The sequence below is a fragment of the Ylistrum balloti genome, unplaced genomic scaffold (genome assembly GCF_031769215.1).
Source record: "Ylistrum balloti isolate Yb309-2 unplaced genomic scaffold, AGI_CSIRO_Ybal_v1 Utg370236, whole genome shotgun sequence".
NCBI lineage: Eukaryota > Metazoa > Mollusca > Bivalvia > Pectinida > Pectinidae > Ylistrum > Ylistrum balloti.
In genome coordinates this window covers 440,746-577,500 of record NW_026782193.1, presented here as the reverse complement: position 1 = coordinate 577,500, position 136,755 = coordinate 440,746, and the positions used below count along the sequence as shown (strand labels likewise).

Genomic DNA, 136,755 nt, shown 5'->3' with positions numbered 1-136,755 from the left:
ATAATGATGATGACTGATTGGTTGATGATGATGATGATGATGTATGATGATGATGATGATGATGATGATGATGATGATGATGATGATGATGATGATGATGATGATGATGATGATGATAATGATGATGTATGATGATGATGATGTCATGTGTGATTGTTGGTATGTGTCATCTATTGCTACTTTTATGTATCATGCAAATTTTTTGAAAAATAAAAAAAATACAAAACAAAAAAACAAAAAAAACCCCACTATATCACACCTTACCCCCTCCCCAGGAGTCATGAAATCAAGACTTTTGATTAGACACACCCTTCAAACCATGAAGAATGCTTGAATCTATTAAATCTGGGTTACTTTTGAAATTTCAATCAGTTTTACCCATTTTGGTCACAACCATAAACTCCTGGGAGCTAGTAAGTGTCATAAAGTACATACAATCAAACTTATAACATAAATGAAGTTTGAAAAATCTACAGACCAACAAAAACTAAACAAATTACACTCGAAAATCTTGTTCCTATAATAAGCACAGTAAACTTTATACCATCTTTGTATTAGGTAACCTAATTTATGAGCTGGTTCTGGGATTCTGCATTTAACAAGTATCCAGAGGAAAGACTTTTCTTTTGTTTAAGCAAAATTTGACAGAAGTAGCGATGGAGTAATGATGGAAACATACCAACAGGCAATGCAGAGGTATTATCTTTAGACTCTTCATGCGTCTCGCCCCGCCGTAGATCTCTGTCTGATCCCATGGCTGACTTTCTTGCAGGTACCTCCAGCCCCCCCTTGTGGTTACTCTCCTCACTGTTGATGCTATCACAATCCCCAGTGTGTGACAGTGATGTGTTTGACCCCGTCTTTGTTGGGGTACTCATTGTCTGTTTGATCTCACTAAATTTGTTTGCTAGAGCTCCAAATCCCATCTTTAAAGCACCACTCAAACGTTCATTATGCTTTCGAAAGCTTCCTACTTTTCGTGGCCCCTGAGCTTCTGGAGTCGCTACTGGACTAGTTTCTGGTTTCTCGTCCAAGGAATCATTAGATTTTTTTAAAGAAGAAGATAAAGACTGCAAATAACCTTTTACCGGCCAAAACCCACGCCCAGATTTCTCTGTGTTTTCCAACGATCCTGGAGAACTATTTGTTCTTCCAATATCCATCAGTCTCTTTCCGATTTTATCCACTGGAGAGAGAGGCTGGGAGCCAGTACTTGTGACACTGACTGTGTCTAGGCTTTGTGCTGATCCCAGATTAAACACTTTCCTATTATCACTGTTTGTTCTAGTCCTTGTCACCTCAGCACCAATATTGCACTCTTGAGCATGGTTGCCAGAATTTGAAACAGGTTCATGAAAATCAAACTGATCACTAGATTCTGGCCGTGTGTGAATCTCATATGGTGGTGAGATACAATGGGAATACGTCACGTTAGTCTCACTGGAAAACTTGGACACAGAATCAGAAGTAGGTATATCTGAAGGGACGTCCATAAACAAGCCCAAGGGGTCGTTTGTGGTTACAGGGGTTCCTATGGAATGTATTGCTGGGGACGGGTCCATTGTCTCCGGTGCACTGACCGAATTAGACATGGAAGACGATTTCATGTCTATAGGGATAGACATAGGCCTAGATGAAGTAGTCTGAGTATCACTGTTGTCACTGAGCTGTACTCGACACTCATCTAACACCACCCCACTATCCTTAGTGTCATCACTAGTCCTCATTTCATCAGACAGAGCACTATCCTCGGGTTTTTCCAAGTCCACCTCGAATATATCATCTTCACTGTTCTTCCGCTCACTGAATTTGAGGAAAAGGCGATCCTCACCACTCACATGTCGTGGACGCCAATTTTCACTCACACTCTGAGATCGAGGCTTGTTATAGTCACCAGCACTCTTGTGACGCTTCCTCTTCCCATTGTTATTGTCAAGGGATAACTGCCTTTGAAATTCATTAGGTTGGATGTTTTCATTCACCATAATTAATCCAGTAGATGATAAACTCACTGCAAAAAAGAAAGAAATAATCTCCAAAATTTGTCAATATTTGTGATTTGTTTTGCTCTGCCTAATGTCACTAGAAGTTCAAAAATTATTTTTTTACTTGTTCCTGACTTATCTATCATACTTTATCAAAGTTTATCTCTAATACTAATGATATTACTTGTGAACCAAAAGTCTCCACAAGTAGCTTTATCTATATCATTTTGAATACAGACATATTTAGCTTTAAATGAAATCTCTAAAGTTCTATAAAACTTCCTGACACCGCCTTTTAATATCTTATAACTTAATAACATTATCAATCTCTACAGTTCTATATAACTTACTCAAACTGCCTTTTAATGTTTCGTGGCTACCAATACTTCCAATACTGCCCAGGGATTTTCGTACAATGCTTCCAACTCGAGTTCGAAATACAACTGGGTCTGCATCACTGGCTTGAAAGTCAAGTTCTTTCTTTCCTACAATGAAATACTTCACACTGTATATACTATGTTAAAACAGATCAATTATAGTAGGAATGTTTACAGTAACAGGAGTATCAGTGAAACTGATGAATGCTGCCTTTATCAGACCAAAAATTATAACAAAGGGCAATAGTTTAGTAATTAAGAGGTTTCAGGCACTGAATTTGGAACAGTGTATATCCTCTCAGTATGACCAATGAGAAAACATCACTTTGAGTCATCATGATTTAAGCCTACCAATTTTGAAAGAAACTGATCGAAAAATGTGAGATTATCTTCAGACAAGATTAAGATTATGAAAACAACAAGGGCAGTAACTCTTCCAAAATGAGTCAAATCAAACTGTCGTTCAGGAAAACAAAACTTCATGTCAGGATGACAAAGCCTCAGAAGTCTTAAAAAGATTGATTAAGAGATGTGGGAGGAGATCTCCAAAGGAAAAAAAAAAGTTTTATATGATGAATGGGCAATGCCATATCATAAAATGTCCCTTCAAATAAAAAAAGAACTCGACCCTTATGGAGAATTGCAAAAAGTGTTAACCTGAATTTCGAACTGAACTATGTTTCCTTGGCAAACTGAAGCGGAGTGCAGACTTAGTCTCCTTTCTTCCTTTTCCTGTCTCCTCTTGGATGGTCATCTCAGACACACTTTGCACAATTGTCTTAGCTTCATCATAAGTCATGGAATTGTAACCACGATCCGATACCATTTCTGAAGAATTCCACAAGGACACTAGTTTGACTTGGTAATTCTGGACAATTCAAGTTCATTCATGGAAATTTTCATAGGAGAATTCAAGACCTTTTTTTCACTTGAAACACTGGAAAACTTTTGACAACTACATGTTAATATCTGATTTGCACCAAAGCTGATATAAAACTGATAATTTCTTATTTTTTTGATGGATATTTAGTAAAAAAGACTATTTCTAAAAAATGAATTACTAAGCGCTTTATGAGAAGTACCTGAACTGGTCTCCTCATTTATACTGGATGTGGGAGGCTCATTCATTGTTCCACTGGTGTCTGTTACCACTATATCTGACTTTATAATACTTTGTTGCTTTTCTGCAGCATCCTCCAAGAAGCTGTCTATGCTGGTCCTGCTTATCTGGTCATAGTCGCTCCCAGAATTAGAACACAGAGACATACTCCGTCGACGTATGGCACGTCGGAACTGAGCAACACCAAATATAACATTCCGTACTTTCTTCCATAGTACAGCTCCGCGACTTCTAGAAGATGGCCAGGTTCCCTCAAACACCGCCTGAAATGTTGGAACAGAATTGGTACATGTGTCAAATGATGATACAAGTATATCTATCTCAAGGTATTGTTTCCTATTAATATCTAGATAAAACTTAATTCAAAGCATCATTTTACACTTAATGAAATCAAACAACGTAAGTGATTCATATTAATGTGGTTACTACCTTGTTATAATATCCATAAGTTATAGCATTGGGGTGAACTCCAGCCATCTTCATCTGGGAATGGACCTTAACTGCCAATACTGGCATGTTGTACTGGCCACAAAGCTGTAACATCACCCTGTAGCATACCTGTAGGAAACAGATTCAATGTTAGATGCCTTTCTTTGTCATACTAACATGCTTAAACTTCAGAAAAAAAAGAAAAAAAAAACTCAGAGGGATCTTGTCGCCCACCCTTGTTTGATATATGCTCATTGAATGTTGGATCTTTTCCCTGATGACACAGGGAGAATTTCTTGTTATTTTTATCCTTACTTCTAACCTGATGACACAGGGAGAATTTCTTGTTATTTTTATCCTTACTTCTAACCTGATGACACAGGCTTACTTCTAACCTGATGACACAGGGAGAATTTCTTGTTATTTTTATCCTTACTTCTAACCTGATGACACAGGGAGAATTTCTTGTTATTTTTATCCTTACTTCTAACCTGATGACACAGGCTTACTTCTAACCTGATGACACAGGCTTACTTCTAACCTGATGACACTGGCAGGATTTCTTGTTATTTTTATCCTTACTTCTAACCTGATGACACAGGGAGAATTTCTTGTTATTTTTATCCTTACTTCTAACCTGATGACACAGGCTTACTTCTAACCTGATGACACTGGCTTACTTCTAACCTGATGACACTGGCAGGATTTCTTGTTATTTTTATCCTTACTTCTAACCTGATGACACAGGCTTACTTCTAACCTGATGACACAGGCTTACTTCTAACCTGATGACACTGGCAGGATTTCTTGTTATTTTTATCCTTACTTCTAACCTGATGACACAGGGAGAATTTCTTGTTATTTTTATCCTTACTTCTAACCTGATGACACAGGGAGAATTTCTTGTTATTTTTATCCTTACTTCTAACCTGATGACACTGGCAGGATTTCTTGTTTTATATTAATCCAACCTGTGATTACAATTAGAAGGTTTCATCTTGTATTTTTATCGTAATTTTTGACAAACCTCATCAGGAGGCTGGAGTTTAGCTAACTTCATCTTCTGTAGGACATCATATGCGGCCTTCAGAGCCTTGTTTTTGGACGGACTAGCAGCCACGTATGCAGGCAGGTGGATAAACCAGAGACTGTAGCAGTGACTCAGTAGACACCTGTAATATACATTATACACACTTGTTACATACAATAGACACCTGTAGTACACAAAAGACACCTGTAGTACACAAAAGACATCTGTGATACACAACAGACATCTGTGATACACAAAAGACATCTGTGATACACAACAGACATCTGTGATACACAACAGACATCTGTGATACACAACAGACATCTGTAGAACTGTATTGTAATGATTTATTGTTAATTGCTAATCTAATCATATTGCAAAGTAAATATGGAAAATATTAATGTTTAGGTCAGTCAAGATTAGTTCAGGTCATAGGTCAAATAAGTCATCAATATCAATCAATAATGGAACTAATATTGACTGATTAATGAAATTTCAATGTCATAGTTTTTTTCCAGTCAAGCTGACAATACAAAACAGTGACTTATTTGTGTCTGGTCTTACAGTTAAAAACCAGGTATAGAAACGTTTTTAGTCAAGATGACATTTCCATGATGTGGCTCCTCACAGCAGATTCTGAAGCAAGCTTTGTCTATACACAGGACAATTGTTATCAACAGAATTACCCTTGGTAGGGCCTCAAACAGCAAATCCTTGCTGAAGCTAGAGAACAACAGAGTAAAGGCCTGCTCTGTGGACACTATCTATACACAACAACAGAGTAAAGGCCTGCTCTGTGGACACTATCTATACAGAACAACAGAGTAAAGGCCTGCTCTGTGGACACTATCTATACACAACAACAGAGTAAAGGCCTGCTCTGTGGACACTATCTATACACAACAACAGAGTAAAGGCCTGCTCTGTGGACACTATCTATACACAACAACAGAGTAAAGGCCTGCTCTGTGGACACTATCTATACACAACAACAAAGTAAAGGCCTGCTCTGTGGACACTATCTATACACAACAACAGAGTAAAGGCCTGCTCTGTGGATACTATCTATACACAACAACAGAGTAAAGGCCTGCTCTGTGGATACTATCTATACAGAACAACAGAGTAAAGGTCTGCTCTGTGGACACTATCTATACAGAACAACAGAGTAAAGGCCTGCTCTGTGGACACTATCTATACACAACAACAGAGTAAAGGCCTGCTCTGTGGACACTATCTATACACAACAACAGAGTAAAGGCCTGCTCTGTGGACACTATCTATACACAACAACAGAGTAAAGGCCTGCTCTGTGGACACTATCTATACACAACAACAGAGTAAAGGTCTGCTCTGTGGACACTATCTATACAGAACAACAGAGTAAAGGTCTGCTCTGTGGACACTATCTATACAGAACAACAGAGTAAAGGTCTGCTCAGTGGACACTATCTATACAGAACAACAGAGTAAAGGTCTGCTCTGTGGACACTATCTATACACAACAACAGAGTAAAGGCCTGCTCTGTGGACACTATCTATACACAACAACAGAGTAAAGGCCTGCTCTGTGGACACTATCTATACACAACAACAGAGTAAAGGCCTGCTCTGTGGACACTATCTATACACAACAACAGAGTAAAGGCCTGCTCTGTGGACACTATCTATACACAACAACAGAGTAAAGGCCTGCTCTGTGGACACTATCTATACACAACAACAGAGTAAAGGCCTGCTCTGTGGACACTATCTATACACAACAACAGAGTAAAGGCCTGCTCTGTGGACACTATCTATACACAACAACAGAGTAAAGGCCTGCTCTGTGGACACTATCTATACACAACAACAGAGTAAAGGCCTGCTCTGTGGACACTATCTATACACAACAACAGAGTAAAGGCCTGCTCTGTGGACACTATCTATACACAACAACAGAGTAAAGGCCTGCTCTGTGGACACTATCTATACACAACAACAGAGTAAAGGCCTGCTCTGTGGACACTATCTATACACAACAACAGAGTAAAGGCCTGCTCTGTGGACACTATCTATACACAACAACAGAGTAAAGGCCTGCTCTGTGGACACTATCTATACACAACAACAGAGTAAAGGCCTGCTCTGTGGACACTATCTATACAGAACTGTATACATGTGTGTAGAAAAAGAAACATGTTGATGAGGACAGTTTTCGAAATAAATAAATTAAAAAATCGACGGTTTTTCATTGAATCCTAAGAAACAATAGGGATATGTCTTTTCTCACTGTGACAATATTTGCAAAAGATGAACTCAAACAGATCCCTTGTTTTCCAGTTATTCTGTCCACAAGTCCATTCACCTAGCATGATAGCATAAGCTAGTGAACTTCGTCCAGCAGCTAACAAGTTGCCTTGAAAACCATTACAAAAAATGCCTAAAGCTTATATCAATTCCTTGCCCAAATTTAATTGTGCGGATGATTTCATTTGACAAAAAATGTATTGTGTTTAGTTGGGTATCAAATAAATCTTATTGTATGGGTTACTGGACGTCAAAAATAACTATTTCCTGACCCCACTGGAATAACCCTTATTAACTCCTATTATTGTGATTATGGGTAAGTTTATACAAAGAAAACCAATATGTTTCAGCTCTTTATAACAAATCATTCTGAACTTACTTTGCCCACAACATAGGATCAGTCGAGTTTTGTACAGCATTCTGAAAACAACAAAAAGAATTTGGAAAGGTCTATACACAAAACAAAACAAGAATTGAAAACAGTGACTATTGACTGCCATAATGAAACAAGTAGTGACCTCCACTTTAACAAGTTCTAATTTACCATGAAGATCCAATTATCAGAGAAAACATTAGTAAACTACTTGAAACACACCTCTTCTCAGCTTCTAGGAAAAAGTGAAAATTTGAATTATCGAAAGAAAATTGCCCTTAACTGTATAATGACTAAGAATAGTTTGTGATATAAACCTTTTGTGCTGTCCTCACTTCCTGTTTAGTGCGCCTCGAAATGGGACTGTTAGGACAGATGGGACCTTTTGTTGGGAGAGATAACTCTGATACATTTTTCTTCATAAACAACTCGTGCTTCAGTTCTGGGAATCCGTTATAGCTGTAACAGGAATGACATAAAAATTAATATATAACATATAATTCATGTATCTATCAAAATTTTCATAACTATTGAAATCGAAGGAAGTTCTTTCACATTTATAGCTGTAAAAATAATAGGCAATTGTTGATAAAATGTTTCATTACCAAAAAAAAAAATTTCTTGTCAAGCAGTGCATCAGTGATATATTTCTAATTGATATATGGGTTTCAACGTAAAAAAGTTGTAAACAATGCTTAGGTCCATCAACAAGTTTTCATGTTAATCCTGAGCAGAACCTGGGCTTTAGACTGGTGTAACTGACCTGTACTTGAGCTATAAATTGGTGATGGTGTAACTTACCTGTACTTGAGCTATAAATTGGTGATGGTGTAACTTACCTGTACTTGAGCTATAAATTGGTGTAACTTACCTGTATTCGAGCTATTAACTAGTCAATGATGTAACCTACCTGTATTTGACACCCTCAGGAAGTCCCACAGGTTCTGGGGGCAGGATAAACACAGTTCTCTCACTACAACACAAATTACAGTTTCTAAGACTCTCATTAAGGAAATCTTCAGGTATCTCACATCTATCATGAGGACGTTATCAATACTCCAGGTATTACACTCAGTATCGCCCTCTACACCCCTCAAACATTTCATAGCAAAACTGAACGTCCAAGTGAAGTAATTTGACTGGTCTAGAGCAGGTTTCAGGAGAAATACTGAACTGACACACACCTTTGAAGATAACAAGAGATCCAAGAGGGATTTTGTCGCCCACCCTTGTTTGATATATGCTCATTGAATGTTGGATCTTTTCACTTTTTATCTCTTCTCTTCTCTGTTTTGCTCTTAATGATAAGAAATTAGAACATTTCTTTGCAGAAATAGCGATGATAATCTTCACCTGCCAAATCCAAAATGGCCACCTAGAAACCATTTTTTTTTTCTGATCAGTCCAAAAATCAAACAAGCACAAGGAGAGACTAAAGGGAACATACATGTGAAATTTGAGAGATATCCATTCAGTACTTCTTAAGAAATAGCAATAACAATTTTTACTCAGCAAAATCCAACATGGCTGCCTGTCAGCAATTTCGTATTTCTGGTCAGTCCCAAACATCAAATTTTATAAAGATCTATACAGCACTTCCCAAGAAATAGCCATAACAAACTTGCAAAGTTAAAATGCAAGATGGCTGTCTGTCAGCCATTTTGTTCTTCTGATCAAAACCCAAAATCAAATTGGCATTACTAGGGACCAAGAGGAACCTAGATATGAAATTAGGAAATATCCATCTAGTACTTCCTGAGGAATAGCGATAACAAACTTTCAGAGTCAACATCCAAGATGGTTGCCTGTCTGCCATTTTGTTTTTTTAAACAGTCCCAAAATCAAACAAGCACAATTAGAGACAAAGAGGAACCTACATAGGCAGTTTGAGAAAAATCCATCCAGTACTTTTCAAGAAACAGCGATAAGCGATAAGAAAAGTTGTTTAGGGATGGACTGACGGACAACGAATCACAAACACAGAGCGATTTTGAATTTTGTGGGCTAATAAAGGAGTAATGCCCAACTTCAAAACCAGTACATCATACAGTTACGTCATCACAAAATTTGTTTAAAGTTTATCAAAGAATCAAGTAGTCTTCTCATCTTATCTACAAGGTGTTGTACATAGAACCTTCAAATTTGTCATAAAATGTTCTTGGAATATCGAGGATGGTTACAAGGTTGTAGAAAGCCATAATGAGCATAACCCCTGGAGAATCAAGAATGGTACCAGGGGGACAGAGAGTGAAAGTGATTGTAACTCCTGGAGTATCGAGGATGGTTCCTGGGGTACAGAGGGTGAAAGTGATTGTAACTCCTGGAGTATCGAGGATGGTTCCTGGGGTACAGAGGGTGAAAGTGATTGTAATTCCTGGAGTATCGAGGATGGTTCCAGGAGTACAGAGAGTGAAAGTGATTGTAACTCCTGGAGTATCGAGGATGGTTCCAGGGGTACAGAGAGTGAAAGTGATTGTAACTCCTGGAGTATCGAGGATGGTTCCAGGAGTACAGAGAGTGAAAGTGATTGTAACTCCTGGAGTATCAAGGATGGTTCCAGAGGTACAGAGGGTGAAAGTGATTGTAACTCCTGGAGTATCGAGGATGGATACAGGGGTACAGAGAGTGAAAGTGATTGTAACTCCTGGAGTATCGAGGATGGTTCCAGGGGTACGGAGAGTGAAAGTGATTGTAACTCCTGGAGTATCGAGGATGGTTCCAGGGGTACAGAGGGTGAAAGTGATTGTAACTCCTGGAGTATCGAGGATGGTTCCAGGGGTACAGAGAGTGAAAGTGATTGTAACTCCTGGAGTATCGAGGATGGTTCCTGGGGTACAGAGGGTGAAAGTGATTGTAACTCCTGGAGTATCAAGGATGGTTCCAGAGGTACAGAGGGTGAAAGTGATTGTAACTCCTGGAGTATCGAGGATGGATACAGGGGTACAGAGAGTGAAAGTGATTGTAACTCCTGGAGTATCGAGGATGGTTCCAGGGGTACGGAGAGTGAAAGTGATTGTAACTCCTGGAGTATCGAGGATGGTTCCAGGGGTACAGAGGGTGAAAGTGATTGTAACTCCTGGAGTATCGAGGATGGTTCCAGGGGTACAGAGAGTGAAAGTGATTGTAACTCCTGGAGTATCGAGGATGGTTCCTGGGGTACAGAGGGTGAAAGTGATTGTAACTCCTGGAGTATCGAGGATGGTTCCAGGTCTACAGAGAGTGAAAGTGATTGTAACTCCTGGAGTATCAAGGATGGTTCCAGAGGTACAGAGGGTGAAAGTGATTGTAACTCCTGGAGTATCGAGGATGGATACAGGGGTACAGAGAGTGAAAGTGATTGTAACTCCTGGAGTATCGAGGATGGTTCCAGGGGTACGGAGAGTGAAAGTGATTGTAACTCCTGGAGTATCGAGGATGGTTCCAGGGGTACAGAGGGTGAAAGTGATTGTAACTCCTGGAGTATCGAGGATGGTTCCAGGGGTACAGAGAGTGAAAGTGATTGTAACTCCTGGAGTATCGAGGATGGATACAGGGGTACAGAGAGTGAAAGTGATTGTAACTCCTGGAGTATCGAGGATGGTTCCAGGGGTACGGAGAGTGAAAGTGATTGTAACTCCTGGAGTATCGAGGATGGATACAGGGGTACAGAGAGTGAAAGTGATTGTAACTCCTGGAGTATCGAGGATGGTTCCAGGGGTACGGAGAGTGAAAGTGATTGTAACTCCTGGAGTATCGAGGATGGTTCCAGGGGTACAGAGGGTGAAAGTGATTGTAACTCCTGGAGTATCGAGGATGGTTCCAGGTCTACAGAGAGTGAAAGTGATTGTAACTCCTGGAGTATCAAGGATGGTTCCTGGGGTACAGAGGGTGAAAGTGATTGTAACTCCTGGAGTATCGAGGATGGTTCCTGGGGTACAGAGGGTGAAAGTGATTGTAACTCCTGGAGTATCAAGGATGGTTCCAGGGGCTAACTATGTTACTGGTCAATACTTTGGTGGTGTGGTGTAAACATTACCAATGACACACACAGGTAAACATTGTCATTGACACACACAGGTAAACATTACCAATGACACACACAGGTAAACATTACCATTGACACACACAGGTAAACATTACCAATGACATACACAGGTAAACATTGTCAATGAAACACACAGGTAAACATTACCAATGACACACACAGGTAAACATTACCAATGTCACACACAGGTAAACATTGTCAATGACACACACAGGTAAACATTGTCAATGACACTTACAGGTAAACATTGTCAATGACACACACGTTAACATTGTCAATGACACACACTGTCAATGACACACACAGGTAAACATTGTGAATGACACACACAGGTAAACATTGTCAATGACAAACACAGGTAAACATTATCAATGACACACATGGGTAAACATTGTCAATGACACACACAGGTAAACATTGTCAATGACACATACGGGTAAACATTGTCAATGACACATATGGGTAAACATTGTCAATGACACACACAGGTAAACATTAACAATGACACACACAGGTAAACATTACCATTGACACACACAGGTAAACATTACCAATGACACACACAGGTAAACATTGTCAATGACACACACAGGCAAACATTACCAATGACACACACAGGTAAACATTGTCAATGAAACACACAGGTAAACATTGTCAATGTAACACACAGGTAAACATTACCAATGACACACACAGGTAAACATTACCAATGTCACACACAGGTAAACATTGTCAATGACACACACAGGTAAACATTGTCAATGACACTAACAGGTAAACATTGTCAATGACACACACGTTAACATTGTGAATGACACACACTGTCAATGACACACACAGGTAAACATTGTGAATGACACACACAGGTAAACATTGTCAATGACACACACAGGTAAACATTGTCAATGACAAACACAGGTAAACATTATCAATGACACACACGGGTAAACATTGTCAATGACACACACGGTAAACATTGTCAATGACACATACGGGTAAACATTGTCAATGACACATATGGGTAAACATTGTCAATGACACACACAGGTAAACATTGTCAATGACACACACAGGTAAACATTGTCAATGAAACACACAGGTAAACATTGCCAATGACACATACAGGTAAACACTGTCAATGACACACACATTAACATTGTCAATGACACACACTGTCAATGACACACAAAGGTAAACATTGTGAATGACACCAGGGCTCGCGCTGGCGATCGCCAATGGCGCCATTGGCGAAAGTGAAATGAGATTGGCAATTTCAAATTTCTATTGGCGAAAATGCCGATTAGAGACATTTCCAGTCACCGATGACTGTATAGAGAAAAATCACTGGCGTTTAACTTATTTGTAACAAGTGACACAGGTAAATTTTGCTCCGACATCGTTGTGTACTACACGGTCACGGTTGACTGACTTCCGCAGCTGGGGCAAGGTCAGCTATCGGAACTCTTTTTGTGTTTTTGACAGCAACATTTACCTGTCTAAACAGCAACCCGCCTGTAATGAAAATCGCCAATTATCCAATGATGTCTCCATTGTCTCAATCCGAGATAGCCTCTGCCGTGAACAATAAGGTAAGTTAGCTGAATTAAAGATGTTGTTTTATCGGGAATTGGCTTACGGTAGGTGGATCATTAGGTGTGTCGATGTCGTTAATTGGGCACGAGTTTGTGATTTCTGCAGACATAACTTAGTAAACTAGTGCATTTGAAAGGGCCCGAAATAGGCTTCTTAACCTTTTTGATCGACTATTAAAATAGCAAGAAACACAAGATATAATTTTGTTGTTTTTACACTATGTTGCCGATTTTGTTTTATATTTTTGTACGTATTTTGGTCACATCAGATTTGGCCCTTCACTAAGATAGATCGTTAGATGAAATGGAAAACGTAAACTCCCCTTTAGTGATAGGGATGGGAAAGTACCCAGATTGTCATCATTTGGTTTTAAGACACCATCTATTGAAAAGGAAAATGACAGCCCTGATCAGGTTACTAACAAGGGCAGTAGTTCAAGAAAGCTCATGTTTTGTGACATATGTATGAAGGCATTAGTTAGAAATAGTTTCACTGATGGCTGCAGTAAGAAAGAGTGCTTGGTTAAGCATGAGAAAGGATCAGGTATATACAACTATTCATCATTTATGAACAGAAAATTATGTAAATTTAGATTAAGTAATTCAGAAATGCCTAGAGGATGGTACAATATAGTTACTCATTACAGCCTGCTTGGCACATGAATTAGAAACACAATCTTTTAGTTTAACGATTATGTCTTTATTATCTCTGAAGTGTTTTTAAGATATATATTACTTAGGAAGTTACTGTAATAAGTATAATACTTTGATGGTGTAAAATAAGGTTCGATGTAATCCTGTATCTCTCTGCAAACGTCCAATTCTATTCTAAATTTTATTTTCAATTTTACAGATGAGAACTCTCACTCTGCTGCTTTGGCAACACAACAGCAAACTGTCGAGATGCAGAAGGCCTGTAATAATTCCATGTTTATAAACTCTTTTACCATATACTGTGTTATGTTTGATGTATTGTTGTTAAAACAGTGAATAAATAATGTAATTATATAATTAGCATATGTGTTATTATTATATGAGGGAATTAAGGGCTCGTCGGGTGAGGGTGAGGGCAAGTTCCGGAATCTGTTCGCGCGCTTATAGCAAAAAAAATTTGGTTTGGCGAAACTGAATTTTGACCCAGAGCTAGCCCTGGACACACACAGACACAGGTAAACTTTGTGAATGACACACACAGGTAAACATTGTGAATGACACACACAGGTAAACATTGTGAATGACACACACAGGTAAACATTGTCAATGACACACACAGGTAAACATTGTCAATGAAACACACAGGTAAACAATGTCAATGACAAACACAGGTAAACATTATCAATGACACACTCAGGTAACCATTGTCAATGACACACAGGTTATTATTGTCAATGAAACACACAGGTAAACATTGTCAATGACACACAGGTAAACATTGTCAATCTCAAAGAATTATTGTTACCTGTTTTGGGAATCATCAACTTCTATGAGTTTCGGTTCTTCTTTAGTTTCATCGACCTACAATGAAGACAAGTTTCATATCAGCTGCAGTCAGTGACATTTTCCACAAAAATGTTCTTATTAAAGAATTAATAAATCAAGTCTAAACAGCTAAAGTTTGTATCTAGGATAAAACCTTGAGGCAGAACAACATATGCCCGTCCCATGCCAAAAAAATATTCATGATTTTTTGTATCAAAAAAATTCAAACAAGGAAGTGGTAATGTAGAAACATTGGGAGGGAAAACAAGTTACAAAGAAATTGAAAACTAAGAACTCAGGACAAAACTAATACCAGGAAAACAAGAAGGGCTAGTAACACTTTCAATCAAATCAAATAACCGTTCCAGAAAATGCCAAGTTAGCTTAGCTTACCAGGTTTGAAATAAATCAGTTGTAAACACAGAGAAGAGATTACAGACAACATGCATTATGAAAACAAGGGACAATAACTCTTCCCAGAATGAAAATGTCACAAATTCACAACCTAACATGTCATAGTAAAGAAAATATAGAGTTTGATATTATCTCCAACGTCCTGCTGGAGAATTTCCCCATAGCAAAAAGCAGCACTAGCTTAATAACCATTCAAAAGTTTTGTGTAATGATCTTGAATGGTTTCAGAACACTAGTGCGGAAAATGACCCTGCAAGGACAAATAGAGAGATGGAGTCCAATTGAATATCCCCTAACAATTTAGAGATGGAGCCCAATTGAATATCCCTCAACAACTTGCAGGGGATAAATAAGTCCAAGTTTAAAGATATCAGTTGAAATTGTGAGAGGGTATCGCCAAACAAATACAAGAGATCCCAGAGGGATCTTGGCGCCCACCATTTGAGGATCTGTTTTCAGTTCTTGAAGATTTGTTTATTTTTTTTTTGTTTGTTACAGGTGTTGTAAATGTTCATGAACTGGTCTTCATTGAATGTACTCAATGATGGCACAAGATATTTTTATTAAGCACCTATTAGCAAATATCATTTGAAAAAGATCCCAAAGTATTATTAGATAGCAGTCAGTTACAGGTGGATAATGGACAATATGCTTGTGCTGTATTACTGTCGACATCCAAGATGGCTGCCTGTGGGCCACCTTGATTTCAAATCAGTGCAAAAAAGGTACAATGCACAATTTGGGACCAAGGGAAACCAATATCTATGAAATATCAGAAGATTCCATCCAGTACTTCCTCAGATATAGCAGTAACAAGATTTTACTCTCAAAATCCAAGATGGCTGCATGTCAGCCATCTTGATTTCGGATCAGTCCAAAAAGGTATAATGCACAACTTGGAACCAAAGGGAAACTGCATATGAAATTTGAGGAAGATCCATCCAGTACTTTCTCAGAAATAGCGGTAACAAACTTTTACTTCCAAAATCCAAGATGGCCACCTGTCGGCCATCTTGAATTCGAATCAGTCCAAAAAAGGTACAATGCACAACAAGGGACCAAGGGGAAACTGCATATGAAATTTGAGAAAGATCCATCCAGTACTTTCCAAGAAATAGCAGTAACAATCTTTTACTTCCAAAATCCAAGATGGCTGCCTGTCGGCCATCTTGAATTCGAATCAGTCCAAAAAAGGTACAATGCACAACTAGGGACCAAGGGGAAACTGCATATGAAATTTGAGGAAGATCCATCCAGTACTTTCTCAGAAATAGCGGTAACAAACTTTTACTTCCAAAATCCAAGATGGCCACCTGTCGGCCATCTTGAATTCGAATCAGTCCAAAAAAGGTACAATGCACAACTAGGGACCAAGGGGAAACTGCATATGAAATTTGAGAAAGATCCAACCAGTACTTTTCCAGAAATAGCGGTAACAAACTTTTACTTCCAAAATCCAAGATGGCCACCTGTCGGCCATCTTGAATGCTAATCAGTTCAAAAAAGGTACAATGCACAACTAGGGACCAAGGGGAACCTGCATATGAAATTTGAGAAAGATCCATTCAGTACTTTTCCAGAAATAGCGGTAACAAGAATTGTTTACGGACGGACGTTGGACAGACGACGAACCACAGACGCAGGGCCATTTGAATAACCCACCATCTATTAGATGGTGGGCTAAAAATGTGACAAAAAAACAACAACAACACAGACAGACAGACAGCCATTCATTAATATCAGTAGATCATACTAAACAACGCATACTAAACAACGTAATTCATCAATATCTGATATCAGAAGACCATACTAAACAACGTAGTTCATTAATATCTGATATCGGTAGACCATACTAAACAACGTAGTTCATTAATATCTAATATCAGTAGACCATACTAAACAACGTAGTTCATTAATATCTGATGTCAGTAGACCATACTAAACAACGTAATTCATTAATATCTAATATCAGTAGACCATACTAAACAACGTAGTTCATTAATATCTGATGTCAGTAGACCATACTAAACAACGTAATTCATCAATGTTGTACATTAACAGATGATCCTGAACATCATAATAAATTAATGATAAGTGGATCACAGTAAACATGATAAACCATTGATATCATGTCAATTGATCACAGTAAACATCATAAACCATTGATATCATATGTCAATTGATCATAGTAAACATCATAAACCATTGATATCATATGTCAATTGATCATAGTAAACATCATAAACCATTGATATCATATGTCAATTGATCATAGTAAACATCATAAACCATTGATATCATATGTCAATTGATCATAGTAAACATCATAAACCATTGATATCATATGTCAATTGATCATAGTAAACATCATAAACCATTGATATCATATGTCAATTGATCATAGTAAACATCATAAACCATTGATATCATGTCAATTGATCATAGTAAACATCATAAACCATTGATATCATGTCAATTGATCATAGTAAACATCATAAACCATTGATATCATATGTCAATTGATCATAGTAAACATCATAAACCATTGATATCATGTCAATTGATCATAGTAAACATCATAAACCATTGATATCATATGTCAATTGATCATAGTAAACATCATAAACCATTGATATCATATGTCAATTGATCATAGTAAACATCATAAACCATTGATATCATATGTCAATTGATCATAGTAAACATCATAAACCATTGATATCATGTCAATTGATCATAGTAAACATGATAATCCATGGATATCATATGTCAATTGATCATAGTAAACATCATAAACCATTGATATCATATGTCAATTGATCATAGTAAACATCATAAACCATTGATATCATATGTCAATTGATCATAGTAAACATCATAAACCATTGATATCATATGTCAATTGATCATAGTAAACATCATAAACCATTGATATCATATGTCAATTGATCATAGTAAACATCATAAACCATTGATATCATGTCAATTGATCATAGTAAACATGATAAACCATGGAGATCATATGTCAATTGATCATAGTAAACATCATAAACCATTGATATCATATGTCAATTGATCATAGTAAACATCATAAACCATTGATATCATATGTCAATTGATCATAGTAAACATCATAAACCATTGATATCATATGTCAATTGATCATAGTAAACATCATAAACCATTGATATCATATGTCAATTGATCATAGTAAACATCATAAACCATTGATATCGTATGTCAATTGATCATAGTAAACATCATAAACCATTGATATCGTACATCAGTAGATCATACTTAACATTGTTATTTATTGATAACAGAGCAGTGTAATTTCAGAAGAAAACTTGTTTTTCTTCAGTCATGATTGGCATCATAAAACAAAGTCCTGATAATAAAAATTGACACAAACCTTTTCTGTACATTCATCGAAGAAGGCAAGACTAGCATCTTTGTCTGACACGAAAGATCGCTCCTCAATGAATCGGATGAAAGTCTGAGTTTTAGTAAGCTGACTGTAGAACTTCATATTAGCTTTGTCTCTACTCTTTAAAAACCCTGAAAATATACGCAGGTAGCTTTCAAGAACTGCAATGTTCACACTGTTACAAAACAATATAATGGCAAAGTTTCTTTGAATGAGGAAATTTGAAGAAAGATGACGCAACCCTTGTTTCACAACCATAAAAATATAACAAAACTTTTCCTAAGGGACATTATTTCAATCCACCAGTCTTTATAAATTTTAATAATTTCTTAATGTAATGGGCATTTAAATATGAAATACACAAACAGCCCATAGCTACTCCATTGTTCATACGATAACCTTGTTTTGGGGTTATTTCATTGTAGGACTAGAGTTCTATCTCAAATGATCTATTCACATTTTTTGCAAAACAGATTGAGAAAAACTTATTGTCTTGTAATTTATCTACAAGTTGAAAGTTTGGGACTATAAAAAGGAAAATTGCTGTGAGGTTTCGTGTATGCTTTGGTCCCTTAGAGTACTACTTGACAGGTAAGACCTGAATTCACAGCTTTGATCCGCTAGACTACTACTTGACAAGTAAGACCTGAATTCACAGCTTTGGTCCGCTAGACTACTACTTGACAAGTAAGACCTGAATTCACAGCTTTGGTCCGCTAGACTACTACTTGACAAGTAAGACCTGAATTCACAAAGTACATAACTATGAATCACAAACCTTGCATGTCGAAAAGAGATGTTGTGTCTGTGGTACTTTGAGTAGGAGCACGGGTGATAGGTTTTAGGAATTGCTTGTATCCCTTTAGGAGGCAGGCCATGAAACGCAGAAAAGCTTCCTGAATCTGTAGTTCCATGAGCGTCTGAAATATTTGGTACATTTACCAAGCAGTCATGGATCCTTTTACACTGACATTTCTCTCCATCTTATCAAACTTAGAGAAGATATAACACAGGATATCTATACAGTGAGATCTCTTTATACAAACTACTATTACTGCAGTAATAACACACGGAAGCATAAAGACTACTGGAGTTATAACACACAGAAATATCCATCAAAGAATCTACTGACACAAGACACAACACATAATATCTACAAGATATATTCATAAACACTACTGGAGTTATAACACACAGAAACATATACACTACTGGAGTTATAACACACAAGACATAAACACTACTGGAGTTATAACACACAGAAACATAAACACTACTGGAGTTATAACACACAGAAACATAAACACTACTGGAGTTATAACACACAGAAACATAAAGACTACTGGAGTTATAACACACAGAAACATAAACACTACTGGAGTTATAACACACAGAAATAATAAACACTAGTGGAGTTATAACACACAGAAACATAAACACTACTGGAGTTATAACACACAGAAACATAAACACTACTGGAGTTATAACACACAGAATGATCTATTACAGAATCCACCGACACAAGACACAACACATGATATTTACAAAGCAAGATCACTTCATAGAAACTACTTTTAAACTTACTGTAGTTGTAACACACTATAACATATGCACTGCCTCACACACTCGTGCTTAAAATTTGCCTGGTTTTACGTAATCATTATTGTATCAATATGTTTGCCTAAATCTGACGCATATTTACCTCCCTTCGTTTGCGTTTGAAGTCATGATCAATGGGTGCCATCTCAAGTGAGATTTCATCTATGTTGTGTGTGTGTGAACGCTGGGCACACAGCTCATCATACAGTCGGTACAGAGTGTTATGTAAGACTCGGACAGCTTTCTGTAAACAGTCCATGTCAATTTCTCATGACTGAAATTTCAATATTCTATCTTCCTTCCATAGATATAAGTCAATCTGTACAATACATACATTTATCAACTGGAAAATGATAGTTTACTTTAACTGATTAAAGTATCTATGCTGATAACATCCAAAAGCATGAGTACAGTAAATATTAAATGTTTCAGATGTAAAGCATCACCAGAATAGATGTTACACTCGAGTGAATTTCAGCACACATAGCCCCTACAGGAATGTTAATTCCAGCACACAAAGCCTCTACATTATATTCTAAATGAGCACAGATAGACCCCCAGGAATGTTATTTTCAGCACAGATAAACCCCCCCCCCCCACCCTCTGCCCAGGAATGTTATTTTCAGCACAGATAACCCCCCCTGCCCAGGAATGTTAATTTCAGCACAGATAATCCCCCCTGCCCAGGAATGTTAATTTCAGCACAGATAATCCCCCCCCTGCCCAGGATTGTTAATTTCAGCACAGTTAACCCCCCCCCCCCCCCCCTGCCCAGGAATGTTAATTTCAGCACAGATAACCCACCCCTGCCCAGGAATGTTAATTTCAGCACAGATAATCCCCCCCTGCCCAGGATTGTTAATTTCAGCACAGTTAACCCCCCCCCCCTGCCCAGGAATGTTAATTTCAGCACAGATAACCCCCCTGCCCAGGAATGTTAATTTCAGCACAGATAACCCTGCTGCCCAGGAATGTTTATTTCAGCACAGATAACCCCCCTGCCCAGGAATGTTAATTTCAGCACAGATAACCCCACTGTCCAGGAATGTTAATTTCAGCACAGATACTATCCAGGTAAGTTTATTGTAGTACAGATTTTATACAGATAAGTTAACTTCAGCACAGATAGGTAAGATTCCTGGGTTTTTACTGACCTTGGGGAACTGTTTATGAGAAGTGTTCTTTTTGTCATCAGGACTGGAACATATACAATTATGGTATTATACATTTTGTTTCTTACATCAATACTTCACAAGTCTGTCCAGGTGACAGGTTTTAACAACATAATTTAGATTTAAATTCAAATTTTCTCTTGTATATAGACCATCAAACACAATTTGAAACCACAATACTCTATATTTTCTGTAGCAGGTATTGTCTCAGAATCGTAGAATTTTATGTAGTGATATGTTTTGTTAAATGTATACACAAATCATAGGATTTCATTCAATGTAGTTAATATACAGAAATCAAAATATTTCAAGATTATTTCCAAAAATATCTGACTACAGGTTCAATAATTTACACTTACAGAAATATCGCCACTGTGTCTAGATCAACACAGATCACCTCAGGTGGCGGGTCGTAAAGGTCAAAGTAACGAGTGTCCACACCTACAGCCATTAAATAACCATCATCATTTTCTGTTTGATCAATTATAAAGATTCGTGTGTGTTTTGTTTATTACCAGACTTCCCCAATATCTAAATAGTAAGGTGTTGGTACAGTAAACATGTTTTATATTCCTGTAAATGTATTGAGATTAAAGATTTCCACATTTTTAGGTCTGTAACACGACCTGAATACGAAGGTAAGCCCTTGTAATGGAATTTTTGAGTTTATCATTTAATGTTTAATATGTTTCATTTCAGAAAAGAATATCTGTAGCAAATTACGATGTTTTAACACATGAAGTTTCAACAAGGTCTACTTATCAATGATTATCTTACCGACAATAAATGGAACTGGTGCACTAAGGACATAGGAGAGTCCCAGTGGACACAAAGGAATGTAGGCACACTGCCAGTGTAGGGGAAACAGTATCTGTTGAACAATGAACAGAAATACAAAAGCTCAAATAACAATCCATATTTTCTAAACTAGAGACTGAAAAAGACCTCCAGCGTACCAAATATTTCTATGATAATAAAGCTCTTTTACTATAAGTTGACTTCAGTCTTTATCAGAAAGTACTTCTTAATGTTGTCTTTCTAGAGTGCAGATTTAAGTCTATCAAGATATATCACAATAAGTTCGAACTTTCTGTTTTTAGAATTTCTGGTAATTGGGTCATGGCGGCCATACTGGATTATTTGACCTACTTAAAAATGCGGCATTAACAAGTTCCATAACATACTATATAGGTTGCATGTCTATCCCTCACCGATTAAAAGATTACGAACCCACAAATTTAGAATAATAATAATAATAAGAAACATAACAAAACCAATAGTTTTTTTTACCTTTTGGTGAAAAGCCCTAACAACAGCACTTACATTAGCCACCGACTCTGCCACAGCGGTGAGAACTGCTGGCCGTAAGGAATGGAAGAGGATCTTTTGCTCCAACAAGACATGTAGTAGTAGGTCCATACATTTTTCAGGTCCCAGGTTCTTCAGCATAGTAATATACGAAGCACCACTAAAACAGATACAAAGGTTCCTGTGTTCACACATGCATTTTTTTTTTATTTTCTTCCGTAACACCAAGTATATGCAATAAGTATGTCATTGACATATAAAGTTTACTTTTGAAATAAAATCACTATTCATTTCAGATGCTGTTTTAATTCTAATTGCAAAGTCTGTTGTTTTATTTTTCTGCGAGTTCCTGATAAAACTAACAGAAATCACAGTCATATGATGTAAATATAGTAGGGACATCAATTGAAATATACATTTACAGATTCATCTGATTCACTGTTCTATATTTAGTAATATTTGTTTTCCTGTCAGAAATGGTAGGAAACGTTCAGAAGGCCATGAAAAGGTAGGGAAATACGCTTAGAGATTCATCTGATTCAGTGTTTTGTATTCAGTAATATTTGTTTCCCTGTCAGAAATGGTAGGAAACGTTCAGAAGGCGTTAATACACTACTGTTCTGGTAATGTCTTACAAATCAGTACAGAACAGTTCTGAAAATGGCCTCGATTTTATCAATATGACAAACTTAACCATGAAAAGGTAGGAAATTTCCTCATCTTTTTGTCTTGGTATATGAACTCGGTTTTGAAGAATGGGAGAATAACACGAAAACCTCTTATGGAATTGTAAGTATTTCTCCAGTGTTGTGTATCGTTGATGTAGCAATAAAAAAGTCTACAGGCCATTACTTACATTATCCTGATCTTATAATACAAAAGAAATATGCATGCATTAATTATTTGCTTCTAATTGATCATCATTGAACTGGGAGACTGACTTACGTCTGTGGTAATGGTGAATCCTCAGGCATAGACAAACACAGGGCCTCGTGATTCAGCTGTAACCAAGGACAATTCATTCAAGAAGGCAAACAGATTAATCCGATTAACTCTGCAAGACTTACTTATTACAGAGTATAAGCAAAAATTCAGACTGTTCGTACCATTAAAGTATCTATAAGGAAACATTTAACAACATTATGACAGGGACAGCGAAACATTACATCTTCTATACACAACTGAATTTAGTGGTTATGACAAACTTGTGTGAGAAAATAGATAAACTTTCCAATTCAAATGAACTAACATTACTGACATTCAGATTATTTATTGCAATTCTGAGAAATGATACAGTTGTTGATTGGTTGTGAAAAAAGGAGTGTGGATCTAGGAAACTTGCCTGGACCAGAATGCGAGGCCTCTGAGGAGAAGGGTACGGAACATCATACATGAAGTGGGAAATATGTCTGTAAAAGGAAAGAAATTGTGTATGACCAGTAACAATAACACTTTCAATCAAGAAACAAGCTCTTACTGGTTAATAGTCATCTTCAACAGAAATAATTTTGGATATTTACAAACAACAGTATTGTTACCTCTCCAGGGGCACAGAGTGGGGTCCCGTGATGGAAATGCGGTACAGATATATCAGGAACTTGCGGAAAGCATCAAAGAAGGGCCAATGGGAAAGCAAGCAGATACTTTTGTGAGCATGTACAGTTTTCAGGATGCGGTACTGTTCCCGAATGTGTTTGTTCTTAAGTCCAAGATGGCGTTTTTGAAGATCTGTGAGTCTTTCTTCTGGAAATTCTTCATAGAATGTTACAGCAGCACCATAAAGCTAAAACACAAAATCAATCCCAGTCACATTTGTCCCTAGTATCGTAAAAGTTGATATCCTAAGTTAACATTTGTCCCTAGTAAAGCATAAGCTGATATCATAAATTTACATTTGTCCCAAGTGCAGATTAAGTTGACATTCAAAGTTTACATTTGTCCCTAGTGCTGTATAGGTTGATATTCAAAGTTTACATTTGTCCCTAGTGTTGTATAAGTTGGTATTCTAAATTTACATTCTAGTGTGGTATAAGCAGATACTGTATGTTTTTTTTATTTTTCTCTTCAATAATCAGGAAATCATGTTCCAATTATTATGTGAATCAACACTTGATAACAAGGATTTGAGAGTGACAGGATGGGCATGCCTGATATTAGGCTACATGTATGATAAAATTTAGAAATTTAATAAAAATTTTCTGCTGAAATTGTCGCTTAACATTTTGGATAAATACTCCTGATTTCTGAGTAATTTGACACTGAAGTTAAGACAGATAATTAATATCTTATATATGATTGCAGTATTTTTTTAATTTGACATTAGTTAAATATTTGCTATCATCTGATCCAAATATTTCCTAACTTCACTAAAAACTTGCTATCATTTGTCAGGTACTTTACTCTTACTAGCATACCTGTTCACCAGCTGACCCTGTCAGTACAAATGTGGAGAAAACTGGCAGAGGATGTTGGGCTTTCGCAGACCAACACTCTATGGAGGCCCCCATGGGTAGACAGAATAGAGGAACTGACTCTGGCAGTGGGAAACTCAAATAGTCCTCTCTCGGGTACCGATCCAAACAGGCTGCAAGTTTCAAAAAATAAATTTGTGACTACAATATACAGAAATCTGATCTTTTGATGCATCTTTATCAAATTCTTCAGCAGTTTACAGAATGATACCAGTTCTGTCTAATCTTACCTGGCTGATAGGCCAGAACATCCATCTTAGTCATTGCCTTTTTGTAACAGAGGAAGACATCAGATCCCACCTATGACAAAGAAATATTTAGACTCATCAATTCCAAATATAACTAAAACTGTTGTGTGTGGGCCAACAGAATTCTCAAAGGGAAATAACTTTCCCAGAAGGGGAGGTAACTTAATCTGATATAGATTACATACATCTATGATGCATAAGGGTTATAGCGAGGAAGTATAGTTGAAATCGGTTTAGGAACAGTAGCTGGTAAATTGCTGTGTTTTCAGACGGATAGACAACTTGATTCCAGTATACATACCCTGTTCTCCCCCCCCCCCCATCCCTTATGTTTGTTTGGGGATAATTAGTTTTTAATATTCATACATAAGTCTCCATATCAACAGATGAAATTCACATTTTTTATCCCATTTTACAGCATTATTTGTCTAACAAAAGTTACGAAATTATCAAAACCAACACAACTGTTTCCAAAAAGTATAAAAATCTGGAAAATATCAGATTCTATAATGTAAGAGAAATACATGGGTTAAGTAAATACTTAGGTGTGTTCTTTTCAAAAATGACAGATTTTACATGACTGAGCCAGCATAACTCCCAGCCTAGAGAGAAAACCAATAACAAGGTGATTTAGGCAAAAAGACCATGAAGAAAGGAGGAGGTAAGAACATAAACAATACACTATCAATAGAAGATTCATCGATATGTATTGGAAACTAATGTTTTTCAAACTAAAGAACAATGTGTACCAACCATTCCTCTGTTAAGATTCTTCTCGATTCTGTGATAAGCATGAGGTTGTTTTTCTCCCTGTAAATAACAAGTAAAATCTGACATATCTACATGGAAATAAACACTGTGCTTGACAATAACTATAAATATACTTCATTGTGTCTGGAGTCCACAGATTTGAGTGACATGCTTAAATGATATACAGATAACTGTATAACTTATACTAACACACTGTTTTCAGAAAATTAAATAAAATAAAAAATATGATTAAATCCTTCATCACAACAGCAATACAAAGTTTCCAAGAAAAGCAAAATGGAATGGCACTGTTTTTGATTCGACAGTAACTCAGAACAAGAGTTCCACAAGCGTTACAAAATACACCTGTCCTAAGTTGAGCAGCCATAACTGGATGAATTTCAGGCAGATAAATTTTGGTTTCTAGGTTGTAAAATTTATTTCCAAGATTAGCTACTGAATTTCCATCAAGTTAACAGATTGTGCAAAAACTGCTAAGACAATTTGAAGCAAAGGATATTTTTGATTCGTAGGAAGGATTACTGACAAATTTGAGGGGAAAACTATTTTGCAAATGTACCAAGGGCCTTAACTCTGTAAATAATGGGTGACAAATTTTGGTTATCAAACTTGACCTGGCTTTTATGGTAATAAACCTTTATGTGAAGTTTCAAATTAATCTGTTAGAAATTATTCAAGTTATCGAACAGAGACCTATATGCGCCGCTCTCCTGCCTGCTACCTGCCCGCGTGAAAACATAACATGTCCCATCTTTCAACAGGCATATAAAAATCCCTTGACTAGCTTCATAGGCATTCATTTACCAAAGCCTGTGTGTCAGTACAACACAGATATCTATCACTGCCAGTATGTCCGTACAACACAGATATCTATCACTGCTAGTGTGTCAGTACAACACAGATATCTACCATTTCCGGTTTGTCAGTACAACACAGATATCTACCATTTCCAGTTTGTCAGTACAACACAGATATCTATCACTGCCACTGTGTCAGTACAACACAGATATCTATCACTGCCAGTGTGTCAGTACAACACAGATATCTATCACTGCCAGTGTGTCAGTACAACACAGATATCTATCACTGCCAATGTGTCAGTACAACACAGATATCTACCATTTCCGGTTTGTCAGTACAACACAGATATCTACCATTTCCAGTTTGTCAGTACAACACAGATATCTATCACTGCCACTGTGTCAGTACAACACAGATATCTATCACTGCCAGTGTGTCAGTACAACACAGATATCTATCACTGCCAGTGTGTCAGTACAACACAGATATCTATCACTGCCAATGTGTCAGTACAACACAGATATCTATCACTGCCAGTGTGTCAGTACAATACAGATATCTATCACTGCCAGTGTGTCAGTACAACATAGATATCTATCACTGCCAGTGTGTCAGTACAACAGATATCTATCACTGCCAGTGTGTCAGTACAACAGATATCTATCACTGCCAGTGTGTCAGTACAACATAGATATCTATCACTGCCAGTGTGTCAGTACAACACAGATATCTATCACTGCTAGTGTGTCAGTACAACACAGATATCTACCATTTCCAGTTTGTCAGTACAACACAGATATCTACCATTTCCAGTTTGTCAGTACAACACATATATCTATCACTGCCAGTGTGTCAGTACAACACAGATATCTACCATTTCCAGTGTGTCAGTACAACACATATCTACCATTTCCAGTTTGTCAGTACAACACAGATATCTTCCACTTACCTTGTTGGTGAGTACAACACAGATATCCACAACAGCCAGAGTGTCACTGGCAGCTGTTTCCTTTGCCCTGCGATATGTGATGTAGGTACGACCATTACTACTGTTGTTGACATTGGCTGGGCTTCCAAATGGTGTTGTATGTACCACTTCGCATTCAGACATTAGACGCTCTTTCCCCTCATACAGAACACTGAAGAATCAGACAAACTAGTTACCATCAAAAATATTCTTTCAATACTTTCTGATAAAAAAGTGCTACATTTTTATAACAATGTTTTAATGGGTATCTGAGAGTAGATAAATCCTTGGGATTTTCCACATGGGAAATAAGTATAGTATACTCTATTTACAAGACTGATATAATATGAAATTTTAAAAATCATATTGGCTTATTAGTTGTTCAAGCCTTTAAGCATGATCTTCACTCTTGTTTTCTTATCCATACTTACAAAGAGAGTTTAAACTTACCACTAGAATTCATCATAAAAAGCTATCTCTACAATAGTCCCTGTTGCTTCATATCAAAGTTTTCACAAATTTTTTCAATTATCATATAATGTTCAGAAAGGTATTTCAAATGTCTATTTGATGAATCATGTAGGAAACTAGATCTTGTAAGACCATGGTGGTAGGCCTACTGAAAATGAAACTAAAATACATACATCTGGTTTAGAATTATGTCAGAAATCAGTTACCTTTTCAAATGAAATTGACAGCATATTTGGAAGAGCAAGATTAAAATCTTGGGTAGATAAACGGCCTATAAGATTTTTTCTTCTATATTACACTGATAGAATACCAGAAATAGAAGATATCTAAACTTCAAAAGTATGGATGAAGGGAGATCGATAGAACATTGCAGATGAAAAAATATATATTTTTTAAAACAAATTGTGTTATATCAAATCTTCTTCTCCCTAAATATCTCACCCTACATCTGTGAGAGACTGTGTTATACAAAATCTTCTTCCCCAATATCTTACCCTACATCTGTAAGAGGTGTTTTGTCTCTACTCCTGCGGAAACACAGATACATTTCTGCACATCGCAAACTGCCATGGTTGAGATCGGCAGGAAACCCGTCAACTGTTCTCTCGAGACAGGTAAATCCTTTAGGAACTTTTTCTCCTAGTGTCTTGTTGATAACGCTGATGTCTGTGATAGGATCCTGTTTGTAGGTTGGTTTTATGACCGCTTCATTTGCATACTCCTCCAGGGGCAACGGGTTCTCCGGTAAACCAGCTACGATGAAGTAGTCTGCAACTCGACGCTCGTCCATTATCTGTAAATATTACAAGAATTTTACAACATCATTCATGATATGATTAAAACTTTAATTTGAATGACATCACATAAGCCTTAAGTTACATACAGTTACTACCATCTTAAATGACATCCAGGTCGTCCAGTGGCGTAGTGGTAATGCACTTGTATTTTATCTAGCCATCCGGGGTTCATTTCCCTGAACAGATGTGAAAAGAGAGGGGGTCACCTGCCTGACCATGTGGGTTTTCAAGTTCTCTGGTTTCCTTCCACAGTAAGACCTCTCACTCATACTTACATCCAAGCCATCAAGAGTGATTAATATAAATTAAAATAGCTTATTTGACAATTTGGGTAAAATAAATAAATGAAGTTTATATCTTATATCTAAATGACCAATGCACTCTGCAAATACCAGCACGATAAACAAGAAACACAACTATTGAGAAAATCTGATACTTCAATTGTCTATGAAATTGAGTATTTTGAAATCAGACAAAAATCTTCAGACAAATTATAAAAATACATATTAATGCATCTGGTGATAAACATCCGAGTTTACAATATCAATAAACTTAATTATAAATGTTACCAATTTTTTAAGCTTACTTGTACTTCTTCTCCAGTGTTCAGTGTATCCTAGGGTAGGTAAGTCATGCTCAACCCCAATAGTAGACAATTATTTTGGTTTTATCTGTTAAAGCTTTAGACAGAGCTAACTTCTCACATCCTGTGCTAATTTTAATATCCTCAGTAGAAACAACTACATCACAAGTCATCAGCCAATAGAAGAAACTTTGGTCCTACGTGGCTCAACCATTGTGTCCTCTTGTCTTCAACAGCATAGTTAGAATTTCTTGATTTTGTCTGAAAATGAATGATTCATTATATATCTACTTGGCAAAGAACTGTTGGTGTCCTGTATATGCCTTATGAAGATAATGCATTTGACAAAAGAAGTTTAAAGATTATATCAAACAACACAGCAAAATTTAGACTTGCAATATGAATAATAGATACTGATAATATTTGTTATCAGATGTAAACAAAGATATTTGCTTGACAGTTGTAAAAGCAAAGATAAATTCTATGTGAGTCAGACAAGGTCAAAGGGTCATTTACCATAATGACTCATGAAAAAAGAGAATACACATTGAATAAAATTCCATCATCTGTCCTCATCATCACAGTTTGAATTTTCAAACAAAAGGTTTGTGGACTTCGGAATGGAAGTAAAAGACTGCAGGCAACTTCTTAATGTCAATGAATTTTCATCAATTAGGAATACATATATCATACAATTAAATAAACAAAAGCAGTGTATTCTTATTATGAAAATATAATACATATCTATAATATACAGTACCACAATAATTTAATTCGTCAACATGTTTTTGTTTTTTTCCTGGCCACTAATAACTTGAACATTTAAGCTTTAATGTGTAAAACTGCACATCTGTATATGTTTTCCCATGTCTAAAAAGGTTAATTTATCCAAAATGGTTGAAATATATTACAGCTGGTGTAAAGGAGATTCCTTTGTCACATAGCATTCATACATCTTCATCAATTCATCAAATTGTACCTTCCCACTATAGATTCTGGACAACATGCTATGACTAATAAGGTAGTCTCAGTAGCGAGTGGTATATTCAGTTATCCATTTTTCTAATGAGCACTACTACAGCACAATAATAACTGGGATTGATGTATGTTTATTATATGTTGTTACAGTGATCTTTGGGGCTAAGAAATGTGAGTCATAAACTCATGCTTTTCCTATGGGACTGATTCAAGTTTCGAAACCCCATTACATCTCTTGCTATTGGGGCTCAACAAACCTTTGGATTGGTGTTTTAGATTTGCCTAAAAAATTGAGTTTAAAGTTACCATTAAATGAAAAAGAAATACTAGATATTTGATTTTTTTGGCAACACCCTAAATAAACAATAACTGTAAAAAATTAAATAAATGTTAACATAAAATGGAAACATATTTTAGTTTTGGTATGTGACATATAGTTTGTTAACTGTTCGAATCTGAAATGGGGTGGGGAGGAGGGGGGTACCAAAATGTTCAAATCTGAAATGGGGTGGGGAGGAGGGGGGTACCAAAAAGAGGGAGGGGATAGGGGTTAGCAGAGCGAGATGATTCCTTAGAGACAAAGAACCTGGGTTGTGGTTGTCTTCACATCTTCAGAGACAATGTCTGTGAGGGATTGGGTAGCGTAGAAGTTGAGAGTATAGTACACTTTACAGTATTGGCTACTGTGAATTTCTTTTTTGTCAAGCATTTTCGTTGAAATTTTCAATGAAAACATGACTGGTAATTGCCAAAATTTCTTGAATTATCTGAAATGAGTCCACAAAACCTTTCTTGGCCATTATTGCATTTTAAACAAGTGAAACACAGTTTTTTGTTGAAATGGAACTTAATAACTGCATCATATTTGAAGAAAGAAATTACCCCACCAACACCCTTAGTGGTTTCCATTAATCTTAAAAGTTGGTTTTATACTCAAAAATGTTTCAGTTAAATTTACTTGTAGAATCCATACATGCCCACTAGGCCTGTAGTATTTGTGATGTTACGAAACACTTGCTTATACAGAAATCAATGCTTAATTTATCATAATGTGCGATGCTGGACATTCACAACACACTAAAACTGAGTCATTGAACGATTGTCATTTCTGGTATCGATAGGAAACCTCATTGATACACATTGTGTATAGTTCGACACTAAATCCGATATGGACCTGGATAATGAGAATTCAATTAATTATTTTGTCAGCGTCAGAATCAAACCAAATATAAATATTCATTTTCTGAAATCTGCTATAAACCATCATTTTTATAACAAAATGAAAAATTAATAAAATAAAAAGTTTAGTATCCACGTGCATTAAGTGTACCATGCGCTAATGCGACACGTAGATCACCGAGCAGGAGATACGTGGTCATGTGGTGTTTTCATCCCAGACTGTGCCAATGAAAAATGTGTGTACGAATATTACACGGCATGTCAACAAAACATACATTGCGTCTACTGTTAGCGCCTCTGTTGAATAAAGCATGGCATTAACGACATCACTTCAAAACAATGTTTTGTAAGAATGCATCCCATGTTCTCTGACGACCAAAGAGAAGACGCACAGCAGACATGGTAGACACTTACGGATATTTACAAGGTTTGTCATGAACATATATCCGCCATATTGAATCAATATTCCTACGCACAAATAGTCCGTTAGTGACATTTAAATATCAACTGCGATGTACGGTAATCTAAAATATAAACAAGATCACGCTCTATACACACTAAGTGTGTAAATAACATATTAAAATCAAACCATATCTTGTATCCTACTTTAGATGCAGATCGTCAAAATAAACAAGAACTATATTCTATCTCTGTCATGCGGAAATATCCAGGCAGGTGGCAGGAGGGAGTTGTCTCGGTTGACACCTCCCTGCCTCATCAGCCCGTTCGAAAGCTTGTGACTTTAAAATGCCCACAATGAACAGACAGTTGTAATGAAGTGTGCTTAAATGTGTCGTTGTTTGTGTGTCTCTCTGAAATATTTCCTTTAACACAAGGTTTACTATCATTTGGCATGAGGGGAAAAAAACTCGCTTATCAGTTCGATTAAAAATAACTTTCTGAAAGGAAATATCACTAATTGTAATCGATATTTTTTTAAAGTCCTCTATTTCTCATATTCATATTTCAAATCGCATTATCTAAGGAGTTCACGTTAAGGAATAACTTCAATAAATGGTCTGAAACTCTTAAAAGAAAACATTACACTGCAGAAATAAACAGCTTTAGAAATATGACGAACCCATGCATGACACCGGCGCGGACACACCAAAAAATTATGAATGTTCGTGAAATGCGCCTTAAAGTGGAACCGTTTCAAAATCGAGTGTTTTCCTTGACTTCTGCAAAGGGCATTGAAAAGACCAAAACTTAATCAGTTTGCTCATATTCCTCGGATATTTTACTTCCTTTCCTGTCTGCTCTTCCAGTGTTTTGTCTGTGTTTTATTCACTACTTGGTGTCCATCTTGACGGAGCTTTGACATAAAAAGCACCCAATTCTTGTTCGTAGCCCAAACATCAGGCAGATATTTTGTCTGCATTTAAACAGGTCAGCAAGTGAACTTTGTCAGGATATTCGGCTACTGGACCAAGAAATGGAATGTTTTAAAAGTGTACCCTGAGTGTTTCACTACATGTCATAACAGTGTTCCATGATATTGTGATTTTTCTGAAATGTTCACCTTTGTCTCAACGGCAATCGCCTTGCATATCAACTTTATTTTGCACAACGAATTAGAGTTACCTGCCCTTGTTATCCTGAGCGCCGGGAGAAAAGAAAAATGGCAACAGCCGGAAGGCGGAGAATTACAAATCGCAAAGCTGGGGCTACTGGAGACCCGGTAGGTTCTTATAAGGAGTACGATATCATTGTTAACTAATAGTTGTCGGGGGAATTTGTGCGTGAAAATTGTAGGACATTACGCCTAATAAATCACAACCGATATCCCAATCCCATCTCCCCGACATAACCCCAATCCCATCCGTAACCAGCCTATGCCTATATATCATTATATACCGAGTAGAGTCGAAATGAAATTCATTAATTTATTACGATTTCAGAGAACTGAATTCTGTTGATATTGGATCTGCATGGGGAAAGTGTCTCGGGGCAGATGATAGGCCTACATGGACTCCTGAATTATATCCTGTCCGGATATTAGACGACACAGAAACTCCATTTCATAGTAACTGTCAAATTAGATGTTTTCAATTTATTAATTCCAGTTGAAACTTATCTTAAGTCAGAGTTAAATCGGAATTAACAATATCTATATAAAGCCCTGAGAATGACATTTGGTAAATATGATGTGTATATCAATGAAATATTTAACAGTGTTTTTCACTGCATCATTATAACCTTCTACTTTCAATCATACTGCTTTCGAGATCTGTAGACAGAACTTTGAATGAATTTGGAAATTCCCTCTAAATCATATTTACAATATAAAAATATAACCACATATTTATAATTTGCTAGTTTTATTTTGATTTTATGATGCCTTCGCCATTAAATAGGGGGTGAGGAGGGAGGGGGATCAAGCGTTGCACCCATGTCCATCTGTCTGCCACGTTGTACCCTGTACCAAGTCAATATATATAGCAATCCAGTCATTATAAGGTAGCAGAGACATTTTTATAGTTCTACATCATATAAATATTTTTGTATACTATATAATTCCATTTCTGTTACAGGTTGGGGTAGAAAATATGATTGATAGAAGAAGATAAATTGAAACTGAAAACAACCCTCAGGCTCTGGAGGATCTAGGTGTTCTTATCAAAGAATACCTTACTGTTGATACCAAGATTGACAGTTTTGTATGCCTGAGGATTTCATTAGTTGGAAAAGATTTTGAAATATTAAGAGATGTTGCTTTTGTCCACAAAGTGACAAGATCTAGGACCACATATACTATTTCATCCAGATTTATGTTGTCCAAAATTTTCAGGAAAACTTGGAACTACCGTGTGTTTGAAATTCTATTTAAGAGTACAAAGAGATTTGAGAGAATATGAAATGAAGAAGAAACCTGAGAGTGATCAACTGGAATTAAAAGCTTGTTCAAATTCTAGAGGAACACAGCTAGTGTTTACTTTTGTTAAGTGTGCCAGCAACCACAGAATGTTGCCATATATCCTTAATGACTCCTTACTTTAAATAATCAAAAGACTTCAGTTTTTATGACTTTGTTGGTTAGAAATCTTAGTTATACTATCATAGAAAATGATTGTAATTTCTAGAGAAATTTTGTATGAGATTTTATCATTAGATCAGTTTTGGAAGAAAGCTTTAGATCTAAAAACAGTGGAACAAATTTCTTTAGCTGTGCAAGAGCATTGTACACTTAAACTTTTGCTAAATGACCTTAGTCTTAAATATTCAAGAGCGGAGCTTTTCAGATTAAAGACAAAGGCTTTGAAAGCGAAAGTAAAGGATGGGAATCAGATCAAGAAGTTTAAGGAGGGACTCTGGTTTTCATAATATAGTTGGGATGTCATGGTTGACAAGGAAGAGACACAATTAATGGTTGAGACAATAAAGGCAGTCGGTCAGAGGCAGAAGAAAAGGAAAAAGAAAACACTGACTTGAGAAAAAATTTATGTAAGTTTAGTTTAGCAACAAAAACTCAAGAAATGAAAAAACATTGAAGCACAAACCATTCACGGAATGTACGCCTGGGTATCAATCAAAACTTAGGAAACGAGACACAGATAAGTGTAGAATAGCATTGAGTTTTCTTACAGAAAATGGGGTTACTCCTTTTTCAGTTACAGTTATGAGAAATAACAAAGAAGAGGTTTTGAAACATTTTGATCATGAGTCTAAAGAAAATTCAGAGTTGAATCAAAATTTTGATGACATAAATACCCTCATATACATCTTGGATACTTTCAATATTAGTAATGAAGCATAGCATGATTTGAGTGTGTTATTTAAAGCACTTCCAAGAAATTATGCTATCAGTAAGATTATGGCTGAATTAAATTCTAAGTTCAATATTGAAATTACTCCAGATGGTCTTGGTGTTCAACAATCTCTGAAAAAACACTTGGTAAACATGTTGTGTAATATATTAGATATGAACAAAAACTTTGCACCAGATGGAGACATCAGAATTAAAATTTCTAGGGATGGCACTATTGTAGAAAAGAGAGTTCATGTTGTAAATGTGACTTTTACCATTATCAATGAAAACAGGTGTGCTTCTGCGCAGGGTAACTACCCATTAGCTATTATTAGAACAAAAGAGAAATATCAAGACCTTGACATTGGTCTACATGACCTCAGAAAAGAAGTAGGCCAGTTACAGGGAACTACACTGACAGTCAATGAAAGAAATTTCAAAGTTGAAATAATGTTTGGGGGTGGTTACAAATTTTTTTTGGTAGTTTGTGGAATACCTTCAATTGCTTGCCAACACTTTTGCCTTTACTGCAAATGTAACAAAACTGAGGAATTAGATCTGTCAAAGACTTGGTCTATGGATAATACTACACAAGGGGCTAGGCTTGAATACAAGTACAATGACATACAAGGGCAAAATATGTCCTAGGGAAAAAGGAGAAAAAATGCCAATAATTGTTTCTCTGTGTCAAACAAACCTTTATTCCCTACAATTTCACCCCACTGTGTTGTGATTGATCACCTTCACATGTTTTTACGCATTGCTGGCAAGTTATTTAATCTTCTTGTCACTGATTTTAGGTGCATGGAAAACATAACAGAAAGTTCAACTTTTACCTCTACAGTGCAAGATAAAGATAAGTTAAAGAATGTCTTGAAGCTCAAAAATGTGTTGTAAATGTTGGGAATACATTTTGAACTTGGTGTACAGGTTGATAGTAAAAAGTTAGAGTATCGTGAGCTCACTGGTCCAGAGAAACTTTTGCTGCTTGAATGTTTTGATGCAGCTGAGTTTTCTAATGACCAAAATAAAGCTGTTCAGATTCAGAAGTTGTGGGATGGGTTTAGAGAGCTGAACATGTGTATTAAATCTGACACCCCAGATTCTGATGACATAGAATACAAAGCAAAGTTGTGGTGTGACTTGTACATAAGCTGTTATCAAGCCAAAGATCTCACCCAGTACATTCATAATCTTAGGTATGATGTAGGTGAACTCATCAGAAAACATGGTGCTATTGTCCAATACAGCAAACAGGGCTTAGAAAAGCTCAGCAACATTGTAACAAAGCAGTTTTTCAGAGGCACTTCTCACAAAGGTACATGTGTGCTTAAACAAGTGTTGGAAAAGCAAAACCGACTCACAATTCTCTCACATAAAAAGAGAGTAAAGGAGAGAAGAATGTGTTGGAAATGTGTGGCCACTGACCATAACTCCAAAACCTGTCATGCCAAATGAATATTGAATTTATAAAAAAAAAACGTTTGTTGTCAGGAGATCAAATTTTTTATTGCATTGTGAATCTGGTTCTAGGCGGGTAATTTGCATGGTGCATCTCCATTCATAATGGTATTTTACATTAGATATAGATATCCATTCAAAATGGTATTGCTTTCTAGATATTGATTGGATAATCCAATTTGAATTGCATTAATTGTATAATGCACATTTAAATATTGTTGGTGTATACTTGTAATTGAAATATCCATTCAGAATGGTTTTTCATTACATGTTTTGTGATTCAAATTTATTTTCTTAATTATTTTCTTGTTAAGTGCCAAAAAGCATTATATATCCAATAGATGATTATTTACCAGTATACGCAGTTATGGTTCATAATATTGTGATCATTTATTTAGAAAGGACCCCTTTTCTCTCGTTACATGAAATTATAAAAAGGTGAAACACATTTTTGCTTTTGCTTTCCTCAAGCAATATAACTGAAAGCTTAAGGTATTTTGAAAAAAATGTTTGAAATCTAGATGCATTAAATAGATTATTTGTACAATAATGTTTGTTAGATACAAGAGCTTGAAAAAGTTCTCAATTTACATATATCTAACTTATAAATGTCTGTATTTTTCGTTTGTTTATGTTTTTTTATTATTCATTATTTTCATTTTATTTGTTTGTTGAAATGCCTGAAAGGTATTTATTTTATTAGTATTAAATACAATGAAATGAAAGTAATGCGTTGTTCACTTTTTTCAAGCCAGTCCAATTTGGTTGGCACTTAATTCCGTTTACACCGGTTAGAAAACTACCTAAGGAAACCCCTAAAATACGAGTGAAACCAATTTCAAAAATAAAATCGATTATATAGGATAAAATCATGTACTATTTGATGACGTGTTGCTGGTTGTAATAGGTGATTGGTCAAGTTCCTTGCAACCGAGATTTGGGTTTTCCGCCACACATCACGACTGCTTATTGTTACTGTTTGGCAATGTATAAGGACACCTATTCCCGGCTTTGTGAAATTGTTTTACGGTATTTTTAAGTGTGTAATAGTTACAAAACATAGTTTAATATGTGCATGGTTCAACTAGCAAATACATACTTGTTGTAATAGGAATAGTATTACATATTGGTCAACTTTTAAATAAAATATTTACAAAAAATGCTTGGTGTCACCATTAAGCATACAAGTGCAGTCCGATTTCAGGGGGAGGTAACTCGAGTACAGTGCACAATAATGTTGATATGAATATAGCCCAAGTTGTCACACGCAAAAAAGTAACCAATTTTCCTCCCACATTATCACATTATGGGCAATACGAAAGCTGCCCTGTGAAATCTTAGCTGAAAGTTAGATGTCAATGAAAAAGGCAAATGCTTTCCATTCATTGAACACAAATGTGATCATTTCATTTTGTATTTTGCTTGTTATCAATGAGTTTTAATGTCTTTCGTATAAATTTAAGTCAACTATATATGTATTTCATACCTCCATTTGACAGGACCTAACACGAGATGCAAAGATCTTTGTAGTCCATGTGAATTTTAATTTGGTGTAATAATTTGATATGTGCTATATAATTAAGTGTGTCGTATTATATTCAAGCACCACTAACAATGAGGTGTGTCTTGATATTATCATAACGATCAAGTGAAAATGTTCATTGGTGTCTTTTTTTTGCCCCAACTAATGACGACTAATCCCGGACAGTTAAAAAATGCCAGTGTAGATCCGGTTTCGACACAACTATAAATAGGTATCAAACATACAGAGTATCAGTGTAGATCTGGTTTCTACACAACTATAAATAGGTATCAAACATACAGAGGACCAGTGTAGATCCGGTTTCGACACAACTATAAATTGGTATCAAACATACAGAGGACCAGTGTAGATCTGGTTTCTACACAACTATAAATAGGTATCAAACATACAGAGGACCAGTGTAGATCTGGTTTCGACACAACTATAACAGATATCAAACATACAGAGGACCATACATTGTCATTTTGGTGTAGTATTCACCGTCTACAAATAACTCCAAAATACTTGGAAATAACTCATCGTCAAGGGTATTCGAAATCTTGGCCTTTTGACCATAAAAAAAGACAGCTTATCTATTTACTGTCATAGTTGACATTCATTGTGGGTTTTATTTTAAATGTGAAAATTGAAGTTCTCACGAGAGTTGCAGGCATCATCACGACTAATCTTAGTAGAGTACTACTGAATAACTTTACATGTGAACTGGAAGAGTTACACAAAGCTCTTTTTCAGATGAGCAGCTCACTGCACATTCACATTACCTAGAGAGTTACAGGGAAGTGTGTAGACTGGTTCACACCACACTCGCAGTACTTTTTGACTGAGCAGCTCACTGTACACATGTATCTACAGTTGGCGAGGTAGTTGTGCATTATTTGACATGTGAGCTGCAAAAAGTACAAAGAGCACCTTTGTGGTGCACCTTTTAAAACCGTATATTTGAGGATATTAATCCAAATATACTAGGTGCACCCTCATATATATCATGCACGAATACTGCTTCCAATAAATGATAACCAACGTTTTTCCAACACAATATATTTGTCACAGTTTTCATGAGAGAATGAATTATAAATTGTGTCTTTGTTAAAAATATGGAGGATTATGGACAGGTTATTTTAGACTTCACGGACAGTTTACAACAGCTGATGCTCACAATTAGGTACAAGTCATCCCAAACGTCACAGATGAATCACCCGATATTGTCAACCGGACAATTCACTGCAGATATAGCAGTCGGCAACTTCCTGAATTTAATAGTAATTTAAGCCAAGAAGTATGGACAAGTCAACCTAGACATCATGGATGAATCGCCTCAGATATTGATAACCAGACGAATCACCTCCGATATTCCTGACCATCATTTTCTTGAATACAACAGTGGTTTAAGCCCACAATTATGGACAAGTCTTCCAAGAATTTATTAATTAAATTCAGGTATTGCCAAATGGACAAAAAGACCTCAGATATACCTGCTATCATGATCATAAAATATCACAGTCATCAAACATACAAATGAAGAAGAAAACTGTGTTTTGTAAATGATCCATTTTTAATCATGGTACAAAGAAAATAACACTTTGGTTGAAGTTTCATTAATACAAAACTGTGAACAGGAAGATCAAATTTTACTCATGAACACACAAACAAAGGTATTCTTTTTTTTATATTTAATTTTCAAAGCATTTTAAACATAGAGATAAACAACATTGCACACCTCACACACCGAAGAACTTGTACACCTCATGTATCTTACAACCATCATCATCATCCCATGTACAATCATCATCATCACCCCATGTACAATCATCATCATCACCCCATGTACAATCATCATCATCACCCCATGTACAATCATCATCCCATGTACAATCCTCATCATCACCCCATGTACAATCATCATGTACAATCATCATCTTCACCCCATGTACAATCATCATCATCATCATCCCATGTACAATCATCATCACCCCATGTACAATCATCATCATCACCCCATGTACAATCATCATCATCACCCCATGTACAATCCTCATCATCACCCCATGTACAATCATCATCACCCCATGTACAATCATCATCACCCCATGTACAATCATCATCACCCCATGTACAATCATCATCACCCCATCTACAATCATCATCATCACCCCATGTACAATCATCATCATCACCCCATGTACAATCATCATCACCCCATGTACAATCATCATCACCCCATGTACAATCATTATCATCACCCCATGTACAATCATCATCACCCCATGTACAATCATCATCATCACCCCATGTACAATCATCATCATCACCCCATGTACAATCATCATCACCCCATGTACAATCATCATCACCCCATGTACAATCATCATCACCCCATGTACAATCATCATCACCCCATCTACAATCATCATCATCACCCCATCTACAATCATCATCATCACCCCATGTACAATCATCATCATCACCCCATGTACAATCATCATCACCCCATGTACAATCATCATCTTCACCCCATCTACAATCATCATCATCACCCCATGTACAATCATCATCATCACCCCATCTACAATCATCATCACCCCATGTACAATCATCCTCCTCATCATCCTCCTCATCATCATCATCACATTACCACATGCCTTCTCATCATCATCATCATCCACAGTCAACATCGTGTCATGTACAATCATCATCATCATCATGTCATGTACAATCATCATCATACTATACACAATCAGTTATCATCCATGTAAAACCTTTTTTACTCACTCTGTCATCATCATCATCATCACTTAATATACGAGTACAAACTTTTACACCCACACATACCACAAAATGAGAGGAAACAAAACAGTACAAAAATGTATTGGAATGGAGAGAGTAAATCATACAGAGAGAGAGAGAGGGAGGGAGAAAGAGAGAGAGGGAGGGAGAAAGAGAGAGAGGGAGGGAGAAAGAGAGAGAGAGTTTACTGGGCTAGAGGTGAGATCTGATTTAATCATCCGAAAACAAAGGTATTCTTACATAATTGTAAATTCAGATTTTCAACATAAACAAGAGACCCATGGGCCATTAGGTCATCTGACCACGGTTAGATGATCTAAAAATGACAAAAATTGAAAACTTCCTTTTCCAGATCTGGACACCATAAAAGAATTTTAAAAAAAATGTAGAACTATTTGGTAGCAACCTTACTCATATATCAAATCTTTTAATTCTTCAACCAAAATTTTAACACTGCATGAAAGTGTCTTGACAAAAGAAAAGGCCCTATGGTCTTAACAGTTACCTGAATTCCATAAACATTGTTTGTGTTGTGTTATATATATCACATAAATCATCTTGTTAACATAGATAACTGTCATCCTATATTATGGATTCTAATAGATTTTGAATTAGAAAAAAATTCTTTATAAGCTTCTGACTTATATACAACGATAATGTTTGGTCATAGAAACATTTTTCTGCAAACTTAAAATCATATTCTTTATACATGCTACTACACAAGTGCCATTGTTCCGAAACTATTGCTTATTGAAAAAAAAATTAAATCTCAACTCACTTAACCAAAGAGATCTTTAACATAGGTCAAGGTCAATTATTTGAAAATGATTGTCCTTCATCCACTAACATTGAAAAACCAGCCTTGACCTTTTTGTTATTGACAAGAAGTCATTAAAGATTGTAACAAATTTGACCCTTGTGACCTTTAAAAAGTGAAAATATAAATAACATGAACATAATTGGTAATTCCTTCCAGCATACTACGGGCCGGTTATCAGAACTTTTTGGATATGGAGAAGAAATCATTTAAAGATTATTAAACATTTATCCCTGCGACCTTGAAAATGGGTCAAGGTCATTCATTTTATCAAGCATTCTTGACAGGAATTTTACATACTGAGCATATTGAAATACTGCAGACTTAGAAATTCCTCCATCCATGGTCAAGTCAATGGAAATATCGTACAAATAGTATTGGCACATTTTTTTTCTTTTTGATTAAAAACTAATCACTGTTTCATTGCTTGTAAGTGATTTTTCATCAGAGACTTAATTCATGCAACATACCATCTGTATCTGCTCTTTCTTACTGTTTAAAAATAATTTAATCATTTCTATTTTTGGTATCAACAACTTGAAAAATAAAAGGAACTCCATTGAATGTTGTTTTGTGTATAAAAGTTCTCCAAAAAAATGGATCTGTATATTACAAATATATACAAAACACTAATATATACAAATATATTCTATACAAAACTGTACTATGATATATATACACACCTTGATCCTAGTTTATTCAAGACTGTTGCATGAAGGAATGACAACGGATGCACAAGATGTTAAAAATCTATGATATAAAACAAGTGGTCAAAATTAAGTATTAAAAACATAAAGACCAATGTTTGACAATGTTAATAAAAAGTTGGTAATAAATTATTTCACATTAGAACTTAGATCAATCCATTGTCTACAAACTGCTCTCCAATGATGAAAAGAACATCTATTTATTGTAGGTTTCTGACCCACAAACAGCTTTTCTACAAATTTGAACAGCAGAAATAGCATGAAACAGTTTTATGTTTCCGACCTGCTTTCAGTTTATCCACAATTCTAAAGAGTTTTTGTTTTAGTACATCTTCACTTTCTTTCTTTTCCAAATTTTTCCATCATTAACCCTGCTTAGATCAATTGCTTTCCCACATTGATGTGGTGTTGGCGGTATTTTTCTGTTTCTTGAAGAGCAGCAGACTTTTCGTATTTAATGGGCTTTGATATGTATTCATCATCAAATTTTTCGCCGATATCTAACACAGAAAAATCACATGGCTCAATGGCACCTACAATGTCAGGTGATGTCATATCGTGTAAATCCTCAAATTCATCCAGTTCAGCGAATGATGACTCCTGGATAAGGCCTGTAATAAAGATATCTTCATATAATAATGGCCACTTCAGTCATTTTATTTCTACTTAATTGTTTTAAACCAATATTGTTCAGATAGTCATTTACAGTCCTTTAGCAATGTGAAAATATATAAAAAAAAGATACTGGGGCTAGGTCATGAAGGTAAGAGGCAATTACTAAGCCTGGTGATAACAAAATAGTGTTTTATGGTTATTCAGAAAAGATGATGGTGGTCCAAGAAAGAATCTGTTTTCATTAGAACTGATGCACTTTTCATTACTAAAATATTTTGATTCTCTGGTGTGTCAGAGCAGCAAACAATACTAGGACTGATTGATGTACAGATAAAAATATTCTTTGGATTAGTAAAATTTTCATTTATGCATTGAATTGAAGCACCATAAATCTGATTCAAAGGAAACAAACCTACTATTTGGATGTCTTGTAGGGATTTGTCCGAAACTCTCCCACACTGTCTTGTAGTAGTAGTATCTTAGCTATTTGTGTTTTTTCTAGGACATCATCTGTGCACCTTAAGCATAACAATGTTACACATATTTATAAAGATCATATTTGAAATATAATCCCTATGATTGGTAGCAGAGCACTTTATATTGTCAAAAGTAGAAGAATTATGTGAATTTTTTTCAAAGAAAATAAAAGTTTACTGCGGTATATATAATTTATCTAACAATATTTAACATCAATTTCAAGTCTTCCTGAAAATATCTATGGCTGAATAAATTAATGCATTTGTTCTCACATGATACCTGATATTTTTGTAACTAGCCAACTTTTTCACGATGGTTTTAAATGACATTTGTATTGGTGGAGTTTCACTTATTTTTTTATTTTTTTTTTTGTTGAAGTGTTTCTTGCCACCAACTTTTCTTGGCCAAAAGTATTGCATTTTATCAAAAAAATTAAAATCATCTATTTTTATCACATAAGAAAAAGTAACATAAGTTGAAGCCTGGTTTTGTAGGGAAATAATGTAAATCCTCTGCATTTAACAAGAACTAATATCACTATCTATGAGAAAATCTACAAAAAAAAGGTATAAATCAGCCCCATGAAGAAGTAGTAGAACAAAATAGAATGAAAACCTGTCACTTAATTTGACCAGATCACTTCACACTAAAACATTTTGTATGACTAAACCAAAATTTCCCATTGGAAACTTGGAGTGTGAAATTTCCACTACTCTGCATAATGGTGAGATTTCAAAAACAAAATGGACAATGTTTGAATGGATCACAGTCTTGGTATATTGGATGTGTGAGCATCTTATTCTGTATTTCAAGCTACCTATAATGCATCTAATGATTGTCGAGTGACTGGCCCATATGATTGATAACCCATTCCATTTTATTTGGTTTTGGATCAAAGACCTGAAACAAAAACAGCATTTGAATAAGTAAGGTGACTCATTCTGACTTCTTTTTGATATTCAGTCCTGAAAATACAGTAATCTAGTTTTTCGATTTGTCTGTTTCTTGACCTTTGATTTTAAAATTTCTCTGCCCCCAACTTTAACCTCTGATTGGCTATTCTTCATTCTTACATCATTCTTATATACAGGTATACAAAACATGGTGTTTTTTCCACCTTGATTAAACAGCAACCTATCCCTTAACAAAATTAAGTAGTGTTTTATGAAAAATTGGGAAAATATTCTTGGATTTTGCATCATTTTGGGACAAAAACTCACATTTTTGGCTAGGGGAAACAACTTTTTTTCGCATGCAAAACAAGGCAAATAAGTTCTGTTGATAATAGAAGCAAATGTTCAAAATCCAATATCAATGTTACTGATCCATTTATGTCAAGGTTCATAGCAACTGACAAATGGTTTATGAGAGAAGATGTTACAGGTTGATAAATATAGTGGCCTAGTGGTCTTGATGGTCACCTAAGATAAGCAATAAAGGTTAAAGGATAGTTATCAAGTGTCATAAAAAAGGAAATTGTGACACTGAATATAGACAGTCATTCCATCAAAACTGTCATCATATATTGATTATTCTTATATAGCTATTTCCAGATTATTTTCGGCCATGGGTGATATTTTATTCATTTGATCACCCCATCATTAAAATTCGAGAAATAAATCCTTGTTAAAATTGGTCTTGTCATATTGAAATGGACAATGTGGGGTTTCATTTTTTTCAGAGTAATACTTTAGCTTTTTGTTCCCCTTCAACAGAGACCACACAGAAATCTATCACAGCTGCAGCATTTAAACAAATGATAGACATGCTGTAAAATCAGAAAATATCATTATGGATTTAATTTTTTTTGATATGTGAAGTGGAGTTATCAAGGAAATTTTGAAACATGTGGATTATACCTTTTCAGGCAAACACCAAAGTATTCTTTTCCAGGATCCCTGCATCTCTTCTAACCCCTTCATTTGTGAGGTAGTCAGTCAGTCAGTCGGTTTCCTTGCGTCTGCTGGAATTATAATAGGTACTCCTCTTCTGGTCTGAAAAGAGGGAACTTTTTTTATTCAGTAACCACTGAATGAGGTTTTCAATAACAAACATTTTCCTAATATTGGATTAAGTAAAATAAATAGTACATATTTAATCAGACATCACATTCAAACATACTACATTTTGCAGTCATTTACTTGTGTTGTATACAAGTTATGTACAGGTTTGGGAAAAAAGTAGGTGTTCCATGAACCCTTGAGGTCAATGGCATTGAACATGTTTTTTTCTTTTTTTTTGATTTTTTATTTTTAAGCATTTCTTACAAGTATAGTTAACAACACAAGCATACACACTCCACACACAGAAACTTGCATACTTGTATAGGATTGCAACTATTTGTGAATCAATAACTTAAAGGTGAACGAAATGCACTTTTGTTTTTGTAAATTTCCTTATTTATGACGTTCCCTGGTTATTAAATTTAATATATTTATAACATGCAAAGATTTATATCTGTGTCGTTTATCTGAAAATGTTGAAATAATAAATGTTCGGTCGAAATTGTATCAAAGAGTCTTGCATGAGTTATCGTCCGTGAATTCGAAACCGCTGTGACGTCATAAGTGACAATCGCCGATGGGTTTTGGCTTTCTGTCACCTTTAAAGTATATTGTAGATAATATGCTAGTTTACACAACATTCTTATCCTCATAGTTGTCATCAGTATTAGAATATTGCAATCCAGATAATTAAGAAAATATGGTTTATAAAAACCAATTACCATTTCTATATACACAACGAAACACATGCCTTTGTCATCTTTATCACACACACACACACACACACACACACACACACACACACACTTTCCTTCCACACACAGAGAGACAGAGAGACAGAGAAAAAGAAAGAGAAGGAAGGAGTGGGGGGTGGGGGGCTAAACATTCATATCACATATATGTATCTCACTCACCAACAATTTCTAATCTTTTTCACTTACATTTTGAAACTCTCACACACTTTAGAGGAGAATAGTAGAGACAAAAAGAGACAAGCAGCAAGGAACAAGAGAGAGGACTCTGGGCTAGTGGAAGAGAGAAAAAATATTATATGTGTATATCGAAAATCTAAAATACACAATGAAAGGTCATTTTATTCTTTGTAAAGTCTGCTAGTCCTGGAGAAATTAAGATTTTATCATGTATATTAAGATAGTATTATTAAGTAGTATTAAGTACACATACTATTAGATGGTTCATCAAGTAGCAGTTACATATACATGTACGAGTAAAGCTTTGATGTAGGTATATGAAACTATGAGTATGATTGAAAGAGAGAGAGGGAAAAAAAAAAATATATATATATATATATATATATATATATATATATATATATATATATATATATTGACCTAGTAATTATATTGTTATTATACAGAATCAGAGAGTAAAACCAACTCAGGGAAGACTACAGTATTGATATTACACAGTAAAATGAAACTACATCGTGTCTATATAATGCATGCAGTTATTTCAGCATAATCAAGTTATCCTAGATTGTAAACTGTTTACATACATTATGTCTGAAAGTACTCATACAACAATAGACACATCATAAATCATACATTATTAAGGGTTTTCATTTTACAGTGAAGCATATTTACCTGCACAAATTATTATGCAATTTCTATCAAAGACTTCCATTTTCTCCATTCATTTTCAAATCTGACCTTTTTGGAGTCCCCTGGACTATTTGCTATATATTTCTGAACAGAGTAGTATTCTTTGATAGAATTTACAAATGCGTTAATATTTAATCTTTTATGATAGCATCTAGTCTTATAGATATAATTCTTAATAATTATTAGTATTACATTGTCAATTTTCACTGATGTAAGCATTTGATGTTGTAATGAAAATCCAAAGAGAAATTTTTCTTTATTATAAGCAAAAGGAATAACAAGTGCTTCTAGAAGTACTTCAAGACTTTGTAAAAAAAAATTGTGCTTCTTGACATTCCCACATGATGTGGATTATAGTTTCCTGTTCTACATTGCATAAGGGACAGAGTGGACTGGCAACTAAACCTAATCTGTAGATAAAGGAGTTTGTTGTCAGAATGTGGTGGACTAATCTATACTGAAACCATTGTAGTTTTGTATTTTTAGTTACTATAAAAGGAATTTTGTAGATTTCTTCCCATCGCAAACTATTTAATTGGATCTCATCCTCCCATTTTTGTCTACCAGTGGGAATAATATTTCTAATCATAAGATTATACAAATCTTTAGACCCTTTTATCTATTTCATGAAAAAATCAACATTGATAGGTATAAAAGGATATTCAATTGAAACTGCCCTGGTATTTTCAAGATCAACTTGACCTAAATATGATTTTATAGAAGATAAGATACCACGGTATGTAAGAAAATCTGTGTTTATTTGATATAAGTGGATAAATTCCTCAAATGTATAGAAAGTGAGAGTATCAGAGTCTTTTATTAAGTCATTCACAACAATAACCCCCCTTTTTATACCATTCCTTATAAAATATAGTTTTCCCCTCAATAGTTAGGCTCTCATTGTACCATAAAGGAGTTTTAAGATGAACTTTTCCCATACTTGCTTTACACCACTTAAACTATTGAATCTTGTCCATGCCAGAAAGACATCCTTCCAGAAATCATTTTTACAATTATTTTGACATAGTTTAATATACTCATAACCACATTTTGAAAGCATATGTAGGTCAATAAATGTATTTAAAATGATTAGCCACTTTCCAGACTTTTGATACAGCCTCCTTAACCAGCTTAACTTAAGCGAATCTATAAAGGATCTTATATTTACCATTTTGAGACCCCCTCTGTAATATTCTTGGGTTATGATATCCCTCTTAACTTTATCAGAACTCCCATTCCACAAGAATTGAAAAAGCATTTTATTTAACCTGTTAAAAAATTGATTGTCTGGATTTGGTAAGGAGATATATAAAAGAGTAAATTGAGGTAACAACAAAGATTTAATTAGCTGAATTCTCCCTATTGGAGTAAGTAGCTCTTCTACTCCATGTTTTAATTAGTGATTTTAAATTAATTGTTTTCTTATCAAAGTTCAATTTGGGGATCTCATGCAGGTTAACACTAAATTCTATTCCAAGGAGAGTAAACTTATTCTTTCCCCACTGTTAATTCAATTCAGGTGAAAACATATCTTCGCTATAAATTTTACTTCCTATCCAGATCACTTGTGTTTTATCTATATTCAATTTTAAACCAGAAATTCTTGCAAATATATTTAATTCTTCAATGGATTCTTTCAAAGATCTTTCAGTACCATCTAATATGAGAGACGTATCATCTGCATATTGAGAAATTAGGATTGGACTATCATTTATCCCTATACCCTGAATCATCTTATTGTTTCTTATCCTTATGGAAAGTATTTCTACACACAAAATAAAAATATATGGGGCGATTGGGTCGCCTTGGCGACAACCTCTTTTAATACTTAGAAAAGATGACAAATTACCTCCTTGATTGATAGTTGAATGAACATCTGTGTGTAAAACTTTCACCCAGTTTCTCAGACTAGAGCCAAAATTGAAAAATGTTAAGACTTTAGATATAAATTCCCATGACACTGAATCAAAAGCCTTCTCAAAATCAATCATTAATAACATACCTGGAATATTGTTTTCCTCAGTAAATTGCATGATATCGTAAACTGGTCTAGTATTTTCCCCAATATATCTACCCACAATAACTCCTGTTTGATCATCACTCATTAATGTAAGATATTTTTTATTCTACCTGCTATAGATCCTGAAGCAATTTAAGATATATACAGATACAGACCTGTCACATACCCATCCACCTCAGAATCGCGGAAAGTTTCTGTCATCCAACAGGAACTTTTCACATAACGGAGTGTCATTTTGAAGTCTCCTTTTCCGACCATTCTTCAGAAGCACAAAAAGTTTATCATCCATGCTCCATGATCTTTCAACACGCGGGAGTTGGAATGCATCCTGAAGTCTGCTGATTGACCTGGGTCAAGTCCACTAATATAAAACACTTTGACCCCTTAAGAGCCTTCCTGTTCCGAATCACCTCAATCTTTTCTGGCGACAAACAAATTTACAAATAACACTCTTGGGTTTGTTTGTCTGATAAGGGCCAAGTCTGTGGGCAATATCAACGTCTTTTTCCTGAATGTTCACTTTCAGTGTGGACTTTACAAATCCTACAATTTTACTAACACATTCCTCAACAGATTCATGCTTGTCTGTGTCTTCTAGACCAATAATTCTAATAGAGTTCTTTCGCCCATGCTGCTCTAAATCGTTCTGTTTATACGCAATCTGATTCAGATAAAATTTGGACAAAATCCAATCATTCCTACCGGAGGATACATGTATGGGTGTCATGATGTGTTTATAATGATGATGATGTGTTGAGGTCAAGATGACACTAAGTCATGATAATGATAATGCGTTTGTGTCAAGATGATGATGATGTGTTGGTGTCATGATGATGATGATGTGTTGGTGTCATGATGATGATGATGTGTTGGTGTCATGATGATGACGATGATATGTTGGTGTCATGATGATGACGATGATGTGTTGGTGTCATGATGATGACGATGATGTGTTGGTGACATGATGATGAAGAGTTTGTTTCATGATTAACCCTTGCGGCGCCGTAGGTGTCTAAAATCAACATGCAGACAGGCCGCCATAGGTGACTAAAATCAACATGCAGACAGGCCGCCATAGGTGACTAAAATCAACATGCAGACAGGCCGCCGTAGGTGACTAAAATCAACATGCAGACAGGCCGCCGTAGGTGACTAAAAACAACATGCAGACAGGCCGCCGTAGGTGACTAAAGTCGACATGCAGACAGGCCACCGTAGGTGACTAAAGTCGACATGCAGACAGGCCACCGTAGGTGACTAAAGTCGACATGCAGACAGGCCACCGTAGGTGACTAAAGTCGACATGCAGACAGGCCACCGTAGGCAACTTTGGTTGACAATTTTTATATCTTCATTATTTGCCAAGATATGCTTTTTTCAGTAATGCTGCCATTGTTTTCAGATATTTTCCGGAAAATTAAAATTACTTAAGCTGAAGACATTTATTAAGACTTGGAGTAGAAGTCATCTTACATCCATTGGGAAAATAGTTCTGATCAAATCTCTCTTGCTCTCACAATTAAATCATTTATTTATATCAGTACCAAACCCCGATTTCTTGCAGAATATAAACTCCATTTTTTATAGCTTTATATGGAATAGTAAGGTAAATAAAATAAAAAGAGATATTATCACTCAGAATTATCATGAGGGAGGACTCAAAATGGTAAACATTAAGGTATTTATAGATTCTTTGAAACTGAGTTGGATTAGACGATTAATTCAGAAGCCATCTAAGTGGCAATTAGTTTTTATTTCGCTATACGATTTACAAAAACTTTCTACATGTGGGAGTGGGTATATTCAAGAATGTTTGAAAAACTGTAAAAACAAATTTTGGAAAGATGTATTCAAAGGGTAAGACTTAATGATTCTGTGGGAGTTAAAAAAATGAAAGAAAAGTTTATCTTAAGAATGCCATAGTGGCATAATAAAAATTTTACTATTGGAAAAAAGTCAGTTTTCTATAAAGATTGGTACAACAGAGGGGTAACAATTGTTAATGATCTTGTAAAAGATCACAATACATTATTGTTTTACACTCTTCAAGAATTCAAAGAGATGCACAGTGTTAATACTAACTTTCTTCAATATCAGGGTTTAATTTCTTCTGTCAAGGTATAATTTCAAAAAAGCAATATTGAATTTGATAAGCAATTAATTGTCTACCCACTAATACTGAATAACATTGCCATTTTCTTAAATAGAACCAGAGGTTGTAGAGATTTTTATAATCTGATGATTAAAAGTGATTATTTCTACTGGGAGAACAAAATGGGGGAGGACTTTAAAAGATAATGAATTGAACTGGTCCGACATTTATATAGCTCCCTTCATAGTTACAAGAAACACTAAACTACAGTGGCTTCAACATAGGATAATACAACATATATTAACAACTAATTCATTTTTGTTTAAAGCTGGTATAACTAATAGTCCTATGTGTAACCTTTGTAATATGGAACAGGAAAAAATTATTCATGTTCTATGGGAATGCCATGAAACACAAACATTACTACAAAGTTTAGAAACCCTTTTTGATGCACGCCTTGTCCAATTTTCTTTTAATAAACAAAGATTTCTCTTCAGTAATTTATTACATAATGGTAATGATATAGGTAATAAGACAGATAATGTAATTTTGATTTGAATCAAATTTTACATATACAAAACAAGATGTCTACTTAAAGCCTTAAATCTGACAGTTTTAATCTGTCCAATTAAAGAGTATTATATGTGTCAAAAAAGTATTGCTTATAGTGAAGGGGAACTTTCCCAACAGAAGTTTAGGGCTGAATGGATAAAATGGGAGAAATTGTTAGATATCTCAGACTAATTCATCTGTTAATATATTTGTGAACTTCCAGGGTACATTTTAAGAGCTTTGGTATCTTTTCATTGTATACAGGTATATATTTATAAAATAATTTGTATTTCTCTTGGTTGTTCATTTACATTTAGAAGTTCTTCCGAGAAATTAGAAATATCCAAGAAATATATCACCCAAGTCAAATTTCTCACATAAGTGAGAAAGGTGTTATATTTGGAAGTTGTGATCTAAGAAATGAATATAATAAGATAATAAATTTGTTTGTTTTTACTACAAATTGGCAGATATGGAAAGTAAAAATATAAAATTAAATTTGATGTTGATTATCAGGTGAATGACTTCTAAAATGTGTAAGGCAAGAAAGTGTTTTAATGATTGATGCATTGCAGAAAAGTGAAAGACATCGATACTTAGGGGAAGTTTTAAAGAGAACTTTCGAAAATTGAAAGAGCTGAAAGCAGAAAAAAAAGTGCTGATTGAAAGGAAAAAAATAAATAGAAGATTGATGCGATAGGAGAGTGACAGTTTAAAAAGAAAGAGTGTGTTGGAAAATATATTATTACCATCCAGAAGTGGATTCAGACCCCATGGCCCATTTTTTTATGTGTATTTATATCTTTCGCCCACTGAAAAGATATAAATTTACCTTGGGTATTAAGAAATGTGATATTTACTCTGTCCAGGTTTCATAACCCTCACTCTGTTGAGGGGGGGGGGGGGGGTTGGGGGTGAAAGAGGGGCAGAGAAGAATAACTAAACCTGTCCCCAGCATGGCCAACTAATACCCCCTGCTCCCCAATCAACAATGGTTTTGGAGGGGTTGTTCAAAACTAAATTCCTCCAAGAGGTCTTCACTAGGTCACCATGGCAACCAAATGGAAACTATTTTTCTTCGAAAATGGTATTGTATTTGTCATCCCCCTAAACGCTTTTATACAAATTTTCAACCTACCGTAATCAGATACCTTTTTTTCAAACAATCAGAAACCTCAAAAGTGTTTCCATGGTAATGTTTTTGGAACACCTAATTATCAAATTATAAGCTAAAAAAGTGAAAGGCACAACTTTATATCATAGGGATGTAGCATGCCAAGTTTGAAAAATATTGCTTCAGTACTTTATTAGATACACTTGCCAATATTTCAAAATATCTACAAAATGATTTTTTATTACTTTAAGATAAAAAAAACCCAATAATGATGGGAAATTGATTAAAATAAATGAAATAAACAATCATCGATTACAATCATACAAGTTTTGCGATGTAGTTATATAACTAGCTGTGTTCAATACTGATAGAAAGTGAAAGCATTCTCTGTTGGGAGTAATATTTTCTTTATTGTAACTAAGTTGTATCAATTACCTCATTTACTTAATTATTATATTAATTAATATAAAAAATATTATACATAGTAATTTTACAAAAATTTTTAATACAATTTTGAAAAAAATTTAACTAGCATCAGGTGAGATTAAACGATCAATCAATTACATCTGATCATTGTCCTATCACCACCAGCCAAGGGGATCAGCATTTCATGAAATAGAACATTTGAGGTGATTTTGGTTGATTTACATTTTGATCACTCTTGCAGATAACATTAGATTTGAATCAACTTGTCGCAACCTTACTGCATTACACCTCAAACAGTAAAACTGAAATTAAGAGATAAATTGAATAGCATTATATTTTAGTTTTTTTGCAAAACTTACATTAAGATCTTTCAATAATGATGACCATTTAGGTTTCCATATAACACAATGAATAATATCAGTATTCTCTACCAAACTTGACACACTCCCAGTCCCAAAATGTTTCAAAACTCCAGCAATAAATTGAAATCAATTTTCGAGATCACCTCTGCTGCATGTGCAAACACGTTTAATGAGTCTAAATGTGGGCGAGTGGATGATACAGCGGACACCTCGAACCTCCTGAGGCATCAGTTTGCACCAATTAATGGAAGGACTAGTTGTAACCCTACCTGGTAGTCTCCCTTGGATACTTCCTAATATGAGGAGCTTTGAGCAGGGTTTTCATAATCAGAAGAGGACCTCTGCTGCGGCCATTACAGCGCCCTAGGCATGGGCCTCCGAGTCCCCAATTTTAATATGTACCATCGTTGGTGCAATAAAGTATTTGTGTTAAGTTTTTACCCTGTCCTTGCTGTTTGGAACGGAAGAAAACATGATCGGTAGTTTTCACATTGTTACATAACTCAGTTTGGTGTCGCATGTTCCAACATAATATACTGACGTTCAGTTTTGCCTCATCTTAATCTTGTATTTAATGTTATTTGATTTACTGATACTAACCTTGTTCTAAGTGTACTGACAGATGAGGCTGGTACCTTCCATGTTCTCAGACATTTTGGGGATATTTCATTCCGAAAGTAAAATACAGGAGTGTTCCGAGTACATTTTGGCGCGCATTTTGCACGTGCTATGTGCCGCGTATATTGCCCGTGGATCCTAAGCCTTACGGTAGCATACATGTATTGTAGGAGAATTTTAGGGATTAATAGAGTACATTTCACTAACTTAGGTAATGTCAAAGTTAGTTGCGTGGTTTAGGGTAGAGTCTATTTTATTAATAGGGGTGTATGTGTTCACATTTGATATAAACATATTCCATTAGGATCGATGTACAAAATAGGATCGGGCACAAGTTTTAAAATAAACATGACGCCTTTGCCCAACAGAAATTTTACAATTTTATATATTCAAGATAAAATATTTGGATATATACTTACAGAGAGAATATATTTATAGATTATCAATTGATTCAAACATTGCCGATAGTATGAGCTTCCAGTGTTCAATTCGGAAATCATCATTACTAATGTCTGTCACATTCTGTGCCATGGCTTTGGCTCATTAGAATACGAAACAAGAAGAAAAAAATCAGTCACTCTATCATTTCATTTATTATGTCACATGTAGCAGAAAGCATCAAGCTTTATAGAATGTGTACAAAAACAAGAGGCCCATAAGGTCTGTAACGCTCTGGATCTGAAAGCCCACCAATGTCATACATACCTATAGGTTGGATATTTTAAATATTTTCAAATTAAAGCTCTGTCACTTAAGCTCTTTGAAGGGGCAAAACCAATGTGTAAATTCTTATATCATTACTGTCTGTATCTCTTGATGTCCGTTATTGCTATAGATTGATAAATATAAACCTCGTTCCCCCCTAGATATTTTTTTTCTGACAACCATCATTATATGTATCCATCATAGATAAATGATAAATCTTCAAATTGAATTTCACAGTTGGCATTCACATTGCTCATGAATGCAGATTAAAGGTATTTTATTGTTCATGTATATGATTTTCAATATTCGGTTTAATTTGTTGTAAAATGATACAACTTCTTTGTTAATTTACATGTCGGTGTGGCGAGGAAATGAAACTCGGGATAAAGTTCATAATTATTTTCGTTTTAATGCACCGACGCGAAATCCTACAGAGTCAAGGAAAACAGTCGCACATGCGCATACGAAAAATACACAACATCACTACTGCACCATTGTCAACCTATCCAGTTTCTATTTGACATTAGTAAATACGTACACCCGCTTGCGCCGACGCCCAGCAACAGAACGAATAGTTAGAGAGACCGAAAGCCAGAAGAGGCGTGACGTAAGCAGGTGTGGAAACGCATTAAGCACGCAATGCAAGTGCATTTGATAAAATGCTGAGCCAAGGGGAGTTGACATATATGTGACGTAAACTTTACAAAATGCCAGGACAGCCCTATAGAGATATAGCAGGAAGCTTCCATGGTATGTTTGAGCGTTTTGATACTCATGTGATAACGCCGTGACCACTTACTTGTGTTACACATTAACCAATTGTTGAGTACCAGTGGAGATCTAAGCACTACCTCTACAGCGTGTTAATAATTGTTTATACATGTGTAAATTTATCACTGCGATAATCCCCCTCTAAAAAAGTGAAAATTACCTATATAGAATTTGAATGCACCAGAATAAGTGCGTTAAGTTGATGTTATATTTCTTCCAATATAACGACATGTCTATTTCTGCAATTTGTAATTTTTATAAAATGAGTTTATAAGGTACATGACCTGATAGTACCTACTTAACCCCTTTACTTTGCCTAAAAATAGCATGACTCTCTATTTTTCTGATCAACAAATATCGTTATTTGTACAGAATCAGCTGACCTGTACTGAAAGGTCATATTGACATCTTCCTCGGAGATACATACCCTAGGGTGCGTAAAGAACCCTTCAGGGAAGTAATCTCTCCCCCATCCGCCGCCATGATAGTTAGAAGTAATGAACAAAATTAGCACTGCACTTAGTGAACAAATTGCACATGTAAGCTATCTTTACACAGAAGACTCAATGGACACAAGGGCAGAGATTGACGAGCGGGCGATAGAAAGTGACGATATCGAAACTCAACACGATGACCTCGAGGAGGAGGGAGAATTGAAAAAAAACCTAACATATCGGCAGAGTCCTCGCATTACAACAATCCAGTAGACCATGGTTGGGCATGGATGGTACTCCTAGGAGAATATACCCCAGATATTCCTTACTTCCTGAACCAAATACCCGGTTCCATTGTCTCTCTCGATCAATCCGAAAATTACTACGACAGTCCCTTTTTAACGATGTTTTATTTCTTTTATTTTCACGGTGTTTTGGAATCCGCATGTTTATCTTATGGGGTTTAAAATCGTTTGGCGTACTTTGTGTGGAATTGGCCAAGGATTTCCAGGTATCAAACCAAGCACTGCCCGGTACCAATCTCAGGCCGGTCTCTTTCCTGAGGTTAGTTTGTTTCAATTTCTGATAAGATCTATTCTAAATAACATCGTTAGGTTTTTATACCAGATCGTTCATCCTGTATATTCCAAATGACATCCACGAGTTTTTTTTATACTAGACTGTTCCTTTTTTCCATATGGCACCCTATTCCATAGGACATCCATGGGTCTTTATACTCTATCGTTCGTGTATATTCCACGTGGTATCCTCGAGGTATACTCTGTCATCCCTGTATATTCCATGTGATAGTCGATTGCCGTTTATATTTCATTGTTCATTTCGTTACTTACATATGTTATGAAATATACTATGATCAGAAAATAATATATCTGTTTACATAACAAAAACAGCAGTCCGTTTTAATGACTCTTGATACAGCAGTCCTGTCTTAATGACTCATCGATACAGCGGTACATCTTAATGGCTCATCGATATCACAGTCCGTCTTAAAGTTCATCGATACAGCAGTCCGTCTTAATGATTCAGCGATACAGCAGTATGTCTTAAGGACTCATCGATACAGCAGTATGTCTTAATGACTCATCGATACAGCAGTATGTCTCAATGACTCATCGATACAGCAGTATGTCTTAATGATTCATCGATACAGCAGTATGTCTTAAGGACTCATCGATACAGCAGTATGTCTTAATGACTCATCGATAAAGCAGTATGTCTTAATGACTCATCGATACAGCGGTATGTCTTAATGACTCATCGATACAGCAGTATGTTTTAATGATTCATCGATACAGCAGTATGTCTCAATGGTTCATCGATACAGCGGTATGTCTTAATGACTCATCGATACAGCAGTCCGTCTTAATGATTCAGCGATACAGCAGTTTGTCTTAATGACTCATGGATACAGCAGTATGTCTTAACGAGTCATCGATACAGCGGTATGTCTTAATGACTCATCGATAAAGGAGTATGTCTTAATGACTCATCGATACAGCAGTATGTCTTAATGACTCATCGATACAGCAGTATGTCTTAATGACTCAGCGATACAGCAGTATGTCTTAATGACTCATGGATACAGCAGTATGTCTTAACGAGTCATCGATACAGCGGTATGTCTTAATGACTCATCGATAAAGGAGTATGTCTTAATGACTCATCGATACAGCAGTATGTCTTAATGACTCATCGATACAGCAGTATGTCTTAATGACTCAGCGATACAGCAGTATGTCTTAATGACTCATCGATACAGCAGTATGTCTTAATGACTCATCGATACAGCAGTATGTCTTAATGACTCATCGATAAAGCGGTATGTCTTAATGATTCATCGATACAGCAGTCCGTCTTAATGATTCAGCGATACAGCAGTATGTCTTAATGACTCATGGATACAGCAGTATGTCTTAACGAGTCATCGATAAAGCGGTATGTCTTAATGATTCATCGATACAGCAGTCCGTCTTAATGATTCAGCGATACAGCAGTATGTCTTAATGACTCATGGATACAGCAGTATGTCTTAACGAGTCATCGATACAGCGGTATGTCTTAATGACTCATCGATAAAGGAGTATGTCTTAATGACTCATCGATACAGCAGTATGTCTTAATGACTCATCGATACAGCAGTATGTCTTAATGACTCAGCGATACAGCAGTATGTCTTAATGACTCATCGATACAGCAGTATGTCTTAATGACTCATCGATACAGCAGTATGTCTTAATGACTCATCGATACAGCAGTATGTCTTAATGACTCATCGATACAGCAGTATGTCTCAATGACTCATCGATACAGCAGTATGTCTTAAGGACTCATCGATACAGCAGTATGTCTTAATGACTCATCGATAAAGCAGTATGTCTTAATGACTCATCGATACAGCGGTATGTCTTAATGACTCATCGATACAGCAGTATGTTTTAATGATTCATCGATACAGCAGTATGTCTCAATGGTTCATCGATACAGCAGTCCGTCTTAATGATTCAGCGATACAGCAGTATGTCTTAATGACTCATGGATACAGCAGTATGTCTTAACGAGTCATCGATACAGCGGTATGTCTTAATGACTCATCGATAAAGGAGTATGTCTTAATGACTCATCGATACAGCAGTATGTCTCAATGGTTCATCGATACAGCAGTCCGTCTTAATGATTCAGCGATACAGCAGTATGTCTTAATGACTCATCGATACAGCGGTATGTCTTAATGACTCATCAACCTTTTACCTGTGTGTTGTGGGGATGTGCAATGACATGTTCCGGTGGGTTTCATGACATGATCCGGGGGTTTAGGGGTTGGTTGTTGCCATGACATTTTCCGGGAATGTGAAGAGCGAAAGTGATTTAAACGGGGGGGTGCTATGACATGTTCCGCGGGTGTATCATGACATGTTCCGGGGGTGTGCCATGACATGCTTCGGGTACTAGCCATGAAATGTTCCGGGTGTGACATGACATGTTCCGGGGGTTGGGGGTTTGTTGTTGCCATGACATTTTCCGGGGGTGTGCAATGACATGTTCCGGAGGTGTGCCATGACATGTTCCAGGGGAGTGCCATGACATGTTCCCGGGAGTGTCATTACATGCTCCGGGTACTAGCTATGACATTTTCCGGGGGTGTGCCATGACATGTTCCGTGTGTGCGCCATGAAATGTTCCGGAGGTGTGTCGTGACATGTTCCGGGGGTGTGCCATGACATGCTCCGGGTACTAGCCATGAAATGTTCCGGGTGTGACATGACATGTTCCGGGGGTTGGGGGTTGGTTGTTGCCATGACATGTTCCGGGGTTATGCCATGACATGACATGTTCCGGGGGTGTGGCATTACATGTTCCAGGGGTGTGTCATGAAATATTCCGGGTGTGACATGACATGTTCCGGGGATGTGAAGAGCGAAAGTGATTTTAACTCTAAATATCAACGACTACCGCTCCAAGTCTGTGTACTTGTGGGCAAAAGGCGAAATAAAAAAGTCAGAAAAGATCAGCGTTAGTTGTGTACATCGATCACTAGTGTGTCAACTGTATTGCATAGAAAATAATATATCAAAACACAACCTGAATATTAACTTTAAACAATATTTATTTCGATGTAAGTTCAAGAATAAAACATATCAAGTATACATACAGTCTTCAGGCTTTACCTGTAGTCTTCCCCGTGTACATCACGCTAAACTCACGAGATTAAGGTAATAGCGTTTACATCCGAATCTGATTACTGTTTTATCTCCCTCGTTTTGCGAGATCCTTTAAAACTGATTGAGATATGCAAATCGGTAATTCTGACATGTTCGCGAAAAGTGATTGAGTTTTAAAATTTCTCTGTGTTGTTGGAAAATGTGAATACACTATCTATAAATTATTGTGAAAGAAATGATCACGGAAATCTTCGTATTTTTGTCGATGCTTTAAAAACGTCGATGCGGCCTTCTCTCTTGCGTGATCGATTTCATTTTTGAAACCACCCATGTCATGTACATTACCCGCAGTTTGTGACGTCACGCTGTCGTCTGCTTAGTTAATAAACACGGGTCGCAGATGAAGAACACGAAATATCGTTAAGTGTACCAGGCCCTACATACAGCTCAGTCATAAATTTAGAAACTATAGAAGCATGTAAATTTTCACTTTTGGGTCGCTCAAAATTTAAAAAGTTTCATTGCGCGGAGAGGACACGTCTGTGGCAGATTTTGAAAAGTGATATGAGATGTGACAAGTGAAATGTCAGTGAGAAGTGTCTCGTAGGGGGCGCTATCAGTGATAATAGAAACAGTGACGGACCCCATGTTGTAATTAGACAAGATATGACGATCGGCGAACGAATTATAGACCAAATGTTGGTGTCAACAGAGCAAGCAAAATTTGTTGTGATATGAGTATGCACTATTGGGTTCAGGGAAATATAGATGCTTAATAATACAGCGAGGTGCTCGACTTTCCGGTCATCTTATCGACCAACTTTATATATTTCCAGGCGACAACGCGCCATACACAGAGTTCGTGTAGTGGAACAATTTAAGCATACGATTTGTGATACGACTAGCTGTCAACTGACAGTAACACCATAAAATTTTGGCAGAGAAAAAAAATTGAAGGAAAAAATCTCCGACATTGCTGCTGCTGATCATTTCATGTAATTCTCATCGTATGACGTCATATATCAGTTGAGCATATCCATAAGTGACGTAAACTTGTTGCCACAGAATATTATGACATGTTTACGATCCAATTAATTTCTGACTGGCGTAACCAATGAATAACGGTCTAGGTGTTCTTACATTAGTGACACGCGAAAAACACAACATGGGAAGGTTCCCTGGATAACAAATGATTTTTATCAAATAACCGCGGACGAAGTATTGTTTAGTTAATGCAACATTATTAAAATGGAACGGCATTTAGTTCAAAATTGCTGACAAATGTGAAATTAAAATGGGTTTCGCGAATCAAAGCTGTGTTATTCAGGTAGACTTAGAGCTATTAATAATCACCATAATTTAGCTAGTTTGATGTCATATCTATCCGTTGTGAGAGATAAAGATATATATTCTATCCGTTGTGAGAGATAAAGATATATATTCTATCCGTTGTGAGAGATAAAGATATATATTCTATCCGTTGTGAGAGATAAAGATATTTATAACATGAGATAAATAAAATACATTATTACATTACAAACAATGGTACACTGACACAAAAGTACAAATAAGTACTTTCAAATATAAATTTTATGATGGAAAATTGCTTCATACAATTGTTTGTGAAATCACCTCTGGGTTCTGACAACCCCGAAAAACTGTACCATGTACAGGAAACGCGCCCATTGTTACATGTCATTGACGCTAACGACATCTTATTGTTCGCAGTGTTGACCTTGACCCTATCAGTAGAATCCAGACAAACTATGTTAAAGAATTCTAAAATGTTTTTGTTACGAAATTGCTTTCAAATTCAGAGTTTGGAGAAGACCTGACTACGTGACCTTTGACATAGCCTTTTGAATCGTAGCAGGTTTAAGCTGTGTTAGGATGCCCTGCTGGAAACTTGTGAAATAATCTTTATAAGCATATTGACACTTACATAAACCTAACCTCTAACCTCGCACAATCGTAAAACCCTGCATATATGAAAATAATCTTCCGGCGCGTCCTTGACCTTTAAACTTCATTTTTATGACCTATGAAATAAGGAGATTTGAGCTGTACATATATAAAATTCCAAACAGCTTTGTGGCGTAGACCAATATTTTATTTTTTGAGGTGGGTCTTTATGTGTTAAATGCTGAGAATAAAGGTGATGCTAAGCCAAACTTAATAAATGGCGCAAAATTTACAACAATATTACCAATCCCAGCAAAATAAAGATTTTCTCGCATACCTTATATTTCATTCTTATCCTTGTTATATCCGGTTCCTGTTGAAGCTGAGTGAATATTTTGCATCTATAATGACTATCAGTACATATAGTTTTATAAAGATAAATACTCATCACTCATTATACACCATTGTATATACATCAGTTCGTTTCAGCTTACAAAAATAGATCAAACGTCATCAGGTATGATCATAAAGCCCTCCTATATATATTTTATTACGTTATGATGTAAAACCTGGTCAAGTAAAACCCCTTAAATAAATATTTCTCTTTTAAACAATACGGAATGAAATAAAATATTAACTTCGAAACTCGTAAAATGACTACTGTTTACCAAAATATGACAATTATTAAACTGACAATTTTGTCGCGTCGTTTGGATAAAATATTCAGTAACAATAGAGATGACAAGAAAACAGAATGTTAGGTTATGAGCAAGTCTTGCAGCACCTTGTCCGGAAAGTTCCGCTGCCACACAGTCGCATGATCTTCACTATACTACAGTAGTCAGATTCGTCAGTACACACTGAAACGTAAAAAATGTGACGTCATTAATTACTAACGAGAAAACACTACAACATTTCATTCAGATGTAACAAAAGTACAGAGACAAGGTCGAGTAAACGGAAGTACAGACACACTGTGGCGGAAGTACTTACATACGGTGGCGTAAGTACTTTCACAGAGTGGCAGAAGAACTTACGCACAGTGGCGGAAGTACTTACATGCAGTGGCGGAAGTACTTATACAAAGTGGCGGAAGTTCTTACACACAGTGGCGGAAGTACTTACACACAATGATGTTACAGAAACAAATAGATACACAGTTACGAAAGTAGTGAGACGGAAACGGAAGTATATCAATACAAAGTAACGGAAGCACTGGTCACATCAATCAAACGTAAGTACACAGAAACGTAAGTAACAGAAGAACACTGACGAATGGTAACAGGTGTACAAAGTTTGACAGCAACGGAATCACATAGTGAGTAGTAATGAAAGTACAAAAATAGATACATAGTTACGAAAGTACATAGAAATACACTAAAGGACTAAAGGAAGTACAGAGACACGCAGTAACGGAGCTAATACAGAGATACTAAGTAACGAAAGTTGATAGAGAGTCAGTAACAAAAGAATGAAAATACGAGGTAACGGAAATGCAAAGAAACAGAGAAAAGAGATAACAGAGAAACGCAATAACGGAACTACAATGATACAGGTTAAAAGAACTTTAAAGGAAACAGCAACGGAAGTAAAAAAAAGTAACGGAAGTACTAAGCTACTAAGCTACAAAGCAACGAAAGTACAGATATAAGATACAAAAATACACAGTGACCAAACGGAAGTAGAAACCTGATACACAGTGACAAAGCTGAGGTACATTTACAGTGACACAACGGTAGTACAGTGAACAACCATGATTCCTTACCTTTAGAACACTTCTTAATACACGACTTTCTCGTCCTGGGTCGACGGATGCCTTCACAATGACGCATAGCTGGGAGACCAGAATTAGACCATATGCAGTTCAACATCCTGGCTCGGAATCCCTTTTCACCACACTCTCCCATACACTGAAATCAACGGGGAAAATAATGTTTATAATCCAAGAATATAAATAAGATAGAATTGTACCAAGTCTATAAATCAAAACTACAGCTATACGCAATCACAAAACTGATGACGTCATGAAACCTTTACCACAAAACACGTGACTATATAGATGTGCTTACGTCTGACCACGTGGAAGTGTTCCATCTTGCCGTACAGTTAACGTTGATACACTCCCTGATCGGATGCGGCCCAGCCATTGGTCCTTGACAGTAGGTTGAATTGATGGGAACCGTCTCGTCCTCTTCAGAAACACACATCACAGTCCTCTCCATCAAGGAGAACATGTTTCTCGTACATTTTGAATGTAGACACTGTAAGATTTGGCGTCAGACGAGTGAACCAACGTGTTTGGTTTTCACTTTCATACACGTTTTCTCGATAACGTTTAAATAAATACTAGCGGATATTTACAAAAACAAAACAAACAGAAGCTATCAAAACATTTGAATGTGACACGGTGTTATTTTTCATTAATATTATATAATATGATTGATTTCCTTACTACTAAAACAGCACGTGTGACAAGCAAGACTTTGAACATTGTTGAATGAAAGCATCGATAAGTTATATGTTTTATTTTTTTTTCATTTAATTCCATCATACATTTGAAAAAAAACTTGTGAGAAATAGTTGACGTACCATTGAATTGTCATTAACCTGAATCTTACCTCTGACCATTCACCGACCTTCCAAAAGGTACAAGGCATGAGGTTACAGCTCCTGATCAGCTCCGGTTTAGGATACCCAGCCTTAATGCAAGTTCGCATTGGAAACATTTCGTAATAGTCATTGGTTATAATTTCACATGTGACATTCCTATTTTGAAGGCCCCCACCACACGTGGCTGAGCACGCGCTCCAAGGCACTTCTACCAGATACAAAGTACGTAACGTTCTATCTAGTGGATCCTTCTGAAAAGTCGTCATGTTCCTGGCTCGTGTTTCCGCTAACATTTCTGACAAGTAGGATTCCCGAACAACTGTTTCTTGGAAAAGATCGTACACTGTGCTGAAAGATAGCGTCATATTAGCATGAACATTACCATATTTACAGGTATACACACCATAATCAACTTCCGGTCGGCTTTTCCTTATCTTTAATGCGTAACGTTGCGTCAATTTCACTCGTGACGTCATGTAAAGCCTTCGTCCGTCTTTGAACCATTGTATTGCCTTTTTATTTACACCCTTTGCCGTACATTTTATTATCACTGTAGTTCCTGGCAACACTGACGCTTTCATTCCCACACTTAGTCGTATCCTTTTTATCTTATTTAATTGGAAAAATACGGCATCAACTCTTTTGATTTTAGGCGTTGGGCATTTCGTCCGGTTACACTGTTGAAACCTGTCCGGCTGTAGAATGTTCCAACATTCGTCATAAGTTACATTTACTGTCCGTCCGTCCGATATTTCCTTCACGCAGAACACGTCACGTGACCGAAGGCCAACTCCACAAGATACAGAACACTGTAACGATATACATGAACAGATTATATATATTCTCTACTTCATGCAGATATTCAATAAATCAATAAAATAAAATCAATACATAGGATTCCATGCATTATCCAATCGCTTGAATAATCAAACTCACGCCTTCATCAAACAAGATAATCAGACTCACTCCTTCATCAAACAAGATAATCAGACTCACGCCTTCATCAAACAAGATAATCAAACTCACGCCTTCATCAAACAAGAGTTCCTCAGAACTGTATGTGTCGCCTGCATAAAGTGTCACGGTCATCCAGAAATTGAACTGGATGTGCAACGATCAACCATTAAGTTGCAATACCAATTGTCATTTCTATAACTTGAAGCATAACCAAAGGAATTCAAGAAAACAATATTCCCAGAGAATTTTCTAAGTTGAAAGGGGCATAACTCTGCCAAAAAGTGTCACAGACAGTCGGGAATCGAACTTAATCTGTACCCTTGCAACAAAAAGCCATATGCCAAATTTCATTTTGATAACTCAAAGCATTACGAAAAAAGTCCGGAAAGCTTTCGTACGGACGACGACGACGACGCGTGACGACGGACAAAGTGATTCCTAGGTGTCCGCCAACTCTGCGACGACACAACAAGATATTCAAACTCACGTCTTAATCAAACAAGATAATCAGACTCACGCCTTCATCAAACAAGATAATCAAACTCACGCCTTAATCAAACAAGATAATCAAACTCACGCCTTCATCAAACAAGATACTCAAACTCACGCCTTACTCAAACAAGATACTCAAACTCACGCCTTCATCAAACAAGATAATCAAACTCACGCCTTAATCAAACAAGATCATCAAACTCACGCCTTACTCAAACAAGATAATGAGACTCACGTCTTAATCAAACAAGATCATCAAACTCACGCCTTCATCAAACAAGATAATCAAACTCACGCCTTCATCAAACAAGTTAATCAGACACACGCCTTCATCAAACAAGTTAATCAGACACACGCCTTCATCAAACAAGATCATCAAACTCACACCTTACTCAAACAAGATCATCAGACTCACGCCTTCATCAAACAAGATCATCAGACTCACGCCTTCATCAAACAAGATAATCAAACTCACACCTTCATCAAACAAGTTAATCAGACACACGCCTTCATCAAACAAGATAATCAAACTCACACCTTACTCAAACAAGATAATCAAACTCACGCCTTCATCAAACAAGTTAATCAGACACACGCCTTCATCAAACAAGATAATCAAAATCACGCCTTCATCAAACAAGTTAATCAAACTCACGCCTTCATCAAACAAGTTAATCAGACACACGCCTTCATCAAACAAGATCATCAAACTCACACCTTACTCAAACAAGATCATCAGACTCACGCCTTCATCAAACAAGATCATCAGACTCACGCCTTCATCAAACAAGATAATCAAACTCACACCTTCATCAAACAAGTTAATCAGACACACGCCTTCATCAAACAAGATAATCAAACTCACGCCTTCATCAAACAAGATAATCAGACTCACGCCTTCATCAAACAAGATCATCAAACTCACACCTTACTCAAACAAGATAATCAAACTCACGCCTTCATCAAACAAGATAATCAGACTCACCCCTTCATCAAACAAGATAATCAGACTCACGCCTTCATCAAACAAGTTAATCAGACTCACGCCTTCATCAAACAAGATAATCAGACTCACGCCTTAATCAAACAAGATAATCAAACTCACACCTTACTCAAACAAGATAATCAAACTCACGCCTTCATCAAACAAGATAATCAAACTCACGCCTTAATCAAACAAGATTATCAAACTCACGCCTTACTCAAACAAGATAATCAGACTAACCCCTTCATCAAACAAGATAATCAGACTCACGCCTTCATCAAACAAGATAATCAAACTCACGCCTTAATCAAACAAGATAATCAAACTCACGCCTTCATCAAACAAGATAATCAGACTCACGCCTTCATCAAACAAGATCATCAAACTCACGCCTTCATCAAACAAGATCATCAAACTCACGCCTTCATCAAACAAGATAATCAGACTCACCCCTTCATCAAACAAGATAATCAGACTCACGCCTTCATCAAACAAGATAATCAGACTCACGCCTTCATCAAACAAGATCATCAAACTCACACCTTCATCAAACAAGTTAATCAGACACACGCCTTCATCAAACAAGATCATCAAATTCACACCTTACTCAAACAAGATCATCAGACTCACGCCTTCATCAAACAAGATCATCAAACTCACGCCTTAATCAAACAAGATAATCAGACTCACGCCTTCATCAAACAAGATAATAAAACTCACGCCTTCATCAAACAAGATAATCAGACTCACGCCTTCATCAAACAAGATCATCAGACTCACGCCTTCATCAAACAAGATCATTAAACTCACGCCTTAATCAAACAAGATAATCAGACTCACGTCTTAATCAAACAAGATAATCAGACTCACGCCTTCATCAAACAAGATAATCAGACTCACCCCTTCATCAAACAAGATAATCAGACTCACGCCTTCATCAAACAAGATAATCAGACTCACGCCTTCATCAAACAAGATCATCAAACTCACGCCTTAATCAAACAAGATAATCAAACTCACACCTTCATCAAACAAGATCATCAAACTCACGCCTTCATCAAACAAGATCATCAAACTCACGCCTTAATCAAACAAGATAATCAGACTCACGCCTTACTCAAACAAGATAATCAGACTCACGCCTTCATCAAACAAGATCATCAAACTCACGCCTTCATCAAACAAGATAATCAAACTCACACCTTACTCAAACAAGATCATCAAACTCACGCCTTCATCAAACAAGTTAATCAGACTCACTCCTTCATCAAACAAGATAATCAGACTCACGCCTTCATCAAACAAGATAATCAGACTCACGCCTTCATCAAACAAGATCATCAAACTCACGCCATCATCAAACAAGATAATCAAACTCACGCCTTACTCAAACAAGATAATCAGACTCACGCCTTCATCAAACAAGATACTCAAACTCACGCCTTCATCAAACAAGATACTCAAACTCACGCCTTCATCAAACAAGATAATCAAACTCACGCCTTAATCAAACAAGATCATCAAACTCACGCCTTACTCAAACAAGATAATGAGACTCACGTCTTAATCAAACAAGATCATCAAACTCACGCCTTCATCAAACAAGATAATCAAACTCACGCCTTCATCAAACAAGTTAATCAGACACACGCCTTCATCAAACAAGATAATCAAACTCACGCCTTCATCAAACAAGTTAATCAAACTCACGCCTTCATCAAACAAGTTAATCAGACACACGCCTTCATCAAACAAGATCATCAAACTCACACCTTACTCAAACAAGATCATCAGACTCACGCCTTCATCAAACAAGATCATCAGACTCACGCCTTCATCAAACAAGATAATCAAACTCACACCTTCATCAAACAAGTTAATCAGACACACGCCTTCATCAAACAAGATAATCAAACTCACACCTTACTCAAACAAGATAATCAAACTCACGCCTTCATCAAACAAGTTAATCAGACACACGCCTTCATCAAACAAGATAATCAAAATCACGCCTTCATCAAACAAGTTAATCAAACTCACGCCTTCATCAAACAAGTTAATCAGACACACGCCTTCATCAAACAAGATCATCAAACTCACACCTTACTCAAACAAGATCATCAGACTCACGCCTTCATCAAACAAGATCATCAGACTCACGCCTTCATCAAACAAGATAATCAAACTCACACCTTCATCAAACAAGTTAATCAGACACACGCCTTCATCAAACAAGATAATCAAACTCACGCCTTCATCAAACAAGATAATCAGACTCACGCCTTCATCAAACAAGATCATCAAACTCACACCTTACTCAAACAAGATAATCAAACTCACGCCTTCATCAAACAAGATAATCAGACTCACCCCTTCATCAAACAAGATAATCAGACTCACGCCTTCATCAAACAAGTTAATCAGACTCACGCCTTCATCAAACAAGATAATCAGACTCACGCCTTAATCAAACAAGATAATCAAACTCACACCTTACTCAAACAAGATAATCAAACTCACGCCTTCATCAAACAAGATAATCAAACTCACGCCTTAATCAAACAAGATTATCAAACTCACGCCTTACTCAAACAAGATAATCAGACTCACCCCTTCATCAAACAAGATAATCAGACTCACGCCTTCATCAAACAAGATAATCAAACTCACGCCTTAATCAAACAAGATAATCAAACTCACGCCTTCATCAAACAAGATAATCAGACTCACGCCTTCATCAAACAAGATCATCAAACTCACGCCTTCATCAAACAAGATCATCAAACTCACGCCTTCATCAAACAAGATAATCAGACTCACCCCTTCATCAAACAAGATAATCAGACTCACGCCTTCATCAAACAAGATAATCAGACTCACGCCTTCATCAAACAAGATCATCAAACTCACACCTTCATCAAACAAGTTAATCAGACACACGCCTTCATCAAACAAGATCATCAAACTCACACCTTACTCAAACAAGATCATCAGACTCACGCCTTCATCAAACAAGATCATCAAACTCACGCCTTAATCAAACAAGATAATCAGACTCACGCCTTCATCAAACAAGATAATAAAACTCACGCCTTCATCAAACAAGATAATCAGACTCACGCCTTCATCAAACAAGATCATCAGACTCACGCCTTCATCAAACAAGATCATTAAACTCACGCCTTAATCAAACAAGATAATCAGACTCACGTCTTAATCAAACAAGATAATCAGACTCACGCCTTCATCAAACAAGATAATCAGACTCACCCCTTCATCAAACAAGATAATCAGACTCACGCCTTCATCAAACAAGATAATCAGACTCACGCCTTCATCAAACAAGATCATCAAACTCACGCCTTAATCAAACAAGATAATCAAACTCACACCTTCATCAAACAAGATCATCAAACTCACGCCTTCATCAAACAAGATCATCAAACTCACGCCTTAATCAAACAAGATAATCAGACTCACGCCTTACTCAAACAAGATAATCAGACTCACGCCTTCATCAAACAAGATCATCAAACTCACGCCTTCATCAAACAAGATAATCAAACTCACACCTTACTCAAACAAGATCATCAAACTCACGCCTTCATCAAACAAGTTAATCAGACTCACTCCTTCATCAAACAAGATAATCAGACTCACGCCTTCATCAAACAAGATAATCAGACTCACGCCTTCATCAAACAAGATCATCAAACTCACGCCATCATCAAACAAGATAATCAAACTCACGCCTTACTCAAACAAGATAATCAGACTCACGCCTTCATCAAACAAGATACTCAAACTCACGCCTTCATCAAACAAGATAATCAGACTCACGCCTTCATCAAACAAGATCATCAGACTCACGCCTTACTCAAACAAGATACTCAAACTCACGTCTTACTCAAACAAGATAATCAGACTCACGCCTTCATCAAACAAGATACTCAAACTCACGCCTTACTCAAACAAGATACTCAAACTCACGCCTTCATCAAACAAGATACTCAAACTCACGCCTTCATCAAACAAGATAATCAGACTCACGCCTTCATCAAACAAGATAATCAGACTCACGCCTTCATCAAACAAGATAATCAGACTCACGCCTTCATCAAACAAGATAATCAGACTCACGCCTTCATCAAACAAGATACTCAAACTCACGCCTTACTCAAACAAGATACTCAAACTCACGCCTTCATCAAACAAGATACTCAAACTCACGCCTTCATCAAACAAGATAATCAAACTCACGCCTTACTCAAACAAGATAATCAGACTCACGCCTTCATCAAACAAGTTAATCAGACTCACGCCTTCATCAAACAAGATAATCAGACTCACGCCTTAATCAAACAAGATAATCAAACTCACACCTTACTCAAACAAGATAATCAAACTCACGCCTTCATCAAACAAGATCATCAGACTCACGCCTTCATCAAACAAGATAATCAGACTCACGCCTTAATCAAACAAGATAATCAAACTCACACCTTACTCAAACAAGATAATCAAACTCACGCCTTCATCAAACAAGATAATCAAACTCACGCCTTAATCAAACAAGATTATCAAACTCACGCCTTCATCAAACAAGATAATCAGACTCACGCCTTCATCAAACAAGATAATCAGACTCACGCCTTCATCAAACAAGATAATCAAACTCACGCCTTAATCAAACAAGATAATCAAACTCACGCCTTCATCAAACAAGATAATCAGACTCACGCCTTCATCAAACAAGATCATCAAACTCACGCCTTCATCAAACAAGATCATCAAACTCACGCCTTCATCAAACAAGATCATCAAACTCACACCTTACTCAAACAAGATAATCAGACTCACGCCTTCATCAAACAAGATAATCAGACTCACGCCTTAATCAAACAAGATAATCAGACTCACGTCTTAATCAAACAAGATAATCAGACTCACGCCTTCATCAAACAAGATAATCAAACTCACGCCTTCATCAAACAAGATAATCAGACTCACGCCTTCATCAAACAAGATCATCAAACTCACACCTTACTCAAACAAGATAATCAAACTCACACCTTACTCAAACAAGATAATCAAACTCACGCCTTCATCAAACAAGATAATCAAACTCACGCCTTCATCAAACAAGATAATCAAACTCACGCCTTCATCAAACAAGATAATCAAACTCACACCTTACTCAAACAAGATAATCAAACTCACGCCTTCATCAAACAAGATAATCAGACTCACGCCTTCATCAAACAAGATCATCAAACTCACACCTTACTCAAACAAGATAATCAAACTCACACCTTACTCAAACAAGATAATCAAACTCACGCCTTAATCAAACAAGATAATCAGACTCACGCCTTAATCAAACAAGATAATCAAACTCACGCCTTAATCAAACAAGATAATCAAACTCACGCCTTCATCAAACAAGATAATCAGACTCACCCCTTCATCAAACAAGATAATCAGACTCACGCCTTCATCAAACAAGTTAATCAGACTCACGCCTTCATCAAACAAGATAATCAAACTCACGCCTTAATCAAACAAGATTATCAAACTCACGCCTTCATCAAACAAGATAATCAGACTCACCCCTTCATCAAACAAGATAATCAGACTCACGCCTTCATCAAACAAGATCATCAAACTCACGCCTTAATCAAACAAGATAATCAAACTCACGCCTTCATCAAACAAGATAATCAGACTCACGCCTTCATCAAACAAGATCATCAGACTCACGCCTTACTCAAACAAGATCATCAAACTCACACCTTCATCAAACAAGTTAATCAGACACACGCCTTCATCAAACAAGATCATCAAACTCACACCTTACTCAAACAAGATCATCAGACTCACGCCTTCATCAAACAAGATAATCAGACTCACGTCTTAATCAAACAAGATAATCAGACTCACCCCTTCATCAAACAAGATAATCAGACTAACGCCTTCATCAAACAAGATAATCAGACTCACGCCTTCATCAAACAAGATCATCAAACTCACGCCTTAATCAAACAAGATAATCAAACTCACACCTTCATCAAACAAGATCATCAAACTCACGCCTTCATCAAACAAGATCATCAAACTCACGCCTTAATCAAACAAGATAATCAGACTCACGCCTTACTCAAACAAGATAATCAGACTCACGCCTTCATCAAACAAGATCATCAAACTCACGTCTTAATCAAACAATATAATCAAACTCACGCCTTCATCAAACAAGATCATCAAACTAACGCCTTCATCAAACAAGATAATCAAACTCACGTCTTAATCAAACAAGATAATCAAACTCACACCTTACTCAAACAAGATCATCAGACTCACGCCTTCATCAAACAAGATCATCAGACTCACGCCTTCATCAAACAAGATAATCAGACTCACACTTTACTCAAACAAGATAATCAAACTCACGCCTTCATCAAACAAGATAATCAAACTCACACCTTACTCAAACAAGATAATCAAACTCACGCCTTCATCAAACAAGATAATCAAACTCACACCTTACTCAAACAAGATCATCAAACTCACGCCTTCATCAAACAAGTTAATCAGACTCACTCCTTCATCAAACAAGATAATCAGACTCACGCCTTCATCAAACAAGATAATCAGACTCACGCCTTCATCAAACAAGATCATCAAACTCACGCCATCATCAAACAAGATAATCAAACTCACGCCTTACTCAAACAAGATAATCAGACTCACGCCTTCATCAAACAAGATACTCAATTTCACGCCTTCATCAAACAAGATAATCAGACTCACGCCTTCATCAAACAAGATCATCAGACTCACGCCTTACTCAAACAAGATACTCAAACTCACGTCTTACTCAAACAAGATAATCAGACTCACGCCTTCATCAAACAAGATACTCAAACTCACGCCTTACTCAAACAAGATACTCAAACTCACGCCTTCATCAAACAAGATACTCAAACTCACGCCTTCATCAAACAAGATAATCAGACTCACGCCTTCATCAAACAAGATAATCAAACTCACACCTTACTCAAACAAGATCATCAAACTCACGCCTTCATCAAACAAGTTAATCAGACTCACTCCTTCATCAAACAAGATAATCAGACTCACGCCTTCATCAAACAAGATAATCAGACTCACGCCTTCATCAAACAAGATCATCAAACTCACGCCATCATCAAACAAGATAATCAAACTCACGCCTTCATCAAACAAGATAATCAGACTCACGCCTTCATCAAACAAGATACTCAAACTCACGCCTTCATCAAACAAGATAATCAGACTCACGCCTTCATCAAACAAGATCATCAGACTCACGCCTTACTCAAACAAGATACTCAAACTCACGTCTTACTCAAACAAGATAATCAGACTCACGCCTTCATCAAACAAGATACTCAAACTCACGCCTTACTCAAACAAGATACTCAAACTCACGCCTTCATCAAACAAGATACTCAAACTCACGCCTTCATCAAACAAGATAATCAGACTCACGCCTTCATCAAACAAGATAATCAGACTCACGCCTTCATCAAACAAGATAATCAGACTCACGCCTTCATCAAACAAGATAATCAGACTCACGCCTTCATCAAACAAGATACTCAAACTCACGCCTTACTCAAACAAGATACTCAAACTCACGCCTTCATCAAACAAGATACTCAAACTCACGCCTTCATCAAACAAGATAATCAGACTCACGCCTTCATCAAACAAGATAATCAGACTCACGCCTTCATCAAACAAGATAATCAGACTCACGCCTTCATCAAACAAGATCAATGCAATGACATGTTTTGCTATGTTGTACTCGATCACACGGAATGAAGTAAAGCCCAGTGATGCATTGACTTTGTTCAGAGTGAAAATCTAAAATCAGTTATTGATGATCGTGTGATTTTTTTTCTGTCTTGAAAACAAGGAACAGTTGATCTGTACATCATTTTACCTCTGACCAGTTGTTGACGACCCATTTTGCCGGACAGTCGATGCGATTACAATGCTGACGCCGTGGGGGAGTGGGCTGGTCACACATAAAATCCGGAAGGTGGAGGATGTTGTTTCTTCCGGAAGCGAACTCCTGGACACACGTGACGTTACGTATCATGAAACCCCCTCCGCATGTCGCTGAACAGCTCTGGAAATACCCGACCTTCCACCTATATAACAAGTGGTTTCTTTGAAAACTTCCATCAGTTTAAATGGAATCATGCTTCTTATAAATAACAAAAAATAATGCAAGTAAAAACAATATGAATGATAATTTTGATATGTCGAAGAATATAAAACAGGCAAACAAAGAACATTCCTGGAGCGTTGGTTCTATAGAAGAAGGTTTTTACCTTTGTGGACATGGAAAGTCATTGCAGACCTTCCTTTCTATCGGGATCGCTTCCGCTTCTGCGCAGAGCCTTTCCGGAGCTATCTCGTCCGTAAACTTATTGACACACCGGAGTATAGATTCCTTCACACCTGTTTAATAAAATGGGACACATGATAAGTATTTTCAATAGTAAAGCACACAGAAATTAACTATTATGACGGGCAACCCAGAGAAAAGAGACAGAGGAATCTTGTCGCCAAAATGGCATAATATTACTTCATTATATTTTTCCTACTTTTCTCATCCTTCGAATTGAAATTGAAATCGAAATAAAACTAGAGACCGAAGTCCACCTACACATGAGATTTAAGAAAGATCCATCAAATAGTTCTAAGGAAAGAGTGACCAAAATGTCGAACTATCAAATCTCGTGTCCACTTAGTTTGGATCAATCCAAGATTAAAGATACTAAACTAGGGACCAAGAGGAGTCCATATCCATCCAGTACTTCTTAACAAACAGCGATAACAAACTTCACCCTTCAAAATCCAATATGACCGCCTGTGAGCAATACTGACTATTGACAATAAGGGACAGAGGAACCTACATATGAAATCCGATGTTGATCTATCCTGAACTTTTTAAGAAAGGGCAATGACAAAATGTAACTGTCAAAATACAGGGACTGTCCTACGGCCATTTATTCCTCGGAGCAGTCCAAGAATTAAGCCTACACAACTAGGGTCCAAGGAGTGTATAAAATCTTGATAACAGATTCATCCAGTAGTTATTAAGATATTGCATAACAAAAATTGTGCGAGGACGGACGGTAGGACCGACGAAGGACAATAGGAAAAGGCAACTTGCATTGGTGATCTAAAAATAAAGGCATTTACTACCATATAACAAAAATAAAAGGCATTGAATGATGTAGAAGATAACTCCAGATATCAAACATAAACTACTTGCCTCCCAAACAGCTCCTGCTGCATTGGGTCTCGCCGATTGCTCGATATTCGAAGTGAGACAGACATGGGTTTCCCTCACACGGCTCGTTCTCTGGGGGCTTCGCGTCTGTTAAGGTTGTACAAAAGACACACAAGCGAAAAACACCTTTTAATACAAATTCAGAATTATATCGGTGCCAAATAACGAGTTTGATTACATCATACAGCGGTTTCGTCCTTTTAGGAATCGTTACTAATGTTACATCATACAGCGGTTTTGTCCTTTTAGGAATCGTTACTAATGCTACATCATACAGCTGTTTCGTCCTTTTAGGAATCGTTACTAATGTTACATCATACAGCGGTTTCGTCCTTCTAGGAACCGTCAGTGATGCTACATCATACAGCGGTTTCGTCCTTTTAGGAATCGTTACTAATGTTACATCATACAGCTGTTTCGTCCTTTAAGGAATCGTTACTAATGTTACATCATACAGCTGTTTCGACCTTCTAGGACTTGCTACTAATACTAAGGCATGAATTTTGAAATACTGGAGGCGACCGAGGACAATCTAAAATAACAGACATAGATAGTTACTTGGATCCCGTTCGTGTTAGCAGTATTCATTCAAATAGCCTAATGCGAAGAAATAAGATATAAAAGCATCTTTTCTAAAAATAACATGAAGATGACAACAATCTCAGTTTTGATTTGGTGTGACAAATGTAACCTTGTACTGACCTTGACAATCCGAGTCGGGAAGATCCGTCAATGTATTCAAGAATGAGAGGTAAACCTTACACCTGACAAATCGAAATCTGGATCCTTTCCCACAGGAAGCGCTGCAGGGTCCCCAATGACTGACTACAAACCTGACAAAAAACAAAGTGAAAAAAAGTTAATGGTTCATTGGGTTAAATTTCTTATCGACAGAGAAGACGGATCAGCCATCAGTAAAGTGGGGTTACCTTGGGGTTCGTAACTGTTGTGTGTCTAAGTTGTCTTCATAGATGACGTCAGCTGTGTAGAATGAGTCCCGCTGCTCCCCACCGTAGGCCTCCTGTACGTCGTCTTAACAATATAAGCAAAATCTATTAATATATTAATACATTTTATGGCATTTTGGAGTACTTGTAGAACTGAAGTTATTTTCGTTAGGGTGGGATATGGTGGTGGAGGTGGCTCTGGGTGTTAATTAAGGTTTTCATTCCGAAGGTATTTACAACGTCACAAAACGTAAAAATTAAAAAAAAAAAAACAAAAACAAAAAACACAAAAAATCAGGTTTTTCACAAACACTTTAGAAAATGTATTCGGATATTTATCCTCTTACCATTTTTCGGAGAACAAGGTATATTAGTTGAGCAATTTTTCCTAGTGACCGGTTTTCTGTCGGCATGGCAAAACTGAATCCCTATATGTCGACAAACGACATCTCGATCCTGGAAGCCTGACCCACACGAGACACTACACTGTTAACAGGAGGCAAAATAGGATATCAGTATCACAAGTCGGGGACGGGGGCCACCCCTTTTGTCTCAAAATTCGTCTTTTGTAGCATTTTCAAACGGTTGTTTTTTTAAGTAGTTTTTCTTTTAATTTATGTTTGTTTTGGAAATAGTGCTAAATTTTCATATTAACTCAAAATAACTATTTCAGAATCAACGTCATTATTGAAATCGATGTCTGAAAGGGATTTTTAGGAAACTTTTGATCGAGTCGAATAACAGCTAAAACTCCAAAAGGAATGGTGCATTAATGTTGAGGAATAAATCTGATTTCGGAGCCTGGCTATTAAGCCCTGACCGTTATATCAACTTACCACTCTCCCGGGTACCATGTTAACTTACCGGCATCCTCTCTCCCGGGTACCACGTTAACTTACCGGCATCCACTTTCCAGGGTACCATGTTAACTTACCGGCATCCACTCTCCAGGGTATCATGTTAACTTACCGGCGTCCACTCTCCCGGGTACCATGTTAACTTACCGGCGTCCACTCTCCCGGGTACCATGTTAACTTACCGGCGTCCACTCTCCCGGGTACCATGTTAACTTACCGGCGTCCACTCTCCCGGATACCATGTTAACTTACCGGCGTCCACTCTCCCGGGTACCATGTTAACTTACCGGCGTCCACTCTCCCGGGTACCATGTTAACTTACCGCCGTCCACTCTCCCGGGTTCCATGTTAACTTACCGGCGTCCACTCTCCCGGGTATCATGTTAACTTACCGGCGTCCACTCTCCAGGGTACCATGTTAACTTACCGGCGTCCACTCTCCCGGGTACCATGTTCACTTACCGGCGTCCACTCTCCAGGGTACCATGTTAACTTACCGGCGTCCACTCTCCCGGGTACCATGTTAACTTACCGGCGTCCACTCCCCCGCGTACCATTTTGGACACAGTATATTTCCACAAGATTTCCTTGTTGATGGTTTAGGGCTGGAACACTCTGTATCCGCCATCACTCTTTGTGTACCGTCCTGGAATGTTTCCACACAAATTACGGTTCGCCAAGCAAATCCACCCCCACATGTCTGTGTGCAGTCGTACCAGGGACCAACACGCCACCTGTAAAATCCAAACATATCGATGTCATTAACACAGATGACCAGGGTTCAAATCCCATATTTGACCCCGACAATCTTTTCCGCGTGTTGTTTACCACGTCAGTTATTTTGGTTAATGTACGGTTCAGTGCTTTATTTCCATGTGCTTCCGCTGATCTTGACCCCTCCTCCCTCCCCTCAGAGATAAAGCTGAATTGTTGAGACAGATGCAGAAAACATCTATCAGCTTTCTGTTTCCATTCTAGCGGGAAAAATACTGAGAAAAAACCTTCTGCTTTAGACTTCTACATTGCAACGCTAATGTACACTAACTTGAGTGAACTTGTATTTAACGGTCTTTGAGATATGACCTTGACTGATCACGGACTGGACCGTACTAGCTGCATCAGGGATAATTTTGTGATTATTTCTCTCTCTGTTTTTTATTTTGCTGTGAGAGCAGCCATTTCTAACCTTGGTAGGCACTTGTTGCTGACGCACTTCCGCCGGACACGCTCAATGACGTCACTTCCATGACAATTTTGGCTGGTGACCAGACGTCTGGTTCGGGTGTCCTGACAGGCTGTCCGGCGTTCCTGAAAACCTGTCATCATCATCAGTAACATAAATGTTTAACTTATAATACTATGTTAACAAATAACAAAATCTTCAGCCCCCATCCTCACACACACACTATACATACAACTTCCCTACAACTTCCTCCCCGCCACCATCCATACACTCCCCACAACATCCCACACCATCCCCGCCCAAGCACTTCCCGCACCCTCGCACATGCCATTCCTCACTCCCCGTACCCCCGCTCATGCCATCCCACACTTCCCGCACCCCGCATATGCTATCCCACACTCCCCGCACCCCCGCTCATGTCATCCCACACTCCCAGCGCCCCCGCTTATGCCATCGAACACTCCCCGCACCCCCGCTCATGCCATCCCACACTCCCCGCACCCCCGCTCATGTCATCCCACACTCCAAGCGCCCCCGCTTATGCCATCCCACACTCCCCGCACCCCCGCTCAGGCCATCCCACACTCCCCTTACCCCAGTCCTGCATAAAACACTTCCCAAAACCACTTTCCTGACACCCACACAAACTCTCCTCAAAGCTCCGTTCCCGCCTCTCATACGTTTTCAACAACTCCGTCTCTGCAATACACACGCACTTCCTTCCCACTCCACATCACCGAAACATACACCTTCCCGCCTCACAAGCACCATCACCATCGTCACGAACCACATATTCATTCCCAGCCACATACACACTTACTACAACCCCCGCCCCGCCACGCATATATTTTTTACCCCACAGCCCGAAAGGGTGTGGGGTATTGCGATCACGCACGGCGTCCGTCCGTCTGTCCGTCCGTCTGTCTGTCTGATCGTCCGTCCGTCCACAATTGCATACCGCTTATTATCTCAAGAAACTTCATCACCGGTCATCATCTTTTTCACTGAGGATGTTGGGCCTATGGACCTACACAACCCATTCTTGAGATAACTCTCCACTCACCCCAACCACACATTTCTAACTTTATAATAAGGCTGTGGGGTATTGTCCGCGTTTGCGGAGCTATTTCTTTCACAAACACTCCCTGCAATCTACTCTCGCAACATGCGCATCCTCCTCACAACCCGCTCCCCGCCACCCTCACACACTCCTCATAAACCGCTCCCCGCCACATACACACAATCCTCATAACCCACTCCCCGCCACATACACACACTCCTCACAACCTGCTCCCCGCCACATACACACACTCCCCACAACCTGCTCCCCGCCACATACACACACTCCTCACAACCCGCTCCCCGCCACATACACACACTCCCCATAACCCGCTCCTCGTCACATACACACACTCCTCATAACCCGCTCCTCGTCACATACACACACTCCCCATAACCCGCTCCTCGTCACATACACACACTCCTCATAACCCGATCCCCGTCACATACACACACTCCTCACAACACGCTCCCCGCCAAATACACACAATCCTCACAACCCGCTCCCCGTCACATACACACACTCCTCACAACCTGCTCCCCGCCACATACACACACTTCTCACAACCCACTCCCCGCCACATACACACACTCCTCACAACCAGCTCCCCGCCACATACAAACACTGCTCACAACCGACTCCCCGCAATATACACACACTCCTCACAACCAGCTCCCCGCCACATACACACACTTCTCACAACCGACTCCCCGCCACATACACACATTTCTCACAGCCGGCTCCCCACTACATACAAACACTTCTCACAGCCGGCTCCCCACTACATACACACACTTCTCACAGCCGGCTCCCCACTACATACAAAAACCTCTCACAGCCGGCTCCCCACCACATACAAACACTTCTCACAGCCGGCTCCCCACCACATACAAAAACTTCTCACAGCCGGCTCCCCACTACATACAAACACTTCTCACATCCGGCTCCTCACTACATACAAAAACCTCTCACAGCCGGCTCCCCACTACATACAAAAACTTCTCACAGCCGGCTCCCCATTACATACAAAAACCTCTCACATCCGGCTCCCCACTACATACAAAAACTTCTCACAGCCGGCTCCCCATTACATACAAAAACCTCTCACAGCCGGCTCCCCACTACATACAAAAACTTCTCACAGCCGGCTCCCCACTACATACAAAAACTTCTCACAGCCGGCTCCCCGCCACATACAAACACTTCTCACAGCTACTCCTTACCATCCACAATCTCCCCATATACACATCAACGTCTTTATCTATCCGCGTCCACTTATGAGTGTCTGTCCACATCTGTATTCATACACATGTCTGTCCGTATCCGTATATTGTGAAAAACGGTATTGTCCTACGCGAAAAAAGTGGTTTACTGCGCATCGAACGGATATAGTTATACATTAATATTGCAAAAGGGAAAGTAACTGATGTTACCTACACCACAGGTCTCCGAGCAAGGCCCGTATCCGGTATTGATCCATCGGTACTGGGTGTTTCCGGTCTTGGTTAAACACGAGTTCTTGCCACCACATACTCCACAGGAGTCCACGTACTTTTTGGAGTCTAGAACTTTATCACAGCCAACAGGCTGACAGACAGACAATATTTCAAATTATAGCGCTGTCTCCAAACAAAAGGCCTAGGCGGCCTGCATCGCTCATCTGTCTTTTCAGTGACTTAACAAAGAATTTCAAATATGACAAGCAGTTTCTGAAACAATTTCAGTATTAGGTCCCTGCATTGTGTTCAAACAGAAGTCAGATTCACTCGTCATAAAGATTGATTCAGACTTAATTTGGCAATACCCTTGTACGGAAGAAGGATTTTTTAAGGACATTGACGCACTGCTACTAGAGTGAGGCTCCGCGAATAGAGCGCCCTCTCTGAGTCATACTATAGCCCAACTGGAAATCTATGACGTATTAATACACTTTCCCGATAGGGTCCCGCCTTACGAGGCTGAGGTCTTTACGTTTATAAAGGACTTATTCCCCTTCACCAAAGATAGTTTAAGACCAAATTTGATTAATATCCATTCATTCCTACAGAAGGAGTAGGATTTTATAGAATTAAGATTGATGGACGACAGACGGACGGACGGACGACAGACGATGGACGCCGCGCCATGGCAAAAGTATTTCGGACCAGATGAGCTAAAAGTACTTAATCAAATGGTTTACATTCAAAATTTAAAGGATAAAGAAGGCAAGTAAACGCCAAATATTTGTAATACTAAACTCACATCTTATAAAGCTTGAAAACAGTAGACTGGACAGGAGTAATCCGTAAAAAGAAAATAAAATCTCACCCAGCATTTCCCGTTGATACAAATATCCAGGACATCATCCTGGCATCTTGTACCATCCAGGACTTTCGGACTGAACCTCCGGATAGTATTCGAACCCACAGCCTGACAATAAAGGGCACAAGGGCTTGTAGAGTCATGGTAGGGCACCCACTTCAGACTGGTCACCATGTGTCGAGCTTCATTGTGGGCAGCGCATTGCTGCAACCGGAAGTCCGTGCTCCCACGTGGACAATCCTGTGAGGATTAAACTAAGATATTAATCGGCAAACAAAAAAGAAAAAAAGCAGAATTTAAAATGTCTGAATCAAACTACATGTACTAAATTGTATATTTAGTAGTCAATCTGCCCCTAGGAAGAATTTACTTATTATGTTTGTTTAAAGAAAATCAGATAAAAAGGAAACATTAACATAGTTTGTAGAAAGAAATAGACCTGTATATTGTAATATAGCCCTGTATGTAATTGTACATGTGTATTGTAGTAAAGCCCTGTATGTAGCTGTACCTGTATATTGTAATATAGCCCTGTATGTAGCTGTACCTGTGTATTGTAGTAAAGCCCTGTATGTAGCTGTACCTATATATTGTAATATAGCCCTGTATGTAGCTGTACCTGTGTATTGTAATATAGCCCTGTATGTAGCTGTACCTGTGTATTGTAATATAGCCCTGTATGTAGCTGTACCTGTGTATTGTAATATAGCCCTGTATGTAGCTGTACCTATATATTGTAATATAGCCCTGTATGTAGCTGTACCTGTGTATTGTAATATAGCCCTGTATGTAGCTGTACCTGTGTATTGTAATATAGCCCTGTATGTAGCTGTACCTGTATATTGTAATATAGCCCTATATGTAGCTGTACCTGTATATTGTAATATAGCCCTGTATGTAGCTGTACCTATATATTGTAATATAGCCCTGTATGTAGCTGTACCTGTGTATTGTAATATAGCCCTGTATGTAGCTGTACCTGTGTATTGTAATATAGCCCTGTATGTAGCTGTACCTGTGTATTGTAATATAGCCCTGTATGTAGCTGTACCTGTATATTGTAATAGAGCCCTGTATGTAGCTAAACCTGAATATTGTAATATAGCCCTGTATGTAGCTGAACCTGTATATTGTAATATAGCCATGTATGTAGCTGTACCTGTATATTGTAATATAGCCATGTATGTAATTGTACATGTGTATTGTAGTAAAGCCCTGTATGTAGCTGTACCTATATATTGTAATATAGCCATGTATGTAATTGTACATGTGTATTGTAGTAAAGCCCTGTATGTAGCTGTACCTATATATTGTAATATAGCCATGTATGTAATTGTACATGTGTATTGTAATATAGCCCTATATGTAGCTATACCTGTATATTGTAATATAGCCCTGTATGTAGCTGTACCTGTGTATTGTAATATAGCCCAATATGTAGCTGTACCTGTGTATTGTAGTATAACCCTGTATGAAGCTGTACCTGTGTATTACATGTCGAGTACCGGATGTGCTCTCCATCACAACCTCGCGCGAATCGCCTGCTACGAAGGCAGCGTCTTAGCTGGTAGGCCGCCCCGGAGTCGCACGTGCGGGAACATTCGCTCCATTCTGTCCATATTGACCAGTAGTCAGCTACTACCACGTGACATGTCTGAAAAGAATGAGAACATCAGAAACAATAAAAAAAATGTAGAAAATTGCGAAATCCATACCTTACTTTGTTACCACTGACAAGGAAATAGGATCGTTTCTTGTCTGAAAAGTGATCAAACTGCCTTCCTATTTTAGAGTGTATATTATGTAAATCAACTCGAAACTGTCATTTCAGGTATGACACTTTAAGTATGTTGTGACGTCACAATCTTGCACGTTTGCTTGAACGTGATATAACTGTTGTCACCTGACATTGGTCATGAACTATAGCTGCATATGTCTAAGTTTTTACGTCCACATCCAGTGAAATTCAGACAGTGCCCAAACACAATGTACCCTGGATACCTGCCTATTGGTTCCACATTCTGAAGACGGAATGACCGAAATCTATTCATCGAATTAATTAATAAAAACTGAACCCTCGAGAAATTAATTGAGCGCTCGAGATAATATAAGTGTTCGCGATAAAAAGTAGGGCGATCGAGATAACTAATATATATAATAAGTTTGTCTTTTATACAAAATGTATACACAAAAAGTTATTTTCACAAAACTCACAAGATCATGTGTCTATGGACCGAGAATCCAGCACGGGGCCTCAGACCGTGAAATACAGTGTTATAAGCTCAAATTTATTATTTATTTGCATCGAGACTGACAGTGTAAAGTGTTAAAATGTTTCGGTAGATATATGTATACCTACATAGCTCGTGTCACGCAAGCGATCAAATTACAAACAGATTCTTAAGGAAACTATAAACAAATCCGGCGTTGATAAAAAACAGGCTCTGAATACTAGCTTGTGATGACCATTGATGTCAGGTCTGTGTTAGAACGATCTCAATCTGCCTGATTATAAGATAATTCAGCTTGATCATGAAGCCTCGTGGCACGGATTTTACGCTTATAATGTCAAATACTAGCGTACCCCCACATCATTATCCTTTACAAATGGCATATGTTAGATTCTGCAATTAGTGTAAGTTTAGATCAAACGGTTTTGTGTTTCTCGCCAGCACATTGACTGTCTAGGAGGAGAAATGAATCCCTGTATTGTCAGAACAATTACCTTTACGAGATATCATCGTTTTCCAAGCTAGATACGGAAAGCTTTCTTTATTCCACAGTACTACATAGGCTTGTAACTATAATGTCTACCCTACCTCAGCCTGTAACTATAATGTCTACCCTACCTCAGCCTGTAACTATGATGTCTACCCTACCTCAGCCTGTAACTATGATGTCTACCCTACCTCAGCCTGTAACTATGATGTCTACCCTACCTCAGCCTGGAAATATCGTGTGTAGCCTATCGTAGTCTGTAAATATGTTACTATGGGGTATACCCAACCTAAGCCTGTAAATATCGTGTCTAACCTACCTTAGCTTGAAACTATGGTGTCTAACCTACCTTAGCTTGAAACTATGGTGTCTAACCTACCTATGCCTGTAACTATGGTGTCGAACCTACCTTAGCTTGAAACTATGGTGTCGAACCTACCTTAGCTTGAAACTATGGTGTCTAACCTACCTATGCCTGTAACTATGGTGTCGAACCTACCTAAGCCTGTAACTATGGTGTCTAACCTACCAAAGCCTGTAAATATCGTGTCTAATCTACCTTAGCCTGTAACTATGGTGTCTAACCTACCTAAGCCTGTAACTATGGTGTCTAACCTACCTAAGCCTGTAACTATGGTGTCTAACCTACCAAAGCCTGTAAATATCGTGTCTAATCTACCTTAGCCTGTAACTATGGTGTCTAACCTACCTAAGCCTGTAACTATGGTGTCTAACCTACCTAAGCCTGTAACTATGGTGTCTAACCTACCAAAGCCTGTAAATATCGTGTCTAATCTACCTTAGCCTGTAACTATGGTGTCTAACCTACCTAAGCCTGTAACTATGGTGTCTAACCTACCTACGTCTGTACCTATCGTAGCACCTAACTATCGTGTCTAACCGACGATTCCCTATTAACAGGTTCTGGTATATAATGAAGATAGACATCCTATATACTTCACGATACAGAGGCAGACAGGCGCACAGATAAATAAGATTCATACATAAGATCACCAACAATTTGTGACATGTTCAGTAGTTTTTTCCAGATGATGTTAGGATTATTATCGCCAAATTATAAATGTCCGTTACAGACAAAATTGACGGAGTTTATCACTGATAACAGACCATGCCATGCACATCTTATATTTTATATATGACCTTGTCCCACTTAATTCTTCCACAGTCCACTAGTCGGTTCACAGTTCACTCGTCAGTCCTCTAATCCACTCGACACTCCCCCAGTTCTATCGTCAGTCCTCTACTCCATTCGACACTCCCCCAGTTCTTTCGTCAGTCCTCTACTCCACTCGACACTCCCCCAGTTCTATCGTCAGTCCTCTACTCCACTCGACATTCCCCTAGTTCTATCGTCAGTCCTCTACTCCATTCGACACTCCCCCAGTTCTATCGTCAGTCCTCTACTCCACTCGACACTCCCCCAGTTCTATCGTCAGTCCTCTACTCCACTCGACACTCCCCCAGTTCTATCGTCAGTCCTCTACTCCACTCGACACTCCCCCAGTTCTATCGTCAGTCCTCTACTCCACTCGACACTCCCCCAGTTCTATCGTCAGTCCCCTACTCCACTCGACACTGCCCCAGTTCTATCGTCAGACCTCTACACAACTCGATACTTTCTCAGGCTCCTATGCACTATTTGTTGGAGTCTGATACTCCGAAGTTCTCTTCTGGACACCCTCTATACATCTCTGTCCTGGGCACGTGTCTGACACTCCGAAGTTCTCCTCGGGACACCCTCTATACTTCTCTGTCCTGGGCACGTGTCTGATACTCCGAAGTTCTCCTCGGGACACCCTCTATACTATACTTCTCTGTCCTGGGCACGTGTCTGATACTCTGAAGTTCTATTCTGAACACCCTCTATACTTATCTATCCCGTGCACGTGTCTGGTACTCTGAAGTTCTCCTCGGGACACCCTCTATACATCTCTGTCCCGTGCACGTGTCTGATACTCTGAAGTTCTCCTCGGGACACCCTCTACACTTCTCTGTCCCGGGCACGTGTCTGATACTCCGAAGTTCTCCTCGGGACACCTTCTATACATCTCTGTCCTGGGCACGTGTCTGATACTCCGAAGTTCTCCTCGGGACACCCTCTAAACCTCTCTGTCCTGAGCATGTGTCTGACACTCCGAAGTTCTCCTCAGTACACCCTCTATACTTCATTGTCCTTGGCATGTGTCTGATACTCCGAAGTTCTCCTCGGGACAACCTCTATAATTCTCTGTCCTGGGCACGCGCCTGATACTCTGAAGTTCTCCTTGGGATACCCTCTATATATCTCTTTCCTGGGCACGTGTCTCATACTCCGAAGTTCTCCTCGGGAAACCCTCTATACATCTCTGTCCTAGGCACGCGTCTGATACTCCGTAGTTCTCCTCGGGACACCCTCTATACTTGTGTGTCCTGGTCACGTGTCTGATACTCCGATGTTCTCCTCGGGACACCTCGTATTTTCTGTTGTATGTTCCCGAGGTTGGCACGTGAAATGAGAATGGTGTGATTTTAGAATGTTACTTGAGCGACCCAGTAGTGATGGATAGATAGCTAATCAACCAAACAACCAAATAAGTGACCGACGAATTCAAATCTAATTTCATCAATAAGGCGATTCGATTATTTCGATGTTATACTAATGTATATACATACAGTGTGTATATAATATCGTCTACAAGTATTTTTACTAAAATGCGAAGAGTTAACGTATTCGTATGATATATACGAACATGTATGATGAAAGGCACGTGCATATGCACGGATTCTTTTCATCTTGTAGAAATACTCTAAGTACGTAATAAACCCTATGTTTCTACTTATAAAATGCATCTAGAATCATCTGTAAATATCACAATAAAAATACCACACAAAAGATATGGACTGAAAATATTCACCAAGGCTCACATTTGCGCATGCGCAAACTTGAGCTCAATTATCCAATTGTTCTCAAAAATTTTTATCATAAAAATGAAATATTTCTTTCCAGTGTTGATAGAGTAAAGAAAATACAGGCAAACGGAATTATCTGAAATAAAACTGTGTAATAAAGTTGAATAATGGCCCGACAGAACCACCTCGTTAGTGTTGTTGTTACAAGCGTTTAAGCAGAAGACATATTGTTGATTGTAATACTAGAATGCCTATCTTTATTGGATCATGGTGAGTCTATGGAGAACGAAGGTTCTATTCTCTGTAACTATCTACAGATAATGATCCTTTGTGTTCCCGAAAATTTTCAAAAATCCTCCGAATATTACGGTGCCTGAGAGCGGACATCATGATAATAATTGTAAGAGAATGAAATATTGTTGCGAGGGGACGAAATGTTATTGCCTGGAAATGAAATGGTATTAAGAAGGAACGCAATAATAATGCTAAGGAACGAAATGTTATTGCTACGGAACGCAATAATAATGCTAAGGAACGAAATGTTATTGCTACGGAACGCAATAATAATGCTAAGGAACGAAATGTTATTGCTACGGAACGCAATAATAATGCTAAGGAACGAAATGTTATTGCTACGGAACGCAATATTGTTGCGATGGAATGCAATTTTACTGGGCTCAAACTCAATATGGTGTAACTCATTACTGACCAAAACAAAACACAGGGTTACACCAATAGATATACAAGTCGTTTCTATCTTGTCCATTTCTCGCCATCATTGGTACCTAATTATGTCTGTAATGTTTCTGTAGCCAAAAGATTTGCGGAAGAAGTCGTTCTTGTAGAACTTATAGAAGTTGATCATCAAGGCATAGGTCATATGTCATTAAAATGTATAGTTCATGACCTCCAATTGTAAAAGACAATACCGTTAATATTACGGCATAACTGGAGTGTTGCTGTAAGGATGGGTAATATGAAACTCCAGGTAAAAGTCCGTGGACAGAATGATGATTTTTTTTTTCAAATGATAAAACGGAAGTTGCAGATACAGCGGATTTTCCCTTCATAATAAACATGGCTTGTCTGATGCTTGTAATTGCAAATAGATGTAACTAAAATATCATTCGCATCAGTTCTCCGCCTGTCCACTTTGTACCAGTGTAAGCCTAAAGTGTCATAAATATGCAATAACGACACAATTTTACTTCGTAATAGTATCACATCCATCATGTCTGACGTTCTGGAATCTGTAACCTTCTAATATTATAAAGTTCCCTCGCGAGATATTTCACCACCGTAGACTACGTCTATCTACGTCTATCTACGTCCATCTCCAGCCACCGTAGTCTACGTCCATCTACGTCCATCTCCAGCCACCGTAGACAACGTCAATCTACGTCCATCTCCAGCCACCGTAGTCTACGTCCATCTACGTCCATCTCCAGCCACCGTAGTCTACGTCCATCTACGTCCATCTCCAGCCACCGTAGACAACGTCAATCTACGTCCATCTCCAGCCACCGTAAACTACGTCAATCTACGTCCATCTCCAGCTACCGTAGTCTACTACAAAGTGTAAGCTGAAGTTCTACATATATCGCTGGTAACCAAAGCAACAAGGCACCAATTTTCTGAATTGCCGTTTGTATTGTCGAGAACAGGAATTCAAAAAGAAGAAAAATGAACAACATAAAAATCTACTCAAGGAAATATACATACAAAAATCGATTCGTTTTCCAGAACAAATTGTTACACTGTAGAAATATATGTCACTGATTTGTAGAAACTTTGAGAAGGAAATAAAACAGTAGTTTCCTGGAGTTCGTGTCTCCATGGTGAACCTAAGTCATATTCCGCCACGGTTGATGCCCTTTCAGATGTTAATTTAACGTCGGTGGCAAACGAAAAAAATACAACTATAAAACACAATGACGAATGCAATACAGAAAGAGAACGAGAAGTGTTTCCGTGACTGTCACCTATTTCAGCGAATTTCAGAAGAACGCTGGCAAAGATCTGAACTAATGCGTACAATATACAGACGGTTTGTTTACTCTAAAAGATATATCGCCTTGGTTGTCAGGAAACCTTTAAGCTTATTTACCCTCAAATGTCCTATTTTTTTCGCGGGCGTAATGTGATATGTTCAGGTAAATAAACATTGTATAATATCAACGTTAAAACAAACAAACAAACAAACAAACAACGACTTGATTATTTCAGGAGAACAAGCTCACAAAGGGAAATAACTTCTGAGCACATGTAATAAATCAGCCATTGAAATGAAATATCATTTTGCTGGCGGCCATTGTTTTCAAACTAATTTTGTCTAAAGTTGCAATGCTCGCTGTCGTTTTTAGTCTGCTTACAATACCGCATATGTTCGAACGTCCTTGACCTTAGGTCACACTAATGTTACCTTATTATAAACAGATGAAGAATTCTTATTGAAATATAAATGTCCTGTTATTGTTTAGTGGTCTGTTTTTAATATCTGTCAAGATGTTTGCTGAGAAGGACAGATCAACTTGTCCATAAGTCACTAGCTCTCTGTTATTTTGATTAACCTCGGCAATGAAAGCTAAAAACACATAATGGGGATTTCTGAACCATTACAACAATTCCTGGAAGAGTAAGCGTGCCAATTCGGCCACTTGTTGTTACTTCTGGGGCACATTATTGTAAACATAAGTGCCAAGTCTCAGACCTCTTCATCTACTCCTCCTTTCTTCCTCCTCCCTTCTCTCTGTCTTCGCCAAACTTGAGCCGTAATTGGATGAGAAGCGTGACAGCTTGTCGGGAGAAGGTGGGTAGTAATGTTGGAGCGTCAGATGTATATTTGTATAAGCTTTCTATTAAGCTCTGTTTTTGTGTTTTCTAGCTCACGTTTGTTATTATAGAACTGAGGAATACAGGTCTTTACTTAGCATAACGTTTTAGTCGTTGTAATGTTGCAGTTTTTGGGTGTTATATAGATAACACACTATAAAATCACATTTTATAATTAGGATCCAGCGATGTTGCTGAATTGAACAATATTATACTGCATTCTTTTGCATCAACTCTCAATAAAAACGAACACCTGGAGCGCTTAGTAACCATAATAAATGTCATCCCATGTCAGGGGAGAAAAAAAAACTTAAGTGGAAGACGTCAAAGACTTTTTACAGATGAAAATACAGAAACAAAAAGATGTCAGTTTCGTACGAGAAGAAAAGAGTTTTGTATGACTGTAAATGCCTTTGGGTAACACTCATTTACTTTTCCAAATGTAAATACTTACATAAGAATGGTAGTACCGAAAATAAATGACAATCCAGTATACAGTTGATAACCACAGATATCAAACAATTAAACTTATACACACATCGTTAGAACAGCAGCAAATTCAAATGATATATCTTATCTCGGAATCAGTAGGTGGCACTGTTTTGTTAGTTTCGACAGTGTACAGTTCCGACAGTGTACAGTTCCGACAGTGTAGTTTCAACAGTGTACAATTTCGACAGTGTACAGTTCCGACGGTGTACAGTTTCAACAGTGTACAGTTTCGGCAGTGTACAGTAAAACCAGCACATTGTAAAAACTGTACACTGTCGAAACGAAACTGTTCACTGTCGAAACTGTATACTGTTGGAACTGTACACTGTCAAAACTGTATACTGTTGGAACTGTACACTGTCAAAACTGTATGCTGTTGGAACTGTACACTGTCAAAACTGTATACTGTTGGAACTGTACAACGTCAAAACTGTATACTGTTGGAACTGTACACTGTCAAAACTGTATACTGTCGGAACTGTACAACGTCAAAACTGTACACTGTTGGAACTGTACAACGTCAAAACTGTATGCTGTTGGAACTGTACAACGTCAAAACTGTATACTGTTGGAACTGTACACTGTCAAAACTGTACACTGTTGGAACTGTACAACGTCAAAACTGTATACTGTTGGAACTGTACAACGTCAAAACTGTATGCTGTTGGAACTGTACACTGTCAAAACTGTATACTGTTGGAACTGTACACTGTCAAAACTGTACACTGTTGGAACTGTACAACGTCAAAACTGTATACTGTTGGAACTGTACAACGTCAAAACTGTATGCTGTTGGAACTGTACACTGTCAAAACTGTATACTGTTGGAACTGTACACTGTCAAAACTGTATACTGTTGGAACTGTACACTGTCAAAACTGTACACTGTGAAACTGTACACTGTCGGTACTGTATACTGTTGGAACTGTACAACGTCAAAACTGTATACTGTTGGAACTGTACAACGTCAAAACTGTATACTGTTGGAACTGTACACTGTTGGAACTGTACAATGTCAAAACTGTATACTGTTGGAACTGTACACTGTCAAAACTGTACACTGTGAAACTGTACACTGTCGAAACTGTACACTGTTGGAACTGTATACTGTTGGAACTGTATACTGTTGGAACTGTACACTGTTGGAACTGTACACTGTTGGAACTGTATACTGTTGGAACTGTACACTGTCAAAACTGTACACTGTTGGAACTGTATACTGTTGGAACTGTACAATGTCAAAACTGTATACTGTTGGAACTGTACACTGTCAAAACTGTACACTGTGAAACTGTACACTGTCGAAACTGTACACTGTTGGAACTGTATACTGTTGGAACTGTACACTGTTGGAACTGTATACTGTTGGAACTGTACAACGTCAAAACTGTACACTGTTGGAACTGTACAACGTCAAAACTGTATACTGTTGGAACTGTACACTGTCAAAACTGTACACTGTTGGAACTGTATACTGTTGGAACTGTACACTGTTGGAACTGTACACTGTTGGAACTGTATACTGTTGGAACTGTACAACGTCAAAACTGTACACTGTTGGAACTGTACAACGTCAAAACTGTATACTGTTGGAACTGTACACCGTCAAAACTGTATACTGTTGGAACTGTACACTGTCAAAACTGTATACTGTTGGAACTGTACACTGTCAAAACTGTATACTGTTGGAACTGTACACTGTCAAAACTGTACACTGTGAAACTGTACACTGTCGAAACTGTACACTGTTGGAACTGTATACTGTTGGAACTGTACACTGTTGGAACTGTACAACGTCGAAATTGCATAGTGATCAAACTGTGCACTGTCGATTTTTTTTCCTTTATATAAAATTTACTGACAGGTTGATGGACAGCGCATATTTATAATGAAAGTTGATTAAATGTGTGTGGAAGATTTCATTGGCCAGTATAGTTATATAGGGGATTCTATTGGAGAAATATATATCGTATTGTCCATGTTACCGTAGTTATTTGATTTTTATGCGATAAATAAAAAATACATGTAACCCTTCATATATCTTTGATGGCGATACGAAAAACACTGTCCTTTCTAAGGGCTCAAACCAGCGACCTTTCGGTTCCTGGCCGGTTACTCTACAGCTGGACAAATGGAAATAGCCAGTAGCCGCAGTTCCACTGAACCATTTCCTAATCAGACACGAATCATTTGATTAAATGATTCATGCGTACCTCTATTTCACGGTCCGATAGTTCATTCTTTACTTTCACGTGTTTGTTTCTAGTGCGATAGTCCGTGAAATTTAACACCCTATCTTTACGATAAGTAAATTACACAGTGTATACGTATCTTTCACTGCGTTCGCGATTACACAAAACGATACAAATTTAGATTCAGACATATCAGTGTAAAACGATTAATTAAAGTGCATCATACAGCTGTTTCGTCCTTCTAGGAATCGTCAGTGATGTTACATCATACAACTGTTTCGTCCTTCTAGGAATCGTCAGTGATATTACATCATACAGCTGTTTCGTCCTTCTAGGACTCGTCAGTGATGCTACATCATACAGCTGTTTCGTCCTTCTAGGACTCGTCAGTGATGCTACATCATACAGCTGTTTCGTCCTTCTAGGACTCGTCAGTGATGCTACATCATACAGCTGTTTCGTCCTTCTAGGACTCGTCAGTGATGCTACATCATACAGCTGTTTCGTCCTTCTAGGACTCGTCAGTAATGCTGTATCATACAGCTGTTTCGTCTTTCAGGGACTAGTCAACGATGCTAAATGTTGAAAGTATGGCTATGTATAACACTTACACTGATAAGTTTACTCACTGAGAAATAATTAAAAATAATTATTCGTATCCATAAAGTAGAGTTATAGTGAAACTTACGTTCTAGTTTAGTAGTAACTGACTGCGCGTGCATTAAAAATGGCAACTATAACATGGTATCCTGCGTGAAGCGCAGACAAACAAAAACACGTTTGTATCAAAGCTAAAAGTTGCCAGATGGTAAAAGATAACACAGGATTACGGTAAGGTGCGACAGATGGAGAAGATTTTCGGAAAAAATGAGCAAATTATCTGTGTAGCGATCGTTACATTTGGACATTGTAAAGAATATTTATAATAATATTGACCAATGTTATACACTTAAATTTATTTTCACTATGATGTCCATTTAACAGTATGTTTTGTTTGCATATGTTGTATGCAAATTAAAGACCGATCAACAAAAATGTAAGTAAACACAAAGCACAACAAGGTGTTTCGGATGGGTAAGCGTTTTCTGCTGCGATAACACCCATCGTGTAAATCTCTTTCAATCCAAGCAACTAATGTCGCGTTCTCACGTAAGAACAAGGACATAACAACGAAACTACCCGGCATACCGAAAAGTATTTTACATTTATTATATAAGGACATACAATAGTTCCCAATAAGACTAGGACAACCGTTAAATTATCCCATGTTATTCATTAAAATGCATCTGTCGAACCCGTGTAATACATTTTTGTCATGTATATATATAGATCAGTTGATCCTCAGAAAAAAACAGAGTATGACTATAACCCTTATTAAATACTCAAACCAAAAAATACACACATAAGCAATCAAATCGATAGATTTGCCAAACAAAGGCTAAACAAGTAAACCTCCGAAATTTAGAGGTGTTTTGATGGCCGGATGAAACCAGTAGTACCGTCGGTTTCCGGTTGGTTGTTCAGAGAAGTATCTAGGTAGAACTTATTGAAATACATGAACATATAATACACAGACTGAATCTTCAGTTTACAAACACTAAATTATAGATATTCTGACCTTTTTCTTAAACTTATATAAAGAAACGCAGCAGATATTTTTACTCTTTGATACAAACATATAGATTATATGTATCGGAACATACTGAGTTGGATTCACTTTTTGGGCGAGTGATATCCATTTGATCCATCAGATTTAAAAGACTATGCAGCTTGAAATATAAAACTGAAAACAAAACACAGGTCAGCTTTCCTCTATCCTAATGTTAATTCCACACTTCAAGATTTACGTGACAGATATGTTATTATGCCTACTGATTGGGTATACAATAAACTTATCCTTGCCCGCACTTATCATTTCATTTCCTGTATAAAAAGAAAAATGCTTGCTTGTAAACGAAGAAATACTGGCTAATCATGCATCGGTATTACAATCATTTAAAGAATACGGACATCCCCCGTTTATATTGGATTCCTAAGCGTCACAAGAATCTATTTAAACAACTTATTGCTGGTTCTTCTAGCTGTTCAACAAAACATTTGTGCAAACTTCTTCATTCTTAGCAATATCAAATCTGGATTACAGTCTTATTGTGACAACAGTATGTGTATTCCAAAGAGCTTTTCACTAATCTTCCAAACCCTCTCCTAAAAATTCCACTCTGTACACCATCATTACCCATTCTTAACTGAAAGAACGCCTTCGTTATCTTGGTATAACAGCTTTCTTCTCCAACAAAAGTAGACGGCGGTATAAATCTATGGTTTTCAACTATACTGAAGCGTATTTCGCGCAAAAAAAACCGCCAAAATATTAAAGGCGAAATATACGGACTATGAACATCATAACAATGATAGACAACATTATCGTCGAGTTTGGTGGTAGGATTCCCATGTTGGTATTTATTGTTTTTGTAACAGTTGTACGGTGTCAACAAAGCTAAAGGAGAACCTAATTTTACAACCAGAACAGAACATTACTTATGTGGGGTTTCTTGCATAAAACTGATTATCGGTGCAAATTTTCGAAGTGTACTTTACTTAGCATTTTCCTTTCCATTTGAACCTTCACCTGGAAACGTGTTTCTCTGTCATCATGTTTCAGGCAGATTCCATGTCAGATATGCTGGCTATGCATCAAGTAGTTGGCTGAATCACCAGGGCATACCACGTCACAACCTATCGCAGCGAATGCTGGAGCACTGTCATTAATCACACTACAAATGCCAACGGTTGAAAAGTCCGGACGTAAGCCTCTAGATGAAAGATTGTCAGATTTTGTCAGACTTGACACTTGGTATTTGGTGGCAGTTGATATCTGCTGCCGAGTAGCGGACAGGCGAAGGTATTGAAGACGAAACCTGATTGTGTTCACAGGGGGTGGCAAGCGTCGAAGATACGGGGAATAGTATTGAAAGACTTCCGGTGACCATAACCATATGTGAACTATTTTATATGACGTGTATCACACTTACAAATGACACAAAACACGTATCCCGATGACATCAGGTCCCCTTCTCTCTCTCTCTCTCTCTCTCTCTCTCTCTCTCTCTCTCTCTCTCTCTCTCTCTCTCTCTCTCTCTCTCTCTCTCTCTCTCTCTCTCTCTCTCTCTCTCTCTCTCTCTCTCTCTATCTCTCTCTCTCTAAATATGACTGTCATGACCTCGGGAAATTATGTACATCCGCGACCATTGTGCAGGACACACTGACAGAAAAATTCCTTTATAGTACAAAGCAAAGCATTCTCCGATAGGGAATGTCCGGGAAATCACATCCAAGGCCTCCGTTCAGGATAGTCCCAGGGAATATCCGGAAAATCACACACACGGCCTCCGAACAGGACACTCCTACATGGAATGTCCGGAAAATCACACAGACGGCCTCCGTACAGGACACTCCTACATGGAATGTCTGGGTAATCACTCTCACGGCCTCCGTACAGGACACTCCTACATGGAATGTCCGGGAAATCACTCTCACGGCCTCCGTACAGGACACTCCTACATGGAATGTCCGGAAAATCACACACACGGCCTCCGTACAGGACAATCCTACATGGAATGTCCGGGAAATCACACACACGGCCTCCATACAGGACACTCCTACATGGAATGTCCGGGAAATCACTCTCACGGCCTCCGTACAGGACACTCCTACATGGAATGTCCGGGAAATCACACACACGGCCTCCGTGCAGGACACTCCTACATGGAATGTCCGGGAAATCACTCTCACGGCCTCCGTACAGGACACTCCTACATGGAATGTCCGGGAAATCACTCTCACGGCCTCCGTACAGGACACTCCTACATGGAATGTCCGGGAAATCACTCTCACGGCCTCCGTACAGGACACTCCTACATGGAATGTCCGGGAAATCACTCTCACGGCCTCCGTACAGGACACTCCTACATGGAATGTCCGGGAAATCACTCTCACGGCCTCCGTACAGGACACTCCTACATGGAATGTCCGGAAAATCACACACACGGCCTCCGTACAGGACACTCCTACATGGAATGTCCGGGAAATCACACACACGGCCTCCGTACTGGACACTCCTACATGGAATGTCCGGGAAATCACACACACGACCTGCGTACAAGACACTCCAACAGGGAATGTCCGGGAAATCACATCCACAGCCTCCGTACAGGACACTCCTACATGGAATGTCCGGGAAATCACATACACGTCCTCCGTACAGGTTGCCCGGGAATGTCCGGGAAAGTACATGGAAATAACTAAGATTTATCTTGTCTGCTTATTTTTTAAAATTTGGTTTGTTATCGGTTTCGTAACTAAAACATCAGGATGAATGAAATGAGTTTTTTTCGGACAAAACAGTTTAAGGTTAGACATTTCCAATAACTAACAAATCGTTGTTATCTTACAAGTGGCCTATATGTACACCTCCGGAATTACAAGGTTTATGAAGCAGTCAGTATACTTGCCTTTTTACTTCAGTGAATGTCACTTTTATTGGTAACGACAGTTCAAGGTACACGAATCATAATATGATAAATACATTTACACAATCAAGTGTAGCTTGTCCTGCTGATTAGCGGCTATAAATGAATCTCAATTACGAGAAATATTTAGATTTTGTAGGTTAAAAACAAAGAATTTGATAGTGTTTTTCTTTCTATTTAACTTAAAACCCAACCATCTGTAAAACCTCCATGATATATACACACTTGCCACTCGTATACACAGCAATATATACTGAGTGACTTCTAAACGCCTGCTGTAATTCCAGTAGCGTTCTGTTTATTTTCAAGCTTCTGATCCTGGTTAACGTCAATTAGAATTGTTTTAGGGTGCAAACTCTTGCATTACAAATGATGTTTTTAGTGCGTGGCAAATTCCTTCCGTGCCAACTTTCCATTCATGCTGTGAAATGAACATTATTTACGATTGCTTGGCCTTCTCCTGAAACCTACACCTGTATCACAAACGATGTTGCCTTGTACGCGGGAGGTCGTGGTTCAAGTCAGGGTACAAACACAATAGATTTACACTTGGCACTCAGTCGAAGGAACGTAAAACAGTAATCACCACCATCAATGGCCCATTTTTGGCCCCGCCTTACAGCTCCTGGGGGTCAGCCGAGGTCAATATGTGTATCCCATTATACTGTCATCTTAAACTAATAATTCTATGCAGGTTTGAACTATTTCCAATAGAAAATAAACAAATAATGTTCAAAATTGTATAAACTATAGTAAACTTTACCTCCTCAAGGGGAAATGTTAGACCCTGGGGTCATGAAATTTATAATTTTGGTAAAGCATCTGAAGTCCTTTCCATCCATGAAGAGTACATGATTCTGTCGTACCTTTTATTTGAGATTTTTGAAGTTTCAATCAATTTGACCCTTTTTGGGTTCTGTGTTCTAATGATGTGATGTAATTTATGTAATATTTGTGTCTTGATGGAGGGGCAGGTTGCTGCGAAAATTTGACAATTCACGTGTCTGTACTGTTGCTATTACTTCATTGATCATATATCTATCCCAGTAATTTGCATTCAATGAACATTTGTTTGTTAGGATCCAGTACCAATATTGGACCATACCGCGGATGTTATTTTCACAAGTAAGGGACGAAAAACCACGAAAAGTCGTCCTAAGGACTGGCACAGCCGACGTCAGACCAGGGTAGCTGACGTAAAACCAGGGTAGTCGACGTCAGACCAGGGTAGCTATCGTCAGACCAGGCAGGAAAGTATAATATAATCGTTTATACCTCCCTGGACCAGGGTAGCTGACGTCAGACCAAGGTAGCCGACGTCAGACCAGGGTAGCTGACGTCAGACTAGGTTAGCCGACGTCAGACCAGGCAGGAAAGTATAATATAATCGTTTATACGTCCCTGGACCAGGGTAGCTGACGTCAGACCAGAGCAGGTGACGTCAGATCAGGGTAGCTGACGTCAGACCAGGGTAGCTGACGTCAGACTAGGTTAGCCGACGTCAGACCAGGCAGGAAAGTATAATATAATCATTTATACGTCCCTGGACCAGGGTAGCTGACGTCAGACCAGGGTAGTCGACGTCAGACCAGGGTAGCTGACGTCAGACCAGGGTAGCTATCGTCAGACCAGGGTAGCTGACGTCAGACCAGGGTAGTCGACGTCAGACCAGGGTAGCCGACGTCAGACCAGGGTAGCCGACGTCAGATAAGGCAGGAAAGTATAATATAATCGTTTATACGTCCCTGGACCAGGGTAGCTATCGTCAGACCAGGGTAGCTGACGTCAGACCAGGGTGGTCGACGTCAGACCAGGGTAGTCGACGTCAGACCATTAAGATTTCCCCATGATCTCCTACTGAACACATCGTCCTATGATCTATTTTCAATCCCAATTCACTATTGTGGCACCTTTACAAATAAAAGAAGTTATATTTATTAATGTGACATAGTAACATGTTGAAGTTTTAGACATTTATTAGGCACTGAAATTTATTTGATAAAATCTGCCAACATTTTTTTAGTATTGTATAAGGTGACACACTAAACAAATGAATAACAATTCATAAATCTGTTTAGTAAGATTACTCTCTATCTCGAACGGTTTACTGAAAATCCTCTCTATCTCGAACGGTTTACTGAAAATCTTCTCTATCTCGAATGGTTTACTGAAAATCCTCTCTATCTCGAACGGTTTACTGAAAATCCTCTCCATCTCGAACTGTTTACTGAGAAGCCTCTCTATCTCGAACGGTTTACTGAAAATCCTCTCTATCGCGAACGGTTTACTGAAAATCCTCTCTATCTCGAACGGTTTACTGAAAATCCTCTCCATCTCGAACTGTTTACTGAGAAGCCTCTCTATCTCGAACAGTTTGCTGAAAATCCTCTCTATCTCGAACGGTTTACTGAAAATCCTCTCTATCTCGAACGGTTTACTCAAAATACTCTCTATTTCAAATGGTTTACTAAAAATCCTCTCTATCTCGAACGGTTTACTGAAAATCTTCTCTATCGCGAATGGTTTACTAAAAATCCTCTCTATCTCGAACGGTTTACTCAAATTCCACTCTATCTCGAACTGAATAGCATCTTATATCTTGTCTCTTCTTCAAAATATTCGGGTCTGATTCGTCTGTATGTTAAGGTTTGAAAGTTTCCGTAGCCTCTCTGTTAAGTCCTTCCCAGTTAACTATTGGTCCCTCTTCGTTGTACTGTCTCTATTCCATCTTTATCTTTTACGGGGTTAAACAGAGCTTGTATAATCCAGTAAAGATCTAACCAATTGCTTAGTTACAGTTAAATGTTTTCAGTAAGTCGAAAAACCTTATGGCCCAAGTACGGTGTTTTCTCTCATTAAAAAACGTTTGTGAATTCTTTATCTACATTGAACCTAAGTCGGGGGTGAATCATTGTCTGCTCTCGTAACATTTCATTGGTAGTTGTCCATAAAGCTTAAGCAACTGTTATCCAATGGTTTCCAAGATTAAAGAAACCATGTACACCGTCTATTGCTCGTTATCATTATTAGAATCACTGTAGAAGACACCATATTCAAACGGTAAATTGAACGTATTCACAAAATTAGACAGTGATAAACTTAAATAGAGTACATGTATATATTTGAAATCGTTTACATCGGAACTGGCCGGTTTGTAGAACATTTTTTACATTGTAATATATATGACGTCCTTCAACTGCCACCATCAGCGGACAGAAATATTGAATTTGGATATCAAAACATCAACAAACCAAGCAGGAAAATTCCCCATACATACAAATATACAGCTATGTGTAGAGAATTCAATGTTACTTCAGGTTAGATTGTCGAAATATTCAATACATTTATAACCTACCGCGTGAGAGTGATACACAAACAGCAGGACTTTGTCATGGTTTACATATTTCGTGACAAAACAGTTTTAATATTTCGTTCCGAGTTATGAATTAGATATATTTTATATAATACCGTCAATAATTCCTTTCAACGTTTGTATTTAATATAATAAATGTATAATGTTATGCGTCGTACGGAAATTCAAAAGGCTGGCCTAGATTTGGTATAGACGTTACACAAAAAGTTTGTGGTTTCAAATTCAAGACAATTTAGGTAAACCATGCAGGGTACATTCCTGAAGGAATTTCGCTGTCCGTGTCATACAACATTGGGTCCTGAGAAAACCACATGATAAATACAGCAGAAACCAAGAGGTCAATCACTGCATCATCTCCCTCACCATTAACTTGTATCACATTATCAATTCTATCGACAAGCCGGATTTTGTCACGTCATCATGAAATTGGCTATGTGATCAACTGCTGTTTAAATGCTACACATACCTGATTTTAAAAAAAATGATCAGTAATTGAAAATGTTTAAATCAATTTTGGATACAATTTAATCAAATGTTCAAATATAGTATAAACCATCGTGTGATAACAATAGGTGCCTACCCATACCATTCCACTGACATTGGACACGCTTTAATCCACACGGTCACGCGTCGGTTGACATACCATATCTCCTTTAAATATCGTGAAATTGTTCCAAGGTGTTCATGTTTTATAGCCATTTTTCGAAAATTATACCGAACATAATGTGTTAACTGTTATTGTTACTAGACACATACTTTATTTTCAATGATTAACAGAAAAAACTTCTATAAATGTAGCGGAAACACGTGGTTCCTAACATGTAACACTACAAACACCTGGTTCATAACATGTAACACTACAAACACGGGGTTCCTTACATGTAGCACTACAAACACGTGGTTCCTAACATGTAACACTACAAACACGTGGTTCCTAACATGTAACACTACAAACACGTGGTTCCTAACATGTAACGCTACAAACACGTGGTTCCTAACATGTAACACTACAAACACCTGGTTCATAACATGTAACACTACAAACACGTGGTTCATAACATGTAACACTACAAACACCTGGTTCATAACATGTAACACTACAAACACGTGGTTCCTAACATGTAACACTACAAACACCTGGTTCATAACATGTAACACTACAAACACGTGGTTCATAACATGTAACACTACAAACACGTGGTTCATAACATGTAACACTACAAACACCTGGTTCCTAACATGTAACACTACAAACACGTGGTTCATAACATGTAACACTACAAACACCTGGTTCATAACATGTAACACTACAAACACGTGGTTCATAACATGTAACACTACAAACACCTGGTTCCTAACATGTAACACTACAAACACGTGGTTCATAACATGTAACACTACAAACACGTGGTTCCTAACATGTAACGCTACAAACACGTGGTTCCTAACATGTAAAACTACAAACACGTGGTTCCTAACATGTAACACTACAAACACGGGGTTCCTTACATGTAGCACTACAAACACGTGGTTCCTAACATGTAACACTACAAACACGTGGTTCCTAACATGTAACATTACAAACACGTGGTTCCTAACATGTAACACTACAAACACGTGGTTCCTAACATGTAACACTACAAACACGTGGTTCCTAACATGTAACACTACAAACACCTGGTTTCTAACATGTAACACTACAAACACGTGATTCCTGATATGTAACACTACAAACACGTGGTTCCTAACATGTAACACTACAAACACGTGGTTCCTAACATGTAAAACTACAAACACGTGTTACATGTGTATGGTTAACATGCCAACACGTCGATGGTCCTTAACAGTGTTTTTCCCCGTGGATTGGTCATGTTTCGTTACAGGGTTTCACCTTTCGTCGTTATATATGTAAACGCTTTCATTGTTAAAAGTCTATAAATTATGCACTGCACATGCTACAGGTATCATGTGGACCTGGAGCGCAGATCGCGACATTCCGCGCATAACTTCACAGGTAGCAGATGTCCATATATGCATAATGCAAATTTGTTACCTGTTGTATTATCAACACACCTGTTGAGAATCAACACCCTACATGTATGTAAGCGTCCCGAGTTACTTGGTCAATATGTATGTATCGATCAACACTGCCTCCACTCAATAAGTGTCAGAGAAAAATAAGTTTTGTAGTTTGACGAATGAATTATTTACAACCTTATTCAAGATCTTGACTAAACCATATTAGTTAGAAATATATAAACACTCTTTATCTACTTACCAGGAGTACGAATAGACATGTCCCGAACGTCATTGAGGTTAGAATCAGCTATTTACTGGGCAATCCAACGTGTTCTAAATCCATTGTGAAAACGGATCAATCTTCATGTACTTTTTAAATTTTTTGTCCGTGAAAACATTATCACGTTTGTTATTTTAGCGTAGACCATGTCATGAAAACTTCCCGAGTAGTTTCTATCTTTACTGTTAATTTTGAGATAGGTCCTGTAACAGGTAGATATATCCCGTTGTTTATAAGATAATGCTTATATAAACTGCATTCCTTTCTCGCAGAATGGAATTCCAGGAATGCAATTAGCTATGTCCGAACGTTTTCTTCTTGCCCCAATATACATACACCCATCTGCGCCAAAAATATTTCCCAATAGATCCGTCTGTCCCGAATTATAGAAAAAAAAACAAAGATTAATATGCACTTCCGGTTTTCACATACATATATGTCTGTCTTGCGTCTGACTCCTGTCGCCCGTTTACAAGGACCCCGGAACAGTCCCTGTGATTTCCCACTGGACAATGGGTCGTGTCAGGCCTGAGCAGACCCATCTAGTGTTGATTCATCCACACTGAATGGCTTACAACATCTATGTTAGACTGGTCGTGTTTTAGTACGGTTGTAAAAACGGACAAAATCTGAACAAAAGCTACACCGACTGAAGAAAACACAGGTTAAACAAATACGCTGTCAATAGCTCACATACTGTTCAAACTAAGTTAATCCTAGTCATTCACATCTCACAAAGTTGCCTTTGAAATTCGCTGGAGCAGACGACACTGGTAGATATAAACAGCTTCCGCTCGGAGTTTGGCGCGACCTGTTCACAGAGCGTATAAGTACACACTTAGTGGTCCACTGACGGCCTGGAGCTCTCCGCGACTCCACCAGTCTTTCATTATATACATACATCTTTCCTTTTGGCATTCATAATTGGAACCATGATAGTTTTTTAGATTATACAATGCTCACTTATAAAAACGTTGTTCTCATTTTGTGCACGTGTATTTCGCGTTAGTGCTTAAATGCATTTGATGGAAAAAATAGAATCCTGTATTTGTGTAAGCATTTGTTTTCACTTGAACGAATAGGTATTATTACCTACACGTAAAATTCCAACGTTAGCATATCATCTCCCTATGTAACTGGAAAACCGTGCTGGGATGGATCAGGTTAGTGTGAGTAAGTCACTCAAGGAAGAGGGAAAAGTGTGTGTGAGGTTCCAGCGTCTTCAACAGGGAAGGATGGTTGTAGTCTGTGGTCAATCATAGGCCCGTATGTGTAGTATCAGCGAGAGGCTTTATATTGTCAGCACAGATAAAACTTCGGCAATATCAAACACTTCTATAACTGTACAAGACTGCCGAACTACCGTATAACAGATTATCCAGCATCTCTATAACAGACTGCCGAACTACCGTATAACAGACTGCCTAACTCCAGTATAACAGATTATCAAGCATCTCTATAACAGACTGCTGAACTACCGTATAACAGATTATCAAGCATCTCTATAACAGACTGCTGAACTACAGTATAACAGACTGCCGAACTACCGTATAACAGATTATCAAGCATCTCTATAACAGACTGCCGAACTCCAGTATAACAGACTGCCGAACTACCGTATAACAGATTATCAAGCATCTCTATAACAGACTGCTGAACTACAGTATAACAGATTATCAAGCATCTCTATAACAGACTGCTGAACTACCGTATAACAGATTATCAAGCATCTCTATAACAGACTGCCGAACTACCGTATAACAGACTACCAAGCATCTCTATAACAGACTGCCGAACTACCGTATAACAGATTATCAAGCATCTCTATAGCAGACTGCCGAACTACCGTATAACAGATTATCAAGCATCTCTATAACAGACTGCCGAACTACCGTATAACAGATTATCAAGCATCTCTATAACAGACTGCCGAACTACCGTATAACAGATTATCAAGCATCTCTATAACAAACTGCCGAACTCTAGTATAACAGACTGCCGAACTACCGTATAACAGATTATCAAGCATCTCTATAACAGACTGCTGAACTACAGTATAACAGATTATCAAGCATCTCTATAACAGACTGCTGAACTACAGTATAACAGATTATCAAGCATCTCTATAACAGACTGCCGAACTACCGTATAACAGATTATCAAGCATCTCTATAACAGACTGCTGAACTACAGTATAACAGATTATCAAGCATCTCTATAACAGACTGCTGAACTACAGTATAACAGATTATCAAGCATCTCTATAACAGACTGCTGAACTACCGTATAACAGATTATCAAGCATCTCTATAACAGACTGCTGAACTACAGTATAACAGATTATCAAGCGTCTCTATAACAGACTGCTGAACTACAGTATAACAGATTATCAAGCATCTCTATAACAGACTGCTGAACTACAGTATAACAGATTATCAAGCATCTCTATAACAGAGTGCTGAACTACAGTATAACAGATTATCAAGCATCTCTATAACAGACTGCCGAACTACCGTATAACAGATTACCAAGCATCTCTATAACAGACCGCCGAACTACTCTATAACAGACTGCTGAAATACAGTATAACAGATTATCAAGCATCTCTATAACAGACTGCTGAACTACAGTATAACAGATTATCAAGCATCTTTATAACAGACTGCTGAACTACAGTATAACAGATTATCAAGCATCTCTATAACAGACTGCCGAACTACCGTATAACAGATTACCAAGCATCTCTATAACAGACCGCCGAACTACTCTATAACAGACTGCTGAAATACAGTATTACAGATTACCAACCATCTCTATAACAGACTGCCGAACTACCGTATAACAGACTGCTGAACTGCCGAACTACCGTATAACAGATTATCAAGCATCTCTATAACAGACTGCCGAACTACCGTATAACAGATTATCAAGCATCTCTATAACAGACTGCTGAACTACAGTATAACAGATTATCAAGCATCTCTATAACAGACTGCCGAACTACCGTATAACAGATTACCAAGCATCTCTATAACAGACCGCCGAACTACTCTATAACAGACTGCTGAAATACAGTATAACAGATTATCAAGCATCTCTATAACAGACTGCCGAACTCCAGTATTACAGATTACCAACCATCTCTATAACAGACTGCCGAACTACCGTATAACAGACTGCTGAACTGCCGAACTACCGTATAACAGATTATCAAGCATCTCTATAACAGACTGCCGAACTACCGTATAACAGATTATCAAGCATCCCTATAATAGACTGCCGAACTCCAGTATAACAGACTACCGAGCAACTTTATAACAGACTGCCGAACTCCTGTCAACCAGACTGCCGAACTTCCGTATAACAGATTGTCGCTCTCAAACCCCGCTGACCAAGGAGGACAAGTGTGCTACCACTGGGTGCCAAAATCTAGAAAGTGTTTGTCAATATTTTCCAAATAAATCCACAAATTCTGCATCAAAAATTCTTTGAATTGTTTATATTTGTATATATTTATTGATGAACACCCCATTGTTGTGACTTAACAAAAAGAAAGGCGCTATTCTATTATCGGTTTTTATTCGGAGCGATCTAGTTTAAAGTAAGGTTAGACGATTTATTTCGAAATGGTGGTAAGTAAATATCTATTTCTGGCTTTTATGGTTAAAAAGGATGGTTATAACGAGAAGAGTTCTTTACACCGGAACAACAGGCTACTCACTAATACAGCTTTCTTCTTATCCTACACGGTTTCTGCGAGTGTTTGTTCTGATAACACAGGAAAGATACATTCTTCTCTGAAAAAGGGGTTATCTAATGTGCGTGCTTCACGTATATTATCACATTGGATTCTCTTATCTGCACGTGCAAATTTTGATAAATTACCATAATTATTGCGATGATGCATTACTGTTGTTTTATCGTCTGCACCCCACCCACACTCCCACTGCCAAGGTCCCTCCCCCAGTGCACCCCACCCACCCACACTCCCACTGCCAAGGCCCCTCCCTCACTGCATTCTCCATTCTGTAAAGGCCCTCGACCAATCACAGGGCCCATCGCCCACTGCCACGCCCCTCCCCCTGCCAAGACCACTCCTCCACTGTTAAGGCCCATGTACCACTCCAACAACCTCCCCTCAAATTCGAGCCACGTTCCCTGGTGACAATACTGCCCTGTTAATCCTGTGTTAGATCCATGTCACATCTGAATGGAAAATTTCCTTTTTCCTCACTCGATATGAAATTCCATTTCATTAGTACTTTAGGTAATTTCGTCGTTGATAACAAACTGGTTTTCTCTCAGATCTGACCTTGGTCTCCAACAAATCTGACCTTGGTCTCCAACAAATTTTATCTCTAAAGTTTTAACTCATATAATGGTTTTGTTCAAATTGTCGGTATCGCGAGGTGGGTCTTACAATCATCGTTCATCTATTAGCATGTGCAAGTTTTATACATCCGGGATCCACGAATTGTATTGTTAGGAACGACAACTTTGAGAAGAAATTACTATGTTTGAAAATGATCGATTATCGAGTGTTCGATCTGAATAGGTATGTTTTGATCCATTGGTCATTTTATTTCATAATGAAATGCCCAGTAGTTGTATGCTGTAATTTTCTACGCTGGTCATAATTGTAACTACCCGGATGTGTGGTTGGGGGATTGGGAGGGGTTTGTCAGGGGGTTTGGGGGTTGTCACTCTCCAGTCTCGATGGCATCCCTTGAGGTTATGTGTTGGCTGTATCGTTGGGGGATTGGGAGGGGTTTGTCAGGGGGTTGGGGGGTTGTCACTCTCCAGTCTCGATGGCATCCCTTGAGGTTATGTGTTGGCTGTATCGTTGGGGGATTGGGAGGGGTTTGTCAGGGGGTTGGGGGGTTGTCACTCTCCAGTCTCGATGGCATCCCTTGAGGTTATGTGTTGGCTGTATCGTGGGGGGGGGGGGTTGGGGTTGTCAGGGTTGTCAGGGGGTTGTCAGTCTCCAGTCTCGATGGCATCCCTTGGGGTTATGTGTTGGCTGTATCGTGGGGGGTTGGGGGTTGTCAGGGGTTTGGGGGTTGTCACTCTCCAGTCTCGATGACATCCCTTGAGGTTATGTGTTGGCTGTATCGTGGGGGGTTGGGGTTGTCAGGGTTGTCAGGGGGTTGTCAGGGGGTTGTCAGTCTCTAGTCTCGATGGCATCCCTTGGGGTTATGTGTTGGCTGTATCGTGGGGGGTTGGGGGTTGTCAGGGGTTTGGGGGTTGTAACTCTCCAGTCTCGATGGCATCCCTTGAGGTTATGTGTTGGCTGTATCGTGGGGGGTTGGGGGTTGTCAGGGGTTTGGGGGTTGTCACTCTCCAGTCTCGATGACATCCCTTGAGGTTATGTGTTGGCTGTATCGTGGGGGGGTTGGGGTTGTCAGGGTTGTCAGGGGGTTGTCAGGGGGTTGTCAGTCTCCAGTCTCGATGGCATCCCTTGGGGTTATGTGTTGGCTTTATCGTTGGGGGTTGGGGTTGTCAGGGTTGTCAGGGTGTTGTCAGTCTCCAGTCTCGATGGCATCCCTTGGGGTTATGTGTTGGCTTTATCGTTGGGGGTTGGGGGTTGTCAGGGGTTTGGGGGTTGTCACTCTCCAGTCTCGATGGCATCCCTTGGGGTTATGTGTTGGCTTTATCGTTGGGGTTGGGGTTTTCAGGGTTATCAGGGTGTTGTCAGTCTCCAGTCTCGATGGCATCCCTTGGGGTTATGTGTTGGCTTTATCGTTGGGGGTTGGGGGTTGTCAGGGGTTTGGGGGTTGTCAGTCTCCAGTCTCGATGGCATCCCTTGGGGTTGTGTTGGCAGTATCGTTTCAATTACCAGTTTCGTTGAGGTGTTCCCTTTCGCTAATAATAAAGTGGAATGAGATTTGATGTCAGCAGACAGTTCCGGGAGTGAAGATAATTAGGTGTTTTTATACTCTGTTATCGTATAGAAGTTATTCCAAAACTCACTTGAAAACTCGTTATTCTATGGTCTTTTGTGATTAATATTTTCATTTATCTAATTATAATCTTAAAATATAAACACAAAAATAGCTGCTATTTCAGCCTAGAACAGTGGAGATTACGGAAAACAAGATTATCGCAAGGAGCAAAACAGTATATATATAGATAACAGTAGAATCAATTATATACTGTGGGTTCACAAACTCGAACGAGTGAAAAAATGCGTATCTAAGACGGAGAAAGGGGAAAAAACAGCAACAACGACAACAACAACTTACCAAGATCTCACAAGTAGACAAACCATGACTAAAAGACTAAAGTAGACAAACCATGACTGAAAGACTAAAGTCGACAAACCATGACTAAAAGACTAAAGTAGACAAACCATGACTGAAAGACTAAAGTCGACAAACCATGACTAAAAGACTAAAGTAGACAAACCATGACTGAAAGACTAAAGTAGACAAACCATGAGTAAAGTAGACAAACCATGAGTAAAGTAGACAAACCGTGATTAATAGACTAAAGTAGATCAACCATGACTGAAAGACTAAAGTAGACAAACCATGACTAATGTAGACAAACCGTGATTAATAGACTAAAGTATACAAATCATGACTGAAAGACTAAAGTAGACAAACCCTGACTGAAAGACTAAAGTAGACAAACCATGACTGAAAGACTAAAGTAGACAAACCATGACTAAAGTAGACAAACCGTGACTGAAAGACTCAAGTAGACAAACCATGACTAAATTAGACAAACCATGACTGAATGACTAAAGTAGACAAACCATGGCTAAAGTAGACAAACCATGTCTAATAGACTAAAGTAGATAAACCATGACTGAAAGACTCAAGTAGACAAACCATGACTAAAGTAGACAAACCATGACTGAAAGATTAAAGTAGACAAACCATGAGTGAAGTAGACAAACCATGACTGAAAGACTAAAGTAGACAAACCATGACTAAAAGACTAAAGTAGATCAACCATGACTGACAGACTAAAATAGACAAACCTTGACTAATAGACTATAGTATACAAATCATGACTGAAAGACTAAATTTTATCTCCTGATTTCGTAACTTGGGGAAAAAGAGAGAGAGAGAGAGAGAGAGAGAGAGAGAGAGAGAGAGAGAGAGAGAGAGAGAGAGAGAGAGAGAGAGAGAGAGAGAGAGAGAGAGAGACGTTAAAAGTTGATACGCAATGTAGCGATGTATTAAAGAATGTGTGTGGTTAGGAGTGGGAATCGGGTGGTGGGGAGCGGTAGATTTATCTAATTTGATTAAGGTCCATTCACGCTCTCTCGTGTAGAAACAAGAATTTACTCAGAGATCCTCTTGATCTACACAGATAAACAGGGATCCATCATATAGGTTAAGTGTGAAGCAATCGTGGCTAAGCGTCAAACAAACAAAGATTTCGTAATCTAAATCGAAATATTTATTCAAGTGTAAGTTATCGTAGACTTGAGTCAAACTTCAAGGGGTTATTCCGAACAGCGATAAGACTTTTCCTCGTCTTTTCATTATTACAAAGTTTTTTTAAACAAAAACCTCGCAGTTAAATAGCGCTATCTTCTACGTCAAATAAACAACATGATTGTGGATATTTTCATTCTTCAAACACTCGTGTCTGTAAACATACATTTCAACAAGGATAAAGCAACTATGAGAGAAACAAGCAGCATCTGTTTAATTGATCAAAGAAGTGGGCAAGTGATTTTTTTTCAACGACGACTTTTTAGTATCTTATTATTTGATACGTTTCAAAGTACTTTAATTTTGTCACGTGACTGTTTTTATGGACCGGAAAGAAAATCAGGGTCAGATATCATGATTTTGGTCGAAATTTGCTGAAGATCTTCAGGTTTTCCTGTGTAACATTTACATTAATCAACACACATCCTGTTGAACCGGATCCGGAAATAGCAACTTTATACAAATATATTTTTCCCAGAAAGTAAATAGATATCTGTTATTAGCATTGGTCATGATATACTTTGATTTGAAAGAGCGGCATGGGATATGAAAATTGAAGTAACGGAAGTTATTCTGTTTTATCTGTAACTAGAGTTGTTCCCCTTAAAGCAAATGTTTGTCATTTACTCAAACTTTACTCTGATATTTCAAAGGTTAATTAATTAAACAAAAACATTCAATCAAATCCTTTTTTTTAATCTCTAACCGTGAGTTCTAAAGCATGCATTTGTATCTATCAATTCATAGAAAACTGTCTCAGACTGGACTATATATACCCTGATGAATGTTAGACTGGACTATATATATCCTGATAAATGTTAGTCAGACTGGACTATATATACCCTGATAAATGTTAGTCAGACAGGACTATATATACCCTGATAAATGTTAGACAGGACTATATATACCCTGATAAATGTTAGTCAGACAGGACTATATATACCCTGATAAATGTTAGACAGGACTCTATATACCCTGATAAATGTTAGTCAGACTGGACTATATATACCCTGATGAATGTTAGTCAGACTGGACTATATATACCCTGATAAATGTTAGACAGGACTATATATACCCTGATAAATGTTAGACAGGATATATATATACCCTGATAAATGTTAGTCAAACTGGACTATATATACCTGATAAATGTTTGTCAGGACTATATATAACCTGATAAATGTTAGACAGGACTATATATACCCTGATAAATGTTAGACAGGACTATATATACCCTGATAAATTTTAGTCAGACTGGACTATATATACTCTGATAAATGTTAGTCAGACAGGACTATATATACCCTGATAAATGTTAGACAGGACTATATATACCCTGATAAATGTTAGTCAGACTGGACTATATATACCCTGATAAATGTTAGACAGGACTATATATACCCTGATAAATGTTAGTCAGACTGGACTATATATACCCTGATAAATGTTAGACAGGACTATATATACCCTGATAAATGTTAGACAGGACTATATATACCCTGATAAATTTTAGTCAGACTGGACTATATATACTCTGATAAATGTTAGTCAGACAGGACTATATATACCCTGATAAATGTTAGACAGGACTATATATACCCTGATAAATGTTAGTCAGACTGGACTATATATACCCTGATCAATGTTAGACTGGACTATATATACCCTGATAAATGTTAGTCAGACTGGACTATATATACCCTGATAAATGTTAGTCAGACAGGACTATATATACCCTGATAAATGTTAGTCAGACTGGACTATATATACCCTGATAAATGTTAGACAGGACTATATATACCCTGATAAATGTTAGTCAGACTGGACTATATATACCCTGATAAATGTTAGTCAGACTGGACTATATATACCCTGATAAATGTTAGTCAGACTGGACTATATATACCCTGATAAATGTTAGACAGGACTATATATACCCTGATAAATGTTAGACAGGACTATATATACCCTGATAAATGTTAGTCAGACTGGACTATATATACCCTGATAAATGTTAGTCAGACAGGACTATATATACCCTGATAAATGTTAGACAGGACTATATATACCCTGATAAATGTTTGTCAGACTGGACTATATATACCCTGATAAATGTTAGACAGGACTATATATACCCTGATAAATGTTTGTCAGACTGGACTATATATACCCTGATAAATGTTAGACAGGACTATATATAACCTGATAAATGTTTGTCAGACAGGACTATATATACCCTGATAAATGTTAGACAGGACTATATATACCCTGATAAATGTTAGACAGGACTATATATACCCTGATAAATGTTAGTCAGACAGGACTATATATACCCTGATAAATGTTAGACAGGACTATATATACCCTGATAAATGTTAGTCAGACAGGACTATATATACCCTGATAAATGTTAGTCAGACAGGACTATATATACCCTGATAAATGTTAGACAGGACTATATATACCCTGATAAATGTTTGTCAGACTGGACTATATATACCCTGATAAATGTTAGACAGGACTATATATACCCTGATAAATGTTAGACTGGACTATATATACCCTGATAAATGTTAGACAGGACTATATATACCCTGATTAACGTTTACGTACAGATTCCTAGATGCTACACACAACAACATGTCTAGCACAAGAAGAGCGCCATAATCCAATAATTCTGAAATCATTTGTTGGTATGTAACTTTAAACACATGTCTTCATACATAATGGGTCTGGATTGTTTCTGGAGAGTTTCTAGGTATACGCGATATGCCTTCACATCAAACACGACGGCCTCTGGCATATTAAGTCTAATTTGCCATATCAAATTAGTGTTTCCGCTCCTTCTTCAGAACTGCCAGAGCGGCGAGCGTACAGACAGTTTGAAGAATGTTATAATTTTTACTGGTGGCTAGTTTGACCGTGGCCCCGTTCCTCTAAATGATAAAAAGGCAGAATGAATTTCGACGTTTTTGCCAATCACGTCAAAATAATGACCCTTTTGTGAGATGCCAGTTGTCGTGAAATAAGAGCGCATCATGGACACGTTATTGATCCACTTACACATTTTCCACTTGATACAGGTTGTATTAGAATTGTAAACACAAACACGTCCGCTGACGGGCACACTGCCTGTCGTACACAGGTTTCAATCCGGAATGACATTATCAGCGAGAAATTCCAACGAGAAAATATTGAGTTGTCGCCAAAACAAACACATTGAATTCGAACTTTCTTCTCTGTCAGTGACGTATTTGGACTGGTTTGTCATTTCGTCCGTATATATGTCATTTCGTCCGTATATATAGAGAGAAGGAATAACCGTTAAACGCGAAATGACAAACTCACAAAGTCGGCGCCCAGAGAGATATTTTGCTCTGCTCACTTACCACGTATCATCTTTCTCTGTGGAATAACTACATTGTATAATTATCGTTTCCACCATTGAGTCAAAAAACGATATCTACACGCCTATCAACTTTAATACACCTGTACTTCGGGTGTGAACCTTAATTAGCCCCTTTTGTTTGGTCATTAATCCATATTATCCTTAATTTACCCCTTGGTGTCTTCAATGATTAGTCCCTACTACTTCTAATGAGCCTTTTAAAAATATGTTTAATATGCTGCTGGAAAAAATTTTTAAATTTAAGCAGAAGCAAAAGAACCCATGGACATGCATCACTGATCTGGTGTGCAATGTTTCACAATACATGGACATGCATCACTGATCTGGTGTGCAATGTTTCACAATGCATGAACATATTAGTCACTAACATTCAAAATAGGTCTCTATCCAAGTTATTCAAACATACTGTAAAACTAGCATGTTTAAACAGCAAGGTTATCATTACTTGTCGACAAGTGATGGAAATTTCAGTTAATACAATTGATGAGCAGGTGGAGAAGCAGTCTGAGTGTTTTGATGAATTTGCGGTATTGAATGTAATAAAGACTTTTACCTCATGACATGTTTCTCAAGCTTTATCTCAGAAACTCACAAGCTTAGCATGATTCTAGGCCTTTTGGCTATTTAAAAGAATTATTTTGAACATTTTAACGAAGAGCTTTAGCCCACGAGGCTTTAATTATGGGCCAAACTTTGCAGTGCTTCTCTCAGAAACTCTAAGACAAATATCATGACTCTGGTTTTTTGGTTTTTAAGAAGAAATGGTTTAAGTGTTTTAAGAATTTTGACCCGTTTTACCTTAAGTGTCGGGCTAGGTGAGCTGATAATAGACAAACACGATACTTATACAGATATACAAATGTACACTGAGATGAAATTGAAATGGGGTTAAATGTAATAGTAAATAAAAACGCTGGTAAAGGCATTTTATATACTGATATTGTATTATATTACACAACAACAGGCTAATGTGCGAAATATGTAGTTAGACGGATCGCATTTCAACTTAAGACGTTTTTCAAAGACGCCAAGTACCAAGATTTACGTACATCTGGTGTGGTTAAGGGGGGATAACCCGGTTGCAGTATTGCCCACTCAGACCCATCTGACAGACTCTATTTTCTAAATCCTGCAGTAGTTCTATCCGAAAGTGGTTTATTATTGTTTGTTCTTGTGTAACCACCCAGTCAACAGGCATGGTAATTAACTTTGTAGGTGAGGTGTCCTTGCACCTAGCAACAGGTGTCTAACTCGTCAAACAATTGGCGGGGGACAGTCCCATGCTCTTAACTTAACTTTCTGAAAACCATACACCACCTTAATGATGATTGAACTACAAACCTCGTGTCTTCAACTGACATCTGATTTATTATGGGTAAATAATCTACATTGTGTCGGAGGGAATACTCCCACGGAGATATGTTGTATGTTGACATGGTGTCAACTCCTCAGTAAATATGTTGTATGTTAACATGGTGTCTACTCCTCTGTAGATATGTTGTATGTTAACATGATGTCTACTCTTCAGTAGATATGTTGTATGTTAACATGGTGTCTACTCCTCAGTAGATATGTTGTATGTTAACATGATGTCTACTCGTCAGTAGATATGTTAACATGGTGTCTTCTCCTCAGTAGATATGTTAACATGGTGTCTACTCCTCAGTAGATATGTTCACATGGTGTCTACTCCTCAGTAGATATGTTGTATGTTAACATGGTGTCTACACCTTACTACATAAGTTGTATGTTAACATGGTGTCTACACCTTAGCACATAAGTTGTATGTTAACATGGTGTCTACTCCTCAGTAGATATGTTCACATGATGTCTACTCTTCAGTAAATATGATGTATGTTAACATGGTGTCTACTCCTCAGTAGATATGTTAACATGGTGTCTACTCCTCAGTAGATATGTTGTATGTTAACATGATGTCTACTCCTCAATAGATATGTTGTATGTTAACATGATGTCTACTCTTCAGTAAATATGATGTATGTTAACATGGTGTCTACTCCTCAGTAGATATGTTTACATGGTGTCTACTCCTCAGTAGATATGTTGTATGTTAACATGATGTCTACTCTTCAATAGATATGTTGTATGTTAACATGATGTCTACTCTTCAGTAAATATGATGTATGTTAACATGGTGTCTACTCCTCAGTAGATATGTTAACATGGTGTCTACTCCTCAGTAGATATGTTAGCATGGTGTCTACTCCTCAGTAGATATGTTGTATGTTAACATGATGTCTACTCTTCAATAGATATGTTGTATGTTAATATGGTGTCTACTCCTCTGTAGATATGTTAACATGGTGTCTACTCCTCAGTAGATATGCTGTATGTTAACATGGTGTCTACTCCTCAGTAGATATGTTAACATGGTGTCTACTCCTCAGTAGATATGTTGTATGTTAACATGGTGTCTACTCCTCAGTAGATATGCTGTATGTTAACATGGTGTCTACTCCTCAGTAGATATGTTAACATGGTGTCTACTCCTCAGTAGATATGTTGTATGTTAACATGACGTCTACTCTTCAATAGATATGTTGTATGTTAACATGGTATCTACTCCTCAGTAGATATGTTAACATGGTGTCTACTCCTCAGTAGATATGTTAACATGATGTCTACTCCTCAGTAGATATGCTGTATGTTAACATGGTGTCTACTCCTCAGTAGATATGTTAACATGGTGTCTACTCCTCAGTAGATATGTTAACATGGTGTCTACTCCTCAGTAGATATGTTAACATGGTGTCTACTCCTCAGTAGATATGTTGTATGTTAACATGGTGTCTACACCTTAGTAGATATGTTAACATGGTGTCTACTCCTCAGTAGATATGTTGTATGTTAACATGATGTCTACTTGTCAGTAGATATGTTAACATGGTGTCTACTCCTCAGTAGATATGTTAACATGATGTCTACTCCTCAGTAGATATGTTAACATGGTGTCTACTCCTCAGTAGATATGTTGTATGTTAACATGGTGTCTACACCTAAGTAGATAAGTTGTATGTTAACATGATGTCTACTCGTCAGTAGATATGTTAACATGGTGTCTACTCCTCAGTAGATATATTAACATGGTGTCTACTCCTCAGTAGATATGTTAACATGGTGTCTACTCCTCAGTAGATATGTTAACATGGTGTCTACTCCTTAGTAGATATGTTGTATGTTAACATGATGTCTACTCCTAAGTAGATATGTTGTATGTTAACATGGCGTCTACTCCTCAGAAGATATGTTGTATGTTAACATGGTGTCAACTCCTTAGTAGATATGTTGTATGTTAACATGATGTCTACTCCTAAGTAGATATGTTAACATGGTGTCTACTCCTCAGTAGATATGTTAACATGGTGTCTACTCCTCAGTAGATATGTTAACATGATGTCTACTCCTAAGTAGATATGTTGTATGTTAACATGGTGTCTACTCCTAAGTAGATATGTTAACATGGTGTCTACTCCTCAGTAGATATGTTAACATGGTGTCTACTCCTAAGTAGATATGTTAACATGATGTCTACTCCTAAGTAGATATGTTGTAAGTTAACATGGTGTCTACTCCTCAGTAGATATGTTAACATGGTGTCTACTCCTCAGTAGATATGTTAACATGATGTCTACTCTTCAATAGATATGTTGTATGTTAACATGGTGTCTACTCCTCAGTAGATATGTTAACATGGTGTCTACTCCTTGGTAGAGAGGTCAACACATATGATAAAGTGAAGTGTATCACATATGATAAAGTGAAGTGTATCACACATGATAAAGTGAAGTGTATCACATATGATAAAGTGAAGTGTATCACACATGATAAAGTGAAGTGTATCACACATGATAAAGTGAAGTGTATCACATATGATAAAGTGAAGTGTATCACACATGATAAAGTGAAGTGTATCACACATGATAAAGTGAAGTGTATCACACATGATAAAGTGAAGTGTATCACATATGATAAAGTGAAGTGTATCACATATGATAAAGTGAAGTGTATCACATATGATAAAGTGAAGTGTATCACATATGATAAAGTGAAGTGTATCACATATGATAAAGTGAAGTGTATCACATGATAAAGTGAAGTGTAACACATATGATAAAGTGAAGTGTATCACATATGATAAAGTGAAGTGTAACACACATGATAAAGTGAAGTGTATCACATATGATAAAGTGAAGTGTATACAGTTCTTGATGAAATATTTATAAGACATTGTAGTGCTTTTGGAAAATTTTATTTGTTCCTAAAGTTTCTATGTATTTATTTTTGTCCTCAACAAAATAAATATATACCAATATTCACAGCTACATATTTTTGTCTTTTTATTGACAATAAAAACATTTTCACACCAAATAAATTTCTTTTCAAAATCACATTGATACAATGTTGTGATCTGTAGATTGATCTTTTCAGTGAACATCATAAATAGATGTATATATTAACTAGTGTTTGTGTTTCCTATAACCCTTTCAGCTGCTTCCAGACACCACACAAGGTGTCTCTAATTCCTTTGTGTTTGGAACTGAGAAAGACAAGGCTAACCATATTGTTTCATACATGTTGTAATTGTCAAATCATCTTTATTTCTTCACCCCGGCATAAGTCTTTTGACCTCTTCCATAATTTCATCTGGACGGTCAACAGTCAGTATTCAGTATCCAGGGTTGGAAGGGTCCATAAATATGACAAGAGGTCTTCAATTGAAGTAAAATGTAAAAAGATTACCTGATAATATTTGAATAATATCATTTATAAAATCAGCACCAACACATTTTTATTCAGCCTTATCAATGAATGCTTCCAGTAAAAAATGTCAGATTCTGTTCCTCAAAAGATTTCAATCACCATGGCTAAAAAGCCTTTCCCTAAAGTACAGTATGATATTTAGACATATTAATTACTGTCTATAACCAAATATCTGTATATATTTACAGCTTATGGCCTGGCACAACCAGATGACAAAATATACATACATGTATATATCAAACTTAGATACAACTACCACAGGTACATTACTGTATATGGTGCATTGTGTTGATATTTAGACATTTGTAACACAATAAAATAAAGGATGACAATTTGTTTACTTGTGCCCTGTCCAGGTCTTGGACTCATGATCTACAGCACCAATTCCCATAGCCAAGAAATTCCAGACTTAATTTCCTTGGCAACGCAATCATACACAAACAGGTCTGTACCATTTTGTATTGGAAATGTGAGGTAGATATACATATACTTAGTATTTTCACAATATTTACACTAAGTGGTCCAGTTTTAATGAGTTTGTATACCTGAGATTTTTTAATGTCACTTGTTCCTATTGCCTACATTTTTTCATATGTGGACACATGACCGCACGTCTGACATGTCTTACTGTACTCATCTTCAGCCTCATTGTAAACTTCGTCACCGAACTCGTGTATGTGTGGTCCTCGGTCTTTCTTAACCAGACTGCTACGTACGGCGTGTCGTAGTTCTGTAAGATAAGCACAGACAATAAATAAGTACTTTTCCTGTTACTATTACTGGTACATGTTGATGGTACACTAGTACATACTTTCCCGTACTTTTCCTGTTACTATTACAGGTACATGTTGATGGTACACTAGTACATACTTTCCCGTACTTTTCCTGGTACTATTACATGTTGATGGTACACTAGTACATACTTTCCCATACTTTTCCTGTTACTATTACAGGTACATGTTGATGGTACACTAGTACATACTTTCCCGTACTTTTCCTGTTACTATCACATGTTGATGGTACACTAGTACATACTTTCCCGTACTTTTCCTGTTACTATTACAGGTACATGTTGATGGTACACTAGTACATACTTTCCCGTACTTTTCCTGTTACTATTACATGTTGATGGTACACTAGTACATACTTTCCCGTACTTTTCCAGTTACTATTACAGGTACATGTTGATGGTACACTAGTACATACTTTCCCATACTTTTCCTGTTACTATTACAGGTACATGTTGATGGTTCACTAGTACATACTTTCCCATACTTTTCCTGTTACTATTACAGGTACATGTTGATGGTACACTAGTACATATTTTCCCATACTTTTCCTGTTACTATTACAGGTACATGTTGATGGTACACTAGTACATACTTTCCTGTACTTTTCCTGTTACTATTACAGGTACATGTTGATGGTACACTAGTACATACTTTTCCGTACTTTTCCTGTTACTATTACATGTTGATGGTACACTAGTACATACTTTACCATACTTTTCCTGTTACTATTACATGTTGATGGTACACTAGTACGTACTTTCCCATACTTTTCCTGTTACTATTACAGGTACAAGTTGATGGTACACTAGTACATACTTTCCCGTACTTTTCCTGTTACTATTACAGGTACATGTTGATGGTACACTAGTACATACTTTCCCGTACTTTTCCTGTTACTATTACAGGTACATGTTGATGGTACACTAGTACATACTTTCCCGTACTTTTCCTGTTACTATTACAGGTACATGTTGATGGTACACTAGTACATACTTTCCCATACTTTTCCTGTTACTATTACAGGTACATGTTGATGGTACACTAGTACATACTTTCCCGTACTTTTCCTGTTACTATTACATGTTGATGGTACACTAGTACATACTTTCCCGTACTTTTCCTGTTACTATTACAGGTACATGTTGATGGTACACTAGTACATACTTTCCCTGTTACTATTACAGGTACATGTTGATGGTACACTAGTACATACTTTCCCGTACTTTTCCTGTTACTATTACAGGTACATGTTGATGGTACACTAGTACATACTTTCCCGTACTTTTCCTGTTACTATTACAGGTACATGTTGATGGTACACTAGTACATACTTTCCCGTATTTTTCCTGTTACTATTACAGGTACATGTTGATGGTACACTAGTACATACTTTCCCTGTTACTATTACAGGTACATGTTGATGGTACACTAGTACATACTTTCCCATACTTTTCCTGTTACTATTACAGGTACATGTTGATGGTACACTAGTACATACTTTCCCGTACTTTTCCTATTACTATTACAGGTACATGTTGATGGTACACTAGTACATACTTTCCCGTACTTTTCCTGTTACTATTACAGGTACATGTTGATGGTACACTAGTACATACTTTCCCGTATTTTTCCTGTTACTATTACAGGTACATGTTGATGGTACACTAGTACATACTTTCCCGTACTTTTCCTGCTACTATTACAGGTACATGTTGATGGTACACTAGTACATACTTTCCCGTACTTTTCCTGTTACTATTACAGGTACATGTTGATAGTACACTAGTAGATACTTTCCCGTACTTTTCCTGTTACTATTACTGGTACATGTTGATGGTACACTAGTACATACTTTCCCATACTTTTCCTGTTACTATTACATGTTGATGGTACACTAGTACATACTTTCCCATACTTTTCCTGTTACTATTACAGGTACATGTTGATGGTACACTAGTACATACTTTCCCATACTTTTCCTGTTACTATTACAGGTACATGTTGATGGTACACTAGTACATACTTTCCCGTACTTTTCCTGTTACTATTACAGGTACATGTTGATGGTACACTAGTACATACTTTTCCGTACTTTTCCTGTTACTATTACATGTTGATGGTACACTAGTACATACTTTACCATACTTTTCCTGTTACTATTACATGTTGATGGTACACTAGTACGTACTTTCCCGTACTTTTCCTGTTACTATTACAGGTACATGTTGATGGTACACTTGTACATACTTTCCCATACTTTTCCTGTTACTATTACAGGTACATGTTGATGGTACACTAGTACATACTTTCCCGTACTTTTCCTGTTACTATTACATGTTTATAGTACACTAGTAAATACTTTCCCGTACTTTTCCTGTAACTATTACAGGTACATGTTGATGGTAAACTAGTACATACTTTCACGTACTTTTCCTTTTACTATTACATGTTGATGGTACACTAGTACATACTTTCCCGTACTTTTCCTGTTACTATTACAGGTACATGTTGATGGTACACTAGTACATACTTTTCCGTACTTTTCCTGTTACTATTACAGGTACATGTTGATGGTACACTAGTACATACTTTCCCGTACTTTTCCTGTTACTATTACAGGTACATGTTGATGGTACACTAGTACATACTTTCCCGTACTTTTCCTGTTACTATTACAGGTACATGTTGATGGTACACTAGTACATACTTTCCAGTACTTTTCCTGTTACTATTACAGGTACATGTTGATGGTACACTAGTACATACTTTCCCGTACTTTTCCTGTTACTATTACAGGTACATGTTGATGGTACACTAGTACATACTTTCCCGTACTTTTCCTGTAACTATTACAGGTACATGTTGATGGTACACTAGTACATACTTTCCCGTACTTTTCCTGTTACTATTACATGTTGATGGTACACTAGTACATACTTTACCATACTTTTCCTGTTACTATTACATGTTGATGGTACACTAGTACATACTTTTCCGTACTTTTCCTGTTACTATTACATGTTGATGGTACACTAGTACATACTTTACCATACTTTTCCTGTTACTATTACATGTTGATGGTACACTAGTACATACTTTCCCGTACTTTTCCTGTTACTATTACATGTTGATGGTACACTAGTACATACTTTACCATACTTTTCCTGTTACTATTACATGTTGATGGTACACTAGTACGTACTTTCCCGTACTTTTCCTGTTACTATTACAGGTACAAGTTGATGGTACACTAGTACATACTTTCCCGTACTTTTCCTGTTACTATTACAGGTACATGTTGATGGTACACTAGTACATACTTTCCCATACTTTTCCAGTTACTATTACAGGTACATGTTGATGGTACACTAGTACATACTTTCCCATACTTTTCCTGTTACTATTACAGGTACATGTTGATGGTACACTAGTACATACTTTCCCGTACTTTTCCTGTTACTATTAAATGTTTATAGTACACTAGTACATACTTTCCTGTACTTATTATGGAGGGATGAAAGGACAGATGGACGGACATGACGCAAGGATGGACAAAGCTGCTACTTTATGCAATCCTTTTGGGTAGCATGATAATGTGCGAATGAGTGCCACATAACAGCTGCTTTACGTCCTGAACTATCAGTCACAAATGATGTCAGGACTCTCTGGCTTGTCAGTACACATAGTTGTCTTCACTCATTCAAACACAGCAATAACTCCTATGGTTAAATCAGCTTTTACAAGCCATGACACATAGAGCAAATGATCCTGGCTATTAAACGATGACGAACCAAACATGGAAACCAAAGCATTCATATTGTATTGGTTTTTTTTCTTTACATAAAATAATCCAACTGTTATTTGATTATGTAATATTTCTACGTACCCCTAGTGTATCCTGGAGTATTTGCTGCACCCTCAGCAATTTATTGTGATGTCATAATATGGACAATGATGCTATCTCATCAAAACTGAAAATAGCACAACAAAAAAGACTGCCTCTGTTTGGGTTTGTCCTCATATTTTGACTTCGAAACCTGTCAAACTTTTCTCAGATATGAGATAAATTTGTAACATATTTGATTTCCACTCTTATGATATTTTATGAAACTCACCTTGAAGTATATTTTTTGCTCGCCAAGTCTGAAAAATAACACGATATCCTAGAGGGATCTTGGTACCCACCATTTTTTTATCTTCACAAGCTCTTTTAAAGTTGGATCTTTTCCCTTCTTTTCTCGTCTCTGTTTTTGTTCTTAATGATAACACATTTGAATATTTCTTTGCAGAAATAGTGATGATAATCTTCACCTGCCAAATCTAAACTAGCCACCTGGAAGCCATTTTGTTTCTTCTGATCAGTCCCAAAATCAAATGTGCACAAAGAGAGACAAAAGGGAACATAGGTATGAAATTTGAGAGATATCCATTCAGTACTTCTTAAGAAATAGCAATACCAATCTTTACTAGGCAAAATCTAAGATGGCTGCCTGTTGGCCATTTTGTTTTTCTGATCAGTCCCAAACAGGCACAACTAGGGATCAAGGAAAGCATACACATGAAAGTTGAGAAAGATCTATGATGTAGTTCTCAAGAAATAGTGATAACAAACTTACAAGGGCACAACTAGAGACCAAGGAGAACCTATATATGAAATTTGAGAGAGATCCATCTAGTACTTCTCAAGATATAGCTATAACAAAAATTGTTTACAGACGGACAGATGGATAACGGACAGATGGATAACGGACAGATGGATAACAGACGGATGGATGACGGATGGATGGATGACGGATGGATGGATAACGGATGGATGGATGACGGATGGATGGATAACGGATGGATGGATGACGGATGGATGGATGACGGATGCAGAGTGATTTGAAAGCCCACCATTTGATGATGGTGGGCTAAAAACTAGGTTTTGTATTATAAAATCTCAAGAAATTGAAACATGTTTAAGATCCCATGTGTACAAACTGTGGGTCTCACACCTAGCTGCTTTTATTTTAAGTAACATTTGAAATGTTTTACTTACCTTTTACTTTCTTATCAAATCTTTTCTGTTTTGATTTTTCTCGATTTTCTGCCCGTTTTTCGTGAGCTTCTTCAATACTTTCTTCACTACCCCATACCTCAATAGCTCGTTGATATACCTGGTGTGATTCAATTAAAACAGTAAGAAATAATCAATTTCGAAAAATAGCTACAGAAGTGTTCAGACTTTGAAACATAGCTACAGAAGTGTTCAGACTTTGAAACATAGCTACAGAAGTGTTCAGACTTTGAAACATAGCTACAGAAGTGTTCAGACTTTGAAACATAGCTACAGAAGTGTTCAGACTTTGAAACATAGCTACAGAAGTGTTCAGACTTTGAAACATAGCTACAGAAGTGTTCAGACTTTGAAACATAGCTACAGAAGTGTTCAGACTTTGAAACATAGCTACAGAAGTGTTCAGACTTTGAAATCCAGCTACAGAAGTGTTCAGACTTTCATGTTAAAACAGGGAGAGAAACATTTCATCAATTTTTTTTTAGTTGAAACTATTGAGATATAGAGGTACTCAAGTCTTCCACAAATGAACCAACAAATGCAAGGAGGAATGCTGAAGGACATACAGTGGCACATTTGTTTGCTTAGAAGAAGATTAGATAGGGAATAAGATTAATATAAGACTGCAGGAGTTACCGCCCTTCGTTCAGACTCCCATAGATACCCACCTGAGGTTCATAAAACAGTTTCATATCTCCCCAGCTGTTATGACGTGGGTTTTTGCGAACAATAAACTTCAAAGGAGGTTCTCGACGGTCAAAGTCAGCATCTTTGAGGAGATACCTGTTCTTGGCATCTGTCTTAGTGATGAGGGGGTTGTCATCTTGGTTTTCTCTGTGACAGAAAAAGTAAAAAGTTTCAACCAAGAAAAATAATTATTATTTCTATGGAAGTTTGAAGAAAAAGACAATTTTCTTTGAGATCATGAAATGGGCTATGATTTTCTCTTCTATTTCTAATGTTTTGAGGCTCCATTCTTTCTTAATTATTGAAAGCAGCAAAAACAAGAACTTATTGATACCCACAGCAATGATGATTATAATAGCATTCCACCAAGTTAAAGTACTTGATAAAGCACACTTTGATATCAGCATTATTTAAGTTTTTGAGACTATTGAGTCTATTATCTCTCTCCCTTACAACATCTTGTCATTTCTATAATCTCTCTGTCTCTCCCTTACAACATCTTGTCATTTCTATAATCTCTCTCCCTTACAACATCTTGTCATTTCTATAATCTCTCTCCCTTACAACATCTTGTCATTTCTATAATCTCTCTCCCTTACAACATCTTGTCATTTCTATAATCTCTCTCCCTTACAACATCTTGTCATTTCTATAATCTCTCTCCCTTACAACATCTTGTCATTTCTATAATCTCTCTCCCTTACAACATCTTGTCATTTCTATAATCTCTCTCCCTTACAACATCTTGTCATTTCTATAATCTCTCTCCCTTACAACATCTTGTCATTTCTATAATCTCTCTCCCTTACAACATCTTGTCATTTCTATAATCTCTCTCCCTTACAACATCTTGTCATTTCTATAATCTCTCTCCCTTACAACACCTTGTCATTTCTATAATCTCTCTCCCTTACAACACCTTGTCATTTCTATAATCTCTCTCCCTTACAACATCTTGTCGTTTCTATAATCTCTCTCCCTTACAACATCTTGTCATTTCTATAATCTCTCTCCCTTACAACATCTTGTCATTTCTATAATCTCTCTCCCTTACAACATCTTGTCATTTCTATAATCTCTCTCCCTTACAACATCTTGTCATTTCTATAATCTCTCTCCCTTACAACACCTTGTCATTTCTATAATATCTCTCCCTTACAACATCTTGTCATTTCTATAATCTCTCTCCCTTACAACATCTTGTCATTTCTATAATCTCTCTCCCTTTCAACATCTTGTCATTTCTAAAATCTCTCTCCGTTACAACATTTTGTCATTTCTAAAATCTCTCTCCCTTACAACATTTTGTCATTTCTAAAATCTCTCTCCCTTACAACATTTTGTCACTTCTATAATCTCTCTCCCTTACAACATCTTGTCACTTCTATAATCTTTCTCCCTTACAAAATCTTGTCATTTCTATAATCTCTCTCCCTTACAACATCTTGTCATTTCTATAATCTCACCCTCCTGTCCCTTACAACATCTTGTCACTTCTATAATCTTTCTCCCTTACAACATCTTGTCATTTCTATAATCTCTCTCCCTTACAACATCTTGTCACTTCTATAATCTTTCTCCCTTACAACATCTTGTCATTTCTATAATCTCTCTCCCTTATAACATCTTGTCATTTCTATAATCTCTCTCCCTTACAACACCTTGTCATTGATATTATCTCTCTTCCTTACAACATTTCTTAAAACAAGCAATGAAAAATATCTATGTTGTATCATTAGAAATAGAAAATTGTGATAGATGGATTGGAAGATTTTGACCGTTTTTTTTTTATTACAAACATTGAACTTCATCTTCTGAACTGACTTCATAGATTTTATATAGATAATTTCTATAGTTAGATAATGATATTTAGTGATTAGACTTAAAGTTGTCTCCCCTTACTCATCCCAATCTAATTAATCTTGTATCTATTCCTTTGCCCTATTATCTGATCTTACTTTCCGTATTTTTTTGTGGTTTACTGAAAAGTGACCTATCCTTTTTTAGCTTGGCCTTACTTGCACTTATCACAGATGGAGACATCAAAATGTGTATGTAAGTATGAGTCCATGAACTCCTTATCACAGCCTTCACAAAGGAGGTTGTCTACACCAATCACAGGACCTGTAAGAATATGTATTATAGTCTGGGGCAATCCTTCATACTGGCATGAATACAGGTACATATACTACAATTTAATGATAACAAGTGCAAAAAGTTCTAAACAAAATTCAGATCAGATCACTGCATTACATTAGGGGATGCAGGTCGTCTCCTCACATTGCCTTGACACAAACAAGCATTAGTAAGACAACACCTTCAAGTAGAATGTGCTGTATATATCTATAGCTGTATATACCTATAGCTGTATATATCTATAGCTGTATATACCTATAGCTGTATATAGCTGTATGTATCTATAGCTGTATATACCTATAGCTGTATATATCTATAGCTGTATATACCTATAGCTGTATTTATCTATAAATGTATATACAAATAGCTGTATATACCTATAGCTGTATATACATATAGCTGTATATACCTATAGCTGTATATATCTATAGCTGTATATATCTATAGCTGTATATACATATAGCCGTATATATCTATAGCTGTATATACCTATAGCTGTATATAGCTGTATATATCTATAGCTGTATATACCTATAGCTTTATATACCTATAGCTGTATTTATCTATAAATGTATATACAAATAGCTGTATATACCTATAGCTGTATATACATATAGCTGTATATACCTATAGCTTTATATACCTATAGCTGTATATACCTATAGCTGTATTTATCTATAAATGTATATACAAATAGCTGTATTTATCTATAAATGTATATACAAATAGCTGTATATACCTATAGCTGTATATACCTATAGCTGTATATACCTATAGTTGTATATATCTATAGCTGTATATACCTATAGCTGTATATACCTATAGCTGTATTTATCTATAAATGTATATACAAATAGCTGTATATACCTATAGCTGTATATACATATAGCTGTATATATCTATAGCTGTATATACCTATAGCTGTATATACCTATATACCTATAGCTGTATATATCTATAGCTGTATATATCTATAGCTGTATATACATATAGCTGTATATATCTATAGCTGTATATACCTATATACCTATAGCTGTATATACCTATAGCTGTATATATCTATAGCTGTATATACATATAGCTGTATATACCTATAGCTGTATATATCTATAGCTGTATATCTATAGCTGTATTTATCTATAAATGTATATACAAATAGCTGTATATACCTATAGCTGTATATACCTATAGCTGTATATATCTATAGCTGTATATACCTATACCTGTATACAAGTTGATGTGAATAAAAGCTGTATACCAGTCCTTGCAATTGGACTTGAATTTACTGACTATATAACAATTTTTTGAAGACTTCTGTCTAACATACAAAACCATTGATATTTTATTTGTCAGAGTAATGATAACAGAAAAAGACTGAACGACAAATTCAAACTGGCATCCATGAAATGTTATAAATAGAATGCTCGTTATTTCTTGATGAATGACAGGTGACTAGAGAATAATATCAAAGTCTTGATTCCAACTGATGAAATACAAGTGTTACTCATAAAAAACTATAACCTCTTCATTACATATAAAATTGTTGAGTAAACAGTAAACATCTATCTGTGAAACTAAAGCATTAAATTGCAAATTGATGAATAAGTGATGTTTGTTTACCTAACTCATGCTGGACTTTAGCTCGAGTTTTCTCTTCTTCCTCCTCTAGAAAGAATCCAGCACCAGTGTCAATTATCTTTGTTGGCGCTTTTACTTTTTGTCTGAAAATTCAGAGAAAATGATAGAATTCACAATATAAATTTGTAGAACCGACTGTAAATATGATTAAGAAATAATAGAATGACAGGGATAGACGATAATACATTGTTGGTTGTTTATTTTGTAATGGAATTCAGTAAAAGGACGAAATGTACAATACACAGGGTAAACCTTCAGGTGAGTGATGACAACACATGTAGTATTAAACAAAAACTTTCATTATCACATTAATTTTCTTTACTAATTTGACAGAAGACGTTACTCCGATGGTCCTGGTCTGTCGTTTATTGTGCTATGAATTAATCAATTGATTTCTTCATTAATTTGACAGAAGACGTTACTCTGATGGTCCTGGTCTGTCGTTCATAGTGCTATGAATTAATCAATTGATTTTTTCACTAATTTGACAGAAGACGTTACTCTGATGGTCCTGGTCTGTCGTTCATAGTGCTATGAATTAATCAATTGATTTTTTCACTAATTTGACAGAAGACGTTACTCTGATGGTCCTGGTCTGTCGTTCATAGTGCTATGAATTAGAAGATTTTACTCTGACGGTCCTGGTCTGTCATTCATAGTGCTATGAATTAGAAGATGTTACTCTGACGGTCCTGGTCTGTCGTTCATAGTGCTATGAATTAGTCACTTGACTTATTTACTATATGACAGGAGACATGTTACCCTGATGGTCCTGGTCTGTCTGTTGTGTATGGTCTTGTTGACAACCGGGTCTGTTTTAGCATCAAAGCCCTCTGACGATTTCTCTCAATCCGGGCACGCTGGGCGTCTGATAGTTTTGTGACATTTGCTTCTGCAATGAATATGTTCAATGATTTTACACAAATATTTCATCACTTTCTAATAATGAATAAAATGTGTACATATACAAGAAATATGACTGAGGCATCCACAGCATACACAGCTGTTGTAATGTAGACACCTTTGTCCTCTGACACTTTGTAGTTCCCTGTAACAAGTCTCCAGGAACATTTTGATTTTCATACTGTCTGAGGTCACCCTCCTGGGTGAAGGCTGGTTTCCTGCCTTCAAATGTAACAAGATCGGAAAGCACAATGGAGCAGTCGCCCAATTAAGTGCTTTGACACATGGTCATAACAGTCAACCACACAACATGAAAGTTAGCTGTTGGATGATAGCTGAAATACCACAAACTCAAAATCATAGGTTACACATAACAGTAAAGGTGTAGTACGTGTCAGAATATCTATTAGTGATCAACATATCTTCTCATTACCCAGGATCACTATCCTCTGATCTCCGACACCTCTGTGTCCGGGCAGTCTTACAACACATTTTAAAAGTATTCTAAGTATTCTCACAAAATGGCAGATCCACGTTAAACCAACCAAATATGTATGTTCAGGCCTGATAATGGGTCCCATTCCCAAATGAAATTATTTAACATTGAAGTTCAATTCCCAAAATATTCTGATCAAGATGAAATCTTCAAAATCTAATGATCTATAAGTATCAAATGAATAATTTCTGAAACTTGAGGTAAATGAGCCAGCGACTCAGAAAAGGGGCCTTACAGAATAGACGATGGAAATGGAGAAAATTATTATATTCTGTGATGTAGATTGTGTTGATATTTCTCAAAGATTTCCTGCCTTCCTCCCTGATTGGTGATGCTCTTTGGTAACTGTGAATATCATGGCAGTAAATCTAGCTATGGCATGTTTACAGTTCAATCTGCTTTCTAGTATTATTTGGTTTTTTGAAAATTAGTTTGTAAACATTTATTTCTTACTCAAATATGTGTCGTTTTAATGATTAGCAAAACAGATTCATTGAAACAGGTCAGAAATAGAAAGAATATATAGTAAAATAACAGAATGTGAAAGACTTATGGCACGTCACTGTCTATTGACAAAATTAATGCTAATTCTGCCTTTGTATACAAATTGTTGTATTTTTGTTGCTATATATTGCTTTACAATACAAAATCAAGGGACCTAATGGCTATTTATGGACAGGTCTATGGTGAAATGTCTGCAGCTTTCCTACAGGGTCATGTAATTGTTCACACAACCTGTACTTGCTCCTACACATATAATACTGGGTACCGTTACGTTCTATCAAACTATAATGTAAAATCTGTTTTATGTAATGATTAGGTTAAGATATATAGACTCGCAGCTTGCGTCCATAACATATATGTGATCATAACACACGCCTGTCCTTAAAAATGGAAAATAAGGTAAGTTTAAAGGGATTTCGCCCATTTTAACACAAATTAATTCCCCGACCTGTTCACGTGCGTTTGCATCACACCAACTTAACGTAAAAACAAGAGCTTTGGCATCAGTACAGGACTAAACCCACCGCTTGTTTGATCTTCCACTTCTTTGTCCATCACAACTATGGACATTTAGATCTGAGTGTAAAGTGATTACACAACCCAAGACAGCACGCGTATCCTAAACCCTGAAACGAAAGTAGACGAAGAGCTACGACACAAGGGAAGTAATTGTCCCAGTCATATACTTGTAGTTGCACGCACTATTTACCTAGCATAGCAGCGGAAAATGACAAACGCCTTCAGGTATCCCGAGTAAGCTACATGAAAATCTCAATGCATTGTTGGGTGCTTATGTAGGGGGTCGGTGTTAACCGGTATCTGCAATCAAAGAGTAAGGGTGGATGTATATTCATGAGACAGGTTTCAGAAAATACTCGGAGTTGTCCACAGGATTACTTTAGTTTGGTACTGCCTGGATAATTTGTTAATATTTTTAACAAATATATTTTATCGAACATCACTTTTTTCAAAGTTCGAGAAGTCTGATCTTAAAAAGATTATCAAAGCACATCATTGGCAATATTGTGAGAAAATAATTACTCTGTGTCCATGGGAGGGGATACACATAGTCATGGTGTATAATGGGTTTTTCAATATAGAAGATCTGACTGAAGTAACTCAATATCGTCCTATATATAGGTATACGTACAAATGCCTGGTCACTTGACTGTAACTGCATTAAAATGAGACCTGGAGTAAATTTCGAATGAGAAGATGTGCTGTATAACTTTGTACAGTAGCCTACAACAATGTCACTACGGCCATTACCTAAGGATCACTTCGTCCAATAGAAATTAACACGGAACTGGTTATACAAATTAGTTATAGAAACATGGATATTGACTGAGAAACAATGGAAAAAAACAAAGCAGACCGACAACAGAGCATTAGCCGTGATTTGTACGTAATCACTTCCATATACTTTTTTTTCTGAAAATCTAATCGAATAGCCCTTACATCTAGTGTTGTCTCATCCTATCTCTTTAAAATGTCCTAAAGTATATTAAAGCATGTAAGTATCAACGTCAACATAGTATATACATTGTACACTTCTTCAATAACGCTTGTACATGTTAGTATCAACGTCAACATAGTATATACATTGTACACTTCTTCAATAACGCTTGTACATGTAAGTATCAACGTCAACATAGTATATACATTGTACACTTCTTCAATAACGCTAGTACATGTAAGTATCAGTGTCAACATAGTATATACATTGTATACTTCTTCAATAACGCTTGTACATGTAAGTATCAACGTCAACATAGTATATACATTGTACACTTCTTCAATAACGCTTGTACATGTTAGTATCAACGTCAACATAGTATATACATTGTACACTTCTTCAATAACGCTTGTACATGTAAGTATCAGTGTCAACATAGTATATACATTGTACACTTCTTGAACAATATTCACATGGATCGTCATTACTGTTTTATTTCCTGTAAGTGAACGGTCAGTATATATTCACACCATTGGTTACAAATGACAGTGGTACACTGTACATCTGCCTTTGAAATTACATTGTATATGTACGAACGGAATGTATAGAGGGGGTATTCTCCGAGCGCCACCATTTTTAAACAACGGGATAGTGTTGTTTTAGGAAACAATGGCAAGGCAACTATATTTTGTTTCATATAAGCTGTCCTTCTCTTACCTTTATGATTACCAGAAATTTACCTGTGTTTCTCACAATCTTCACATGATTAATATATTAAACTAAATAAATCAACTTTATTTGATGAAAATACTGAATGATTAAGTTTGATTTCATTTAGTACTAAAACATATATAAATAAATAAAACCATTATGTTGGATGATTTAGCATTCCACTTTGACATATTTCTTAAATCATTATAATGTAAAGAGAAAAGTACCTGTAGCGTTTAGTCACATACTGAGCGCCATGTTTTGATTATAGCTTTGCCGCTATGTGGAAATGTGTTTATATTTTATTTTTAATTTCGTTATTTACATATGAAATTCTTTATTTCGTAGATATCAAATGTACTTTGATAAGAAAACAATATGTGTATTTACTATAAACAGCAGTCCGTCTTAATGACTCATCGATACACGTACATTGATGTCGTGTTTACCTGTACAGCGTTGGGAATGTGAACTGGAGTTATGTGTCATATTCACCTAAAAATGACACAACTGATTTTTAATTATAGTTTGTCAAACCTATATCAATGTGTTTATAAGTTACTATACTTGATAGTGAAAGGCATACATTTGGAGGTTTATACATAACAATGCTTTTATTTCACATTGAAGTCAAAATAATCGTTTTGTTCAAAATTTCATAAGACTATGAAGGAGATTCATGTGTAAGTTTCAACTAAAAAATGACGCAACTAATTTTCATCTAAACATTTAAAAAACTTTAATTGAAACGAAGAAATGTTAAGTTTGCTGACCAGTGGCATACATTTGGGATGTTTATCTATATATATATATATATATTAATATTTTGTTGATATGCCAATATATCATCTATAATAAACATTTGTTCACCTGGAGCTAGAAATCTGCGCATGCGCGACGTGGTATGTCCTCAATAGCTGCATATGTTTGCATCTTAGAAACTCCCACGTTACATGTCATTCTGCGAATCTATCATTCAGTATAGACGGCATGAAGGTGACATGTAAACTTTTCTCCGAAAAGAGACGAATGGAAAACGTATCTACAAGTTTAACAAATGAAAATTTTTTCACGTATTTTAGATTTTTTGTACATATGACGTAACTGATGTAAACTCAAATGTTAATAAAGAATACTATGATCATCTGTATAGGATGAACTCGACAAGGTTATTACTAGAGATGAAATCTCAAAGGCTATTACTAGTTTGAAAGCTAATAAAAGCTGTAGTGAAGATCTTATTGTAAATGAACTTTTTGTCAAAGGCAAAGATAGTCTTATGCCATGTCTATACAATTTATTCAATTCTATTTTAGATCCGGGTTCTTCCCAGAATCCTGGTCAGAAGCTTGCATTGTTCCAATTTGCAAGAAAGGTGATATTAATGACCCTAACAACTATCGGGGTATTTCTCTCATTAGTTGTTTTGGAAAGCTTTTTACAAACATTTTGAATAACAGAATTTTATCTTGGGAGAAAGAATAAAATGTTTCAACTGATGCTGAGTTTGGATCTGGTCTATCGACTGTTGATGCTATTTTTGTCCTACAAATAGGACATAAAAAACAAAAGGACGCTCTATTGTTGTTTTATTGATTTCCGCGAAGCTTTTGATTCTACTGGCAGAATTGTGGAGTAAACTTATTAAAACTGGAATCCGCGGTAAATTCCTTCAAATTTTGAATTCTTTATATTGTAAAGTCAAATCTTGTGTAAAGTTTAATGGAGTTTTAAGTGAACACTTCTGTAATGGTGCTGGTCTTTTGCAGGGAGTTTTGTCTCCGATTTTATTTTCTGTGTATGCTAATGATATTGAAATTAAGTAATAATTGTCCAAGTCTTGAACTGCAACTGATCAATATTTCTCTACTTATGTACGCCGACGATATGGTTCTTATGTCGGAAAGTCCGGAAGGATTGCAATCAATGCTAAATTGTTTATATAATTATACAAAGGAGTGGGACCTAGAAGTAAAAACTGACAAATCTAAAATGGTTGTTTTCAGAAATGGTGGGAAACTTAAAAGTAATGAGGTGTGGTATTTTAACAATCAACATTTAGATATAGTGAAGGAATTCAACTATCTAGGAATGCTGTTTAACTACAATGGCAAATTTCTTAAAACTCAAAATCATGTTGCACCTCAAGGTAGAAAAGCTTTGTTTTCTTTGATGTCAAAATTGCGTAACCATTGTTTAAATATTGAAACCCAGTGTGCTGTTTTTGACTCGTATGTAACAAGCATTTTATGTTATGCTTCTGAGATGTGGAGATTTCACAAATCACCCGATGTTGAAAAAGTACATATCAGTTG

At 37.3% G+C, this 136,755-nt stretch overlaps 3 protein-coding genes across 4 annotated transcripts in view; all 3 read right to left on the bottom strand.

Moving 5' to 3' along the window:
* The window catches only part of LOC132552085 (C-myc promoter-binding protein-like), a 57,760-nt gene extending 25,445 nt beyond the window's left edge, over positions 1-32,315 (bottom strand). Inside the window, exons 1-27 of the mRNA XM_060216225.1 lie at positions 32,299-32,315; positions 29,731-29,988; positions 28,842-29,140; positions 27,859-28,048; positions 26,091-26,147; positions 25,320-25,389; positions 25,033-25,202; positions 24,157-24,401; positions 23,961-24,027; positions 23,564-23,619; positions 22,634-22,778; positions 22,088-22,181; positions 21,670-21,751; positions 21,293-21,335; positions 20,242-20,382; positions 19,318-19,459; positions 18,525-18,670; positions 14,679-14,734; positions 8,514-8,576; positions 7,921-8,062; positions 7,610-7,650; positions 4,939-5,083; positions 3,912-4,040; positions 3,445-3,745; positions 3,020-3,190; positions 2,336-2,470; positions 680-2,011 (exon numbers count right to left, since the gene is read on the bottom strand). Of these exons, the coding sequence (XP_060072208.1) occupies positions 680-2,011; positions 2,336-2,470; positions 3,020-3,190; positions 3,445-3,745; positions 3,912-4,040; positions 4,939-5,083; positions 7,610-7,650; positions 7,921-8,062; positions 8,514-8,576; positions 14,679-14,734; positions 18,525-18,670; positions 19,318-19,459; positions 20,242-20,382; positions 21,293-21,335; positions 21,670-21,751; positions 22,088-22,181; positions 22,634-22,778; positions 23,564-23,619; positions 23,961-24,027; positions 24,157-24,401; positions 25,033-25,202; positions 25,320-25,389; positions 26,091-26,147; positions 27,859-28,048; positions 28,842-29,137 (4,459 nt within the window). The 5' untranslated portion in view covers positions 29,138-29,140; positions 29,731-29,988; positions 32,299-32,315. The remainder of the gene's footprint in view (positions 1-679; positions 2,012-2,335; positions 2,471-3,019; positions 3,191-3,444; positions 3,746-3,911; positions 4,041-4,938; positions 5,084-7,609; positions 7,651-7,920; positions 8,063-8,513; positions 8,577-14,678; positions 14,735-18,524; positions 18,671-19,317; positions 19,460-20,241; positions 20,383-21,292; positions 21,336-21,669; positions 21,752-22,087; positions 22,182-22,633; positions 22,779-23,563; positions 23,620-23,960; positions 24,028-24,156; positions 24,402-25,032; positions 25,203-25,319; positions 25,390-26,090; positions 26,148-27,858; positions 28,049-28,841; positions 29,141-29,730; positions 29,989-32,298) is intronic.
* Positions 32,316-60,564: 28,249 nt separating this feature from the next.
* On the bottom strand, positions 60,565-104,444 carry LOC132552090 (ADAMTS-like protein 1). Its single transcript, XM_060216231.1, has 16 exons — positions 104,403-104,444; positions 84,562-84,732; positions 83,085-83,318; positions 82,211-82,364; positions 79,721-79,850; positions 79,067-79,268; positions 78,025-78,163; positions 77,660-77,762; positions 77,433-77,563; positions 76,713-76,817; positions 75,763-75,892; positions 75,369-75,579; positions 64,956-65,756; positions 64,407-64,598; positions 64,103-64,247; positions 60,565-63,197 (listed from the first exon to the last, which is right to left on the bottom strand). Exons 1-16 carry the CDS (start codon positions 104,433-104,435, stop codon positions 63,100-63,102), a joined length of 2,979 nt encoding a protein of 992 aa, XP_060072214.1. The 5' UTR covers positions 104,436-104,444; the 3' UTR covers positions 60,565-63,099.
* Positions 104,445-119,584: 15,140 nt separating this feature from the next.
* LOC132552095 (DNA repair protein complementing XP-A cells homolog) lies at positions 119,585-132,856 on the bottom strand. Of its 2 annotated transcripts, XM_060216238.1 has the most exons (8): positions 132,798-132,856; positions 131,133-131,262; positions 130,353-130,453; positions 128,615-128,720; positions 126,578-126,743; positions 125,892-126,009; positions 120,608-120,792; positions 119,585-120,010 (listed from the first exon to the last, which is right to left on the bottom strand). In XM_060216238.1, exons 1-7 carry the CDS (start codon positions 132,841-132,843, stop codon positions 120,641-120,643), a joined length of 819 nt encoding a protein of 272 aa, XP_060072221.1. In that variant the 5' UTR covers positions 132,844-132,856; the 3' UTR covers positions 119,585-120,010; positions 120,608-120,640. The 2 variants fall into 2 exon arrangements, with proteins under 2 accessions (XP_060072221.1, XP_060072220.1); XM_060216237.1 differs by having other exon boundaries at positions 119,585-120,792.
* Positions 132,857-136,755: the final 3,899 nt, after the last annotated feature.

Bases quoted from the DNA above. Each gene is read 5' to 3' on its own strand.
- LOC132552090 (XM_060216231.1), bottom strand. From the start codon at position 104,435: ATGACGTTCGGGACATGTCTATTCGTACTCCTG. The intron at 83,319-84,561 runs GTACAGCTTCAT...TAATCCTCACAG, and splicing joins ACTCGACATGTAATACACAG to GATTGTCCACGTGGGAGCAC. The intron at 76,818-77,432 runs GTCAGTACAAGG...CAACCTTAACAG, and splicing joins TCCCGACTCGGATTGTCAAG to ACGCGAAGCCCCCAGAGAAC.
- LOC132552095 (XM_060216237.1), bottom strand. From the start codon at position 132,843: ATGTCCATAGTTGTGATGGACAAAGAAGTGGAAGATCAAACAAGCG. The intron at 130,454-131,132 runs GTAACATGTCTC...CTGAATTTTCAG, and splicing joins GACAGACCAGGACCATCAGG to ACAAAAAGTAAAAGCGCCAA. The intron at 128,721-130,352 runs GTAAACAAACAT...ATATTCTTACAG, and splicing joins TAAAGTCCAGCATGAGTTAG to GTCCTGTGATTGGTGTAGAC.